Source organism: Plecotus auritus, assembly GCF_963455305.1.
Source record: "Plecotus auritus genome assembly, chromosome: 7".
NCBI classification, from domain to species: domain Eukaryota; kingdom Metazoa; phylum Chordata; class Mammalia; order Chiroptera; family Vespertilionidae; genus Plecotus; species Plecotus auritus.
Genome location: NC_137774.1, coordinates 106079135 through 106223313, shown reverse-complemented (window position 1 = coordinate 106223313; position 144179 = coordinate 106079135). Strand labels below are relative to the sequence as shown.

The 144179-nt window shown below is 40.6% G+C and overlaps 2 protein-coding genes across 2 annotated transcripts; both read left to right on the top strand.

The window, feature by feature from the left end:
• Positions 1-37431: 37431 nt before the first annotated feature.
• Positions 37432-113259, top strand: LVRN (laeverin; the record flags this gene model as incomplete). Its single annotated transcript, XM_080679826.1, has 20 exons — positions 37432-38087; positions 57156-57298; positions 57924-58060; positions 61175-61301; positions 67405-67559; positions 69423-69536; positions 85295-85438; positions 86016-86081; positions 86172-86237; positions 86643-86815; positions 88671-88747; positions 89098-89237; positions 91623-91678; positions 97090-97243; positions 98692-98786; positions 101043-101150; positions 101850-102017; positions 102232-102369; positions 106900-106975; positions 111818-113259. The coding sequence occupies 20 exons, from the start codon at positions 37432-37434 to the stop codon at positions 111956-111958; spliced, it is 2934 nt and encodes a 977-aa protein (XP_080535952.1). The 3' UTR covers positions 111959-113259.
• Positions 113260-135937: 22678 nt separating this feature from the next.
• ARL14EPL (ARF like GTPase 14 effector protein like) lies at positions 135938-142215 on the top strand (the record flags this gene model as incomplete). Its single annotated transcript, XM_080680134.1, has 3 exons — positions 135938-136033; positions 140976-141115; positions 141993-142215. The coding sequence occupies 3 exons, from the start codon at positions 135938-135940 to the stop codon at positions 142213-142215; spliced, it is 459 nt and encodes a 152-aa protein (XP_080536260.1).
• Positions 142216-144179: the final 1964 nt, after the last annotated feature.

Here is a 144179-nt window from a genome sequence, read left to right as displayed (position 1 = left end):
TGCCCTATAATGGAATACTTAGAATTAGGGACTGGTAAAATTATGTTTAGAGTGAAAAAAACTCCTAAATGGCTTTATAGTGTGGAAGTCATTATCTTTTCAGTTTTCAGTGGGCCAGTGCTACCTGTGTCCCACTCATAAGATTTTCAAATGTACCTTAAGTCTGACTGTAGTAAAATCTAACAACCCAAAGCAGCTCATTTCAGATGACTAGATGAGCTACGTACTTTGTAGTTCGGCAGTTTAAAACAAGTTGCAGGTGTGGTAGTTTAGTTCCCTGAGAGCAGCAACCTGGAATAAGCCACTGTGTGTCAAGGAGATTCTTGCACATTTCACGTTTCACCAATCAATGCTTTCTGATTTATTAATAAACTTTTTAAAATGCAGCTGTCACTTACCACACACTGCTATGGTCTGAATATGTGTCACTCCAATTTTCATATGTTGGAATCTAACCCCAAGGTAAAGTTTTTAGGAGTTAGGGCCTTTGAGAGGTGATTGGTCATGAGCTAGAGCCCTTATAAATGGTCTCAGTGCCTCTATAAAAGAGGTTCCCTAGAGCTTGCTTGTCTCTTCCAACATATGATATACAACAAGAAGTCTGCAACCTGGAAGAGGGCCCTCACTCGACCACGCTGGCACCCTGATGTGGACTTCCGGCCTCCAGAACTGTGAGAAATAAATTTCAGCTGTTTATAAGCTACCCAGTCTGTGTATTTGTTATAGCAGCCCAAATGGACTAAAACACAACCCTAATTCACAAATCTTGTGAATATTTTATGCTGGGTAGGAAAGGCATAATTTTGGACCATATGACATCATAAAGGAGGACAAGCCTGCAGAAGGGCTCAAAAGAGATGAATACAATCTGAACACAGCTGAGGAAGAGGCAACTGGAGCTTTGTTTCTCAACCTTGGCACTGTTGACATCTGGGGCTGGATAATTCATTGTTGTGGGGGCTGTCCTGTGCATTGTAGAGTGATTAGCAGTAGCATCCCTAGCCTCTACCCACTTGATGCCAGTACTGGCCTATCTCCCAGTTACAATAGCAAAAATATTTCTAGACATTGGCCCATTTCTCCTGGGCTGCAAAATCACCCTCAGTTGAGAACCACTGGAATAGAGAATTCAGAATTCCTGGGGAAAACGTTGCACTGTTAAGGCCCCTGATGGCAATGACACCACCTGTGAGCTGCTCAGAAGCATTTATCAAATGCTGTCAGGAGGTTGACATTTAAAGTTAATTCAGTGGATCCCAATCTTCCTTTCCTAAGATCTAGTCTCTTCCCTGAACTCTAGTGTTTTTCAAGATACTCAGGAGATAATGAAATCAATTTAGTGGGCACTAACCAGCATTTTCTTTAAAAAATGAAATAATGGCCCAGCTGGTATGGCTCAGTGGTTGAGTGTCTACCTATGTACCAGGAGGTCACAGTTTGATTCCTGATCAGGGTACATGCCAGAATGCAGGCTTGATCCCCAGTAAGGGGCATGCAGGAGGGAGCTGATTAGTGATTCTTTCTCACCATTGATGTTTCTATATCTCTCTACCTCTTCCTTCCTCTCTCTCTGAAATCAGTAAAATAAATAAATAAATAAATAAATAAATAAATAAATAAATAAATAAAATAATGGAATAGAATAAAATAGTACAGAAAATATTAGAGTATACTTTGTAGAGTAAATATAGACTTGCAAAAATTTTGATTATTTGTTTGGGTGTATACAATTGTGGATGCTTATTCATCTTAGATATTGATATAAAATTTATTACTTACCAGAGTTGACAATTAAAAGAGTTTGAGAATTCCTACTGTATTTTAACATATCCTCTGGATATATACTTTTCTCCTAATGTGCAATGTATTGGTTTCTCATTGCTGCTGTAGCAAATTACCACAAATTTAGTGGCTTTAAACTTAAAACCTGCAAGTTTATTATCTTACAGTTCTGGAGGTGAGAAATCCAAAATCAGTTTCACTGCACAAAAGTCAAAGTGTTGATAGGACAAGGACCTCAGTCCTATAGCTGCAAGGAACTGAATTCTGCCAACAACCAGTAAGCTTAGAAGAGGATTGTGAATCGCAGATGAGATAGCTGCCCAGGCTGACATGTTGACTGCAGCCTTGTGAGACCCTGAACAGAGTACTCAGCCAAGCTGGACTCCAGACCCATGGAAACTGTGAGTTAATAAATAGGTGTTGTTTTAAGTCCCTAAGATTGTGGTAATTTGTTATGCCACAGTAGAAAACTAATACAGGCATTCAAGGGAATGACTAGAGCAAAAATCTAAACTATGCTGATTTAATATATTGATATTAAGTTATTTTATGCAATAACATGGAATAATCTCAAATGCATTTTTGCTAAGTGAAATAAGCTAGAGCCAAAAGGCTGCTTACTATAAGATGCTATTTATACAACATTTTGGAGAAGGCCAAACTATAGCGATGAAGCATAGGTCAGTGGATAACAAAAACTGGAGAGAGGTTGACTACAAAGGGCAACAGGGGGGGAATTGGTGGGGGGAGGTAAGTTAACTGTTCTGTTTTATGACTGTGGTGGTAGATACACATCTCCATACGTTTGTCAGAAGGCATGGAACTGTATATCACAGACAAGGAGTTTTGCTCTGTACAAATTCAAACATAAATTTAAAAATTAAGTAATTTTAATAAAATTATACATTACTTACTTGGAGTTCTTTGCCCTGAGTAAAGTCCCCTCCTCCCCAATCTGGACAATAGGAGAGGCTGGACAATAGAAGAGAACTCCTTGTTCCAGGATTGGGGCCACCACCATAGGGCTTGGCCTGGGAATTGTGGAGAAGATGGCTTCCTTATCTTCTGAACACTTATGTTCCTCTCATGGAGTCAGGGGCCAGTCAAATGACCAACTCCAATATATGGCCTGTGAAATTATTGAATTTCAAAGATAAGCAAAATTGTTAGGAAAAGTGAGTTATGTAGAAGATGGGAAGATCAATTTGGCTTATACTTCTCCACAGTTGCAATATCTACAAAATGTGAGGTAATGCATTAGAATTGGAGACATTAGTATGAAGTCATGGTTAGCTTAATATACATATAGATGGAGGCATATAGAATCTGTGCACCAGTAGCTCGCCAGTAACTCGCTGCCCCCCTCCCCTCCATAGCTTGCTGCCCTGCCCCCTCTTATAGCTCTCTGCTGCCCGCTTGTAGCCAGTAGCTTGCTGCTGCCCTCCTGTAGCTCCCTCTGCCTTCCCCCTCGCCCCCCCATAGCTCGCTGCCCCACCCTCCTGCTGATCCGTGATCCGGTCGTTACTTGGTCGGCCATAATGCCATATGCATATTATAACTTTATTATATAGGATATATATATATATATATATATATATATATATATATATATAGAGAGAGAGAGAGAGAGAGAGAGAGAGTGGTTAGTATACACACATGTATTTCTTTACTCTGTCAGCTGAGAGGGTCTAGAAGAAGCAAAAAGGAAAGAAGTGCCATACCCTAGAGGCAATGAGCACACTCAGCACCCAGATCTTGGATTCTAAATGCCATTCTTCAGTAAAGGGAAACAGAGCTCTCTCATTCTAGGGTGGAGCATCTTAAGGTGCCAGAAAGTAAGGGAGCGCTCACAAAACAAGGCAATGGGTGCATATCAAAAGGACCCAAGAGCCAACTGAAAGAACTCTCAATGGCCATAGCTTAAAACAATTTGAAAAACAAAATAAATAACATAGTATTGGATTATAATCCAAAGTATAAAGTAAATATCTCTGAGTCCATACTGACACAAATAAATGAGTAGGTAAATAATAAACAATCAACAAATCTGTACAAAAGAATTTCAAATAATTTATGTAGGTTCTATACTTTCAACTTGATAGAGTGTAACTCTCTATCCATAACAATGTCCACCCAAACAGTACCATATGGGAAGAGGAACAAGAGTGGAGAAATCTGACAAACACTGCTTCACCCTACAGTTAAGGTTAACCTTGTCAGGGATGAGTCATGTTGATAGCATGTACCCTGGATATGGTGTGATAAGAATGGCTCTTTACCTTTGCAATCTTTCTTCCAAGAACCCTAACCCCAATCATGAGAAAAACCCAAACTGAGGACCCTCTACAAAGTTACCTGACCTGTCATCAAAATCAAGAAAATTCTGAGAAACTGTCAAAAATCTAGAGGAGCCTAAGGGGAAATGATGACAATGCAATGTGGTATCTTGTTGAGATCTGGGGACAGAAAAAGGACATCAGATAAAAATAAGAAAATTCAACTAAAGTATGGACTTTAGTTATTAATAATGTTTGTTTCATTTGTTTGGATAAATTTATCACACTAATGTAAGATTAACAGTGGGGACAACTGGATAGTTGGTATGAGGGAACCCTTTGTGCTACTCTTGGAATTTTTCTGTAAATATAACACTATTCTAAAATTTATAAATATTTAAAAGAACATTTTTAAAATCCAAAAGCATGTATAGTATGATTTTCTTCCCTCCCTCCCTCCCTTCCTTTCTTCCTTCCTTCTTTCATTACACCCACCCATACATCCATCTGTTCTTCCATCAATTCTCTCTGTATATATACATAGAGAGATGCCTGTAATGCTGTCCACCACATTTTAAGGACTCCTGTATATGACTAGTGGAATTTGTGGTAATTTTCTAAACTGCTTGAATTATTTTGAATAATTATGTTCTTTCTATCAAAGTATTAAAGACACTATATTTTCTATATGAAGATGGAGAAAAAGTGCTAACCATCAAGATCTTTTTATCTTGATAATATTCTAGTTATGATAGGAACCAACATACTGTTTCATTTTGTAGGGATTTGTGGGATAAAATTTGGTGAAAAAGAGGATTTACTAAATTACCATAATCCATCAGTTATATTTATAATTGTATACAAAATAAACAAAAAAGATGTTCTCATTTTTTTTCCTGTGGGAACTCCCACAAAATAAAAAGAGAAAAGGACCTTGATTTTGTGATTTTGCTGTTAAGATATATTAGATCTTTTACAGTTAGCCACTGCAGAGAGGAGGAATGCTCAAGTGTTCTCACCTCAGCTCTGGAGAGCTCAGTTCATTTGTAGCCAATAAGTAAAGCATGTCTAAGAGCAAACAAAGCCATAGTAGAGCTCTGTCTAATGTGAGAGGTGGATCTGGCTCAATACAAATAATTGTTATTTCAGATGAATATAATTGCAATAAGGGGTAGTTATGAATAAAAGAAAAGAAGACAAAACATGAGAAGAATCATTCTATTCTTTTTTCTCCCTATCCCTCAAAGCAGAAAAGATGGCCTAATCTCTCAATTTCTAATTTAATGTTAGTTGGACGTCAGTTCTAAAACCTTATAATTTTTAAATATATCTTTATTGTTGAAAGTATTACATATGCCTCCTTTACCCTCATTGCTCCCTTTTACCCTGGCCCCTGAAACCTTATAATTTAAAAAAATCTTTAGTGTTGAAAACCTTATAATTTTAACATTGGAAGAAATATCCAAAACCACTGAGTCCACTTTCCTCTTGTTACAGATGAAGAACAGAGAATCTGTGTGCTCGTGTGTGTGTGTGTGTGTGTGTGTGTGTGTGTGTCTGTGTGTGTGTGTGTGTGTGTTTTAATTTTTTTTTTCCAGAGAGGAAGGGAGGAGAGAGAGATAGAAACATCAATGATGAGAGAAAACCATTGATTGGCTGCCTCCTGCATGCTCCCTACTGGGGATCAAGCCCGCAACCCAGGCATGTGCCTAGACAGGGAACAGAGCAGTGACCTCCTGGTTCATAGGTCAACACACAACCACTGAGCCACACAGGTTGGGCCTGTGTGCTCAGTTATAAGAAAACCTGATAAACCCAATTCTGTGTACAAAACAGATATATCAGGAGGTGGGTATTAAATTTACAAATTACCCAATGTAGTATTCCATTAAATGTGCTCCCCAGATGTTTTAAACGTATGATTCAACTTATAAAAATGGAAGTCACACACAACCTTTAGGAACTTATCTAAATTTAGTAAATGCATATTCCTGGAATGTCTTCCGTTTGCAAGTAGAAATGGCCCCCATCTCTGCTGTGAAGTAATATGTGACCTTAAAGAAAACTTCATTTATCTTGGAAACTGATATTCCTCTTTAAACATACAAAACAAGTTGCAACAGTTTTCAGAAATGATCAGAGTCCAGTGACAAGCAACAAAACCCATGGTCTGAGTCTCACTGGTGTCTTCATCTTCCTGGTGTCTTCATCTTCCTCCCCATCTGTCTTCCAATCATTGCTGTTCCGTGTGCCAGGCCAAAAGCCCAAAAACATCTGACTAAAACAAGTCAAGTGTTCACATATGTTGATTTCCAAAAAAGTCAACCAAAACAGAAATGAACTAGAAAGGAGAAAATATTAAAAATTCTTCTAAATCATTTACTTTTCAATGGGCCTCCATTTTGGATTCCTAGTATATGGTGAGTACATAATATTAATGCTTTAATTCATCCCGATTAATAGCTTATAGTTTTCAGGAAATCATACATTTTTGTCTTCTTAGAGGAGTATGTTAAAATTTTACTAGGGGAATGTTAAAGCCTAAGTATCATCAACACACTGTTCTAAGGCTCCACCCTAAAGAAGGTATTTGGCTGTAGACAATTAGAAGCTGTCAGAGTTCTTGGAGAATTTGTAAGACCTACAGACCAACTCTAGGACTAGGAATAAATTAAAAGGAAACATAATTGAATCCTTTATTTATATCAGAAAAGCAGTTGTGTGCAAGTCAAGATGATTATTTGTAAAGGGTTAGACAGTGGGGCAGAGATGATAAAAGTAAAACTTTACTTATACCACACCAGTGTTACCCCTGAGCAATTATGGCAACGGAAGGATCCAGACAGAGCCAACAGGAGATTCGTGGAGAGTAAATTCAAATGTATGTAAAACACCTAAATCCATTTCTAAGTAATTGATGTTTAAAATTTGTTTCTAGTTCTTTCTGAAGCTCCTGTCTTCCAGGCTCACAGAATCTGCAGTGGCAGCATTTATCTTTTTGAGTGTGTCCATGTTTAAGGTTTAAAGTAATTATGAAGACCATCTGACCAGGAGAAAAACAAAGCCCAAAAAGAAAACAACTTGTGAAAAGGGGAGAAAAGTCAAGGTGAATTTAGGTTTCTCAAAAGGCTGTGTTTCTGACTAGAGGAAATAAAACATTTGCCAGTTGGCTTCATGGGATCCCAGGCTGGGCCCAGAGACAGGGGAACAGATGTTGGAGCTTCTTCCTGGATTGTGTGGCCAGATTATATCCCTTAGAATTCCCAGATGTAAATCTCTGAGAATTTGTCCATGTCCTCTCAGTTTTATGAACATTGTCATTCAGAGGTAATAATGCTAAGACTGTGCTCTCTCCTAGTGTAAATGTGGCTAAAAATTGCACCATGTTCCTGGCAGGCCCTGTGTCCCAATATGTCCCTTGGCAAATTCCACCACTTCTGGGAAGACCTGTTGCTGCTTATGTTTCAGCCTTGCTCATTCCCTCCCTCTTCCTGTCAGTCAGACCTGCTTTCCTTACCATGCAGAGAAACTCCCCTCCCCTTGGCTTCTATTGGAAAGGGTCAGTGCACAGCTACCATTTATGGGTCTGGCCCACATCCACATGCTCTAAGGAAACTAGAAATCTTGACAGGCTTGAGGGAAGTTAATGAAACACAAACTAACCACCCTAACAACCAAGAAAGGGAATCACAGAAACCAACTGTAAAATGAATTAAAATGTCAAGATTGAGACTTAAAAAAAATTGCCAGAGAACATTGACACCATATGTGGAAAGCATAGGGATCTGTTTTAATTGTTTAGAAAGAGCCCACAATCTGAGAGAGATGCTCACATCCAAATGTTCCCAGCAACTTGCACACTGGAACAGGGAGAAGAGGAGCAGAGGAGATGTGAATTGCCAGCCTGAGCATTTCATAGCCATTCAGCTCACAGAAGAGCTTCTGGACTGATAGGAATCTTTAATTCAAGTGTAGCTGGTTCTTTTAAAAAATATATGTATTTTTATTGATTTCAGAGAGGAAGGGAGAGGGAGAGATAGAAACATCGATGATGAGAGAATCATCAATCAGCTGCCTCCTGCATGCCCCCCACTGGGGATCAAGCCCTTAAACCGGGCATGTGCCGTGACTGGGAATCAAATCCTGGTTCACATGCCAACACTCAACCACTGAGCACACTGGCCGGGCTAAGCTGGTTCTTAAAATAACAACTTATATGAAGAATATTGGCCCTAACCGGTTTGGCTCAGTGGATAAAGCATTGGCCTGTGGACTGAAAGGTCCCAGGTTCGATTCCGGTCAAGGGCATGTACCTTGGTTGCGGGCACACCCCCAGTAGGAGGTGTGCAGGAGGAAGCTGATCAATGTTTCTCTCTCATCAATGTTTCTAACTCTCTATCCCTCTCCCTTCCTCTCTGTAAAAAATCAATAAAATATATATTTTTAAAAAGAATATTGCACTTAATTAAGTTTCAGTTGCTTATATAAGCTCTTTTAAGTGGCCTAATCTTTTTAAGTAGACTATAAATTGCAGAAGATCGGAGACTGAGCCTTAGACTCCTGTTTCCTTGGTCAGTGCCAAGGCCACTTAAGCAACAAGTAGTAGATGTAAAATACAGTTAGTCATGAAACTAAAAGAGCCCCAAATAAAAATATTCTCCAACCCCTAACTGAAGTAGGTACATTATTTAGCTCTCCAGAAAAGAGTTCTCTCTCCCCTTCCTGGAAATAAGAGGGCATTTTCAGTCAGGGACTAAGGTAATCCTTTAGACAAATAGTTTTCTTTCAAAGTTTAACAAGAGAAGTTTTTTTAAAAAAATCTGTTTTGACTAGTATTTTATTCTCCACAACAAACAAGTTCGAAAATCTCTGATAATAGGCTAACCCCCTCATTCTTGGACATTAGAATTCTGCTGTTCTGAGAGGTTTGGATCTTATTGGGGAGCTCACAGATGTCTCTCTTTGGGAAGCAATGGACTGGATTCAAGTGGCCTCTTTCTCAGACCAGTACTCTTGCTTGCACACCACTCTGTCCCTACCCCCAACCCCTAACATTTAATTCAAATGCATCTGGTCCTCCTCTTGTTTTATTTCTCCTATCCATTTGGAAAAGTCCTTTCAAAATACGGTCCCTATTCACTGAATCTTGAAAGGAGCTGTGGCTACATAAAGAGAGAGCCTGTGGAGCCTAAAGTTAAGGATATATATAAGTGCAAACATCTGGACAGCTGTCTCGGGCCTCTGCCTCAGTGCAATGACAGTATGAAGCTTTGACAAACTCTCTTGATCTCTTATTTCCTCTGAGCCACATGCTGAATTATTTGGTGAATCATCTGTTTCTCTAATGTTGGAAATTGGTGGAAAGGAGACGGAGAGACTAGGAGATAACAGTTTAAGCCTTCCATAACTTTAGGCTGCCCTGGTAGGTCCTGCCCTCTGTCTCTTGAGTCCCAGCTCATCCCTATAGGGCTTATCACTTTTTGCCTGAGGGTTCTAACCAACCCCAAGGCTCATGGTACCTGGAGGTGTCCTGGAGTGTTCTGGGAGTGTAACAACCTTGGGCTCTAAAAGACTAATCCTGCTCTTTCTCACAATGGGACTCTAGCCCTATTCTAAGGGTAGCTACCCAAACACTTCTGCCTTCAGATGGAATAGCTTTCACTGTCCTAAAGAGGGAGGAAATATACACTTAATCTCTAGCAGGTGATTCAGCTACATTATTCTACATTTATGTGCAACTGAACTGCTGAACTATGAGTGACACTTGAAAATAAATCCCTTTACCAAGAGGCTCCATTTGGTTCATCACATTGGTCTGTGAATAATCTATTTGGAATTGTAAGCCGAACTGCTTGATGTAATAGACTTCAGTTTTCATTTGGCCCAGTTCCACCATGGCCCTAAGGAATTCTTCATAAAGGAACATCTGAAAGTGCTCTTGTAGGTGTGTCAGAGGCCGGACATTTGACTGAACAATGGCAGCAATGTTTCTGTATTGAACTCCAGATATCAGATGAAGGTTCAAGATATAGAAAAGTTTTTTGCTCTCTCTGTTTTTGAGTTCCCCATCTTAAAAGAGGAAATACAAGAACACTTAATAGTTCCAGCATTCTGAGTTGGGGGGTGAGGAATGACATAAGTACTTCTCTGAATTTTTCCAATTTTTGGTCATAGTGAAAGGCAAGGGATTAGGGCAGATTTGCATGCATTGAAGCTCTAATTACAAGAGGAAATGGGGATTGGTCAAGATCAGAATCTAGATTTTTTTTTTCCCCTTGATGGGAGTTTCTTTATGCGCAGCAACAGTCTTGAGGTCCTGGACCACCCACCCATTTGCTCATAACTGGCTATTTTGCTGAGTGGGAAATTTTGATCTTGAGACATTTTGCCCTAGCCTAAGAAACAAACCAGCTTAGCCTGGGTTCTTCAAAGAACAGAGTTTCAGGCAGAAGTTTATGTGCTATAGCTTTATTAGAGAGTGCAATCCCAGGGAAAGAGTGGGGGAAGGACTGAGATGGGAAGGTAGGAGAGCCAACATGACAGTGTATTACCCACTCCACAGCTGGTGCCAAACAAAACTAATTGCTCAATCTCACAGGACTGTTTTCCAAGAGAAAGGCAAAATTTGTATGCTGCCTCCTATTGGTCAATGGGACAATAGCTGCCCACCCCCTTAACCCTCACCTTCTGATTGTACAAGTGTTGACACAGTGGCATCATGCCCCATCAACATTAAACATTAAGGAAGTTAAGAATTGAGTTGAAAGAGGCAAGGCCTGTCAGGTTGTTGGGGTATTCCATGGAGTTGGTAGTAGAGGAGGCTGGAAGGGACTGCTGACTCCAGTGTCTTCCCCGACCCAAGATTGAGAGCAGGATTTGGCCTCACACTCTAGGTGGTTCCAGCTTCTTCACTCCTTGCCCATTCACATCTCTTTATCTTCTCATCTCTTTTCCCTCCTCCCTGGTTTGGACTAATCCATCAATATGGTAGACCCTGATATGCACCATGGAGAGCCCTCTTCAAGGAAAGATTTGCTGACCAGCAGTAGGAAATGCAACCAGTAGACAGCCTCCAGCTGTCAGCTCCTTCAGGATCTGCCTCAGCTGCAGTCTCTGCCTGAAGCCATGTCCATCTTGGGGCAGTCTGGATCTGGTGACTAAACATGGGCTGGTCATTTTTTTTTCAGGGATATAAAGTCCCAGGCAGTTATTTTGGGACAATGCCAAAGGACATTTTTTCACTCCAGAGCTCCCCACTAGGCTGGCCTATGTTGCAGTTTGACTTCTGCCTCTGCCAATCCTGCTCCCCCTACTTTCTGTCACAGGTGTTGATTTTAATAAACATCTTGTGCCCAAAACTTCATCTCAGGATCTACTTCTGGTGAACCCACCCTGCCACATTCAGCTTACAATATTTCATGCCCAGAATGTGTCAAATTTGTATAATGAATTGAAAAGTTAGGCCATTTAAGAATCTACAAGTTGGTTTCTACATCCCACCCCTGACCCCCACTGGCCGAAAGGGAACTAGTCCTGAATCTCTTCCAGGAGCAGGGATGTCAGTGACAGCAGTACATTTCTGATTCACATTTGTAACACCACATGAAGATTGTGGGGCCAGAGAACTCCTTGAAAGAAACTTCTGCTACTAAGTGCACAAAGCAGTGTTTTTGAAGCATTACCATACATGTGATGTCATATATATTCAAAGATTAGGTCTATCCAAAGGCCAGGACATATAAGTACATTTATTTCAGTATTTAGTGGTTGTAGAATACCTGAGCCCTCAATTTTCCACTCTAGGTTGTTTACCACTGTCCTGGCTTCCATATTTATTAGACTAAGTGAGAGGCAGAGAGCCCCATATCCTTCTTTTTTGGGCCCCCTCCCCCCCCCCCCGCCCCGCCCCGCTGCTCTTTCACGGTGGCTCCATTTAGCATTACAGTGGTAGAGGTTGAGGTGTTGGGCAGTAGTAGAACATTTGTCCTGATGATCCATTATTCTGTTTGCTCACATTAAACACTGTGGGGTGGCATCACAGGGGGCATACCTTGTGCAGCATTACAGCCTATCTCCTTCTATGAGTGAAACTCACACAAAACATATAGGGCATAATTATGTGCTCTTGTACCCATACAGTCCTACACAGCCTCCTTAGAAGGGTCATCCTCCCTTCCATCAAGTTGTACCTGAACCCTCTTTGTCAGTCTTCTCTCCCAATAAAAATAATATATCCTTCTTTAAAGAAAAATGGAAAAGGTAATTGAGAATTGAGCATCTGTTGCAACCATCTCTTCTCAATTTCCATGTTACTCAATTTAGAAATAGTGTAAATGATGCAGAAACACTGACAGGAAACTGTTTGTTCCATATTATAGCTCAGGCCTAATGTGATGTATGCATTTCCAGTATTGAAAATTCCTTCCAGGTCCTGCCCTGTTTCTTTTTTTCAGTTTTTATTTCAAGAGAAACGATTTTAAATATAATAATGTTGCATGCAATAAACCTTAATATTTCAAGAAAAATGATCTTAAATATAATAATGTTACATGCAATAAACATTAATATTTCAAGAAAAATTATTAAATATGATAATGTTACATGCAATAAACACCAATTATTAAAGAAAAATGATCTTACATATAATAATATTATATGCAATAAACATTAATATTTCAAGAATAAAAAATTTTAAGTATAATAATATTACCCAAACTGTACTAACAGATGATATCACAAAAGTTGTAGGAAATATTTAAAGTCTGCAAGTAACAGGATTACTTCTATTATATTCTAGATTTCCACCCCCCCAGCTCTATTTTTGTTCATCAGTTTATATTGTTCATTATATTCCACAAATGAGTGAGATCATATGATATTTGTCTTTCTTTGACTGGCTTATTTTGCTTAGCATGATGCTTTTATTTATTTTTTAAATATATTTTATTGATTTTTTACAGAGAGGAAGGGAAAGGGTTACAAAGTTAGAAACATTGATGAGAGAAACATCGATCAGCTGCCTCCTGCACACCCCCCACTGGGGATGTGCCCATAACCAAGGTACATGCCCTTGACCGGAATCGAGCCCAGGACCCTTCAGTCCGCAGGCAGACGCTCTATCCACTGAGCCAAACCAGTTAGGGCTAGCATGATGCTTTTAAAGTCTATTTTGTCAGATATGAATATTGCGACTCCAGCTTTTTTTTTCTTTTCCATTTGCATGGGAAATTTTTTCCATCCCTTCACTTTCATCCTGTGTGTGTCTTTTGCTTTGATGTGGGTCTCTTGTAGATAGCATATGGTTAGGTCATGTTTTTGTATCCATTCAGCTACCCTACACCTTTTGATTGGGTCATTTAATTCATTTACATTTAGGGTTATTATTGAAAGGTACTTATTTATAGCCATTTTAATTCTGTATGGCTAGGTTTCTCTCTCTGTTTCTTCTTCTCAGCAATCCCTTACAGCAATCCCTTTAGCATTTCTTGTAATGCTGGCTTGGTGGAGATAAACTTCTTTAGCCTCTTTAGCCTTTTTTTTTTTTGGTCTGGTCTTTATTTGACCGTCTATTTTGAATGATAGCCTTGTTGGATATAGTAATCTTGCTTTCCATTACCTTGAGCACTTTATGCCATTCCCTTCTGGCCTATAGAGTTTCTGATGAGAAATCAGGTGTCAGCCTTATGGGAACTCCTTTATAGGTAACAGTTCTGTTTTCTCTTGCTGCCTTTAAGATTCTCTTTGTCTTTAATTTTTAGCATTTTAATTATTATGTGTCTGGCGTGGGTCTGTTTGGGTTCTTCTTGTTTGGGGTTCTCTGTGCCTCCTGAACTTGTGTACTTTTTCCTTTACCAGGTTAGGGAAGTTTCTACCATTATTTCTTCAAATACCTTCTCTATTCCTTTCTCCCTTTCTGCCTCTTCTGGCATACCTACTATTCTAATATTGTTACGTTTCACATTGTCCCACAGCTCCCTTAAGCTGTCCTCCTGTTTTTTAATTGTTTTTTCTTTTTGGTTCTCTAATTGAGTGATATTTTCAACTCTATCTTCTAATTCACTGATTCGATACTCAGCTTCCCCTAATCTACTGTGTATTCCTTCCAATGTGTTCTTTATTTGTGTTAGTCATTCTTTATCTCAGACTGTTCTTTTTTCATACTTATTATATTTTTTTTCATACTTTTGAGCATTTTTAACATCATTACCCTGAACTCTGTTTCAGATAATTTCTTATCTCTGCTTCATTTATCTCTTCTGGAGAATTTGCTAGTTCTTTCATTTGGGGGTTGTTTCTTTGTTTCCTCATTTTGGTTGTCTGTTTGGGTTTGTGACTGTGTATTAGGTAGATCCTCTACACCTCTCAATCTCTAGTGCAGGACAGTGTTAATGGCTGTTTCTGACTAATTGGATCAGGGAAAGACTCAAAGCCTTCAGAGACCACCTCTGTCTACAGACTAATAGGATTCTGACTTGAATTGCCTCCAGACAATCATCCTCAGGTGTGGCAAGAGTTTTTTTCAACAGGGTGGGGCAGTTGCTTTTGCCTGGAGGCTGATTGTTACCTTTAGTCTCAAGTGGTCTCAGGGCCAGGTGTTTTCCAATAGGGTGTGTTGACTGACTTCCCTCCAGGAAAGGCAAAGCAAATGTCTATATGGGTAAGATGTCCTCTGCTGTGTGAGGGAATGATTCATCCCAGGAAACTTGGGGTGTCTGCCTTCTGAGCTCTATCCCCTGAATCCTCAGTCCTGGGTTCTGCTCTCACAGATCCAGTCCACTTCACCCTCCCTCTGTCAGAGCACAAGGTGGGTGGCTCCACAGGGAATTTTTGTGCATTGGCCCTTTAAGAGGGTGCCTGAACTTTCAGCTGCCACTCCCTGGAAGACAGCACCCCACTGCTTTTCACAGCTAGATGTTATGTGGGTACCCTCCTCTGTTTGGTGCTCTTTGCTGGGGAGCCCAGCTTCGGGGTTAGATCCCAGAGTTCTCAGTGGCACGCGCGCGCGTGGCCCACCTCGCGCCCCCTCCCCCCGCCCCCGCCCAGCTGAGATATCTTTAGGGGACTTCAGTTGCTGTCTGTGGATGCCCAGCCAGCCCTTTTGTGCCTCTGCCCCTCCTACCAGTCTCTATGTGCCTCCCCCCCACCCCAACTGTTGATTCACTTTTTGAAGTTGGGAATTATTGGGAAATTATCAACTTAACTCAGAGAATTAACAAGAAACTTGGCCACAGAAACCCAAAGGAAGTCAAAGTATAGGCACAGATAAGTCAGGTGTTTATGGTAGAAACAATTGGGCTCACCAACTGTGCATGTACTTTTCTACATTTCCTAGTCTTATGCAGTCAGGTTAGGTCATATGACAAGTTATGCCCAATAGGACAATGAGCAGAAGGTATATATGGCACTTCTGGGTTGAGGTAGTTAAGAGCTGATAGGTTTCCACCATAATATCTTTCTATTATTCCAGTGAACTTGAAGACCACAGCTTCCAAGTGGTGAAGCAATGAAATGGATAAACACCACTCATGCCACAATAGGCATCTCTTCTCTTCCTTGGTTTCTAGATTCTCCTTGGGCTTCCTGGTGTCCCTACTCTCCAGCCCCCATTCCTTACATTCCATCTTTCCTTGGTAAAGAGGCTAGCAGTAGCAGTTGACCATATATGCGTGAATAATTTGAGATTTGGAAACAAACCAACCAATGTAGAATTTGTCTATGAGACAATAATTTAATGTTCTCCTATGTTGCCTGTGTCTCTGTGAGGCCCATTATGTCACAGAGGATTCCCATAATGCCTTTTATATCGTTACTTCCACAACTAGTCCTTTAACTAAAAATCATGTCATTTTAATTTTTCTCCAAGAGAATGCCCATTAAGTCAGATTTCATACAGTATAAAGTCTTTGTAGTTAATGGTCTCCATTATCTAAAATTAATAATAGAAAATATTTGTTTCAAAATTTTTAAAAATAATTTTTCTCTTTTTTCAAACTAATTAAATTTTATTTTTATTTTTGATGTTTATTTACAACTGATAAAATCCTTAGTCCTTTCTAAATCAAGATCAAAATGAACATATAATAAGGTGTTACATAATATAGGTCTCATTTAATTTTTAATCCACTGATTATGAGAAATTAGCTTTCTATACTTTCTTAATTATATCCCAGACTGAGATTCTGCCATAGCCCAGCAGAAGTAGAGAACTTTTCCTGTGACATTTGAACAAATAGGAGCCTCCAGGCCCAGCCACAGATGTTTAGTTTTATATAAAATATGGGTCTAAGTTCTGGCTCTGTTTTCAACATTGAATTCCCCCATGGCTCCTAGTGTGTTCTGGCTGCTACTGCCACTGCTAACTTCACAACAAGAACATCAGGATTCCAAGGACACTGTGTCTCCTGGATTTGTCAAGGGACCCTACCCTGGCCAGGCTCCCTGATGGCATCTATATCAGTCATTGTCTTCTCTCATTCCACACCCAACCCCATTTTCCAGCTGTTCATGGACTATGACTTGCCAGCTCCTTGTTATTATTATTCTGTGGGGCCTTTTCAGAATAAGGAGTGGGCCAGTTTACAATTTAAACCTTATGGGATTACATTTTCAAGTTGTGAACCTAAACCTTTCAGTGATTACTCTTGTCCAAATGCAGCTTCCTGCCCTCATGAAAAAAAAAATGTCTCCAAAGACATTTGGACATCTAGTAGCTATTGCAAAAGAATGTATTGTTGGTGAGTTAAGTGTAAAGGAACCAGAAACATATGGATTACATTTCCTTTTAAATGAGCATGGTCTTGAAAATGAAGGGAATGAATGAATTACTTGGCAATATCCAGTTTAGAAATGGTCAATATTAAAGTATTTGAAAGGTAAGATGGAGAACAAGGCCTACTTTCAGGACTTCCCCTCCCTAAGTAGCAAGGAGCTGCTATTACATTTCTGCTGAGGCCACTCTGCAGCTGTGAGACCCGTCATGCAACACAACTACTGGCATGGGCTAGGGGAACATTACTGTTCAAAGGCATTATTGGGTGATGGCTCATCACTCAAATGTGTTTAACACTCATAAATATGTGGTTCATAAATGCAGGACATAATACTAATGAGGGTATTAAACATTTGAAGCCATTATAATATATTAGCCCAGTCTTTGTAAAAGAAAGAGCTGGTTTTAAATCCTAGCTAAGTGATCTTGAAAAATAAATCCCTTTGCTATTCTGGGCCTGTGTTTTCCTCAGTATGAGTGTTAAGTAAGACCATGTACATAAAGTACTAGGTTTGGACCTTGAAAGATGTATTATTCTGCAGATTTATTTGATTCTCAATAGAGGGGAAAGTGAGTTTTTGTCACTGTAGCAAGAACAATGATTATAGCATATCTTGTGTATTAGACCAATCTGACATAGGTGCATGCTTCCAAGTTTTACACAATGTGTAGAGATTGGTCAATGATCTGATGTAACAAGCACCTTCAGATCATCAGGTTGGGCTTACCATCTTCCTCTTTAGTTATCATCAATTATAGGTTTTCCTTGGATCTTGTTTTGTCACAAAAAAGACAAACCAGAAACAAGGAGGCCAAAAATGCCACAAACACAGAGGATGAAGTCATCCAAAACAGGTGATACTGTTCCACAAATACAAATATCTCTGAATAAGCAAGAACAGTTGTATAGAGGATGTAATATCACAAAAAGGCAACCAAAATGTCTGTGCAGAGTTGTAGGGGGACACAGATGGAGGGGTATGGGCTGATGGTATGGGCTGTCTTTGTATTTCAAACATCTGGTAGACTAGTGAAAGTTTAAATTTGAAATTATTGTAAGAATTATTGAGCAGCTCTTAAATGCAGGACAATGAGCTAGTTAGTGTGGGGAATACATACATTGAGATGAGCCAGCCAGGACCTGCAATCAACAGAAAGTCTTGTAATTCAAGAAAGTCTGGTAATAAAAGCAGCATTACTAGTATATTATGAATAACCTGCCATCTAACTTTGTAGGAAAATGAAAATTTTCCATCTATTCCTAAACCTGCATGAGTTGGCAGCTTTTTTGACTTTTGGTCCTGGTGTAATCCTCTGTCCTTCTAAAACACGCCCAAGTCCCCAGAAAGAGGAACCTTAGCTAGCCCAGTAGTATTCTCACATCCTCTGTTTCTTGGTTACTTTAATGACCTACATGGTTCTTTCACAGTCACTGCAGACTCAGGCATAACAGGCAATATAATATTTCTTTCTGCTACCCAACCAGGTTCCTCTTCCTATCTTCCTTCTCTTTGTCATTATGCTACCCTATCCTTCTGACCCAAGTAGGTTGTCTTAGAACTATCTTGAACTCATTTCTCTACTTCATTTCCCATTATAGTAAATTGCCACATCCTGTTGACTTTTAAAAAAACACAGTTTTATTGAGATATAATTCACATATCATACAACTTGCCTGTTTAAGGTGTACAATTCAATATTTTTTAGGATAGCCACAGATGTATGCAATCATCACCACAGCCAATTTTAGAACATTTTCATCACCTCAAAAAGAAAGTTTCTTTCTAGCTATTATCCCTGTACTCTCCTGCCCCTTATCTCCCCCATCCCATCCTCTACCCTCTAGCCCTAAGCAACCACTACTCTACTTTGTGTCTCTAATAGAGTTGCTTATTCTGGACTTTTGTATGAATAAAATCATGCAACATGTGTTTTAGTTTTGTGTGTGTGATTGGCTTCTTTCAATTAACCTAATGCTTTTAAGGTTCATTCATGTCATAGCCTATGTCTTCTCCACTGAGTGCCTTATACATTCTTTGGTATTGAGGATAGTTCCCATTGTTCTGATGGCACTTAACCACATTCTGTCTTGTATTATCATTATTTGTGTACATGCCTTAACTTCCTTAGCCCAGAATCTATATAAGAGGTAAATAATAAATATTTCTGAATGGATAAATAAACATATAGTTGCATCTGTAGAAGACCAAATGAAATTTCCAATTCTTTAGCAGAGCAAATAGAGGGACCTCACTCTGGCAAAGATGGCAGCAGCCACCCTTTTCCCATGAACATATTTATAATTTTTCTTTAAAAAGCTTGTATAATATTATGAAATACCAAACCCCTTTCCAGTACTTTACACATAAACCTTTAATAATGGATTGTGGTTTCGGTCACCAAGGCTATTTTAATTAATTTCAGTAGTTAGCAAATACTTGTGGCAAAATTTCTCCCAAGCTATCTCATTGGCCAGTGGAGCAAACTGGTTTTTTTTTTTTTTGTTTTTTTTTTTGCCAGAGTCTCTATGCTGGGATGGTTTCGCCTTAAAAAACTTTTTTAAAAATTTCTTTCTTTTCATCTTGCTTCTCCTAGATTTTCATTATGGCCTAGCTTAGAGGTCGGCAAACTGTGGCTCGCGAGCCACATGCGGCTCTTTGGCCCCTTGAGTGTGGCTATTCCACAAAATACCACATGCCGGCACGCACGTACAGTGTGATTGAAACTTCGTGGCCCATGCGCAGAAGTCGGTTTTCAGCTCTCAAAAGAAATTCCAATCATTATACTGTTGATATTTGGCTCTGTTGACTAATGAGTTTGCTGACCACTGGCGTAGCTGAACCAGTTGCCTCTCTCCTTATAATGGTAAGATTACACCTGGAAAGAATTGGAGGAGAAACAGTTTCCCAAGTAATGACTATTCGATAAGGACAAGAACGGAGGAAGGGGAGCAGCCTAGCTGGGTTGAACTAATACCAGACTGGTTGGCTGATCCTGGGTAGAATTAAGCAGGTGGCTCAGGCCAGCACAGATATGTCAGTAATAACCTTGTAATGTTCCCACAAACTATGAGTTGTCTAATTGAGTCCATTTTTAAAACTTTTATATATCCCCAGCTGCTACCATTCATTCTCCAGGCTTTGGTGGTCTAGGATTTCTGCCCCCTTCTTATATGGGCCATAGAACACATTGACATGTTTCATGTCCCCTATGATAATATGGAAGGCTTTAAGATGCCCCTAATGATTAACTCTGTGATAGAAAACCAACTAGACCTCTGCAGAGGTGGGAAAATGGAGCTGGTCCTGTAATGGACACTGAAAAGAAAGGCTGAGGCAGATCATGGAATTAGGGAACTTCAAGGAAAAATGAGATGAGTTAAAGATCAAGAAGCAGAACTAAAGAAGTGAAGATATCAGGGAGTTTCCTTCATTTCAAAAAGTGAATTTATACATATAAAAGCCTGAGCGACCGGTCAACCGGTCGCTATGATGCGCACTGACCACCAGGGAGCATATGCTCAACACAGGAGCTGCCCCCTGGTGGTCAGTGCGCTCCCACAGCCAACCTCCCGCGGCCCCTCCTCCCAGCCAGCCAACCTCCTGTGTCCCTCCCTCCTCCCCCCCCCCCCAGCCAGGCTGAGGGACCCCACCCATGCATGAATTCATGCATCAGGCCTCTAGTATATTCTATAAACTTGAAAAGTTTATTTTTGTTTTGTTTAAATGTTTTTCCCCAACATTAATATAAGCAGAGTAGTTCTTAAGAGAGGAATGCTAATAATAGAAATATCATGGACTTTGGGACTCAAAGACCTGGATTTAAATCCAGCTCTGCCACTTCTTAGCTCTGTGTTGTTGAGAAAATTGCCTTTGTTTATACAATGGAGATTAAAAACAACTGCCTACAGGGCTATTACAAGGGGTAATGAGATGCATTTACATAAAGTACTTGCTTCAGTTAGTAGCACATAGTAACTGCTCAGCATATGTTAACTATATATGTTCTTCCACTACCACTGTGCTGACCTACCTGATCACCAGCCTTTTCATGATGGATGATGTGAACGTGACAGAGTAACTATGACTGATGCAAAGAGAGATGGTAAAGGAAGTTAAAAAGGTTAGCTAGTAAAAGATTTCTATGATAAAGAACATTAAAAAAAGGCAATATATTTTCTGTAATGAAAAGTATTTATGACACTGCAAAAGTATTTGAACATCTCTTATGTAAAACTAGAGGCCTGGTGCACAGAATTCGTGCACAGGTGGGGTCCCAAGCTGGGGTGGGGGGTGGGGGGAGGAAGGGGGCCGGCATGCGATCGGCCCTCCGGGCGGGTGGTGGGATGCCCTTGCTGGCCCAGGATCTGGATCCATCCCACTGACATTTGCGCCAGTTGTCGAGAGCCACCTGGCGGCTGCTTTTACATTGTTTCTTCCTTGCGGAGTGTCTAGGGAGGGGAAGCAGCTGCTGTGGCCAAGGCTGACTTCCAGGAGGCTGGCGGTGCTGTCAGGATCGTGCCGGCAGCACTGGTCCATCGGTGCCTGGTCCGTTCTCTGGAGATTGAACCAGTAGGACTACTGAGGGAGTGAGTGGCTGCTGGTGGGCTGGTGGGCCACTGGGATGGGTCTCAGCTGAGCGGCTGTGGGAGCGTACTGACCACAGGGGGCAGCTCCCACGTTGAGTGTCTGCCCCCTGGTGGTCAGTATGTGTCATAGTGACCGGTCATTCTGGTCGTTACGGTCACTTAGGCTTTTATATATATATATAGAATTGATGTGACTATACCTTTCAAACAGAATTATAGGCATATAAATGCATCAAGTAGAGGCTGCCCAGTTTGTAGGTATACAATGACCTCAATACAGTTCTAACAATTTTAATTTTTGCCAACTTAAGCTTATCTGAAAACTCAGGAAAGCCAACCGAGTCCCAGAAAGAAAAAGAATGAAGCAATGGTGAGTTTATATTATGCTGAAAATAAAAGGGGCAAAGTAAAATGAACCTTATTATTTAAACCAAAGGTCTTTAATAACCTTCACTATAAATCACCAATCACCCTTATAATATGAGTTATAAAGTCACTAGATAATAATCAGAAAACTGGTTACATAGTCATAGCCAAAAATCACAGGAAATCATAGACCTTTGATTTTATCTTGAAAGACAGACTTGATTTGGATTTGACTATTTAAATTATATGCAATCATTTCATCTTCCCCAGTGCTCTAGTGTTTGGAAATGATTCTTGGCCTTAGTAATAACATTCTTAAAACTGATTATATGCTAGTAAACATAACTTCCTTGGAAATAAATAGAGCTGGACATAGAGGAAGAAGAAGAACTCTTTAAAATTGTTTATCAAATTTGCAACTCTTTTCTTTAAAATATAATTTATAATTTATCAGGCATTGCCATAGAATGAGCTGTTCTACCTAAATAAATTTTGCAGGCAAGAACGAAAACAATTTTTTTTTAACTTAACTACTTATTGAGGAAATCTATTACATTCTCAGACTCATTAAGCAGGGTCGACAGAATATAACTAAACCTTGTTGACTTTTTTACCTGGATGACTCAGAGTAATCATTTTGAAGATCTAAGGTAGAGATGTGATACAATTGAAAAAGCACAGGATCAGGAGATCTAGATATAACTAGTTAATTCTGTAAACTTGGACAAATCATTCATCTGGGTCTCGATTTTCTCACATTTAAAATTAGGGGTTGATTTCTAAGGTCTATCTAGAATGCAATCCTTTACTTCTGAGATCAATTACGAGATTATGTTCTGAAGGTACATGTTGTAGCCAAATCCAAGTCCTCATTTTACTTGACCCATCAGCAGCATTTAACACAATTTATCACTCTCTCCCTCAAAACACTTCCTCATGTGGGTTCCAGGACTCTACACTCATCTGATTTTCCTCTTACTCAGGGATCTTCAAACTTTTTAAACAGGGGGCCAGTTCACTGTCCCTCAGACCGTTGGAGGGCTGGACTATAGTTTAAAAAAACAACAACTATGAACAAATTCCTATGCACACTGCGGACCTGGGACGAGTTGGCTGCTAAGCTGGACAGGCAGCGGCACCCGGCGGGCCGGATAAATGTCCTCGGCGGGCCGCATGTGGCCCGTGGGCCGTAGTTTGAGGACGCCTGCGAGTCTTACTTCACTGGCTTCTCCTTTTCTGTGTCCTTGGTTGAATCCTCTTTCTCTTCCCAAAGTCTAAATATTGGAGTGCACACATATTTCCTAGGTTATTTTATCCAGTTCTATGCCCATAAAAAGATCACAACTGTTGATAACTCTCATATTTATATGCATAGCCCTAAGGTTTCCCCTGAATTCCAGACAACCTACTCAACATCTCCATTGGAGTATCTAATAGGCATTTCAAAATCAATGATCCAAACAGAACTCCAGATTTTCCTCCACACACCTAATTCTTACCAGGAATTCTAGATGCCAGTAAATGGCACTTCCTTTTATCCTGTTTCTCAGTCTTGGCTCCTCTCTTTCACTGACATTCCACATTCCTTCATTAGCAGATCCTCTTGACTCTACTTTCAAAATATATCCAAAATCCAACCATTTCTCAACACCTTTCAAATGTTACCACCCTAGTCCAAGCTACCATCATCTGTTGACATGAGATGGTTTCCTAACTAGTCTCTATCAGCAGCAGACTGAGCCTTTCAAAATAAAACCTAACTATATCTTTTCCTGCTCACACCCTTCCAGTGGCTTCCTGTAGCAAAGAGAAGAGGATCCAAAGTCCTTACCTGGCCGGGGAAGATCCTGCCCTGGCAGAACTCTGTTCCACTTCCCTCACCTTTCTCTCCACTCCAGCCACACTCGTTTCTTTGCTGTTTCATCAATTCAGTAAAGCATACTCCTTGCTCTTCCTACTGTCTGGAATGCTGTCCCTCCAGATCTTTGCATGGTTTGCTTCCTCACTTGTTTAAATGTCACTTCTTCAGAGAGATCTTCTCTAGCCAGTCTGTCTAAAACTGCAGCTGCCTCACTTGCATCATTCTCTTTCTTTACTGACTTTATATTTCTTTAAAACATTTATTTTTACCCAGTGTTATTAATTTGTTTGTTTCTCTGACTAGAGTGTCATCTTCATGAGGGCAGGGACCTGGCTCTTTTGTCCACTACTATATCTCCAGCAACTTTTATAGTGTCTGGTATTTAGTAGGAGAGCCACATACATTTGTTAAATGAATTATGAAGGTAATGGAGTATTTGCATCTAACTTAATTTGTCTCAGAATATTTGTGAGCATGATGTTTGATGGCTCTGCAATTTCCTTATTTCTCAGTGTTGCTGGCTTCTACTCCTACTCCCACCTTTCCATATCTGCTGCTTCCTGTGAACTGTGGTTATAACCTACAAAGAATTCCAATGTTTCCAGGGGATAGGTAAATAAACTTGTTTGGACAGTGAGATTAATTTTATGTCTAGTGCTGCATTAGTAAGTTCTGTCTGTGGCAATCTGGAAAAAAGAGACCTGCATTGGAACCAACCAGTTATATAATGGGGTGAGTCACATGGTTTCCCACCCCCTCCTCTATCTTGAAGATACCTTCATATGGCTGCTGAAGAGCAGAGTACATACGTTTATGACACCTATTTCTATCACTACTGGGAAGGTGTGTTTTTCCTTTCTTTTGGATTTTGGGATGAGTGAAGGATGTGTTTGCTTGGAGTGATATAGTAGTAGATGGGAATTCAGGAATCATGTTCATTAATTTTATAAAAGATTTATTGGGTAAAAACTATGCCAAGCAGCCTAACAGAAATTGTAAATAAAGTGGTGAATAAGACAGTCCTTATCTTTGCTGTCATGAAGTAGACAGTCCAGTGATAAGACAGGCTTCAAACAAGCCATCACAGGCCAGGAGACCAGTTAAGAGGCTTTTGCAATGCTCCAGGTCAGAGATGGTGTTAGCCTGGTCTGGGGAGTTTACAGGCATTGAGGAGAGAGAAAATTAGAGAGATATTTTGGAGGCAAAACTGATAAAAGTTGGCAATTTACTGGATGCGAAGAATGCAGGGACAGGGGAAACTTGGGTAACTCCTCAAATTTAGTGATTGATTGGATGTGAGAAATGAGAAAGAGGGAAGAAACATGGCTATCTCCCACTTTCTGGTTTGAGCAATAGAGGGTGGGAATGGTGATGCCATTTCCCAAGACAGGAAATACTAGAAGAGGAGCAGATGTGGGGGCAGGAGAAAGAATAAGTCTAGTTCAGGATGAGGAGCCTGAGACAGTCAGCAAGCATGTCAAGGAGCAGGTGAGCACAGAAGTTGAGACTGCAGACACAAATGTAGGATTCATGGACTTTTTATGTGATATTTGGACCTATGACATCACAAAAGAAAGATAGCACAGAGTCAGAATAGGATAGGGACTTGAGGAATTCCTATACTTAATATCCAGGTAGCAGAGAACATTGAGCAAAGGTACCTGCAAAGATGGGCTAGAGAGAAAGAAATCAAGGAGAGCTGGGTCCCAGAACTGCCATGACCTTCGCAGCAGGGTTCAGGATCTGAAGGAGGGGCCAACACACAAATGAAAATGCTATACAAGAAATATGAATTTACAAGGCATTGGGGGCCAAGTGGAGGAGCCTCTTGAAGAGGCACACCAACTTCTGGCCTGGTCCGCTATTTATTTACTTGAATACACATTTGCCCTTTACCAATGCATACAGGCAGATCAAAGGTGAAGTTTGGTAAACAGTAAAAGGATTATCAGGTTAGGGAATTGCCTTGAGCCATTGAGCCCACAGTAGAGCAATATTATGCTGATTTTCAGCCCTGCTGAATACCAAAGTCTGTTGGCCTTCCAATGGTTCTTTTTGCATTAATATGCTAACTGCTGTTGGCTTTAGCCTCCAGCACAGAACTGTGATGCCTGCTGTATCATGTTGAAAATCAAGGTGATTCCAATGTGCAGCCAGAGTTGAAACCACTGCTCTAAATTCCGGTACATCAGGCTCATTGACTGTAAGCTGCTGCTGAGTTTAGGTTCCAATGAATTTCAATCCAGATCTTCAAGCTAACATATTAAACATGGAGTATTAGAGCATCAATATGAATAAATTTGTCCTGATTCAGCTTTTTATGTGGTATAACACCCTTAGAATCTATTGCCTTATAGGCTCCCCAGATTTCTGCTGATACAAAATTGAAAGATCATAGGTATGTAGGTTCTGTTCCTAGAGAGAACATATTTTGACATCTCATTTTGAGCCTGGAGGCAATGAGTAATGGGTGGGTGAGATTGGAGATTAAGTATCCCTTTTCAAGGCATTGGTCCAGGAGGGGAAGAAAGGTTTTTTGCAAGGAAAGGTGTTCCTCAAACAGAATAGAGAGCCACTTCCACTGATAAAAAAGGGTCAGAGGGAACTGATGGTGTGAAATTCTCAGCTTTGTCTATGTCTGTCCAAATATCCCCATCCCTACTTGGAAAATTATAAGATACTGAAGAAAGAAATTGAAGGAGATACAAATAAATGGAAGCATATACCATGCTCATGGAGAGGAAGAATTAACAATGTTAAAATGTCCATACTGCCAAGCCAGTTGTAGCTCAGTGGTTGAACAAATGGGGCTCCATCAAACTAAAAAAGTTTTTGGACAGGAAAGGAAACCATCAACAATATGAAAAGACAATTCATTTAATGGGAGAACATATTCACCAAAGATACATCTGATAAGGGGTTACAATCCAAAATTTATAAAGAACTTATACAACTCAATACTTACAAAACAAACAATCCAATTTATAAAAGGGCAAAGGACCTTAATAGACACTTCTCCAAAGAGAACATGCAGATGGCCAATAGGAATATGAAAAAATACTCAACATTACTAATCACCAGGAAAATGCTAATTAAAACCACAATGAGATGTCACCTCATACCTGTCAGAATGGCTGTCATCAACAAATCAACAAACAACAAGTGTCAAGGATGTGGAGAAAAGCAAACCCTCGTGCATTGTTGGTGGGAATTCAGATTGGTGCAGCCACTGTGGAAAACACTTAAAAAATTAAAAATGGAACAGCCTTATGACCCAGGAATTCCACTTCTGGGAATATATCTAAAGAAATCCAAAACACTCAATAAATAAATTTTAAAAAATAAAATAAAATAAAATGTACAAAGAAAAAAAAAGAAATCCAAAACACTAATTTGAAAAAATATGCAGCCCTGTGTTCATTGCAGTGTTATTTATAATAGTCAAGCTATGGAAGCTTCCCAAGTGCCCATTAATAGCCTAGTAGATAAAAAATTGGTAGTACATTTACACAATGGAATATTACTCAGCCATGAAAAGAACAAAATCTTACCATTTTCAACACTATAGATGTACCTAGAGGGTAGTATGCTAAATGAAATAAGTCAGAGAAAAACAAATACCATGTGATTTCACTTATATGTGGAATATAAAGAACAATATAAAGGAACAAGCAAAAGAAAAACACTCATAGACACAGAGAACAGACAGTTGTCGTAGGGGGGTGGTTGGGAGACTGAGTGAAAAGATGAAGGGATTGAAAAGTAGACTGGTAGTTATAAAATAGTTATGGAGATGTAAAGTACAGCATAGGGAATATAGTCAATAGTATTGTAATAACTATGTATAGTGCCAGGTAGGTACTGGAAATATCAGGGAGAACACTTTGTAAAGTATATGATTGTCTAACCACTATCTATATACTTGAAACTAATACAAAGTAATATTGAATGTAAATTGTAATAAAAAATGTTTTAAGGAAGTTTATCAAAGTTTAAGTCTAAAAAAAAGAACAAAACAAAAAACAAATCCCATTCCAAGTCTCACCATCCCACTCCTTTCCAAATAGTGCCCTTACCTTCGCATTATAAACCTGGTGGGGTTGTATGTTTAACTGACGTTGCAACTATGTTAATTTGAAGCTAGATAAAGGGCTTCTTTAAGGTGACAACAGAGATTTCCTTACTGTCTACTTATACCTTGAGATGAGAGTTTAAAGCCTTAATCTTTTTCTTTTAGGTTCTCCATGGCAGTCAGAAGATGCCATAATAATCCACAATCCTCATAATCACCATTATCACCATAATCACTAAATCTTACAGTCACTCCATCTCCCACTGCCTTGCTTTCTACCTGTAATCCATCCTATGCCACCAGTGGTGAGAGTTTGAGTAAGCACTGTTCCAGGAGGGTGGATATTCATGTGCTCTTTAGATATGTGAGCTGCCCAATCCCACAGTCACATTTTGGGCATCTATTTCCTGGGACAATCCCTGATAAGTTATTGTATCAGGTCCCAACAGAAAACAGTTCACAGAATCCATGGGTTTAACTAGAGAGAATTTAAGGAAGGGACTGTTTTTGCTGATAGGATAAAGGGAAACAATAAGGAATTGTTATACACCTAGGAACTAGCAATAATGAGAAATCAGTACCACTACTTAGAACTGACTGGGGCAAGAGGAAAAAGTTTTAGTAGAACCTGGAGAAAGCTGTGAAAGAGCCAGTCAACAGCAGCTGAGGCATAGACACACTCAGCCCTTGCCAGAATCCCAGTACTGAGGTACAGACGGAGCAAGAGAGAATACCTTAACTTCTCTCTTTCTGCCTTTTGATCTTTTGACCATACCTCCCATTGATCAAACCCGACTGGACTCAGGGGTCAGGAGAGGCTGGTTGATGCAGTTAGTAGAGGTCAACCTCTGAGAGCATAGAAAAAGGCAAAAATTGAACTAGGTGATGGGGAACTGAGAACACTGCTACAGGAGAAAAACAGATCTTTATGAAATCTCTGTTGATCTTGGCATTTGCTACCCATGAATTTATCTTTGGCCACTGATGGAATGCTTCCAGGATATGTGAATTTAAAAAATGTTTTATTATTCTTGGGAAATGCATCTTAATGAGGTAGTAATAGAACCGGGAAGGGAAATTAAACTATCCAACTCTTAGCTTACTGTTCAGTTCTCTGCCTGAACTCCAGAACTCTCCCTCTTTTGCTTTTGTACAGTGATCCCGAGTCACTTGATGCTGACTAAGGGCCTTCTGACCTCTGAGCAGGCTGAGTGAGATGCTAATTATAGGGAAGTGCTCAGTAAACCCCCACCTCCTCAAGGCATAGGAAATGGGGTAGAGTGGTAATTTTAGAGAAAACACTAGAGACATGAAGGTGCAGTTGGCAGGTCTGAGCTCCATTTTGGGGTAAACTTCATTGCTTTTCTGTGACTCATAAACGATGTGACAAATGATAACCGCACTCAGAGTGCTGTCTCTGCATTCTTGGATAAAATAATGTTTGACACTACACAACACTTTCCCTGAGGCTTAGCTTTGAGCTTCTCTTTGTATGTGTTTTATTTAATTCCCAAGACAAGAATGACTGTATAAACTTTTTCTTCAAGGATGGCAAAGACTGCTAATTGTCTTCCAGTGTCTGTTTGTTCTTTCCTCCTTTTAGTGATAAAAATCCCCCTATAGAAATTTAGACACAAATCTAGTTTTCCTTAGAGCTTGATATGGCCATATGATTTCCTTACCACTGGAAAATGAACAAAGAAAGACATGTGCAACACATCTGCATCACTTGTTTAAAAGAAAACACTTGCCTTCCTCTTTCTCTCTTTCCCTTTCATGGGGCCAGGTTGCAGATGTGGGGGTTGGAGCCAGTGTTGAGCATGTGGACAATAACTACCCCCTTGGGCGATGGATGATGTCATTGAAGAGTCACCTGCCCACCTTGGATACTCCATTTGCCTCTGGACCATTGTGTGAACTAGTGGACTATTGCACTCAAAAAAATGAACTCTGTCTTGCTGGAGCCACTGCTTTTTTTTTTTTTTTTTAATCCTTTTTTTACAGCAGTTTAGCCTAAACCTTAACTTCTTCATCAGGGTTCATTTGGAAGTAACATGCCAACTGACCATTTTGTGCAAATTTGTCTGAGGTTCTCCTATAATTCGTAACTTCCCATCCAAACAGGTGACTAAACAAATTTTGTTGAAAATTGGTTTTTTAATGGACTCATGTAATTAAATGGAGAGCTTAGCACACATTTTACTATATGTTTTTAGCATCATATCTAGAATGATCTCCATGTGTTTTTCTTCCTCTCCCTTTTTAACAACTGTTTTTCCATACTCATGGTTCCCACATCAGATTGTGTGCAAGATACTATGGAGAGGAAAACTAGACTAGATCTTCTTCTTCTCTAACGTGTATTCTCAATTATTAAATGTGAACTGCCAAAATCGACAGTGTGCTTTCTAATTTAGGAAAGAGGGTTGATTTACACACAGTTGATCTTCATTTTGAACACATTAACTTAGTGAAAGTGACTAAAATATTACATGCAATATGACAGAGTAGAAGACCTAAAATTTGGAACTGATCATTTGAATCTCATTATTCATTCCACAAACATTTATTGAACACTAGAGGCCCGGTGCACAAAATTTGTGCACGGGGGTGTGTGTCCCTCAGCCCAGCCTGCACCCTCTCCAATATGGGACCCCTCAAGGGATGCCCGACTGCCCATTTAGGCCCAATCCTAAACAGGCAGTTGGACATCCCTCTCACAATCCAGGACTGCTGGCTCCCAACCGCTTGCCTGCCTGTCTTCCTGATTGCCCCTAACTGCTTCTGCCTGCCAGCCTGATCATCTCATAACCACTCCCCTGCCAGCCTGATTGATGCCTAACTGCTCCCCTGCCAGCCCGATTGCCCCTAACTGCCCTCCCCTGCCAGCCTGGTTCCCCGCAACTGCCCTCCCCTGCTGGCCTGGTCACCCCTAACTGCCCTCCCCTGCAGGCTTGATCACTCCCAACTGCCCTTCTTTGCAGGCCTGGTCCCCCCAACTGCTCTCCCCTGCAGGCCTGGGTCCCCCCCAACTGCCCTTCCCTGCAGGCCTGGTCGCCCTCAACTGCCCTCCCCTGCAGGCCTGGGTGCCCCCTAATTGCCCTTCCCTGCAGACCTGGTCCCCCAAAACTACCCTCCCCTGCAGGCCTGGTCCCCCCCAACTGCTCTCCCCTGCAAGCCTGGGTCCCCTCCCCCACAACTGCCCTTCCCTGCAGGCCCGGTCAACTTCCCTCCTATGCCGGCCTGGTCACCCCTAACTGCCCTCCCCTGCAGGCCTGGTCCCTCTCAACTGACCTCCCTTGCAGGCCTGGTCCCTCCCAACTGCCCTTCCCTGCTGGCCATCTTGTGGCAGCCATCTTTTGTCCACATAGGGGGAGCCATCTTTGACCACATGGGGGCAGCCATCTTGTGTGTTGGAGTGATGGTCAATTTGCATATTACTTTTATTATATAGGATAATATGCTGGGAGGATGCTGTGCTCAGTGCTTCATTAACACTGAAGCCATGGTTTCTGGGACAAATACCTTTACTATATAGAAGAGAAGAGAGCAATTATATATAAAACTATAAGTAATGGGGTAGATATTTCTGTAAATAGTACCTCATGAGAGCTCCTGACTCACCCCTCCTCAACTTATCACTAAAATACCCAATCAGCTTAGAACTCCAACTATCTACTCCCTGGATCAGAAACAGGAGCATTGTTCTGACACGAGTCCCCTGCTTTACAAGTGTGGCTTTTGGGCATAGCCATAGTGCTGTTGCTTCCCAATTATCTTCTTTCTTTCCCCTCTTTCATTACACCCAATAAATAATTACAACTCCGAGATAGTTGAGAAGGTAGCCAGGGAATGACATGTGGCATCCAAGGTATTATTCCCTAAAATAAATTATTTTAAGTGGGAATGGAAATAAGAGGCAGCAAAGCCTTTGGGCATTAGAGTTTCCTTATTATTCCATCTATTCAGTGTCGGGTGCTGGTGGTAGTGGAGACATCATTTCAACCTCATGGAATACAGCCCTGTATTATACACACTGTCACCATCCACAGGAGTGCAGGACTTTTGATTTCATTCTCTATCTACCGTACTTGATCAAATATCTTTGTCAGTACTCAGCCTGGTTACTGTCCTTGTCCAGGTCCCAATACCGAATAGAGTTTTCCTTTTGTGCAGCTATATTGTGGTGAGGAAACACTTGATAAATTCTCCAAGAACTACAGAGAAAAATGACTTAAAATAAAGAGAGAAAGAGCATAATAGATAATGAAGACAAATGACAGAGATTCAATCTAAGAATTATGGCTATTTCTGATTAAGGAACTAGAACAATTGAAACAGAAGGAGCAATAATTTAAAACATAAGCCTAAAAAACTTCCTTAAACTGGAAAAAAGAAACCTCATTACCAATCTCAAAAGAAAATGATGTTCTAATAAAAATAAATCAACGAAAGAGGCTTTTTTAGACATACCATAGCAGTAATTTTTGAATTGTGAGGAAAAGAAAAAAATGACATATGTATCCTGACAGAAGTGTAACTGAATTTTAAACAGAGCTTTTTCTAGAGTGTGTTAGTTTGGGTGTTCCAAAAAGCAACTATAAGAGGGGATTAGATGTGGAAAGGACGTACTGGGGGAAATGACGGTGAGAGGAAAAGGGCAGAGAGCCAGAGGACTTGGGGAGAGCTATCACCCTGTGATGCTGGTCTGGCCACTATGTAGGAGGGAGGGGAGAGAGGAGAGCTGGATAAGAAGTCTCAGACCGCAGTGCAGTGTTAAGAAAGTTTCTGGGCCAATGTGAAGCCTTCTGGCCAAAGTTGCCTATCAGTTGAATTCTTTCCCAGGACCTTCATTAAGATCCTTGCCATGCTCGGTCATTCATTGGCTGGGAGCAGCCCAAGGGATGCATGGCCTCAGTGTGAACAGGGTGGAGGACTCAGAGCAGCAGTGGGGTTGTCAGTCAATTATGCTCACTCCACCAGGAGATCTGATGCTGGGGTGATATCCAGCATCTAGAAGGGTTCAGGAATCTGGAGAAGGCGCTGCGGTGTAAATTAATAAAGAGACTATAAATATAATATAAATTTGTAATCCATGGGGGAGCCAGAGGAGGGCTTAGCTTCAGTAACCAAGTTCTCTGAATCTCCAGACCCCTTGCTCTTTATTAACACAAATTGCCCTAAGGCAAAGTAGATATACATATCAAAAGGTAAGGTTTAGTATACAGTAGGCATTGTTAGTTTTGGGGGAACTGCCTTCTGGCTGTTCAGGTGTTTAGCCAGCAGGAGGCAATAACATGTACATTAAAATGCAGGCAATAATATATGCAAATCTTTAGGTATGGGGAAATGCCCTTAGCTATTCCAGCAGCAGGTAATATGTATTCAGCCCTGCTGAATCCTAAAGTTCCATCAACCTTTTGATGAAACTTGTTGCATTTATGACATGCTGGAATTAGCTTCCAGCAATCTGAATGATATATTTTCATGGCCACCACATTCAATCAGCCAAACCTTAAACCTGAGCACCATAAATGACAAGTATCAACTCACTCTAAAAGTTTATTGGTATTAGTAAAGGATGGAAAAAAAATAGTAGTCAAGAGAGCCTCCCTACCCAAGCTCTAGAAGAGAAGACTACAGTTTGGAATTTCAAAAAATATATATATATTTAAAGGAAAATTTTCTCTTCCTGGAAGGCTACTCCTATTCTCTCTTCAACTACCTCTATCCTGCTTTAATATCAGAAAAGGTATTTCCAACATGTATATTCAACAAAGGACTCATATCTAGGAAATATACAAACAAAAAACACCCACAGACAATCAGTAGAAAAATGTACAAAACCCTTGAATAAGCCCTTCACAAATGAGGAAATCCAAAGACCTGATGATTATGTGAAAAAGCCCTTAGCTTCATTATAAAGAAAGTAATAATTAAAATCACAAACATACCAAAATGGCTCAAGTTAAAAATATTGACAATATTGACTATTGGTAAATTTGTGGAGCAGTGGGAATTCATACAAGCTGGAAGGAGTACAAATTGGTACTACCAATAGTTTTGCATCATCTACTTAAGTTGAAAGAACACACATATCCTATGGTTTAATAATTTAATTCCTAGATATCTATTCAACAAAAATGTATTCCAGAAGATACATATACAAGAGTATTTATAGCAGCACTTTTCTTTCTTTTGTAACCGAATCACTGTTACATCTTTTTTTAATTATTACTTTTATTTTTAAATTTTTATTGAGTTTATTGGGGTGACATGGATTAATAAAATTACATAGGTTTCAGATGTACAATTTTATAATACATCATCTGTATATTGCATTGTGTGTTCATTACCCCAAGTCAAGTCTCCTTCCATCACCATTTATCCTCCCTTTACCCTCTTCTACTTCTCCCCACCCCTTTTCTCAGAAATCACCAAACTGTTATTTGTCATTACAGACAGTTCTGTCTCTGTCTCTGTCTCTGTCTCTGTCTCTGTCTCTGTCTCTCTCTCTCTCTCTCTCTCTCTCTCGTTTTGCTTAATTTCTTCACTTTTTTCACCCAGCCCTGTAACCCCTGTTCCCTGGCTCTCATCTAGCCTCCCAGTATTTTTCCTGTGACTCCCATTGGTGAAAAGTATCCTGAAACCAGAGGCAAAGAAGTCTGGTAACTGTCTCCTGAGATACAGAAGGTGAGGAATAAATGTGACAGCAGATACCCAAGTGATTGGCTCAGCATTTCAAACTCAACCTGACCAAAAGCCACATTCTGATGACCCCTCTCTAAGCTTTCTTCACCCAGTAATCTTCCATTTCACAGTTGGTGGGAATTTCAACCTTGCAATTACTCAGTCTAACCTTGCAATCATCTTTGAAGTCTCTTTTTCTTTTGCATCCTATATCCAATGTGCCAGGAAATCATGCTAGTTTTACCCTCAGAATCAGGCCCAAGAAATAAAGATGGAAAAACAGTAGACATGCCAAAGCATAAACAACAAATTAACTAGTGACAACAAGATACAAAGGTGACTTCACTTGGGTAGCATATAAAAGGCTTGAATAGTCACTTTAGCTTAGGATTTATAAATAGCAGCACTGATCACATTTTGGGCAGGGTATTTCTTTGTTGTGGGTGACCTGTGCATGGTAGGATGTTTAGCAATATCCTTGGCCTCTACCCAGTAGCAAACGCCCAAAGTTGTGACAACCAAAAATGTCTCCAAACATTGTCAAGTGTCCAGGGGAGGAGGACACCAACAGCTCTCCTATTGAGAATCACTGCTTTAGCTGATAGGAATAGTAAGTAGGTTTTCTGAGCAACTAATTAAAAACATTTTTTTAAACTTTTTGGTCGGTGTTTTTCTGTCAACTGATCTGTCTCAGAACTACTCTTTGGTTGAGATGTTAAATGTTTCATATAATAGTCTTTTCCAGCTCTTTTTTATTATTACTAGTAACATAATAAGCACAACTCAGCCAGCATTTATTTTGTAACTTCTTTTGAGTGAAATTAGTGATTTATCAGAAATATTTTCCCTTTTGGTAAGATATTTAAATTGCTGAATCATTTGGAATGATTTTATTACTATGAAACTTTTTGTGTGGTAGCCAATCTTTATTTCTTTAATGATATTAGAGAAATGGAGTTAAATACTAGTGTCCATGTACCCACTTTTCAATAGTTTCTTATATAAAATTGAGGGGAGGCACACATCTAATATGAATTTGAAATTATTTTGTTTAGCACTGACTCCTCTTTAAAAAAAAAGGCAAACAAAAAAATATCTTTACATGTTCGTCTGGAATCCTTCAAAAAAAAAATGTCCAGGGGGTTGTAAGGACAAAAATTAATTAGCGCTGCATCTAACAATCGCATCTGACAATGACCTAAACCTGGAGCCCCCTGATAGCCCAGCAGCTCACAATCTGGCAGCCTGACTTTGGGCAGGTTTTGCAGAAAGAAAGAGAAGGAGGTCTCTACCCAGGATCTTCTGGGAGTGATGCACGTGGTCATAGTTATTTTAAAATATAATTGTTTTGTTTCTGAAGAAAGCAAATCAAACTTAGAATCAGGAGACTAGTCACAGGTTACAGCACAACCGTCTTTGTGAACTTGGTGTCAAGTCTCCCTTCTCGTGTGTGTGTGTGTGTGTGTGTGTGTGCGCGCGCGCGCGCGCGTTGTTGTTGTTAATGTGATAACTTTCAGTTCCAGGAGCGGGGAGATTACATTTCCCAGAAGAATCACCTGGGTTTAACCTGTCTCTGACCTCAGGTGGGAGAGTTCATTGAAAGGAGATACAGTTCAAAGAAGAAAAGTGAAAACCGTTTTAAGTTTTATGGCTGTGACAGACAAATTCTCTTGGATCTGAAATAACCGAAGGAGTCTAACGACAGGATGCACGCAAATAAACCTTGAGCCAACAACAGGATCTTGAACCGCCCTCTCCTTCCTCTTCCACAGCGCCTCCTGAGTTCTTGCAACCCATTCCCAATTCACTCCAGAGCGCGTGCAGGCTCACAGGCCCGGCCTCTCCCAGGAGCGTGGCTAAATAGCAAACAGATGCCCGAACGCCCTAAGCCTCCCCGCCCAGGGCACCGCCTGGGAGACGAGTTCCAGCCGGCCGTTTCCCAGTGGGAAGGTTGGGCGCCGGATTGTCTTATTCTCTTTGCTTAAAAAAGGCCTGATTTGCCCTAACTGGTTTTGCTCAGTGGGTAAAGCCACGGCCTGCAGACTGAAGAGTCCCAGGATCCATTCTGGTCAAGGGCACATGCCGGGGTAGCGGGCTCGGTCCCCAGTGGGGGGCGTGGAGGTAGCAGCCGACGTTTCTCTCTCTCTCTCTCTCCCTTACTTTCTGAAATAAATAAAAATATATATTTTTAAAAAGGCCGGTTTTGAGAACAGGATCCCCTTTCCCCAGGCAAGGGAGCGGAGAGCCAGACCCGGCTCCAGGACTGGCACCCAGTCCCTGGCGTTTGCGGAGCCTAGTGGCGGCTTCTCGCCGCGCCGGGTCAGGAGGTAAAGCGCCCCTCCCGTTCCTTCACCAGCTCGGGGACGCCAGTCCTTGATTGCATCCCAACTGTATTCAGGAGGCGAATTTTGCGCCAGAGATTTGGCTCCGGAAGCTCTCACCGCGCAGTTGTCCCACGCAGGATCATTTCAGAATGCACCCCAAAGGTCCAGGTCCTTAAGCCTCCACCCAGCCCCGGCGTGCGAGTCCCAGGTGGTGGCCCGCAGGTGTGCGACCCGCAGCTCCTCACGGCAGTCCAGGAACTCAAGGTGCTCTGTACCCGTTCCTTTCCCGGCACCCGAACTGCTTCGTGGCACATCCAACAAATCCCGTGAATCCAAATATTCCCTCCAGAGGTGCCTAAATTCGAGTTTTTCCGACTGTCCTCGCTTCGCACCGACTCTGGAAGCCTCTTGTGCGAAGTCTTTCCATCGGACCCGGAGGGGCGCGCGCCGCAGTGCGCCGGATCGGCCTCTTTCCCTAGTCCTGGCGGGAGGGGTGTGTAGGCAGGGACCTGGATCTGATTAGGTGGGAGGGGGAAGCCGAGGTCCCAATCGCGCTCTCCTGTCTCCCAACCCCTCGGGGAGGAGGAGGGACGGTACAAGAGAGGGGGTCCCACCCCTGAGCACCCGGCCCCGGGGTTCTGAGCCGTCGCCGCCTCGCCGTCGTCTCCGGGCTCTCACCTCATCCCCGCTAGAGGTCTTGGCGATGGGACCCCGTTCCAGCTCCGGCTTCTTCGTGAGCCGCGCGGTGGTCCTGCTGCTGGCGGGGCTGGCAGCCGCGCTCCTGCTGGCGCTGGCCGTGCTCGCCGCCCTGTACGGCCACTGCGCGCGCGTCGCGCCGTCGGAGCTTCACAGCTGCGGGGTCCCAGACGCCCGGAAGCCCAACCCCACTCTTGAACCGGAGGTGACGGTCACCCCGGACGTGTGGCGACCCTCGGGGCCCTGGGACCAGCTGCGCCTGCCGTCCTGGCTGGTGCCGCTGCACTACGAGCTGGAGCTGTGGCCGCGGCTGCGGCCAGACGAGCTCTCCCCTCCAGCGCTGCGCTTCACTGGCCGCGTAAACATCACGGTGCGCTGCACCGAGGCCACGGCGCGGCTGCTGCTCCACAGCCTCTTCCTGGACTGTGACAGCGCCGAGGTGAGGGGTCCTCTGTCCCCGGGAGCTGGAGACGCCACCGTGGGCCGCGTGCCGGTGGACAAGGTGTGGTTCGCGGAGGACATGCAGTACATGGTGCTGGAGCTCCGCGAGGCCCTGCAGCCCGGGAGCCTCTATGAGCTGCAGCTCAGTTTTTCGGGCACCGTGTACCAGGACTTTAGGGAGGGACTCTTCATCAACCTCTACACGGACCAGGGTGAGCGCAGGTAAGGGCAGGACGACCTTGGTCCTCAAGGTTTGGTCCGCGGACCAGCAATGGCTGTGATACTTGGGAGCTTGTTCAAAACGCAGACACGTCGGCCCCACCCTCAACCTAAGAGATCAGAATTTGCGCTTTAACAAGAGATCCGCAGGTGATGGAGTAGGAGAAGCCGTGGATGGGCGGGGGGGCGATCTCACCCTCAGCCTTGCCGCCGCTCCTGTCCCGGGAGCCGCTCCGCGCTCAGATCCCTCCCTGCTTTGCCTCTTTACCTCTACGTCCTTAACTGCGGCTCTTGCAACAAAGATTCACGTCGGGGCTGTTCTCTTATTTTTTTTTTTTCTTCCTTCTTTTTGCTAGGGTTCTTGAAACCTTCGGAATGCCCTTTAATTCACCCCCTCCCGCCCCTGCCTGAGGCCCGCGTCTGGTTTTGCTAGTGAGCAGCCGCGTCCCCCTACCCCACCCAACCCTTTGAACAGCTCTGCCAAGGGTCCGTGCCTGCGCTTTAGGGATTCCTCTGCTGGAAAAAATAAATAAAAGCGACGACAGACCGCCCCTCTGAGTTCGCAAGCTCGCGTAGTGTACATATGTTCTTTTTATACTCATTTGAGATAATGTCTCCCACACGGAATGTTTCCACTTCAAGAATTGCCTATGGCTACGGCCTGGGACCGCATTACTTGACCTCAGGCGAGCGAGCTTGGGGGATAAATGGTTGAGGTGGAAGATACCAAAAATATTTTTTTTCAAACCGGCGATCTCCTTCACTCACGCACTGGTGGAGCATTTGCGGTTTACACAACTGCATGTAGTTTACCCTTTATTATTAGAGAAAATGTTCTCAGATGTTCTCTCTGGGAAAGAAACCCACTAGATTACCCCCTAAATCATCTCCTGCACTATTTTCGAAACTTCAGGGGTTTTAAAATAAGTTTAATAAGCTGCCTTAGTGGATGTGTGACGTTTGTTTTTAAGGACAGTATGCCTGGTTGTTCTCTTTCAAAAATGCATCAGTGCTTGAAAAATTGTTTTTGAAAGGTTTCACATTAGGATGATTTGTATCTGGAGTATGAGCATTGGGAACCCTTTGAATGAACTGTGCGTAGCTCAGGAGGCAAGATTTTTCAGAGAAAAAACATAGTGTTTCCTGCTGTCAATAAGTATTTCATCTATTCGCCCATCTCTTTCTGCTTCCTTAATGGGAAGTCTTAATGGGGCTCTGGCCCAGATTCACGGCTCTAGCAAACATGGGAAAGTCCCCTTTTCTATTGTGCTGCCAACCAGAGGTAACCAGAAACCATATTTTGAGAACATTAAAATTCAAACAGGCAGAAATCTCAATGAAGTTTTACAGATGTTCAGAGACCAAGGTGGCGCTCCAGATTTGCGGCATCTTAAAGGAGCTGTTGCCTCAAACTTGTTTTCAGGGTCTCTGCTTTTGAAGCCACAAGGAAATGAAACCTGCAGTTGAGCTTGAAGCCAAGGTAGCAAAGAACCTAAACAAAGTGATGACTTATGGTGAGGCAGACTTTGGAAACCTAACGGGCACAGTTTGAACCTGAGTCTCTACCTCTCTGAGTTTGCTGCCTCCTTCATGGAATACACATCCTAAGTGAGAGTGTTGTGAGAATTTAATGAGAAAGGGGGAGATTGTGCAATGGTAGCTACTATCATTAACTCAGGATATTATTGTTAGGACCACCTTCCTCTTATCTGAATATGGAATCTGCCATATTCCTGTTACATATGAGTTTAAGAAGATTTTCATATGGGAGGAAACTGCCCACTGATTTCACATTTTCCTTAGGGTGTGCATAATTTCCATTGCAGCAGTCAGAACATGTTCACCTCTCTTCTTTTATCACCAACGTTAGTATTAGAAGGCTCATGTTTTTAAATAATTTTACTCAATGCTAATGGAAAAGAGAAAGAAAATCATTCCAGAAAATGATTTTCAAAGAGCATCACTGTCTCTCACTTCTAATGTTTAGAGGTTTCTGGGGATGCTTCCTACCTGTTCTTGGTCTTTTTCCATTTGGCAGGTGCCCTCACATTTCTGCCATGTGGGAGCCACCCTCTGGATGCCTTGGATTTGTGCTTCTCTGTGTCAGTATCTGATTTCCTCCTTCCATGTGTAGAAAGTTGAGAGCAAGATCAAAACATTGATGTCCCGCCTGGCCAGTGTGCCACAGTGATTAAGCATCGACCTATAAACCAGGAGGTCATGGTTCAATTCCAGGTCAGGGCACATGCCTGGGTTGCAGGCTTGATCCCCAGTAGGGGGCAGCTGACCAATGATTCTCTCTCATCATTGATGTTTCTATCTCCCTCTCTCTTTCTCCCTGAAATCAATAAAAATAAATTTTTAAAAATGTTAATGTCCCTTCAAAGTAGTATTTCCCAAACTTCATCCACTGGCATACTACTATTTAAGGTTATGTCATATTTACACATCTCCAGGCATATTATTTTCTTTAAAACGTTACTTGATTTAAATAAAAATATTAACTAGATTTATTAAAAAGCTCTATACCATTGTCATAAATGGAAAACTATTTGTAATGTATAGACTGCAATGGCACAGACTAATATAATAAAAACAATGCTGATAAATTGTACCTATTATTATTGCCTACTGAAGGATCTGAAGGCTCTGAATCTGAGAGCTGCTCTCTCTTTGTTAAAAAAGGAAAATTGGAATTAGATGTTTAAGATAAATAACACCTAACGAAGACTTTCTCTTGGTTCAATCAAGATGATTCATAAAATTGGAAAAGGACAGTAATGTGTGAGTCAAATCTATATCATAGTGCATCTGAGGGCTACCGAAAATATTTCTTCATCTATACTTGGAGAGATCCTAATTAGAGTAGTGGTTCACAAACATTTAATGTGCACCAGAACCATCAGGAGAGCTTATTAAAATTCAGATTCTTGGGGCATACCCTCAAAATTTCCAGGTCAGTACACTCATGTTGATAGCAATATTAAGGTGGAAGCAACCCAATGTCCACTGATGAATGAATGGATAAACAAAATGTATTATTCAGCCTTTAAAAGGAAGGAAATTCTGAAATATGCTACAACATGGAGGAACCTTGAAGACATCATATAAGGTACTTAAAGTAGTCAAATTCAGAAAGTAGACAAAGTAAAACTGTGATTGCTAAGGGCTGGGGAAGTGGGGAGTTGTTTAATGAGGGACATTTGGTTTCCAGTTTTGGGCTATTATAAATAAAGAGTCTATGAGCAATTGTGTATAAGTTTTTGTGTGGTCGTGAGTTTTTGTTTTTCTGGAATAAAGGCCCAGGAGTGCAATTGCTGGGTCATATGGTAGTTGCATGTTTCATTTTTAAGCAACTGCCGAACTGTTTCCCAAAGTGTCTATACCACTTCACAGTCCCACCAGCAATGTATGAATGATAGTTTCTTTGTATCTTGGCCACCATTAGGTATTGTCACTGTAGAGAGAGTGGAAGAGAGAGGGAAACATCAGTGTGAGAGAATCACATCGATTGGTTGCCTCCTACAGGGCCCTGACCAGGGCCTGAGCCAGGGAGGAGATACGTGCCCTTGACTGGAATTGAATTATCCTGGGACCCTTCGAGGTATGCAGGCCAACCATCTATCCACTGAGCCAAGCCGGCGAGGGCAACATTGAACATCTTTTTTAATATATATTTTATTGATTTTTTTACAGAGAGGAAGGGAGAAGGATAGAGAGTTAGAAACATCGATGAGAGAGGAGAAACATCGATGAGAGAAACATCCATCAGCCGCCTCCCGCACATCTTCCACGGGGGATGTGCCCGCAACCAAGGTACATGCCCTTGACTGGAATCGAACCTGGGACCTTTCAGTCTGCAGGCCGACGCTCTATCCACTGAGCTGAGCCAAACCAGTTGGGGCTGAACATCTTTTTTTTTTTTTTTTTTTTTTTTTTTTACTATTATTGATTAAGGCAGTGGTCGGCAAACTCATTAGTCAACAGAGCCAAATATCAACAGTACGATGATTGAAATTTCTTTTGAGAGCCAAATTTTTTAAACGTAAACTTCTTCTAAAGCCACTTCTTCAAAATAGACTCGCCCAGGCCGTGGTATCTTGTGGAAGAGCCACACTCAAGGGGCCAAAGAGCTGCATGTGGCTCGCGAGCCGCAGTTTGCCAACCACTGGTTATTATTATTTTTTACATGTATATGTCCAGTAGTTCTAGCTACATTTATTTGTTGAAGAGACTATATTGACTCCATTGTATCGCCTTTGCTCCTTTGTAAAACATCAGCTGACTTTATTTACATGGGTCTATATCTGGGCTCTTTATTCTATTCCATTAACCTATTTTCCTGTTCTTTTGTCTATTCCTATTTTACTGAGAATTTTTATTATGAATGGTTGTTGGATTTTGGCAAAAGTTTTTTTCTGCATCTATTGATATGATCATGTGATTTTTCTTATTTAGTTTGTTGATGTGATGGATTAATTGATTTTCTTTTTTTAGCTTTATTTTTATTGTTGACACTATTGCAGATGTCCCCATTTTCCCTCTGGCCATCACCCTACTGTTGTTTGTGTCTATGGGCTGTGCATATATGTGCTTTAGCTAATTCGTTCACTTTCTTTCATCCAGTTCCCCCTCTCCTCTTCCTTCTGACAGCTGTCAGTCTGTTCCGTGTATCCACGCCTCTCTTACTAGTTTGTTCGTCAGTTTATTTTGTTCATTAGATTCCACATAAAAGTGAGATCACAGGGTATTTTTCTTTCTCTGACTGGCTTTTTTTACTTGGCATAATTAACCAGTTTTGCATACCTTGGATAAATCCCACTTGACTATGGTGTATAATTCTTTTTATAGATTTTTAAATTAAATTTAATAATATTTTGTTGAGAATTTTTCATCTTTGTTCATGAGAGAAATTGATCTATAGTTTTATTTTCTTGTAATGTCTTTGTCTGGTTTTTGGTATTAAGGTAATGCTGGCTTCATAGAATAAGTAAAAGAGTATACCCTCTGCCTCTATCCTCTGAAAAAGATTGTAAAGAATTGGTATTATTTCTCCCTTAAATGTTTGTATAATTCACCAGTAAATCCATCTTGGCCTGGTGTTTTTTGTTTTAGAAGATTATTAATAATTTTATTTGATAATTATTAATTATTGATTCAATTTCTTTAATAGACATAGGCCTATTCAGATTGACTATTTTTTCTTATGTAAATTTTGGCAGATTATGTCTTTCAAAAAATTGGTCCATTTCATCTAGATTATCAGATTTGTGGACAGAGTATTACATAGTATTCCTTATTATCCTTTTAATGTCCATGAGATCTGTGGTGATGTTCCTGCTTTCATTTGTGAAATTGGTATTGATAGAGTTGAATTAATATCTACCATACTCATTATTGTGTTCTATTTGTTGCACATGTTCTTTGTTCCTATTTTGTCCACTCTCTGCCTTTCTTTACTATGTTGAATTTTTCATTCCATGAACATGAATGTCTATCCATTTATTTAGATCTTTGATTTATTTCATCAGCATTTTATCATTTTCAGCATACTGCCCTATATTTATTTTGTTAGATTTACATGTAAGTATTTAATTTTATTTGAGCAATTGTTAATGGTATTGTGTTTTTAATTTCATGTGTTTATTGCTACTAATAGAAATACTGAGGGTTTTTTTTTTTTATGTGTATCTTGTATCCTATGACTGTCCAGTCTCACTTATTAGATCTAGTAGGGCATTTTTTTTAATTGTGTGTTTTGTTTTTGCTTTTTTTTTTTAAGATTCCTTGGGATTTTCTAAATAGATCATCATGTCATCTGCAAATAGAGAATTATATTTCTTTCATTTCAGTTCCTATGCCATTTATTTTATTTTCTTGCCTTATTGTTCTGGCTAAAACTTCCAGCACTGTGTGTAATAGAGTAAGAGTGGACATTCTTGCCTTTTTCCTAATCTTAGGGGGAAAGAGTTTAGCCTTTCGTTGATAAGTATAATGTTAGGCGTAAGTTTTTTGTATACAGTATATTCTTTATCAAGTTGAGGAAGCTCCCCTCTATTTATACTATTTCTGAGAGGTGGGTGGTTTTTGGTGGGTTTTTTTTCGTAATGAATGAATATTGGTTTTATCCATCATTTTTTTCTGCATCCGTTGATATAGAACCATGTAATTTTTCTTCTTTTGTCAATTATTATAGTGTATGGTTTTAATTGATTTTTTGAATACTGAATCAGTCTTTGTGTCCTCTCATTTTTTTTATAAGAGCAGTTGCTATATAGTAAGAGAGAGTAGTAGAAAGCCCTTCCAATGGGGAAAGAAGACTAGGAAGAGAGAGAGAAGGAGAAATGGACAAAACAAGTATCTTTAATTTTCACTCTCTTTCTTCTGACCGGGTGTGACCCTGAGACAAATTTTCTTGTGAAAGTCATTTCTTATGAAATGACCCTAGGAAAAACCAATGGGCGAATGGGGAAGTATGACTGGGAAGAGAAGGAGGCCAACATAGGATATGAGAGCAATCAAAGTTCCTTGGAGCAGAGTTCTGGACAGTGTGAGCCACACCTCAAAACTGTCCCTATCAGCACAGAGAGGTCATTGTTCCTATGCTGAGATCTCCCTCATGGCAGGGCTGATGGGCAGCCATATATGAGTTTCCATTAGCGTGGATCTCACTGTGGCTCTACTCTGGTGATTCCCTGTGACCACACCGCACTAAATTTTCAGCCCCCCCCCCCCCCCCACCCGCAAGCAGTTTGCAGCAGCTTTTCCTGGATCAGGCTTCAGACTTTCCTAAAATCTCTCAAATAAGCCGCAGCTGGTGTCAGTATGCCCCATACCTATCAGTAAGAGGCCCAAGACTCAGCACTAGCACCAGCCTGTCTTGCTTCACAGCTTGGCCTCACCTGGGCATTTCTAAGCTCAATACAAGTAGCAGCTATCTGCAGATAGCTCTGTAGCTCCTGCTGGGTGGCCCCAGGCCATGGCTGACTTTGCACCACCTGGAAGTTCCCAGAGCCAGTGGAACACTTCAGAGAATACCAGATTATAACTCTACACATCCACAAGGGACACACTCAAGGGGCAGACTGCCAGAAGCCAATTCCAGCATGTCATAATTGCAAGAGTTTCATCTAAAGGTTGATGGAACTTGGGGACTCAACAAGGGCTGAATCACATATGTTATCGCCTGTTGGGAATGGCTAAAGGCATTTCCCCAAACCTGAAAAGGATGATTGCTTGCTGCCAGACAGCTCAGGGCATCTTTTTTTTTTTTTTTTTTTAATATATTTTATTGATTTTTTACAGAGAGGAAGGAAGAGGGATAGAGAGTTAGAAACATCGATGAGAGAGAAACATCGTTCAGCTGCCTCTTGCACACCCCCTACTGGGGATGTGCCTGCAACCAAGTTACGTGCCCTTGACCGGTCCTGTCCACAGACCGATGCTCTATCCATTGAGCCAAACCAGTTTTGGCAGGGCATCTTAATCTACAATGTTATTGCCTCCTATTGGCCAAACACCTGAACAGCCAGAGGCAATTCCCCAATCTGACAATGGATGCTGTATGAAACCTACTCTTTGATGTGTATATCTCCACCTTGCCTTAGGACAAATTGTATTAATAAAAAGCACGGGATCCTGAGACAAGGAGAACTTGGTTTCTTCAGCCAAGTTCCTCTGTCCCCCCAAATGCCTTTCAAAATTATGTTTCGTCTCTGGACTCTTATTTAATTTACACACAGCCCCTTCTCCAGGTTTCCTGAACCCTTCTAGATGCTGGATCAAGACCCCCAGCGATAGCAGACTCAGCACCAAAGCCCCACTGAAGCAAGTCCTTCTCCATCGAGTGTTTCTTACACACCAGCTCTTCCACTGTAGTCACAGCCAATTGGCCTGGAGGTCAGTTCCTCCCAGTGATGCCAATAGCAACCAAGGCTCAACTATAACAAGACTGTACACACAGCCCACACAGGGGTGCACCTAAGGTGTCCAGCTCAGGTGACTGCGGAGGCTGAGTCATTGGGCCCTACAGGACACCTACTACACAAGGCTACTTTACCAATTTCAGGAGACATAGCAGCTCTACCTAATACAAAGAAACAAACACAGGGAAGTAGCCAAAATGTGGAAACAAAGAAACATGTCACAAATGAAAGAAATCTCCAGAAAAAGACCTAAATTAAATGGAAGCAAGCAAACTACTAGATACAGAGTTCAAAACAATGCTTATAAGGTTGCTGAAGGATCTTAGTGAGACTTTCAAGGCACTTAGACTTTCAAGGATCTTAATGAGAATTTCAAAGCCATGAAAAAGGTCCAGTCAGAAATGAAGGATACACTAACTAAAATGAAGAATAATTTATAGGGAATCAACAGTAAGTAGAGGATACTGAGAATCAAATCAACAATTTGGAACATTAAGAAACAAAAAACACCCAATCAGAAGAGAGAAAAAAAAGAAGATGGTGTAAGGACCCTCTGGGACAAGTTCAAGTGTACAAACATTTGCATTATGGGGGTGGCAGAAGGAGAAGAGAGAGAGCAAGATATTGAAAACCTATTTGAAGAAACAATGACAGAAAACTTCCCTTAATTGGTAAAAGAAATAGACTTAACAAGCCCAGGAAGCGCAGAGAACCCCAAACAAAAGGAATCCAAAGAGGACCATACCAAGACACATCATAATTAAAATGCTAAGGGTTAAAGACAAAGAGAGAATCTTAAAAGTAGTTAGTTACACACAAGGGAGTACCCATATGACTATCAGATGATTTCTCAACAGAAACTTTGCAGGCCAGAAGGGATCAGCAAGAAATATTCAAAGTGATGAATAGCAAGGACCTACAACCAAGACTACTCTACCCAGCAAAGCTATCATTTAGAATTGAAGGTCAGATAAAGAGCTTTACAGACAAGAAAAAGCTAAAGGAGTTCATCACCACCAAACCAGTATTACATGAAATGCTGAAGGGTGTTCTTTAAGAGGAGGAGGAGGAGGAGGAGGAGGAGGAGGAGGAAGAAGAAGAAGAAGAAGAAGAAGAAGAAGAAGAAGAAGAAGAAGAAGAAGAAGAAGAAGAAGAAGAAGAAGGAGAAGAAATAAAAAATATGGACAATAAAATGGCAATAAATACATATCTATCAACAATTGTATCTAAAAATAAAAATAAACAAGGAATCTAATGAACAAAATAAACTGATGGATAAAATAGAACCAGAGGCATGGAAACATGGAACAGACTGATGAATCTCAGAAGGGAGTGGAGTGGGGGGAGATTAACCAAAGATCTTATATGTATACTAGGGGCCCAGTGCATGAATTCATGCACCTTGTAAGGAACTCTGGGCTGCGAGGCTGTGGTGGGAACAGGGGCGGAACTCAGCCCATCCTCTGTGCCCTGCCCGGTCCCTTTAACCACAGCCCGTGGTCCCATCTGCCGGCAGCCCCACCGACGCTTCCATGTGCTGACGGCACCAGCCCCACTCGCACCCGCTGATGGCACGGAGCGATTTGGGTCAGCACTGGCAGCGGGTGTGAGCAGTGGCTCTGGCACCAGCAGCGGTTACAAAAGGGGCTGGCGTCGGCAGTGAGTGTGAGCACCGGGCGGAACCACGGCACACAGGAGCAAAGAATTTTCAGTAACCACCAGAGGCTCACCCAGATGACAGTGACCAGTGCCCATCCTTGGTCTGGTGCCCTCGCTTACCTGCTCCACCGTCCCGCCTCAGTCAACACCCGCCATGTTCCGTGCTCTGCTGCCTGCTGCCAAAGCCCCCCATGTTTCCGTGTGCGCCCCCTGGTGGCCAGCACATGTCATAGCGACTGGTTCTTCGGTTATTCTGCTGTTCAGTGTATTTGCATATTAGGGTTTTATATAGATAGACTAGAGGCCCGGTGCATGAAATTCGTGCAGGGATGGGGGGTGGTGGTCCCTCAGCCCAGCCTAAACCCTCTCCAATCTGGGACATCCCTGTCATAATCCAGGACTGCTGGCTCCCAACCACTCGCCTGCCTGCCTGCCTGATTGCCCCTAACCGCTTCTGCCTGCCAGACTGATCACCCCCTAACCACTCCCCTGCCAGCCTGATCAATGCCTAACTGCCCCTGCCAGCCTGATTGCCCCTAACTGCCCTCCCCTGCCAGCCTGGTCACCCATAACTGCCCTCCCCTGCTGGCCTGGTCACCCCCAACTGCCCTCCCCTACAGGCCTGGTCCCCCCCACTGCCCCTCCCCTGCAGGCCTGGGTCCCCCCCAACTGCCCTCCCCTGCTGGCCTGGTTCCCTCCAACTGCCCTCTCCTGCTGGCCTGGTCCCCCCCAACTGCCCTCCCCTGCTGGCCCCATTGCCCCTAACTGCCCTCCCCTGCCAGCCATCTTGTGGTGGCCATCTTGTGTCCACATTGGGGTGGCCATCTTTGACCACATGGGGCGGCCATCTTGTGTGTTGGAGTGATGGTCAATTTGCATATTACCTCTTTATTATATAGGATATGCATTACCTATGGATACAGACAATAGGGTGGTGAGGGCCTGGGGCAGGGCAGCAACCAGGTGGAAGGGGACAATGGTGGGGAAAAAAGGGGGATATCTGTAATGCTCTCAACAATAAGGACATATATATATATATATATATGTCTTTAATTTCGTGCATTGGGCCTCTAGTATGTGTGTGTGTGTGTGTGTGTGTGTGTGTGTGTGTGTGTGTATACTAGAGGCCCGGTGCACAAAATTTGTGCACAGGGGTGTGTGTCCCTCAGCCCAGCCTGCACCCTCTCTAATCTGGGACTGCTGGCTCCCAACTGCTCACCTGCCTGCCTTCCTGATTGCCCCTAACCACTCCCCTGCCAGCCTGATTGATGCCTAACGGCTCCCCTGCCAGCCTGATTGCCCCTAACTGCCCTCCCCTACAGGCCTGGTCACCCTTAACTGCCCTCCCCTGCAGGCCTGGGTCCCCCCCAACTGCCCTCCCTTGCAGGCCTGGTCACCCTCAACTTCCCTCCCCTGCTGGCCTGATCGCCCACAAGTGCCCTCCCTTGCAGGCCTGGTCCCTTCCAACTGCCCTCCCCTGCAGGCCATCTTGTGGTGGCCATCTTGTGTCCACATTGGGGCAGCCATCTTTGACCACATGGGGCAGCCATCTTGTGTGTTGGAGTGACAGTCAATTTGCATATTAATCTTTTATTAGATAGGATATATATATATGCTGGAAAAACAAACAAAATGTCCCCATCAGGAGCAAAGGAGCAGAGCAGCTTACTAGCTTACTAGTGTGAAATGGCTGGAGAAAATTTGGATCTTTATTTGGGACGGATTAAGGTGAGAACAGAATGATCAAAATCAATCAATTTGTGTTGGTGTAAAAAGAGCATTCTGAAAATGGGAAGACTTTCTTCCAGCCACTGTTTTATCTAAAAATCTGGCACAACCCTCAGGGTATGACACACCAGAGAGAAGTTTGAGTAATATTAGGAAAGAATTGAGAAGTCTCAAAACAAGGTCAGTGAACTCAGTGCCAGGCACATGATGTCATTGGTGTCACAGAGAAAAGAGGTCATTTCATTATCCTATAGAAGTATTGAACCCATACATTTCATATGGCTGAGCAGTTTTCTCTGGGAGATGGTTTTGTCATCAAAGATTTAGATCCTGCATCTTTTGAAAACCAGTGTAACCAGCATATTGAAAAAACACACCTCATGGTTCAGTAAAAATACTGCCGTGTTTCTTCCACTGTCCTCCCACAATTTAGTCTCTGGGGCAATCTTCCCTGCTCCTGCATGAATATTCTAGTAGTCTAGAATTTCCTGCTCATTCTTTGGTGGCAGATGATCTGCGGTCACTGAGTGACAAACACTGTCCAGATGCAGAAAATGGAAAATCAATTCAGTCCTGCGTGATACTCAAAACTTTGAACTTAACTTTCTGTCAAATCTCCTTCTCTCTCCACCCTCACTTCTCCAAGTTTGGGCTGGCTTCAGGATAGAAACCTGCAGCAAAGTTGAGGGTAGTGGGCCTTCCATTTCTCCACTTCATATTTCTAGTCCTCCTCTTCCATCTTGAGAGCTGCTGTCTTAACCACACCAGATCCAGTGGGACTGGGGGAGACAAGGAGGGGTGACACACAGGGAAGTTTCTACTTGAGCCAGTCCTCTTGTTATTTCATCTCACTTGGGTCTAGTAGATGCCTTTTTCCCTTGAGATGTCATTTTCCTGGACTCTTCAGAGTTTTCTCACTGTTTTTCTTTCCCCTGCAATTCCCTTGACCCTGCAGGATGTTTTTCTTATTTTTCTGTTCTGATGGTCACTGTGACTCCTTCCTCAGCCCCTAGACATTGAATAGTGCATCTCCAAGTTCCTCCTGGTGGCTCTATTGGACAGAACCCAGGACAGTCCCCACACTGGCCCATTCCAAGGAGCATGCATACATCCCTTGCCTGGGACTGACGCGGGTCCCAAGGCAGCAGCACCCTTCTGATTCTGCCTCCAAAGCAGTCAGTTCTCTTTCTTTTCACATTCCCACCTGGTAGGAGTTAGACTCTGGCCAATGCCAATTTCAACTTTATCAAGAGTCAGTTGGGCACCAGCCTCCAAGTCTCAGCCTGAGAAAACACATCTACTGCTTTCTGAGGGATCTTCTCCCCTTAGCTCAGGGTGAGAAAATTGCACCTCCTCCCAACTCCCTGAGAGCAGGAGGGCTTGGCAAATAATGCCCTTCCCCCACTCCCAGAAACCTCTTCTCTGACCTTTTTCATTTCCATTTCCTGACACTTTTTTTCTGTCCTTGATATAGCTGAGAAGTCCCAGAGGGACCCTCAGGTTCTTGAGAACATTTACTTTGAAAATCTTCATAACATGGTTTGGCACCTTTCTTTGGAATTTTGTTGTTGTTGTTGTTAATCCTTACCCGAGGTATTTTTCCATCGATTTTTTAGAGAGAGTGCAAGGGAGGGGGAGAGACAGAGAGAGAGAAACATCGATGTGAGAGAGACACATCTATTGGTTGCCTCACACATGAGTCCCTAGGAGCACCAGGGATTGAGCCTGCAACTGAGGTACTTGCCCTTGACTGGAATTGAACCCGGGACCCTTCAGACCACAGGTTGATGCTCTATCCACTGAGCCAAACCAGCTAGCGCAGTATTTTACATCTATTATGTATTGTTGCCTGGTGGAAACTTCAGTTAAGATCCTGTTACACAAGAAATAAACAAACATGATTCATGGGCCAATCTTTGAACCACAGTCCAGTGGTATAACATCTGTCTCTACTAACTATTTTGAGTGTGTCATGTAAAAAAAAAAAAAAAAAAATGGGTACAACACTCCAAAGAGTCTTATTTCACCTTTGACCACTATGTTATTTAGCACTTGTTAAATAGAGCTTTAGGCATACAAAGTTCATAGAATAATTTGGAATGAAATACCTTACTGAGTGGATATTTTTTATATGGTAGTAGTTTTATCCCCAAGGGCATCAAGTGGTCTTGACAGCTAAGACCTCTTCCAGCACAAGAAAGGGGTAAGCCCACTGGCTGTACAAGAGGGCAGGAAAGAAAGTGGCTTTGCAATACTGAGCTGTTAGGAGACAAACTATCCCAAATTAACTCCCTCACCAGCTGAACCCTCTAAACCCAGACTTCATAGGCACCATAATAGCATGTTTCAGCGAGGTCCGAAGGGAGGAGAGGGTGGTGGATGTTTCTATTTTTCTGAGGTCAGGATATCCTTACAGGGTTGCTTGAGTCCAAAGCAGAGAGAAGGGAAATAAATACCAGTCTTTGGTCCCCAGATGTAACATAACCAAATCGTATGTGTTGCTGGTTAGTTCTGACCTTTGCGATTAAGACTGAGAGCCAGAAAGACTCTGTATTGTAGGGGTTTTCTCCATTTTGTTTGTTTGTATAAAACCAGGGTGGGAAATAGTTGAGTAAAATCCAAGAGTGTTTCTTTAATTTCACTTCTCCAGAGACCTGAATGTAAAACTGAAAGGCACTTGCATGGTGTTTGATTTGTTAAAGTGGTGACACTAAGTGGCTGTCTCTTAGCCTTTTTGAACCTGTAGCCTGTTTTAGTAAGCATAAAAGTTCCCTATTTCCTGAAAGAGTCTGCTTTTCTCCCTCCTCCCCACTGTGCACCCTCCTTGAGATTTATATGCTCTGTGAAGTTAAGGCATCAGAGAAGATGTTACCAAGCTTTAGTTTCTATAGTTTATGTTGCACAGGTATTTGTTGGCCTTCCAAATATATAAGCGTGATTATATAACTGGATGTGCTTTTTCACTCTACATTACACCTTTTCATGCTAATGTATCACTGTTAGTACAAAACGTCCAGCAATTTCAGAGAGCCCGTAGATCTCCTGAAGCTCATGCGTGAGCTCTCAAGGGACTGTTTCTCCCAACCCTACGTGACCTCATAGGTGCTTTTTCCATCCTGTTGGATGTCTTTAACACTGTTAGAATCAATTTTAGAGTTGTAACTGGACTTAGTGATCACCTAGTCCCACCTGTGCATTTTATGGAAATGGATTCCCAAAGAGTTTAAGCAACTTTCCCAAAGTTACACCACTGTGTTTGCACCACAGACCCTGAGCAAGAACTCAGGTCACTGAATTCCCTGCTCAATATTCTTTCCACTAGATTTTCAATTGCTGCATCTTCCCTACTTTATCCCATCCCTTTTAAAGATAGCAGCCAATGCTACAAAACAAACAAATGCCAGTGTAGCAAAATCTGCAAAACTACTTTGTAGTATTTATATACTAATATCAAGCTGCCTTTATATTATAGTATCTCCAAAGCTGAGAAAATACTTATCCAATTGATATGAACCCACCATTTTGCCAAGTACTGTAAAAGATACAGAAGAAAAAATACTTAACTCTTAACTTCTGGTAGTTTAAAATTTGTTGGGGAGACAGACATGGTTCATATTCAGCTTGTGGTCAACTGTAACCTCTGGAACCTTTTAAAATACATTAGTAATTAGTGATTTCCAGCCCCCCACCACTACCCTACAAATTATTCCTCCTTGAATTCTTCTGTAGTTCGTTTATAGCAAGAACAATTTGTGAGATTGGAAGGAATATAGAATAATTCAAAGATCATTTGTTGGTAAATTTAGTTACTAATACTATGAAAGCTCAAACAACAATAAAAGATAGGTAGTTTTGTCATTTTTTTAGATGGGGAAACTGAGGCTCAACAAGAACATGGGACTTGTTCAGGACTGCTCAGTTGGATAGTAGATGGAGCGTAGTCTTGTAGTTGAAGTTGCTAGTGTCAGAGCCCATAGGCCTAATTCCATTCCATGCTAGCAAGAGTATAATAAAGTGGGGAAAAGCAAGTAGGGCAAAATAGGCTTGTTAAAAATTGTATTTTTGGCCCTAACTGGTTTGGCTCAGTGGATAGAGCATTGGCCTGTGGACTGAAGGGTCCCAGGTTCAATTCCAATCAAGGGCATGTACCTTGGTTGCAGGCACATCCCCAGTAGGGGGTGTGCAGGAGGCAGCTGATCAATGTTTCTTTCTCATCCAAGTTTCTAACTCTCTATCCCTCTCCTTTCCTCTCTGTAAAAAATCAATGAAATATATATATTTTTTGAAAACTGTATTTTTTGTCACAGTGAGGTTATGAATTCATCAAATTAATTGACTGTGAGAAGCTTTTGAACATGCCAACTTTTTTTTGAATTTCTATGTGAGCAGGGGCCTTACCACTACAGGAGGAATCCACAGAGGCAGGTGACAGATAGGCCATGCTCTCTCAAGATACCTTTGTTTAATTCATGTCTCATTTACATAAGAATAGGGCCTGAAGAAGAGTAAATGCCAGAGACAGTTGGTCTCAGGACCTGAGGAGAGAAAAGGAATATAGTCTCCACGATTGTTATCTAAAAACTAGTAGGCCAGTGCACGGATTCGTGCATATTGAAAGGAAATTAATTAGGGAGAAACCAAGATGGCAGCATAGGTAAACACCTAAACTGCTGCCTTGCACAACAATTTCAAAACTACAACTAAAAGACAAAACGGACATCATCCAGAACCACAGGAAGGCTGGCTGAGTGGAAATTCTACAACTAGAAGGAAAGAGAAAAGCACACTGAGACTCAGAGGAGCTGCAGAAGGCAGAGGTACCGAGGCGTGCATGTGGAGAGGGCTGGCAACTGAGCACACAGCTGGCTTTCTCAATCGGGAGGGAGACAAAAGCTCCTGACAGCACTGAACTCCAGTTCCGGGTGAGACTCTGGGGACCCAGACTCATGCGGGGAGAAACTGGACTGTCTGACAGTGGGTGAAACTCGAGGGCGGCTTTCTCTCAGAGGTGCTTGCAGTGATTACCATGGGACACTGAGACACAGGGGCCTCTTAAGGCAGGGCTGACGGGAAGCCATTGCTGTCTGCTCTGCCCTGAGACTCCGCCCCATCCAAGCTGTGCGCAGAGGCTTTTGCAAGACTTGTCTCATAAGGGTGTCTCCAGCACAGAAGTTCTCCCAGCATAGACACAGCTGATCCTCACAGCCAATTGGCCTGGTGGTCAATTCCTCCCAGTGACACCAACAACAATCAAGGCTTAACTACAATAAGACTGTGCACACAGCCCACAAAGGGGTGCACCAAGAGTGTCCACCTCAGGTAATTGGGAGGCTGAGCCACTGGGCCCTATAGGACACCTAGCACACAAAGCCACTCTATCAACTCAGGGAAGCAGCCAAAATGTGAGACAAAGAAACAGATCACAAATGAAAGAAATGGAGGAAAGCAAATGACTGGATATAGAGTTCAAAACCACGGTTATAAGGTTTTTCAAGAATTTTCTAGAAAAGACCAATAAATTTAGTGAGACCCTGGAGGATATGAAAAAGGACCAACTAGAAATTAAACATACACTGACTGAAATAAAAAATAATATACAGAGATCCAACAGCAGACTAGAGGATCACAAGAATCAAGTCAAAGATTTGAAATACAAAGAAGCAAAAAACACCCAACCAGAAAAGCAAAAAGAAAAAAAATCCAAAAATATGAAGATAGTGTAAGGAGCCTCTGGGACAACTTCAAGCATACCAACATCCAAATTATGGGGGTGCCAGAAGAAGAGAGAGAGCAAGATACTGAAAACCTATTTGAAGAAATAATGACTGAAAACTTCCCCCACCTGGTGAAAGAAATAGACTTACAAGTCCAGAAAGTGCAGAGAACCCCAAACAAAAGGAATCCAAAGAGGACCACACCAAGACACATCATAATTAAAATGCCAAGAGCAAAAGACAGAGAATTTTAAAGGAGCAAGAGAAAAACAGTTAGTTACCTACAAGGGAGTACCCATACAACTGTCAGCTGATTTCTCAACAGAAACTATGCAGGCCAGACGGGAGTGGCAAGAAATATTCAAAGTGATGAATAGCAAGAATCTACAACCAAGATTACTCTACCCAGCAAAGCTATCATTCAGAATTGAAGGCAGATAAAGAGCTTCACAGATAAGAAAAAGCTAAAAGAGTTCATCACCACCAAACCAGTATTATATGAAGTGCTGAAAGGTATTTTTTAAGAAGAGGAAAAAGAAGAAAAAGGTAAAAATAAAAATTATGAACAACAAATACATATCAACAAGTGAATCTAAAAATCAAATGAATAAAAAAAATCTGATGAACAGAATAAACTGGTGAATACAATAGAATCAGGGGCATAGAAAGTGAGTGGACTGACAATTCTTGGGAGGAAAGGGATGTGGGGGGTGCGGGAAGAGACTGGACAAAAATCGTACACCTATGGATGAGGACAGTGGGGGTGGGGGTAAGGGCAGAGGGTGTGGTGGGAACTGCATGGAGGGGAGCTATGGGGAAAAAAAAGAGGAACAATTGTAATAATCTGAACAATAAAGATTTATTAAAAAAAAAGAAAGGAAATTAATTAGAAGAAAGATTCATGTGGTAATTACATTACTGCAAAAATTACATGTCAAAATAGTATATATAATATAGTATTATAAAATTAAAATACAAATTATTTTAATAGTAAATCAGACTCAGGGCCAACAGTGCCCCAGCAACAACATAACCTACAACCTAAGGTGGAATTGCATGGGCCCTGCGAGAAATGGGGCTCCCTCTTCTCTGGTTCTGGGGTGCGTCATCCGAGAACCACTGCTGCCAAGTCACCGCAGCTCGGCAGCTCCTGTGTTGAGCGTCGGCCCCTGGTGGTCAGTGTGCATCATAAGTACCAACCAGTTGGGTGGTCGGACAGTTGGATGGTCACTTAGCCTTTTATATATATAGATAGGATGCCAGGTCAGGAGTCTGGGAAAATGGGACAATGAGACTGCAGATCTATTCTGAGGAAAAGGTTGTTTGCTAGGACCCACCTGTTAGACTCAGGCAGTTTTCACAAGGGTGACCCTTATTTGCTCAGGGTACTCTTGTCCCTAAGCTTTTCCCTATAAATCACTAATGCACAGTGAGATAATGTCACTTTTTGGTAGTTTTTCATGGAGATTGGGGGAAGGAGCAGTAAGGGATTTGAATTATCCAGATATAGGATAATTCAAAAAGTAAAATGCAGGTTGTTTTGTTTAAGCATTTACTTACATTGTTTACCCCTCAAGAATGTTCAAAATAAAACATTTTGTATGTTTTCAGCCAGGAAGAAAAGGGAACATGTGAGCAAAAGATAAAAATATAGACATGCTTCAGCTGATTTGCATTTCAATGGAAGATAAAAGCAATAGACCATTCTCAAAGCAATAATCTGATTTTAAAAAGTACTTGGTTTTCAAAAGCCTGGGATTGCATATTTGTTATTTTTGTTCCTATTTTGTTTATAAAAGGTTTTAAAGGCATATGATGTAATGAAGTAAATATTATTTTGTGGTTGAAAATTAAATAGTTCTTCTGTATTTTTGTTCTTGTGAGAATTTCAGTGTGTGTGTTATGGGGAGGGCAGCAAGGGAAATGAGGGGAAAACATTCTAGCTCCTTCCTGTATATAATTATAAGCCATAATACCTCAGTAGTTTTTTTCTCCCACTGGTTTGAGATAAAAATAAATAGATTTCCCCCCAAAATGTATTTTAGGGCCCTGTTAGCATCTCAGATGGAACCAACATTTGCCAGGAATGTTTTCCCTTGTTTTGATGAACCAGCTCTGAAAGCAACTTTTAATATTACAATTATTCATCATCCGAGTTATGTGGCTCTCTCCAACATGCCAAAGCTACGTAAGTAATGTTTCCTTTCTCTCTCTCTCTCTCTCTCTCTCTATAAATATATATATATATATATATATATATATATATATATATATAATATATGTGATATATCTACTTATCTCTGTAATAGCTTTTAAATCAATAGCTTTTCTATGCAATATGCTCGTAGTGTATTATAGTTAGGGAGACCAGTCACATGGGGTATGTGGCGGCACCCACATTTTGGAGATAATAAATCCTGTTTCTTTTTTAAAATTAAATGTATTGGGGTAACGTTGGTTAATAACATTATATAAATTTTAGGTATACAGTTTTATAATGCATCATCTGTTTATTGCATTGTGTGCTCACCACCCAATGTCTAGTCTGTACATGGGGCCTAACTTAGAGTGCTCATGGTTGTGGCCCTCAGTCAAGACCAATTTCTCAACATACTAATTCAGGACTAAGATGCTGTCCTTAGATCTTCCCAATGTGGTTTTGATAAGTTAGGGTTAGAGAAATCCAAACTGCTGGACTGTGGGACACAGTTGGGAAGAAGTAGCCAGGTGACAGTCAAGTTGACAAATTAATTTAAAGGTAGATATTGTTACTTAGGTTTATGGTGATTTTGGACTAAAATAAATTTCTCCAGGTCAGTCTGAAAAAGATGTGAATGGAAGCAAATGGACAGTTACCACCTTTCACACCACCCCCCGCATGCCAACTTATTTAGCTGCATTTGCTATATGTGACTATGACCATGTCAGCAGAACTGAGAGGGGCAAGGAGGTGAGTAAGGAAGTGTCTCCGGGTAAGGGTATCCTTGTACTGGCTGCCGAGTGTTCATCCGCTCTTTCTGCATCTGGGAGCATGGCTACACATCCCATCATCCCCTCCTGTTACTCACTCCAACTTTTTCCAAGTCCTTTGAAAGTTCTTAGTGTGGCTTTGAGGAATGAAACATAATCCTCGCTATAGCTCTGTGGAGGGGTTTCCATGGAAGGCCACACACTAAGTCCACTCAAGGCAAGTTCGGAGCCTCCTCTTCCCAGGCTGTTGCTGCCTTTCAGAGGACAAGGGAGAAAAGGGAGAACTTACGTACTAGCGCCTGGAAGCTCAGGTTGCTTACCTCCCTGTAACTTAGCCTTGAAGCTGGGTGATGCTCAGTGTGGCGTGAGCATGACCCAGCCGGGAACAGCGCTGTGGCTGAGGTGGAGCATGTAGGTTACGTACCATCCCTGCTGAGAAGCAGGGCTGCTGGCTTCCTCAGCTCTGCGGCTCGTAATACTTCCCCAGATTTGTATAAAATAGGTTCTCTGTCCTGAAATACCTAGTTTTCTCCCAATTATATCCTCATGACGTAATAATCCTTTTGGAAAGTACCCAGTACTTTGTATACTGGTTCACTCTCTATGCTGAAGTGTGGAGGCAATAAGGCCACTGCTGTAGTCCTGGTTCTTTCTGGTCAGACTGACTTCATTGGGCTGAGGAAGATTGGGCCCAACAGCTGGCGGAGGCTCTCTCTTGGGTTCATACTTTGTCTCCTACTTGTGGAGACAAGGAAGCTGTAGATGAGCCAAGTCATCAGAGGGGGAGAATCACTCATAGTTACTCCTCCTGCACTCCTAACTAAGGATGAATTGGAAATACTGTGCTGGATGCAAACAGCGGCTCTTTATCTCCCTCCGCTCTTGGCTCCTGCTTGATTTTCCAGATTGAATAATCACTGGTAAATCCTTGATGTTCACAGATATAACGTTGGCCACGTCAGATCTTCATGACATCTATATTCATCAATATACTCAGGCACGATTTGAAAGCACATGCTTTGTGTCTGCACGAGTGACCCAAGGCCCTCTGTCAGCATCCACATCTCAAGTGGCTTGTTGCTCTCAATGCTACTGCACAGGGAAAGATTCTCACAAAAGCATCAAATCTGTTTCTTAATGAAAGACCCCCCTGAAAAGAAAGCCAGCTGCCATAGAAGCAAAAAGGAAATGGAACATGCCTAAGAAAGTAATGTTGTCAGCCAGAAAGTTGAAATTTGGGATGCGTTTATCAGTGGAATGTTGCAATTGGCTAAGGCTAAGTGCTATAATGAAGGAGTCCTGTATACTCTACAGGAGAACTAGAATGTACTCTTAGAAAAATGCCAAGATTGTATAAAAATTACTCATCAAGTCGGAGAAAACTTAGTGAAATTGAAAATGTGATTGATGTGTGGCATGAGGATAAACATAGAAAACACAGAATCAAGGTTGGAGATAACATTTTAAGTAAAATTTAGCACACATGGATATGTGCAAAGACATTTATCTCTCTTAGATGCTGAGGCTGGCTGTGTATCAGGAGGGCCACAAGAACACATTGGTGGACTAGCTGTGGTTTTGAAGGAACTTTATGGCTACATCTTCAAGTGCTCCTTGCTGCTCTACTGGGGCCACTCACCCATCGCACCCAGCTAGAAATCTCCATTATTCGCCTGCCTCTTGGCTTATAGAATGGGAGGAGTTCTATAAACAAAAAATTAACATAGAGACTTTAATTGTTATTGCCATTATTTTCCAAATAATTAAATGAATTAAAATGCATTCATTATCTTGAATGTGGGGAGAGGAGATTGTTCTTTCCACTCAGTAGTGTGGGCTTTGGTTTAGTAGTCTTTCTGTTGATGCAAAAATTAGAACTAGAGTTGGGGAGGATAAGTTTATTGTAGAAGTAGGCCTCAGTCCTGGGCCCCTTTTTCCGAGGATAATGAGACCTCTGAAGCAAGGGGAAGGTTGGAAGGAGTCAGGGGATCAGTGCAGAAGGCTTCAAAAGCAGGTGGCTACATTCTGTGAAAGGGGAGCATTCCTGAAGGTCTCACATAATTCAAAATTTACGTGCTTCAAGACACATTTTTCTAGCAGAAATTAAAGCAAAGTAAGGTGAATGTGTTCTTGAAGTGCAGTAATTTGCAAATATTGTTGTGCTGTTTTTCATTTCCTTAGCATTTTCCCTAATGTTTTGCAGAGAGATCTTTCTCAAATTAACTGTACTCACACCAGGACAATTATTTTAATTCCCCTTCTCCCTCTGCTTTTCGTTTCAGGGTTATTGAGTTTCATACATGTTCTTCAACATTAACACTAGCAACTCCCTTAAAAGTGTTTAGATGGCATTGTTTTGGGGTATAAAAGAATCTCATATTAAAATTATAATGAATGTTAAAACAACAGCAAATTACAGTAGTCACCAAAATTATGCAAATAAATTCCAAGTGCCCAAACAACATGGTTACATTAAACTAATAAAACATGCCAGGGATTTCTTTTTACCTACTATATATATAAACAGAGAATATAATTTACTTGCTTCAACAACTATAAAATCATAAAACTTCTGATTAACTCTTTAAAATCAGGGAAATTAACCGTATTCTAAGTTTTGAAAGTAAGAATGGGACTATTACTGTTTTCATTAACAAACCATTTTAAGTTGGCACGATTCAAATTTGTTTAATGTGTACCATACTGTATAACCCTCACTAACTACACAATTCTTTTTTGGAACATTGGAAATATGTCTAGAACCAGGAAATAAGGGCCCACGGTACCCATTTACTCTCTAACATAGAAGCTACATTTTCCGTGGGGGGAGGCACAGATTGTTTTGGGGTTACAATAGTTATACATGTTATTGCAAAAGACTGAAATAACACACTTTTGGGGGGAGCCACTGTTCACAACCCACAGAAGAGCCTTCTGGGCCTTTCTCAGCATGCATATGCATTTAAATGTTTTGTTATGTAGCTTCTTGTGAAACAGTGTGACTTTGGCTCTAGAGTATCAGGGAATTGGAGCAAACAGGCTGCCACTTTCCAATACTGCTTTTTCAAATCACTGCTCAATTGTTTTTGTTTAGATACACATCTGGGCCCGGAAAGATGCCATTGCAAATGGAAATGCAGACTTTGCTTTGAACATCACAGGCCCCATCTTCTCTTTTCTGGAAGATTTATTTAATATTAGTTACCCTCTTCCAAAAACAGGTGAGTCATCTGCCCTTCCGATGCAGTTGTTTTCCTTTTATGGGGCTCTGGGATGAGGTTGTAGCCAGATGAGCTTCCAAGGACCCACTGTCACCATTTAGCTGCTGTTTTGGAGTTAGTTCCATCCGCTCCCGAAAACATGGGGGCCTGTCTGCTCTTTCTCCCTGTGGTGCCCTGTGCCCAGCAGGTTTGCAAGGAGCTCTCAGGCTTTGGATCCTTCGCTAGCAGCCTCACATCCTCCAGACCTTGCCTTCTCTCTTGCATCCTGTATTTTTCTCTCATAATGCAAGTGCGCAATGCAATGCTCTGGATTCTTTTAGCAGGCCTGCATGAGTCACTCCAGTTCCCTTTAGTAAGGTTTTGTTGGTTTAAAAAAATATTCTTTAGTTTTGAGTTATTGGGTTAGGATTTAAGAGTCCCATCTGTGAATTGTTGCTATATAAAATTGGAATCATGTGTGAATATGATTCTTGAGGAAATATGTAAACATTTTATTTCTCATAGATCTATGCAGTATGTCCTTAGAGAGCCACTCAGCTTAGAAAGTTGTTCAAAGTTTTTTTGTTTTTTTTCCTCTCTAGAGTGAGGGTATCATGTAAATGTATTTTGTTCCTTTGTCATGCATTGGTGGGTGGGATGGGAGTGGGTGAAGGAAAGGGAAGGTTAGAAGAATGGGAAACTTAAGGCTAAGGCAAGTAAGTTTGATCCAAGATAATAGAGCGTTATCTGTGGAGGCTATGAAGTGACCTGGGTACACACTTTACTACACACTGTCAACTTCAACCTTGTGTAAGGCCAACTTAAATTATTGAATTTAGCCCAGCATAGAACATTCACTGTACAGATGTAGCATGGATTTTATGAATGAGATTTCTTCTAGTAGCAAAAGAAAAATGAAAAAAAACTTTTATTGTTCTTCTAGTTACAAAAGTAATAAATGATAACACTGCAGAAAACTTGGAAAAATACAGAAAAGCACACACACATAAAAAAGAAGAAAAATCTCCTGCAATGCTACCACACAGATGTAACCATGGCCGACATTTGGGTATATCCCAGTGCCTGTCAGTCTGGATCTCTGTCTTTCTGTTTGCTTCTATGTTTTTAACAAAATGACAACATAGAGTTGTTCTTTGAAAATTGCTTTTTTTAAAATGTATCGACATGATCCAGATAACTAAATATTCTTTTTTGTTGTCATTTTAAAAAATATGTCTATTATTGATTTCAGAGAGAGAAAGAGAGAGGGAGCGAGAGATAGAAATATTAACAATGAGAGAGTATCATTGACTGGGTGCCTCCTGCATGTCCCCTACTGGGGATTGAGCCCACAACCCTGGCATATACCCTGACTGGAAATCGAACTGTGACCTCCTGGTTCATGGGTTAACGTTCAACCATTGAGCCACACCAGCCAGGCTATTTTTTATTGTCATTTTAAAGACATAGAATACCTACATATTCAACTTGACAAACTACTTTATTTACTCCTCAGTTGAATATGTGGACCGCTTCTACCACTTTGGGGGGACTACTTTCAGGACACTAAAGAAAATCCTTGTAAGAAAATGTTTACAAATATATGGGCTATTTGCCTTAGTATAGATTCCAAAAGTTGAATGATTTAGTCAAAGGGTAGGAACATTTCAAGATTATGAAGCATTTTGCTGGATTGCTTCCGAAAGACACCTCACGAGCAAGCCATGTGCCAGTTTTCCTGTAACTAATTATTAATACTAATGCTAACCAGTACTAATTAGTAAGCTTCTCATACATTTAGAAGATTAAGTTATACCATTATTTTAATCTTTGTTTTTGATAAGTAAAGAAGTTGAACATTTTAAATAAGATTATTGGCTATTTGAATTATTTCTTTAGTGAATTATTCATATTTTTTTATTTGTCAGAATTTTTTACTAAAAAAATATTGTCTAGTTGTGATATATACTTTTCTCAGTTTGCCTTTCAAATTTGTTTATGGTGAACTAAATGTTTAATTTTAAATAGACTTTATTTTTTAGAGAGTTCCCATATACCTCTTCTTCCTCCTCTCCACTCTGCCCCCAGTTTCTGCTATTAATATCTTGCATTAGTGTGGTACATTTATTATAATTGATGAAGCAACATTGATACATTATTATTAACTAAAGTCCATAGTTTACATTAGGGTTCACTTTGTGTTGCACAGTTCTATGAGTTTTGAGAAATGTATAACATATGTAAGCACCATTTTAGTATCATTCTGAATAGTTTTTCTACCATAAAAATCCATTGTGCTCCACCTATTCATCCTGTCCCCTCCCCCCAAGTCCCTGAAAACCACTGATCTTTTTATTGTCTCTATAGTTTTACCTTTCCTGTAATGATATGTAGTTGGAATTATACCATGTGTAGGTTTTTTAGACTGGCTTCCTTTACTTAGTGATATACATTTACAGTTTCTTCATGAATTTTCATAGCTTGATAGATCATTTCTTTTTATAACTAAACTAGAGGCCCGGTGCATGAAATTCGTGCATGGGAGGGGGGCAGTGTCCCTCAGCCCAGCCTGCACCCTCTCCAGTCTGGGACATCCCTCTCACAATCCAGAACTGCTGGCTCCCAACCACTCGCCTGCCTCTGCCTGATTGCCCCTAACCACTTCTGCCTGCCAGCCTGATCACCCCCTAACCACTCCCCTGCCAGCCTGATAGACGCCTAACTGCTCCCTGGCCGGCCTGATTGCCCCTAACTGCCCTTCCCTGCCGACCTGGTCACCCCTAACTGCCCTCCCCTGCTGGCCTGGTCTCCTCCAACTGCCCTCCTCTGCTGGCCCAGTCACCCCTAACTGCCCTCCCTGATGGCCTGATTGCCCACAACTGCCCTCCCCTGCAGACCTGGTCTCCCCCAACTGCCCTCCTCTGCCGGCCTGGTCACCTCTAACTGCCCACCCTACTGGCCTGATCGCCCACAACTGCCCTCCCCTGCTAGCCTGTTCCCCCCCAACTGCCCTCCCTGCTGACCTGATCCCCCCCCAACTGCCCTCCTCTGCCGGCCCGGTCACCCCTAACTGCCCTCCCTGCTTGTCTGATCGCCCACAACTGCCCTCCCCTGCTGGCCTGGTCTCCCCCAACTGCCCTCCCCTTCTGGCCTGGTCTCCCCCAACTGTCCTCCTCTGCTGGCCTGGTCACCCCCAAATGCCCTCCCTGCAGGCCTGGGTTCCCCCCAACTGTCCTCCACTGCAGGCCTGGTCCCCCCCAACTGTCCTCCACTGCAGGCCTGGTTCCCCCCAACTGCCCTCCCCTGCAGGCTTGTTCCCCCTGCAACTGTCCTCCCCTGCTGACCTAGTCTCCCCCAACTGCCCTCCCCTGCAGGCCATCTTGTGGTGGCCATCTTGTGTCCACATGGGGGCAGCCATCTTTGACCCCATGAGGGCGGCCATCTTGTGTCTTGGAGTGACAGTCAATTTGCATATTACTCTTTTATTAGATAGGATAATACACTATTGTATGGATGTCCAACAGTTTGTTTATCCATTGGCCTTTGAAGGACATCTTGATTGCTTCCCATTTTGGGCAATTACGAATAAAGAGGCAATAAACAGCCGAAACCGGTTTGGCTCAGCGGATAGAGCGTCGGCCTGCGGACTGAAGGGTCCCGGGTTCGATTCCGGTCAAGGGCATGTACCTTGGTTGCGGGCACATCTCCAGTGGGAGGTGTGCAGGAGGCAGCTGATTGATGTTTCTCTCTCATCGATGTTTCTAACTTTCTATCCCTCTCCTTTCCTCTCTGTAGAAAATCAATAAAATATATTTAAAAAAAAAAAAAAGGCAATAAACATGTGTGTGCAAGTTTTTGTATGGGCATAAATTTTCAATTATTTGGGGTAAATACCTAGAAGCTCAGTTGCTAGACTGTATGGTCAGCCTATGTTTAGCTTTATCAGAAACCACCAAACTTTTTCCCAAAGTGACTGTACCATTTTGCATTCCCACCAGCAATAATGAGAGTTTCTGTTGTTCCAAATCTCCTCCAGCATTTGGTGTTGTGTTTTGGATTTTAGCCATCCTAATGGGTGTGTAGTGGTATCTCGTTGTTTTTGTTTCATTATTGTTTTAATTTGCAATTTCCTAATGACATATGATGTTGAGCTTCTTTTCATATGCTTACTTTTCATTTGTATATATTCTTAGTGACGTGTCTGTTTTGATCTTTTGCCAGATTTATAAAGTTGTTTATTTGCTTATTGTTGATATTTAAGAGATCTTTGTATATTTTGGATACAAGTCCTTCATTAAAAGTACAGGCAGGCCAAAACCAGTTTGGCTCAGTGGATAGAGCGTCGGCCTGTGGACTGAAGGGTCCCGGGTTCGATTCCGGTCAAGGGCACGTAACTTGGTTGCGGGCACATCCCCAGTAGGAGGTGTGCAAGAGGCAACTGATCGATGTTTCTCTCTCGTCGATGTTTCTAACTCTCTATCCCTCTTCCTTCCTCTCTGTAAAAAATCAATAAAATATATTTAAAAAAAAAAAAAAGTACAGGCAGTCCTCAGGTTACGTCGGACTCGATGTATGTCATTTTGTGGTTACGTCGCCATCTCCCATCCTATCTAATAAAGGGGAATATGCAAATTGACCATCATGCCGTCACAAAGATGGCGTCGCCCACAATGGAGGCGGGGTTTCCATAACACAAGATGGCTGTGCCCACAGCGGAGGCGAGGTTTTCATAACACAAGATGGCTGCACCCACAGTGGAGGCCTAGTTCCCATAATGAGCAATCAGCAGGGACCTGAGGCTGCGTGGTGCTGGGCCGTGGCAGGGGACCTGAGGCTGTGCCCCCCTGCCCAGTGGGGCTTGACAGGGGACCTCAGGCTGCACCCCCCCACCCAGAAGGGCTTGACGGGGGGACCTCAGGCCGCACCCCCTGCCCTGGCGCCAGGCCAGGGTTCCTGAGGCTGTGCCCCCTGCTCCAGCACCAGGCCAGGGAACCTCAGGCTGCTCCCCCTGCCCCAGGCTGGGGGACCTCAGACCACATTGCCCACCCTGGTGCCGGTCTGAGGGACCTTAGTCCACACCCCTCACCCTGGTGCCAGGCCAGGGGACCTGAGGCTGCGCTCCCCGCCCAGTGGGGCTTGACAAGGGTGGGGCTGGTCGAGTTTGTATCTCGCCCAATGGGGGTGGAGCTGGCTGGATCTGGGTCTCGAGTGATTTTGAGGCACCCCGGGTGGGCAGGGACTTGAGTCTGGGTCCCGAGGCACACCCTAGACCAGGGGTGGGCAAACTTTTTGACTCGAGGGCCACAATGGGTTCTTAAACTGGACCTGAGGGCCGGAACAAAAGCATGAATGGAGTGTTTGTGTGAACTAGTATAATTTCAAAGTAAAGGAGCGGAGGGGAGAGCAAGAGAACCCTCCGCTTTTTCGGCTCCGCTAGCCCGATAGAACAGCCAAACGGGCCGGATTCGGCCCGCGGGCTGTAGTTTGCCCATGGCTGCCCTAGACTCTGACAGGAGGAAGATTTTCCTATACATTTTACTAATTTTCTTTCATCTCTGACACTTCTATTATAGAGAAAGGGCAAATAAAAATATTAAAATATTTCCTCTAATTAATCCCCTCTTAATGTGTGCAAATTTTGTGCACCAAGCCACTAGTTTATTTATAAAAAAAATAAGTTTCATCATTTCGATGTATGTACATATGTGCTTTATGTTTTTTTTATTATTTATTTACCACAAGTAAAGGTCAGGGATTGTTATCTTTCTTTTAATTTTTTTTTACTGTTTCACTTCATTACTGCTGTGTATGTACTCCATGTGAGTGACGTAGGTGCTTATATAGGTGGGTTCTGACTTACAGTGAAAATCGTGTTACGTCATGCCATAGGAACGAATCACCGACGTAACCCGAGAACCTGCTGTATTTGGTGTTTATATAATCAAAACAATTTATTTTCTGGCTTCTGTCTTTGGTTTTTGTCTTTAAAGTCTACTCTCAGATTATACCTATTTACTTGTATTTTTTCAGTACTTATATGATTTAACTTTGAGATATTTATAACTGGAAATCTCAAATTTTTTGAAAGATGATTCTATTGTTTCCTCCATTGAATTCCATTTAGATATTATTGCCTTGCCTACTTTTGACAACCGTGCAATGGAAAATTGGGGACTAATGATATTTGATGAGTCATTATTGTTGCTGAAACCAGATGATCAACTAACAGAAAAAAAGACGGTGATCTCCCACATTGTCTCCCACGAGGTCGGGCATCAGGCACGTGGTAAAATGTTTTCTCTTATTTCCCATGAAGGTGTTTTCCAGCTGCTCTACCAAAAATAGCAAAAAAAAAAAAAAGGAAAAGAGAAAAACAGCAACACCTGCCATACACCAAATTTTTAAAAATTTATTCCAAAAATGGGACAATGAGAGCCCTGGCCAGTATGGGTCAGTTGGTTGGGTTGCAGCCTATCCCTGGTAGTGGGCATGCAGAAGGCATTCAATCGATGTCTCACTCTCACATAGATGTTTCTCTCTCCCTTTTCCTTCCCCTCTCTCTAAAAAAGAAAATATTTAAAAAATAAAATGGGAGCCATGGCCAGTGTGGTTCAGTTAGTTGAATGTCTTCTCATGCAGCTAGAGGTTGCAGGTTTGATCCCCAGTAGGGGTACATGTCCGGGTTGTGGGCTCAATCCCCAGTAGGAGGCATGCAGGAGGCAGCTGATAAATGTTTCTCTCTCCTTCTCCTGTCCTTTCTGCCCTCTCTAAAAAAAAAAAAAAATATATATATATATATATATATATATATATATATATATATATATATATATATATATATAATGAGAAAAACAAGGGAGGCTCTATGTAATCAGATCCTGGGTAGATCTGAACAGTTGTTGATGGATCACAGTGATGAGACCTTACAGTCCCTTGGAGGGTTAGGTATTTACATCCAAGGATTAACTTGCTCCAAAAAGTTCCCTTCAGGAAAATAAGCCAAGCAGAACTATGATTATTTGTTTTCATGCCATCTCAAAATAAGGTACATCATAAAAGGTCACGGAAAGATATCCACATTTCATCAGTAGATTGTTACTCTTTTTTGGGGCGGGGCGGGGGGGGGAAGAGAGGTTAAAGGGATATATACAATATATTAATGTCAGTGAGATGAGTGATAATTAATCCTCGAGATGCATCCACAAAACTGGTATAAACAAAGTTCATTTCATTAGAACTATATACTTTCATGTTGTGGTTGGAGAAGCTTAGTTTGATGGAAATTTGGTTTGATGGAAATTTTCATATGTGTCTTTTGACCTTGGCTCCATTAATACAAGCCAGTCAAGAAAGAAATAACTAAACTATGAAATTATTTTGTTATATGGTTCCATAAGAAATTTTGGGAAAGTGATTTACTGGGATTGAATAACAAACACCCTGTTACACACTCAACACACACTTCCACAAGTTTTGATTAGTCACCCAAGGTGTCATTTTTTATTATATCCTAAGTGACACATTGTTTTGGAATACAGGCTAACTCTTAGCACATCACAGCTGTTCTAATAATTTGGTTAAATACTAGGGTGTGGATTTGTTGGTTTTGGAAGTTATTGTGTTTTTCTTTCCTGATTCTATTCATCATCTGTTTGACACTTTCTATTAAGCTCAAATAGAAAATAATTATAGCGGTACCATTTTGCAGAACATGATTACTTGAGTGATATGTACAGAGCACAGATCAAATCATATTTTTAAAACATAACTGCTTACAGCCGAATCCTGCTGTATAAGATGCTGTAATTAGTAGATATTAAGTGATCATTTAGAACTTCTGCTTTATTTAACTTATGGGCAAAGTGGACAGTTTAAGAAATGCTACTCTGGCTTTCATTATTTTTGAACATCACAGTTTTAAAACAAAAATTGCTTTCAAACTTTGAATGTGAAATAATTATTTCAGGGAAATGAATGCATGACTAATATTTTTCATGTTAAAACAACATGTTTTTTTGGAATCCTGTTTTATTGATAGCAAATGAAGTTTGTCTTTGATTCTACATTTATTTAACATGCAATTTCAAGAAATATTACCTAAATTAAATTTAAGACAACTCTTTTCTTTTCCATCTTCAAAAGTGGTTTGGAAACTTGGTTACCATGAGTTGGTGGAACAATATCTGGCTCAATGAAGGTTTCGCATCTCATTTTGAGTTTGGAGTAGTTAATTATTTCAATCCTAAACTCCCAGGAGTAAGTATGTCTGTCAAATTTATTTATATATATTTTTCTACTTATAAAAGTAATGCAAAAGTTATTGTTGAAAATGTGTAAAACATAAAAAAATATAAGTAATACTACATTATCTGTAATACCAGAGATGATCAGTGTTATCTTTTTAATGTGTTTTCTTTTCCTAGGCTTATTTATTGTAAATATTCATAAAAGTGGGAATTACACAGAAATGTATAATGCCTTTTTTTAACTTCAAATGATATCAAAAGCATTTCCACAAATCATTAATTATTTTTGAAAACAAGATTTTTAAAGGTTGTCTAACATATTATTATATAACCTTATAAGATATATGTGTGTAATCTATTCCTATTATTTGATTTCAGGTTATTTTCACTTATTCCTATCTAAGGTATATGTGTATAATTTTAAAGCAGTTGTAATCAGTGGTCTAGGACTTTAATGATAAGTAATATGCTATATTATATATTTAAAATAGTACATATAATTTCACATAATATAGTTGATATAATATATAATCCTATCTAATAAAAGAGTAATATGCAAATTGACCATCACTCCAACACACAAGATGGCTGCCCCCATGTGGTCAAAGATGGCTGCCCCCATGTGGACACAAGATGGCGCCACAAGATGGCCTGCAGGGGAGGGCAGTTGTGGGCAGTTAGGGGTGACCAGGCCAGCAGAGGAGGGCAGTTGGGGGTGACCAGGTCGGCAGAGGAGGGCAGTTGTGGGCAGACCAGGCCAGCAAGGGAGGGCGGTTAGGGGGGACCCGGGCCTGCAGGGGAGGGAAGCTGGGGAGGACCGGGCCTGCAGGGGAGGGAAGTTGGGGAGGACCAGGCCTGCAGGGGAGGGAAGTTGGGGGGACCAGGCCTGCAGGGGAGGCCAGTTATGGGCAATTAGGCCAGCAGGGAGGGCAGTTAGGGGTGACCGGGCCAGCAGAGGAGGGCAGTTGGGGGGGACCAGGCCTGCAGGGGAGGGCAATTAGGGGTGACCAGGCCTGCAGGGGAGGGCAATTAGGGGTGACCAGGACAGCAGGGGAGGGCAGTTAGGGGTGACCAGGCCAGCAGGGGAGGGCAGTTAGGGGCAATTGGGCGGCCGGGGAGCAGTTAGGCATCGAACAGGCTGGCAGGGGAGTGGTTAGGGGGTGATCAGGCTGGCAGGCAGAAGCGGTTAGGGGCAATCAGGCGGAGGCAGGTGAGCGGTTGGGAGCCAGCAGTCCTGGATTGTGAGAGGGATGTCCAACCACCCGTTTAGGCCCGATCCCACCAGGCAGTTGGACATCCCTTGAGGGGTCCCAGGTTGGAGAGGGTGCAGGCTGGACTGAGGGACAACCCTCCCCTGCCCCGTGCACGAATTTCGTGCACCAGGCCTCTAGTCCATATAATAAAAGCCTAAGCGACTGTTAAGGTGGAAAGACCAGAACGACCAGTTGCTATGATGAACACTGACCACCAGGGAGCAGATGCTCAACGCAGGAGCTGCCCCCTGGTGGTCAGTGTGCTCCCACAGGGGGAGCGCTGCTCAGCTAGAAGCTGGCTCATGGCTGGCAAGCACAGCAACGGTGGCAGGAGCCTCTCCCACCTCCATGGCAGCACTAAGGAGCAGCGAGCCAAGCAGTAAGGAGCGAGCAAGCGGGAGGTAAGGAGTGAGGGATCCTGGATTGTGAGGGTGGACATCCCCCAAGGGGTCCTGAACTGAGAGTGGGTGCAGGATGGGCTGAGGGACCACCCAACTTCCAGTGCATGAATTTTGTGCACAGGGACTCTAGTACATATTATATAGCTGATGTTTATATATTATAGCTCATATTATTTTGCAGTTTTGAGTAACTAGTAATATGGAAAAAATGATAAATTTATGGGTATGCAATTCTGATGATTTCAACTCTAAGTTATATTTTTATTTTTTAACTTATTTTTTTTATTGTTTAAAGTATTACATATAGTAGTACATATATCTCCTTTTTTTTCCCCATTGACCTTCCCCCAGCCTCCCCTACGCCCTGTCGCATGCCCTCATCCCACCTCTACAGTGTCTTGTGTCCATTGGTTGTGCTTATATGCATGCACACAAATCCTTTGGGTTGATCTCTTTTTCCCCCTCCCCAACAGTCCCCAGCCTTCCCACTGTAATTTGACAGTCTGTTTGGTGCTCTACTGCCTCTGTATCTATCTTTTTGTTCATCACGTTATAATGTTCTTTACTTTCCATAAATGAGTGAGATCATGTGGTATTTTTCTTTCATTGCCTGGCTTATTTCACTTAACATAATGCTCTCCAGGTCCATTCATGCTGCTGCAAATGGTAAGAATTCCTTCTTTTTTATATCAGCGTAGTAATCCATTGTGTAGATGTACCATACGTTTCTAATCCACTCATCTGCTGATGGGCATTTAGGCTGTTTCCAAATATTAGCTATGGTGAATTGTGCTGCTATGAACATAGGGGTGCATATATCCTTTCTGATTGGTGTTTCTGGTTTCTTAGGATATATTCCTAGGAGTGGGATTACTGGGTCAAATGGGAGTTCCATTTTCAGTTTTTTGAGGAAACTCCATACTGTTCTCCACAGTGGCTGCACCAGTCTGCATTCCCACCAGCAGTGCACGAGGGTTCCTTTTTCTCTGCATCCTCGCCAACACTTGTCGTTTGTTGATTTGTTGATGATAGCCATTCTGACAGGTGTGAGATGGTATCGCATTGTCGTTTTGATTTGCATCTCTCGGATAATTAGTGACTTTGAGCATGTTTTCATGTGTCTCTTGGCCCTCCTTCTGTCTTCTTTCGAAAAGATTCTATTTAGGTCTGTTGCCCATTTTTTTATTGGATCATTTATCTTCCTTTTATTAAGTTGTATAAGCTGCCTGTAGATGTTGGAGATTAAACCTTTATCAGTGATAACATTTGCAAATATGTTCTTCCATACAGTGGGGTTTCTTGTTGTTTTGTTGATGGTTTCTTTTGCTGTGAAAAAGCTTTTTATTTTGATGTAGTCCCATTTGTTTATTTTCTCTTTGGCTTCCATTGCCCTAGGGGCATTATCAGTGAAAAAGTTCTTTTGGCATATGTCTGAGATTTTGCTGCCTGTGGATTCCTGTATTATTTTTATGGTTTCCCGTCTTATGTTTTAGTACTTTATCCATTTTGAGTTTATTTTTGTGTATGGTGTAACTTGGTGATCTAGTTTCATTTTTTTGCATGTGTCAGTCCAATTTTCCCAACACCATTTATTGAAGAGACTGTCTTGACTCCATTGTATGTTCATGACTCCTTTGTCAAATATTAATTGATCATAGTGGTTTGGGTGTATATCTGGGTTCTCTATTCTATTCCATTGGTCTATATGTCTGTTCTTGTGCCAGTACCAGGCTGTTTTGGGAACAGTGGCCTTGTAATACAGCTTCAAATCTGGTATTGAGATCCCACCTACTTTGTTCTTCTTTTTCAGGATTGCTGTGGCTATTTGGGGTCTTTTTTTTATTCCAGATGAAATTTTGGAGAGTTCTTTCTAGGTCTGTGAAATATGCTGTTGGTATTTTAATGGGGAGTGCATTGAATCTATAGATTGCTTTGGGTAGTATGGACATTTTAATAATGTTGATTCTCCCAATCCATGAACATGGTATGTTCTTCCATCTGTTTATGTCTTCCTCTATCTCTTTTTTCAGTGTCCTGTAGTTTTCAGCATATAGGTCTTTTACCTCCTTAGTTAAGTTTATTCCTAGGTATCTTAATTTTTTTGGTACGATTATAAATGGGATTGCTTTTTTAGTCTCTCTTTCTGTAAGTTCACTATTGGTGTACAGAAATGCCATAGATTTCTTGGCGTTAATTTTGTATCCTGCTACATTACCAAATTCATTTATTAAATCTAATAGTTTTTTGATGGAGTGCTTCAGGTTTTTTATGTACAATATCATGTCATCTGCAAATAAGGACAGCTTTACTTCTTCTTTTCCAATTTGGATGCCTTTTATTTCTTCTTCTTGTCTAATTGCAATGGCTAATACTTCCAGTACTATGTTGAACAGGAGTGGTGAGAGTGGGCATCCCTGTCTTGTTCCTGTTCTTAGGGGAAATGGTTTTAGGTTTTGCCGATTGAGTATGATGTTGGCTGTGGGTTTTTCATATATGGCTTTTATTATGTTGAGGTATCATCCTTCTACTCCCACCTTGCTGAGAGTTTTTATCAAGAAAGGGTGTTGGATTTTGTCAAATGCTTTTTCTGCATCAATTGATATGACTATGTGATTTTTACCTCTCAATTTGTTTATGTGATGTATCACGTTTATTGATTTGCGGATATTGTACCATCCTTGCATTCCTGGGATAAATCCTACTTGGTCATGGTGTATGATCTTTCTGATGTACTGCTGGATCTGATTTGCTAGAATTTTGTTGAGGATTTTGGCATCTACGTTTATGAGGGATATTGGCCTGTAATTCTCTTTCATTGTGTTGTCTTTATCTGGTTTTGGTATTAGGGTGATGGTGGCTTCATCAAATGAGCTTGGAAGTGTTCCTTCCTCTTGAATTTTTTGGAATAGTCTGTGGAGGATGGGTTTTAGTTCTTCTTTGAATGTTTGGTAAAACTCCTCTGTGAAGCCGTCTGGCCCTGGGCTTTTGTTTGCTGGAAGCTTTTTGATGACTGCTTCAATTTCTTCCATAGTTATTGGCCTATTGAGATATTTAGATTCTTCCTGATTGAGTTTTGGAAGGTTGTATTTTTCTAGGAATATGTCCATTTCCTCCAAGTTGTCCAGTTTGTTGGAATAGAGTTGTTCATAGTATTTTTTAACAATCCTTTATATTTCGGTGGGGTCTTTTGTTATTTCTCCTCTTTCATTTCTGATTTTGTTTATTTGGGTCCTCTCTCTTTGCTTCTTGGTGAGCCTGGGTAGAGGTTCATCAATCTTGTTTATCCTTTCAAAGAACCAGCTCTTGGTTTTGTTGATCTTTTGTTTTTTGCGTGTTTTTTTGTTTTGTTTTGTTTTGTTTTGTTTTTTGGTCTCTATGTCGTTTATCTCCGCTGTGATCTTTATTATTTCCTTCCTTCAGCTTACACTGGGCTTTTCTTGTTGCTTTCTTTCTAACTCTTTGAGTTGTAGGGTTAGGTAATTTATTACAATTGTTTCTTCTTTTTTGCAGTAGGCTTGTAGAGCTATGAACTTCCCTCTCAAGATTGCTTTCGCTGTGTCCCATAGATTTTGAATTGTTGTGTTTTCATTGTTGTTTGTTGCCATGATGTTTTTTATTTCTTCTTTGATCTCTCTGGTAACCCAGTCATTGTTTAATAGCATGCTATTTAGTCTCCATGTGTTTGATTTTTTTGGATTGTTTTTATTGTACTTGATTTCCAGTTTTATGCCACTGTGATATGAGAAGATACTTGATATGATTTCTATCTTCTTGAATTTGAAGAGACTTTGCCTGTGACCCAATATATGGTCTATCTTTGAAAATGACCCATGTGCACTTGAGAAGAATGTATATTCTGTGACTTTGGGGTGAAATGTTCTGAAGATGTCAATTAATTCCATCTGGTCTAGTGAGTCATTTAGGATTAATGTTTCTTTGCTGAATTTTTGTTTAGAGGATTTGTCTAATGGTGATAGTGGGGTATTAAAGTCTCCTACTATGATTGTATTGCTGTCAATCTCTCCCTTGATATCCTCCAGGAGTTTTTTTATGTATTTGGGTGCTCCTGAATTGGGTGCATATATGTTTACCAGAGTAATTTCTTCTTGTTGGATTGCTCCCTTTAGTATTATGAAATGGCTTTCCTTATCTCTTTTTATGTCCTTCACTTTGAGATCTAATTTGTCAGATATAAGTATTGCTACCCCAGCTTTTTTTTTTTTCATTTCCATTCACCTGAAAAACCTTTTTCCATCCCTTCACCCTCAGTCTGTGTGCGTCTTTTTTTCTGAGGTGGGTTTCTTGTAAACAACAGATATATGGATCATGTTTTCTTATACAGTCCGTTACCCTATGTCTTTTGATTGGGGCATTTAATCCATTTACATTTAAAGTTATTATTGATAGGTACTTATTTGTTGCCATTTTTATTCTTTATCCCTGTGTTCCTTCTTTGCTTCCTATTTCTTTTTTTTTACATCAGACCCTTTAGCATTTCTTGCATTTGGTGGTAATAAACTCCCTTAGTCCTTTTTGTCTGTGAAGCTCCTGATTTTACCCTCAATTTTGATTGATAGCCTTGCTGGGTACAGTATTCTTGGATTCAGACCCTTCCTTTGCATGACTTTGTATATTTCATTCCATTCCCTTCTGGCCTGATGTGTTTCTGTTGAGAAATCAGTCACTGATTTTCTTTTGTAGTTAACTTTCTGTCTCTTTCTGGCCACTTTTAAGATTCTTACTTTGTTGTTGGTGTTTGCCAATTTAATTATAATGTGCCTTGACGTCGGTCTTTTGGGGTTCATTTTGCTTGGGACTCTGTGAGATTCTTGGATTTGTGTGGTTTTTTTCTTCCCTATATCAGGGAAGTTTTCTGTCATTATTTCTTCAAACAGGTTTTCTATTCCTTACTCAGTTTCCTCTCCTTCTCTAACCCCTATTATACGGATGTTGTTTTGTTTAGTGTTGTCCCAAAGTTCCCTTAGGCTCTCCTCCTGCTTTTAATTTTTTTTTCTAGAAGCTGCTCTACTTGGGTATTTTTTCCTACCCTGTCTTCTAGCTCATTGATGCGGTCCTCTGCTTCTTCTAGTCTACTCTTGATGCTTTCTATTGAGTTCTTTACAGCAGCGGTATCATTTTTCATTTCTTCTTGCTTCTTCTTCATTTCCTCTTGGTTCTTACTCATATTGTTGAATTTGTCTTTCATTCTTTTCATCCACCTTATGATCATTTCTCTGAATTCTTTCTCTGACAGGTTGCTTGCCTCCATTTCGTTTACTTCTTTTTCTGGTGATGCCTGCTTTTCTTTCATATGCGGGCTGTTTCTTTATCTCCCCATGATCTCTCTTCTCCAAGTGTCTGGTTATATAGTTCTCTCTCTCCTGCGTTGATTTAAAGGCACAAAGTACAACACAACAAGGTACAATGCACAAGGCACTGAACACAAATGTGTTCATGATATTAATAACCCCAAATAAAGGTGACCACCAGAGAAAGGTGAATTAGAGGATAGGAGAGAAAGGAGAAGAGAGAGAGAAAAAAAAAGGAGTGCAAAAATGAAATTGGGAAAAGGAAGAAAAAAGTAAAAGAGAAAAGAGAGAGAATAAGAAAGAAGAAGGGAAAAAACTATATATATGGGGAGAAAACTCCAATAGAACAGCCACTAATCTCAACACATGCCAGCAACAAGTACCTGGAGATGAATGCAAACTACTAACAACAACTAATATCAAGTGAGGTGAGGGAAAACGAAAGCAAAAAACAAACCAAAACAAAACAGAAAAAGCAAAACAATCTCTCAAACAAGCATAAAAAATCGATATAATCAACAATCAAGCAAACAACAACCAAAGGACAGAGAGAAAAAAATAAAAATAAATAAAATAAAATAAAAATTTTTAATAGTGATGAAAGAGAAGAGAGAGGTGTGTATGGACTTGGAGCAGGGGGTTGGAAATTAGATATATAAGTAGGGTGAAATTTTAACAGGGGGTAAAAAGAAGGAATAGGGAAAATCTAAAGCAGGAATAGGGTAAGAGAATTGGGACAACAAAAGGGGAAAAGTGACGAAGAGAGTGATGGCATAAAGGCAAAGTTGAGATAGAGTAAAATGATGCTAAAGGAAAGATGAAAATAGAATGTAGAACACTAATCCCAAAGTAAAATAAAGAGAAAATAAAATGACACTTTTTTTAAAAAAAGGTAAAATAGTAGTAGTAATAATACTGATTGAAAATAAAATTGTAATGATTAAAAAGGTAAAATCAAGTGAGGAAAAAAGAAAAAACATTTAGTTTCCTAAGTAAAAGATGAAAAAAAAAAGTGCAGTAGTGAAGGTCATTCACTTCCTCTACTGTTCTGTTTGGCACACCTGTTTCCTAGTCAGGACAGTATTGAAGTTCCCTGCATTCCACTGCTCCTCAGTGTTGTAAGCCAGTCCTGATTTTTAAGCAGGCAGTATGTCTTTATTTCTTCTATTCTTTTATTTGTGTTTACACAAGAGTCAATTTGTGATTCAACCCCTGGGTGGCAGTGTTTCTGGATTGACCTCTGGGTCTATAGGTCCTCTCTAGCTAGTGTTTAGATTTGTTTTCCCTGTGGCACTTAGTAGCGGTTTGGTGGAGTGGGTTGCCCCAGAGCTGGTTCTCTGATGGTTATTCCCCACTCTGATCCCCAGGTTCCAGAAAAACAACTTTCCCCTGCAGTCTCTTAGAGTGTCCCCAATTGGGTGATCTTATGTATTGGGCTTAGTAATCAGAAGCAAGGACTTAAAGAGGAAAAAAATAAAAATAAAAATAAATAAAAATAAAGAGCCAGAGTAAGTGTGTGAACTCTGGGGCTGCGCACAAGTCTGTGCAGTCTTTCTCCCCCTTGGGTCTAATCAGCCAGCACACTTTAAAAATTTTTAGGCTGCCCTTTTGCACCCAGATCAAAATGGGTTGCTTTTTAGAGTTCCCTTCTGTTAGCAGCTCTGTGGACCCCCTTCCACATTCATGGATCACACCAGCCCCAACAGCCACGGATTTTTCTAGGTGCAGACTTCCCCCGGTCCTCCAGCTCCCGCATGCCGTTTCTCTCTCCTGCCGGGACCACAGACCTCATCTTATCCTAGGCGAAATCTGACCTTTTAGTGAGGGAATGTAGAGCTCCTCTGAATCCGCCTGCTTGCGGCACTTGGGGACCGGTGTTCTCGGGTTCGCAGCTGTTCGGTGGGTGCTGTAGTTGTAGATTCCCTGGGGTTTTCAGGCGTCCGATAACATCCACTTTCCCCTTTAAGATGGTGGGGTCTCCACGTCCTAGCGGGTCTCTCTGGGAGGGAACCCAGCAGCAGTGGGGGCTGCCCGGTCAGGGGAGCCCCGTCCAGCAGTCCCCCACAGTCTCCTAGAGTATAGCTGTCCCTCAACTCACCAACAAACACTCCCCGTACAACCACACACTCTCCCTTTGTTTTCTCACTCACACACTATCTTGCAGTCTGCCTTCCCTTGGGCAGCCATCTTCTGGGATCCTCTAAGTTATATTTTTAATTATTTAGAGTAATTAGGTAGTGCTTTCAGGATGTCATGATAAAGTTAAATTGACTTTATGTTACTTAGATGTTTACGTGTTTAGATTTAATATCATCATTTGACACAGACCTCACCCCTTTATAACAAACCAGAGGCCCTTTCTTCCCTTCTGGTCTTGCCTCCCGCCACCTCTCTGATGCTTAGGGAGGCTCTTTCTGCTGCTCTTCGACAGCCTCTTTCTCATCTCATCTCCCAAGTGGTTCCCAGGCTGGATTCTTGGCCTCTTGTCCTCTCCCCGTCTCCACTCATTCAAAGAGTGTATTGTTATTTGAAATGTTGATCTCCACTGGCCAGCTCTTCCTTATAGGCTAAATTTCTTCATTTTGAAGACATTTATAAGAATATATTGGTAATAAAATTTGCCTTTTATGAAAGGACTAGAGGCCCGTTGCACGAAGATTCATGCAATAGGCCTTCCTTCCCCTGGCTGCAGGCACCAGTTTTCCTCCAGCACTTGGGACCCAGGCCTTTGCTCCAGCCAGAGCCTTCAGTCTTCACTCTAGCTGGAGATCCACTCCTGTAGCTCCCTCCGCCCCCTGCCCTCCCCCTCATAGCAGGTGTCCCACCCCGCCCAGCTGCTCTGCGCCTGCATGCGTGCTGCCCAGAGGCTTGGAGCGGCTGGGGGGCGGGGCCGCCCCATCTTTGTCAGGTTAATTTGCATACTCACTCCTGATTGGCTGGTGGGTGGCATGAAGTGATGGTCAATTTGCATGTTTCTCTTTTATTAGTGTAGACTAGAGGCCTGGTGCACGAAATTCGTGCACGCGGGGGCGGGGGTCCCTCAGCCCGACCTGCACTCTCTCCAATCTGGGAGCCCTCGGGGGATGTGCCAGTTTAGGCCTGCAGGATCGGGCCTAAACTCGCAGTTGGACATCCCTCTCGCAATCCGGGACCTCTGGCTCCTAACAGCTCACCTGATTGCCTGCCCTATCCCCCTAACTGCCCTCCCCTGCCAGCCTGGTCACCCCTAATTGCCCTCCCCTGCCGGCCTGGTTGCCCCTATTAACTTTTTTAAAAAATCTTATCCCCTTCACATACAATTGTGTTTGACTTCCTTATTGGCTTCTCCCTCTCACACAATTTTTCTCTCTCCTTTATGTAACACTTTTTCCTATTGATTCATCATTTATAAATGTTTCTTTCCTCCTTATTTTCTATTTCTGTTCCATCATCCTTCTTCCCCTCTTTCTCCTAACCTCCCTCCCTCCCCACATTCCTTCTTTCCTATATCTTTACCCCTTCCCTCCCTCCCCTTTTCCTTCCTTCCCACCTTAATTTTTTTCTTCACTTCCTCCCTCAGACCTGCTTTGCTTCCTCCCCTATTTGTTCTTCTTCCCATTCTCCTTTTAAGCTCTACAGGCTCCCCTTTAAAACTTTTCTTCCCTCCCTCTTTCTCTCTCATCCTCCCTTTCCCATCCATTCTTCTCTACTTACTTCCACTGTTTTAATATCTATCTACCTGCCTAATTATTCACTATCATTTATCTTTTTTTCTTTTCTGACTTCTACTTTTAAAATCTGTCCCCAGTACACAACTATACTTGATTTTCATTATAGCTCCTACAGTTCACTCATACATCCACTTTCCTTCTTTAACTCTGCCCTCTACTGAGTCCTTTATAAAGTTCTTCCCTCCCTCCCTTCTTAAAGCTTCCATTGGGGGGGATTAACCCCCAGCCCAGGGCTCAGCCCGGCCAAGTGTTCACCGTCCTCTCTTCCCCGGCCTCCCCGCCACTGTCCTGCTTCCATTTCCTGCCCGGGATGCGAGGGTGGCCAAGGCCCGCAAAGCAGGAGCGCCTCCACCCAGAAGGCCTCGGACTGTCCACCACTCTGTCCCGGACCTGTGGGCGCCTCCCTGCCAACGGCCCGCACTGGGAGCCACCGCCCTCCTCCTGTGTCTGGGCGTGGCTCCTGCCCCACCCCTCACTGGGCACACCTGCCCCCCCCTGCAGTCGACACCCCCTCCCAGATGCCACCCTGCATTTCCTTCCCTTTTCCATTCCTGCGTCTTTTTCTTGTTCCCTTTCTGTATTTTTGTTTCTCCTCTCAGCCTGTCTGCATGCAGGCCTGCCTTCCTCTCCCTCTCCTTTCTTATCCCCCCCAATCATATCCTACCCCACCCCAGGCCTTGCTCCTGCCTGAGCAGAGGGTGGGGACGTAGCCTGCTGATCCAGTGATGACATGACGCTGTAATGGATAATTTGCATATTTCTCTATTATCAGTATAGATGGTGATGGTACATAGATGATGTTTTGTTTCTGCTGATTAAAAAGACAGTAGAGCCCTAGCTGGTTTGGCTCAACAGATAGAGCATTGGCCTGCGGACTAAAGGGTCCCGGGTTCGATTCCGGTCAAGGGCACATGCTGGGGTTGTGGACTCGATCCCCAGTAGGGGGCGTGAAGGAGGCAGCCATTCAATGATTCTCTCTCATTTATGTTTCTATCTCTCTCTACCCTCTCCCCTCCTCTCTGAAATCAATTATATATATATATATATATATATATATATATATATATATATATATGATGGTAGAATAAAAAGTTGACAAACCTGTCTTAGCCCTACAGACTTAAAAAAAAATTTTTTTGCATATGTTTGTGAAATCACGGTTTCTGGGAAGTGCTGATATAGCAGCATCTGAATGTCCCAGTTCCATGCACCTACTCTCCCTTTTCAGATATCCTATAAAATGTCCACAACCCTGCAGTCCAGCTGCTCTGTGGTGCCTCTGTTCTTTCTCCCTTGGATTGGACATCATTATATAGTTCAGCAGAATTAAATATCAAAAGGTTAAGTGACTTGCCAAGTTCATTTTCCTGATTGGGACAGAACTGTGATTATAACCCAGTTGTCTGGATCCAGTCTAATGACTAGGATAATGATGAGAGTGACAACAGTAATATGGTCTTTGCCATTAACTGAGCACTTAGGACTTAAATGCCAGGTACTGTGAATTCTATGCACACATCATCTTAATCTTCAAAACAATCATCTGAATGTAGTTGTTATTTTTTCTATTTTATAGTTGAGGAAACAGGCATGGAAGCATTAAGTACACTGTGCAAGGTTTCAGAGTTATTAAATATCAAAGGTGAGATGCAATTCCAAATTCTCTGACTGCAAAGCCCATGCCTTTAAGCACCGTGCTCTGCAGAGAGAAAGCACCCGGGAGTGTTCTTGTTCTCAAGGAGCTAGTGTGTGTGTGTGTGTGTGTGTGTGTGTGTGTGTGTGTGTGTGTGTGTGTTTGTGTGTTTATATGACTCTTTTCATATATATAAACTTTATATACATGTAGTAAATCTTAGTTTTCTTCAAAAGCCCTATCCATACCTCTATGCTTAGAGTCAATAAAGAAAGAAGTTCCATTCCCCCCAAATAATTAGATTTACCCTCTATGTTCTTTTTAAATTTTATTTTCAATTACAGTTTACATTTAACATTATTTGTATTAATTTCAGATGTGTAGCATAGTGGTTAGACAGTCATATACTTTACAAACTTTTCTCCCCCAATTTTCTCAGTACCCACCTGGTACCATATATACTTATTACAATATTATTGACTCTATTCCCTATGTTGTACTTTGCATCCCTGTAACTGTCTTATCACTACCAATTTGTGCTTCTTAATCCCTTCACCTTTTTCACTCAGCCCTCCAACTCCCTCCCCTTTGGCAAACATCAGTCTGTTCTCTGTTTCTATAAGACTGTTTCAGTTTTGCTCATTAGTTTATTTTGTTACTTAGATTCCACATATAAGTGAAATTAGCTGGTATTAGTCTTTCTCTGACTTATTTCACTTAGTATAATACCCTCTAGGTTCATCCCTGTTGTCACAAATGGTAAGATTTCATTCTTTTTTATGACCTGGTAATATTCCATTGTATATATGTACCACTTGTCTATTGATGGACACTTGGGTTGCTTCCCTGTCTTGGCTATTGCAATGAACATAAGGGTACATATATTCCTTCAAATTAGTATTTTGGGTTTCTTTGGATATATTCCCAGAAGTGGAATTGCTGGGTCATAAGGCAGTTCCATTTTTATTTATTTTTATTTTTAATTTTTTTTATTAAGGTATTATATGTGTACATATCTTACCATTGCCCCTCCCCACCCCACTCCCATACATGCCCTCCATAATATTTTGCATAGTGGCTGCACCAATTTACATTCTCACCAAAGTGCACAAGATTTCCCTTTTCTCCACATCCTCACCAACACTTGTTTGTTGATTTACGTACTGATGATAGCCATTCTGACAGGTGTGGGGTGGTATCTCATTGTGGTTTTAATTTGCATTTCTCTGATGATTAGTGTTGTTGAGCATCTTTACATATGTCTATTAGCCATCTGTATGTCCTCGTTGGTGAAATGTCTATTCAGGTTTTCTGCCCATTTTTAAAATTTTACCCTGTTCTTAATTGAATAGAATATATTAACATCAATCAGTACCTCTTAATGCAACTAAAATTGTTAAGGCAGTGATTGGCAAACCGAAGCTCGCGAGCCACATGCGGCTCTTTGGCCCCTTGAGTGTGGCTCTTCCACAAAATACCACAGCCTGGGCAAGTCTATTTTGAAGAATTGGCGTTAGAAGAAGTTTAAGTTTAAAAAATTAGGCTCTCAAAAGCAATTTCAATCGTTGTACTGTTGATATTTGGCTCTGCTGACTAATGAGTTTGCCGACCACTGGGTTAAGGTATTGTCATATCTGGGAAACTTGATGAAAACATATTACTGGTGTTTTTGAAGCTTAGATGGTAAGATTAGCCTCTATTTGTATCATTTAGTTATTTTTTCATCATTGGTTCTTAATTACTCTTTTCTGAGTCTACATTTCTCAATTACTGTGCCATGGAGTGAATGCAATCCTTGTTAGAAGAGCATCAGATCCTGGCACTTGAGAAAATTAGCATAAGCTTTAAAAAAATTTTTTAAGCTTAAGCTTTATTTCAATGATCTTTGAGAGATCATGGATTTTTAATCTAGTCATTAGATTAAAATTGAGAAGGAAAATCAGAGAACCATATACAGACGCAGAATTCTTGAGTGTTAAATTAATAAAACCTATACTTAATGAATAAGAAGAGACTTATGCAGATGTCTCCCCTAAATTTTTTGTGACTAAAAGTGTGATTCTCAAATTAGCAATGTCAGGTCATCTGGCTAAAATATAGGCCCCACCCCAGACCAACTGAATTAGAATATGCGTTTGACAAAATCCCCAGGTGACCTTTATTGACATTAAAGATTGTCTTTATTGGCATGCATTGCCCTAAATGACAGGCTTTCTCAGAGTTTGATAAGAGCCTAATCAATGCTATTCATAAATCTAAAAATACTGTGCTAACAGAATGATGATTGGAACATAGGCTAATGGAAGTGGGACAGAATTTGAAAGTTTATCTGACACTGTCCAGGGGTGAGAGAGTCAACATGGGACCCCCAAAAGAGGTTTCATGTGGATTATCAGGGCCTCTCCAGGGTATGCTATTCCTGCAACTACTCCACTGTTCCTTCTTTGGTTTGTCCATCCCATGCACCTCTTAGCTATACTTTGGTTATCCTTACAGCTCTTCTTCAGAAAGAAATGGCCCTTGTCATGGGTCAGAGAGATTTAGTCTTTTACCAGTATAGAGTTCTGTACTTCTTATTAAAATATAATTAAGTACCTTCTTCTAATGTATGAGTTACATATAAACTGTTATATCCAATCTGTTGATTTATTTCCAATTACAAATTATTATATCAGCATTCTTGTGAATTCATAAATATGGCATGCTTTTGGTTTATGAATGTCCATGAAAGAGATACTGATCAATCTTAAGGGTTTGCTATTAGTAATTAGATTAATATTAGATTTTAATAATTCTCTATAAAATTCTAGATGATTAAAACCACCAAGAGATACTATTCTCTTTCCACCCCCCACCCCGACCCCAGGGACCTCCTTAGGAAAAATGTATATGGAGCTCTTGTAATTGATTTTTCAAGAATTGAAATAAAGAAAGACACCAAATGGGAAGGAAAGTATCCTAGAATTTTATTACTCACTAGAAGCCTGATGCATGAAGATTCGTGCTAGAATGGGCTTTCCTTTCCCTGGCTGCCGGCACCGCCTTCCCACTCCGGCCCAGCCCCTTTCCGCTCCGGCCCCGCCTTCCCACACTGCCCAGAGGCCCTGAGAGACCGGGAGTGGGGCAGAACGCCTGCATCATTGCCATGGTGATGACGTAAGCATCCCGTCCCAGTCACTCGGCCCCTGTGTATGCAAATTAACCGCCATCTTTGATGGATTAATTTGCATATCACTCCTGATTGGCTGGTGGCGTAGCAGAGGTACGGTCAATTTACATGTTTGTCTATTATTAGGTAAGATGGAATCCTTGCTTCTTTGGCATATTGTAGCTCACAGAGCACTTCTTAATTATTGTTTTCCTCCTTCTTCAACGTCAGTTTTTAAAGTATTTTTGGGAACATTGAATTTTGTGTTTCTGTGACACCTCGGAACTTAATGTGGTTCAATCGTTTCCTTTTAGAATGAAGTATTTTTTTCTAACCTTTTACATGATGTTCTCAGAGAAGATCACGCCATGGTGCCTCGAGCTGTATCCATGAAGGTGGAAAATTTCACAGAAATTAATGAAATAAGTGAGCTCTTTGACATATTTACTTACAATAAGGTAAAATCAGTCATATATTTCCCTTTGTTCTGAACTCTTGCAGAAAGTTGTATAAAATGGATTCCAAGGATCATAAGCTGATATGCTATTGTACAACTTTTGATACAAATAACCCTAATTTTATTCAGTAGATAGATTTCAGAAAATGTGGTTAAATCAATTATTATCTAGTAAATATTAATCAAGCGCATCTTAGGTGCTCAATACCATCTACCATTATGAATAGACTTAGACACTTGCTGCTTTTAAGGTAACCCCTTCTATTTGGTACAAATTTATTTTTGCCATATGTTTATATATATATATATATATATATATATATATATATATATATATATATATATATATATATATAAATTTAAAACATTTTGTGTACCCTGAACTCTTTATATGTAGGGCATTAGTTCACCTTGTACCTATTAATTAGTGAGTCTACTATTTTATTAAAATAATTTAGAATAACTGAAACATTCAACTAAAGTGCACAATGCAATCAGGAGCACAGTCTTGAAATGGAATATGTCAGTTTTTAGATATTGAATTTTGTTCAAATCATGGACAACTTCTTATGTCTTAGGGAGCGTCTATGGTCCGGATGCTTTCTAGTTTCCTGAGTGAGAATTTATTTATCAGCGCCCTTAAGGTGAGTTTACAAAACGTTACCTGGAAGGCAATAAACATAAATTGCTTTGGGATGTGATTTATTCTAACCTTAACTTTTCTATTTTTATAGTCGTATTTGAAGACATTTTCTTATTCAAATGCTAAGCAAGATGATCTCTGGAGGCATTTTCAAATGGTATTGGCCTACTTCCTGACATGTTTCTGCTGAGTTGTTCTGTATGATAGAGTTCAACAAGATGGGGTGGCCATGCTTATATGGCAATGCCACAGGAAAAACAGTTTTACCTTGTTTGTGAAACTCCCTTAAGTTGGGCTGTTTCTTTAGTCTCCGCCACTGTATTCCCAGTGCCCAGAACAGAGCCTGCACATATTAGATCTAAAAATATGTTTAGTGAGTGAATGAATGAATGAATGAATGAACCATTCAGGTATAGAGTTGAAGGGAGTTCTGAATTTGGCCCGGTATATCACCCACTGGGAATTACTATATAGAATAGCTATGTCATTTCTTTTAGGAGATTGCTACCTCAAAAGATTTTGAAGATAAATATCTGCTTTTCTGATGATTTTTTAAAAACAGGCCATAGATGACCAGAGTAAAATTGTTTTGCCAGCAACAGTAAAAAGTATAATGGACAGTTGGACCTACCAGAGTGGTTTTCCAGTTATCACCTTAAATGTATCTACTGGCGTCATGAAACAGGAACCGTTTTATCTTGGAAAGGTTAAGAATCAGACTCTTCTCACCCACAAGTAGGTAGATTTGCCCCTCTGTCTTTACCTTCCTTGGAGCTGAGTTCTAATCAAATGGAAACCAGTCTGTGGGTGAGGAAGCATAACCCCTGCTGGCTACACTTTTTCGCAGAGTGACTCTGGGATGGTGACTTAGGACTCCGCGTAGGACGTTCCTGGGGTGCTAGAATGAGGGAGAGCCCCTGATGTCCTGAGCCAGGCCAGAGACCTGCTTTTAAGGTTTCAAGGCAGTGCCCCTCCACAACACCATTGACCAAAGCTTTGGGTGTTATGTATTTCTTTTTTGTCCTTCAGACAGAAATAACAAATTACTCAGGATTCTGGGTGACAGGCAATACACTAGAGCCATAGATGACCTCATGCTAGTTAAGATAAAAGGATATTGTGTTGCAAGGTCATCTTCTTTTCTCTAGAAACAGTACTGAATGGTAACTATGTCTGAGGAATAGTTTTGTGCATGTCCACACAAGCATGTATATGTGTATTTGTACCCATACCTATATCAGAATTATGGGCTTTCAATACTGTTAGACCTGGGTTCAAATAGGAACTCCAACAAACTTCAAATCTTAGGTAAGTCTTATTTAAAATCTCTGAGTTTAATTGACTTATCTATAAAGTAAACATAATAACAGGTATCCCAGTAGATTGTTTTAAAAATGAAATAATGAGTACAAAGTGGCTTAATATTCATCACTTTCCCCTCCCCTCCCCTTTTCTTCTCTTTCCTCCCTTCCCTTCCCTTCCCTGCTATTTCTTAATTTGTTAGATAATTTTCAACTGTTTTTCATAAAATTTTGATCCTCACATCTCATTGTAGTATTACCACAAATGAGTAATTAATTTTCAAATACCACCACCAAAATTTTCAGGTCCTCCTACTCTTTCTTTAAAACCCCAGGGGTGAAGAACAAGAGACCTGAAGATCTCTTCTCACTGTGATATTCTGTGTCTTTTGAGAAGAGTTATGCCTTAGTCACCAGGTAAAACAGAGACCCTCAGTTTAATGCCTTTGAGAACCCAGACTTGTGAGTATTTAAGCAAGATTGAAAAATATTGCCCAAATTCTAAGTGGCATGTCCCCTCAGATGACTAATGTCCTCCTTGTGGTCAGCTACTTCATCCAGGTCATGTCCACCAACACGGAAAGAATGTTGGCATTTAGGAAATATGAATAATCTGAGTGATTCATGCTGAACATTTTTTTTAATTAATTTCAGAGAGGAAAGGAGGGGGAGAAAGAGATGGAAACATCAATGATATGAGAGAATCATTGATTGGCTACCTCCTGCACACCCCCTACTGGGGATCCAGCCCGCAACCCAGGCATGTGCCCTTGACGGGAATTGAACTCGGGACCTTTCAGTCCACGGGCCAATGCTCTATCCACTGAGCCAAACCAGCTAGGGCCATGCCGAACATTTTTCAGATGGGGAGAAAGCTTGATGTAGAAAAGTATTTTGAAATATTTGCCAAGCATTTTCTTCTTAAATTACTCTTTCTCTCTCTTGGCAAGGATAAATTTGGGTCTGTCTGCAGCATTTGAACAACCTCTGAACAGGCCAGGTGGCTATAATTTATTGTAAACAGGCCTTTAAAGTTTCAGATACAAGATAGTCCTAGAAGCTACCTTAAGTTATAAGAAGTCAATCTATAAGATACAACAAGAGAGAGTAAACAAACAGCTAAAGCAAAACTGGCTTGTAAAATCAACAGTGAATAACAAAACGTCAAGTCCTACATATTCAAAGGGAATGACCAATTTCTGTCTGTTATGTTATCATCTCATTTAGCATTGGCTCAGTGCTTACATGCTTATGTGTGAAAACTAACTGAATTTATAATTTTTTCTAAGTGACACATGGATTGTACCTGTTCTTTGGATGAAAAATGGAACTACACAAACTTTAGTCTGGCTAGATAAAAGCAGCAGTAAGTAACAAATTTTTAAAATTATCTTCACATATATACATGAATATATATAATATAAAGGCAAAGGATAAAAAGTTGAAATATTTAGCTTTTGAAAAGCTATCCTGTTTAAAACTAAACTATGATATCATTCTTGTTGAACATAGAGATTTAAAGAAAAGTTTCAAATCAAAAGCTATTAATGTGAAAAAATATAATTACATGGTAAGATATATAAATATATATATTAGAATTCCTTTAATTTTTGTTTCATTGGCTTTATTGTTTAGAATTAAGAGAATATCGTATAAACATATATTGAAATATTTTTCAAATGTACCATATCAAACATTTCACATATTTCTTTGTAGAATTATTCCCTGAAATGCAAGTTTCAAATTCTGATCATGACTGGGTGATTTTAAATTTGAATATGACTGGATATTACAGAGTTAACTATGATAAGTTAGGTTGGAAGAAATTAAATCAACAGCTTGAAAAGGATCATAAGGTAAGATTATCTTTATACCTTTGTTAAGTATTGTTAAGTATCATTAGTATTGCACTCTCTAGCCTTTCAGAGTTGAGCTTTCATATGTCTGTCTAATGAGAAGAGACCTTCCCCTCATTACTTATTCTTAGAAAGCGGAGATTTTGGTTGAGTGTTTTGTATTTTTGAACATTAATCTCACTTTTCTACAACAATTTTACCTTTCTAGGTAAAAATAAGAATACATTTTTCTATTAACCATTAGTTTTGTGATGTTAGGCAAGTTACTTAAATGTTCTGCTTTCATTTCTTATTTTAAATGGAAATAATCTTATATATTACTTATTTATCATGAGGATTAGAGACGATGTAGTAAACATATACTTAAAATTTCTAAGCCCATAATAGATGTGCAGTATATGCTAGAAAATGTTAATTTTTGTAAAAACTTTATTCTAACTCTCCCTCAGAGGGGAGAATTTAATCCACAAATATCAATAATAATCCAATATCACTTTAAATTGTGAAATAATTATAAATCATTATACAATATGTAAATATTAAAATGTTGGCTAGCTATAATCAGTAAGATTTTTATTGATTGAATTAAACCAAACCTCCATTGGTGGAGATAGATGCTGGCTTACAAGTCTATAGAGTTGGCTCAGCTGTGAAATCTTGGGCTCTTCATTGAGATGACGTTTGTAAAACTAGAGTGTTGAACTAAAAGATATCTTAGGTGTCTCACTCTGGAAATTCTCTGAGACACATGCAGGAACCTCTCCACCAGAAGAGGCAATAAAGAACATTGATCCAGACTTTGGATTTTTGGTCAGGTAGATTTGTGTTTATGTTCATCGTTTGCCAGGTGTGTGACCTTAGGCCTCTTATATGGCCAGTCATGCCTCAGTTTTCTTATCTGTATAATAATAGGTGTAACAGGCCAACCTTAAAGGGTTGTTGCAAAGATTAAATACAGTAGGTCCTCGGTTTACATCGGCGATCCGTTCCTTCGGCGCGATGTAACGCTATTTTGCCATAAGTCAGAACCCACCTACATAAGCACTTACGTCTCTCACATGGAGCACACACACAGCAGTAATGAAGTGAAACAGTAAAAAAAATTTAAAAGAAAGATAACAATTCCTGACCTTTACTTGTGGTAAATAAATAATAAAAAACATAAAGCACATATGTACATACGTCGAAATGATGGAACTTTTGTTTTTTTATAAATAAATGGGAGATGGCGACGTAACCACGAAACGACGTACATCAAGTCCGATGTAACCCGAGGACTGCCTGTAAAGTGATGCATGTGTTACGTCTAACAGAGGCCTGACACAATTCAGGCATTCAGAACACGTTCAGTAATTTTTAAAAATTATTATTATGCTTTTGTATGAAGCTACAAAAATGACTTACGATGACATTTTAAAATAATTTTCTGAGTAGCTAAATTCTTGTTAATTTCTAAAAGCACTCTTGGCTATGGAAGCTTTAGGTCATGTTATTATAGCAATGATCTTGAAACCACTGCAGATTTACTTATTTAAAGACTGAGGTTAATTATTCCTACAACATCATTGGTGAGCAAATAAGAAAATGTTTCAGTTATTAATATTAATCTAGAAAATATGTTATGATCGCCAGAAGGAAAAAGAGACTCCTCCCAAGAAAATAATTAAGCTTGGTTTGCTCAGATGTTCAAAGGGATGTAGGCGAAGATAATTTTTCTAGTACCAAATATATGGAAAGGCTGGAGCTATTGAAGGAATACTGTGGGAGGCGTTGGCATCCTTAGGACACTACAGCTGAGACAGAGTCCTGTGGCCTGGCAATGCCAAAGAGCTCAAACAGGAGCCTCAGGAGTTAGGCTGGCAATTGACTCCTGCCTTTCCGTGACTCAAAGGCCCTCTTGGTGGTATTGTGTCAAAGCAGTAAATTCCTGAGAAGAGAGATACCATTTAAAAGAGTACCTCAATGTTACCAAAATAGTGCTAAATAATAGTTATTTAAGCCCTCCTATGCCAAAAAATCCCCCTGACAATAATTTGGACATTGTCATACAATTTAATGTATGCTTTCTGTTTTGGAGAAGCCTTTTAAACTTGGCTTCCTGTTTTTATTTTCTAACATGCTGTTTTCAGGGAGAATCTTGGCATAACTCTCTGCCTCATTTAAGCCTGATGATTCATGTCCAGAGGGATCATTTATCAAAAACAGATGTATAATGCATAAATTATGGGGACTACCCTTAGTATTTATCATTTCTCTGTACATGAGACAATTCATGTGAAAGTACTTTGTAATTAGCAATGATCTTTAAATGTTATTCTTTTCAAATTATTTCTTTTACTAAAAAATTCTCATCTTTTTCTGTACATATTGGGATTTAATTTGCAGGCTATTCCTGTTATTCACAGACTGCAGTTGATTGATGATGCCTTTTCCTTGTCTCAGTGAGTATATTTTCTTCTCACATGGTTTCAGAGTTCACCTGAGAATTCATCATTATTTTATGTGTATTTTCCCACAATAAAAAAGACAAAAAAAGACAATTAAGAAAGTCCTATAAAGAAAGAGCAATAATATCTATTACAATTAGAAAGCCATAAAAAAACAACATTTTGAGAGGAAGAATATGTTCTTCTCAAGTCAAATGTTGGCATTCAATTATAATTAAAGTCCTATACATTTTCAATTAAATTAACTTTGGTATAATAAGATTTAAACTAATTATGGAGAATTTTTAAAGGGTTTTAAAAGAAGAGCAAAGATAACTCAATGTTTTGAAAGAAACACCTTAAAGGAAAAGTTTGAAAAGGATGCAGTAGAAATGATATAAAGAGAAAAAAGATAATAGTGTTTAAATATTTATAGGATTACTAGAGGCCTGGTGCACGAAATTCGTGCATGAGGGGGGGTGTGTCCCTCAGCCTAGCCTGCATTCTCTCCAATCTGGGACCCCTCTCACAATTCAGGACTGCTGGCTCCCAACCGCTCGCCTGCCTGCCTGATTGCCCCTAACCACTTCTGCCCGCCAGGTTGATCACCCCCTAACCACTCCCCTGCTAGCCTGATCAATGCCTAACTGCTCCCCTGCCAGCCTGATTGCCCCTCACTGCCCTCCCTTGCCGGCCTGGTTGCCCCCAACTGTCCTCCCCTGCAGGCCTTGTCCCTCCTAACTGCCCTCCCCTGCAGGCCTGGTTGCCCCGAACTGCCCTCCCCTGCTGGCCATCTTGTGGTGGCCATCTTGTGTCCACATGGGGGCTGCCATCTTGTGTGTTGCAGTGATGGTCAATTTGCATATTACTCTTTTATTAGATAGGATTATAAAAAGCGTAAGAACCATTATTTTAAAAGTATCAATCAGGAATAAAAACTTAGGTAAATTACAAGTGATTCAAGCTTACCTTTGTGAACTCTAGTAAATGTTAAAATGGATAAATTTAGGAAGATTGTGTTCATATTTTTCTGTGATATTGAGTGTTGAAATAAAGTAGCTGAAGTGATTTATGTTACCTGATGATGATGGCTGTAGATGTCATTTTAATGAGATATGGCATGTATTTTAACATATTGCAAAATTATTGATTTTATTTATATCACCCTTATTCTTTATGATATAAATAAAATGTGACATATATATAAAAGCAGCTGGTAAGTATTTGACCAGGCAAATTAATATATGTTCAGAATTTACATTTTCAGACAATAAAATTAAGGAGTATACATAATAAATTATCTAGTGTGCTCACTCTCTTTGGCTTGTCCCATTTCTTGAATGAATGTCTGCTTATTTTACCTTTTATTTCTTTACTACTTTTCCCCTCTGTAACCTGCAGCATACTTCCTTGCTCACTACTTTGTTGAAACTCCGCTCTGAGATTACCCTGACTTTGGTACTGTTGACCACATCCTCCTGGAAACTTCTTTACTGGCTTCCTGAGACTTCAATATGCAAATGTAGTTCTCCTCATGTACCTGGCTTCTCTTCTTGCTGCTGTGAGCATCCTAAGAACAGTGATGGTTATGTTATTTTTTTCCATATTCCCTTTGGATAATGCATGCATTTTTAAAATTTCAGTGATTTTATTATGTGCATGTACAGTGCCTAGAAGATATAAGGTACTCAATAAATGTTTGTGGAAGATACATTGATGACTTGTAAGCCTATATCTCTACTTGTCTCTTCCTGTCTTCTATTTATCCTGTGGTCATTTAAATGCAGCACCTGAGACACTGAACTTCATTTGTCTCTAAACTGCTCCTGCTATCATTTTTTCTCTCTGTCAAAGGTACCACTATTCTTCCCATCACCCAAACTTGCAACATAAGAGATATTCTGAACTCCTCCACATTTCCCAAATAGTCACCATGTCTTATCCATTCTTGGAAAAGTCTTTTGGATTCACACCTTACCTACTACCTTCACTGCTTCCATGCTAAGCCAAACTTTCATTGTCTTTTGCTTGGCCTATTGCATTAGCTTCTAGCCTTTAGTTCCTTTGAATTCCATTCTATCTTCTTGAGCCCAATTATAATAAAACTGGTAGCCCTGTGCACGAATCCATGCGCCAGTAGGTCACTGCTGCCCTCCGGTAGCTCTCCGCCCACTGCCACGCCCTCCTGTAGCTGCCCCCCTCATAGCTTGCTGCCCTTCCCCCTCCTGTAGCTCTCTGCTGCCTGCTTGTAGTTCGCTGCCCCACCCTCCTGCAGATCTGTGATCCGGTTGTTACACGGTTAGTCATTATGCCTCATAGAGTAACAGATAATTAGCATATTCCTCTCTTACTATATAGGATTTTTAGGTATCACCTTCATGATGGTACCCAGGTGTCTAAACATCTTCCCACCACATGTAAATTCTACATCCTGATATTCATGGCTCTTCACAGTTTTGATCCGCCTTTCCTATTAGGCCCCACCTCTCAACTATACACAGAAGAAATTCTCTGCTTCGGTTAACTTGGTCTGCCCATCACATTAATTCCCAATAATCTTCTTTGTCCTAAACTGTCTTCCTCTTTTTTTACTACCCATTTCAATCCTACCCATCTTTCTTTTTTTTTTAATTTAATGAATCTTTATTGTTCAGATTATTACAGTTGTTCCTCTTTTATCCCCCATAGCTCCCCTCCACCCGGTTCCCACCCCACCCTCTGCCCTTACCCCCCCACACACACTGTCCTCATCCATAGGTGTACGATTTTTTTTTAAAATATATTTTATTGATTTTTTACAGAGAGGAAGGGAGAGGGATAGAGAGCTAGAAACATCGATGAGAGAGAAACATCGATCAGCTGCCTCCTGCACAACCCCCACTGGGGATGTGCCCACAACCAAGGTACATGCCCTTGACCGGAATCGAACCCGGGACCCTTCAGTCCGCAGGCCGACGCTCTATCCACTGAGCCAAACCGGTTTCGGCAAGGTGTACGATTTTTGTCCAGTCTCTTCCCGCATTCCCCACACCTCCTTCCCCCCCGAGAATCGTCAGTCCACTCCCTTTCTGTGCCCCTGATTCTATTATATTCACCAGTTTATTCTGTTCATCAGATTTTTTTATTCACTTGATTTTTAGATTCACTTGTTGATAGATATGTATTTGTTGTTCATAATTTTTATCTTTACCTTTTTCTTCTTCTTCCTCTTCTTAAAGAATACCTTCCAGCATTTCATATAATCTGGTTTGGTGGTGATGAACTCCTTTAGCTTTTTCTTTTTTTTTTAATTTCTTTATTGATTAAGGTATTACATATGTGTCCTCATCCCTCTGCCCTTCCATTCTGAATGATAGCTTTGCTGGGTAGAGTAATCTTGGTTGTAGGTTCTTGCTATTCATCACTTTGAATATTTCTTGCCACTCCCTTCTGGCCTGCATAGTTTCTGCCGAGAAATCAGCTGAAAGTCATATGGGTGCTCCCTTGTAGGTAACTAACTGTTTTTCTCTTGCTGCTTTTAATATTCTCTCTTTGTCTTTTGCTCTTGGCATTTTAATTATGATGTGTCTTGGTGTGGTCCTCTTTGGATTCCTTTTGTTTGGGGTTCTCTGCGCTTTCTGGACTTGTAAGTCTATTCCTTTCACCAGGTGGGGGAAGTTTTTGGTCATTATTTCTTCAAATAGGTTTTCAGTATATTGCTCTCTCTCTTCTTCTGGCACCCCCATAATTCGGATGTTGATACGCTTGAAGTTGTCGCAGAGGCTCCTTACACTATCTTCATATTTTTGGATTCTTGATTCTTTTTGCTTTTCCAGTTGAGTGTTTTTTGCTTCTTTGTATTTCAAATCTTTGACTTCATTTTTGCGATCCTCTAGTCTGCCGTTGGATCTCTGTATATTATTTTTTATTTCAGTCAGTGTATGCTTAATTTCTAGTTGGTCCTTTTTCATATCCTCCAGGGTCTCACTAAATTTATCGGCCTTTTCTAGAAAATTCTTGAAAAACCTTATAACCGTGGTTTTGAACTCTATATCCAATCGTTTGCTTTCCTCCCTTTTTTTCGTTTGTGATCTGTTTCTTTGTCTCCGCATTTTGGGTGCTTCCCTGAGTTGATAGAGTGGCTTTGTGTGCTAGGTGTCCTATAGGGCCCAGTGGCTCAGCCTCCCCAGTTACCTAGGTGGACACTCTTGGTGCACCCCTTTGTGGGCTGTGTGCACTGTCTTGTGGTAGTTAAGTCTTGATTGTTGTTGGTATCACTGGGAGGAATTGACCTCCCAGCCAATTGGCTGTGAGGATCAGCTGTGTCTACACTGGGAGAACTTCTGTGCTGGAGACAACCCTTATGAGACAAGACTTGCAAAAGCCTCTGTGCTCAGCTTGGATGGGGCGGAGTCTCAGGGCAGAGCAGACAGCATTGGTTTCCCGTCAGCCCTGCCTTAAGAGGCCCCTGTGTCTCAGTGTCCCTTGGTAATCACTGCAAGCACCTCTGAGAGAAAGCTGCCCTCGAGTTTCGCCCGCTGCCAGACAGTCCAGTTTCTCCCTGTATGAGTCTGGGTCCTCAGAGTCTCGCCCGGAACTGGAGTTCAGTGCAGTTGGGAGCTTTTGTCTCCCTCCTGCTTGAGAAAGCCAGCCGCGTACTCAGTTGCCCACCCTCTCTGCGTGCGTGTCTCAGTACCTCTGCCTCCTTCAGCTCCTCTGACTCTCAGTGTGCTTTTCTCTTTCCTTCTAGTTGTAGAATTTCCACTCAGCCAGCCTTCCTGTGGTTCTGGATGATGTCCGTTTTGTCTTTTAGTTGTAGTTTTGAAATTGTTGTGCGAGGCAGTAGTTTAGGTGTTTACCTATGCTCCCATCTTGGTTTCTCCTCCCTACCCATCTTTCATTCCTCCTCCTGGAGGCCTTCACTGACTTTTCTATTACATGCATGTTTACCTTCTTTGCTACTTTATTGTATTTATTGCCTTTCTTAGGACCTTTTGTTAACAGCTACTTATGCACAAATCTCACCTCCTCACTGAAGTAATAAGATCCTCAATAGTAGGAAAGAATATTGTCCTATATTCTAGTTTGTGCTGGCAGAACATTAGAGAGAGAATGACTTTTAATTAATACTTATTGAATGGAAACTATACTCTCAAAAGAATGCATACTAAGTGCACAAATATTTTTTTGCCCAATAATTAGGCCAATATTGGGCCTGGATTTTCTATAATCTCTAGGAATTTGTGTGCACATACCAAACTGAAATGGAGGGTTGGTCAACATTGCTTGGTTCCCATCTTATCTATGAGATGGGACCTTTACCCTCGAGCTTCTTGATTTCACATACTTTATAAAGTCAGGCATTGAAGCATGGAACAAATATGGAAAGTGTGCAAATCATTTTTAGCAAGTGAAGGTTTTTTAGTGTGTGTTTTTAAACCAAACAGAAACAATTATATTGAGATTGAAACAGCACTTGATTTAACCAAGTACCTTGCTGAAGAAGATGAAATCATAGTATGGCATACAGTCTTGGTGAACCTGCTACCCAGCAATTTTGTTTCTGATGTTGGCAACTATGATACATACACATTATTAAAGGTAATTTCATTCTTTGTTTTGTGGTTTAAAAGAATCAGTTCTTCCTCATTCTATATTCTAAAGAGCATCTGTGAAACAGGCCTTTCCAAAAGTATATACATATTCATTTTTTCAAGCAATGATTGATTATTCTTAAAAGAAAATATCTTAGTCATAAACCTGGTCTAGGAGATGAATATGATAGAAGTTTGGAAAGGTATTTAATTCATGGAAGTGGCAATGTGTCCTAAGAAACCAGAAGTGGATAGATATGGTATGCCTTTTTGCTTACAGAAAAGGATAGTATGTATTAGCAACTATTTCCCTAAAAGATTGTTAATCAAATAGAATGACTTTTAACAATCCTATATGCAAAATTGAAATGCTTTGATTTACAGGGCCAGAACTTAAAACCAGAGAGGTGAGTTCCAGAAAAAGTAAATGTTTCAAAGCTGCTCTTGATGTTGTGAAGAGAGTGAGGGAAATTAGACTTAATGAGTAAAGACATAACATGCCATCATAACTGAAACAATATAAAAGGAGAAAAGTTCCTTCATTAGGTTTTAAACAGTGATCATAAGAAAGGCAGCACAGGTAGAATCAAAGCCAAAGTTAGGGAGCAAATCTTTCGAGAGTTAAGGGCCACAAACAAACTAGAAAGTAAGTTAGGTGATGATTCCAAGTGAGGTGCTGAGGCCGTTGGAGGCTGGGATCACAACTACCTCAGGGTTCCATACTTTCTTGTATGTACTGTCCAAAGTGCTGATGGAACTTACTGGAATGTGGGGTTGGTGACCAACAGAAGGCCCTTTAATGTTTGTGGGATCAAGGAGGCTTGATTATATCTGATGACTTGGTTTGCATAAATAAGTAAAAACTAATATTTGTTTTAAAAGAATTTCAATGAATAAATTTAGTATTTCAATACAGGAATGTATTGAAAATGTATAACTTTTATAATCTTATTACTTACCAGCTGATAGCTCAATTGAAGAAACTTTATTTCAGACTCAGGGCTTAAATTTGTTTGAGACATAAGTCAGTTCTCCTTATTTTCCTGGAGGTTTATGTATTAAACATGGAATTTTTAAGATAGAAACTTCAAGTTTTAAATTTTTATACTTTTTTATCATTTTTGATGATAACCAGAAATGGATAGGGTGATATTAAATTATAATAATAGCTAATATTTATTGATTTATTTGCCAGGCAGTATGCTTACATACATTATATTGTTTAGTCTTCACAAAACTATAATAATGGTGTTATTGTAAACCCCATTTTGTATGAGAAAACTGAACCTCTGGAAACTAAAAAATAAATCAGTTACACATTACTAACAGATAAATATCATTTCTGAAGACATATCTATCATTATTAATGTCTTTTCAGATGAAGAGAAATACAATGAAAATTTAAATTTAGTGTTGCAAGCCAGACTAACAGTATATTCTCTTTATTGTTTATAGAAGTATCTATTAAAGAGACTTACCTCAATATGGAATCATTATTCAACTATAATTCGTGAAAATGTGACAGCATTGCAAGATGACTATTTAGCTTTGTAAGTATTTTTGAATAGTAATAATTGCATTAAAATATTCATATTAATAAATAGGCTTCCATACTTACATCATAAGATCTTAGTACCTATGATTCACTGCGTGATTTTTATATACTATTTTAGGGCAGTAGCTCTGAGATTGATGAGCTACATGTATCCTAATAGGAAATAATAGTTTGGGATCTTAATTTACCCACAAAGCACATATGTGTATACACAGAAATTTTTTTAAAAAAATATTTTTTATTGTTAATATTATTACAGATATCTCCCATCCCCCATCTTTAACCCCCTCCTCCTAGCCCCTACCTACACCCTCCCCCGCTGCCAGGTACCCGATTGCCTGTGTCCGTGGGCTATGCATGTAAGTATGTAAGTCTTTGGTTTATCTCTTCTCGTTCTCCCAATCCACATTGAGGTATGTTAGTCTGTTCCATGCCTCCATGCTCGGGTCTTATTTTGTTGATCAATTCATTTTGTTCATTAGATTCCACAAACAAGTGACATCATGTGATATTTTACACAGGAATTTGTAGCTCTATATTCTCAAATCTTAGGCTACTGGTTGAAATTGTAAGTTTGTCATACTAATGGTGAAGGGCTGTGCTAAGCAAAGTCAGCCTATCCCAGTGAATTAAAGGGCATGGGAAAGGGTCCCCTCTGTATATTATTGGCGACAGAAGTTCTATCACTGTGCAGATTTTATGAGAGGTTGACAGTGGAATATATCAGTCATTGTGTATGAACAAACGTGTTATAAATGATTTTCACATCCTTTATTTGGTGAGAGAAATAAGCACGTTGTCATAATGATCCAGGAAGGGGGTGAAAGGCAAAATATCTGCTGTCGTTGGCCTCCCTGTGACCCAAGGTGTACTCACATGTATGTATGCTGGGTTTCTAGATTTAGGGAGGGAGTTTGTAATCAGCTATGGTACAGGGATTATATTTACAGCACTAGTCAAATCAAGTCTAAATCAATGGGCTTAATCACAAGAAACAACAACAGCCTGTAATTATTGGAATCGAGAGTCTAGGACCAAACAAGAAATACAAAGCATACAAAATGGGATTGTTATCTCTCATGAGTATCCTTCTGAGAGAGGAGAAAATTTTAGTGCTAGGACCTGTGACTAGAAGGACCTAGGGTTGAATGGACAAGTAGATTGAAGATGGAGAGGACTAGTTGGGATAGTGAATGTGTAGGCATGTGTGAATAAACAGGAAGGCAAAAGTGTGCTCAGAAATGCAGGCAGCACACCAGTTAACTAGCCATAACCTTGGACTAGTTAATTGGACTGAAGTGATGTGTGTGTGTGTGTGTGTGTGTGTGTGTGTGTAGCATCCCAAGACCAGTTCTCTTTAGAACAACGTTGCTGCAGCCAGCTTGGGATGGGTGGGGAGGGACAGTGTGTGTATAAATGAATGCTCAGAGCTATCTTTCAGAAGGCCTCCACCCTTGGACATTCCACTTCTTATCAGAGAGTCAGGTCAAGCTGAGTTGGAACTAGAGGGTGGAGGAATAGAGATTTGGCTCTTGCATTTTCTGGAACTTTATGGCCACTTTGAATTCCTTTACCTTTTACTCCAAACTTGGGGAGAGTAGGGAGATACACCCCACACACCGCTTATCTGGATTTATAATTGTTCTTCACTGTATTCTTTTGAACTTATTTGTTTTGAACCATAATGTGTACCCCTTCTCAGCTATAAAAACAAAACCAAACCTCTATTCTTTTTCTGGCCATAAATATAATAGCCAGGAGGAGTTGAAGAAGAAACAGAAACTTAAGCAAGGAAAAGCACATGGTTCAAAGAGAGAAATAAACCATTCCTTTCCATGTATAAAGAACTTTCTTTTTAGGAGTATTAGATCAAATACTCCGAAGTCATTTTTTATCCACAAGGCAATTATTATAAAAGGGAGGAAAAGTAAATTGATAACAGATGTGGAGTCTGTGTACACCGTGTGTGTGATTGAGGGAGATAAAGGATGGCAGTAATTTATTTCTAACTTTTCAAAAAATACCAGTCTTGGGAGCTTATTTGGTGCCTGACAGGCTCTCAAAAAACATTTCTCTGAATCTTAAACACGTTTGTTATCCACAAAAGCTTTTTTTTTCTTTTTTAGTAAACTTGATGTTATTGGAAGGATGTTTTAAAATATCCATCTTTTTATGAAACATATTCTTGGAGGTAGAAAAAAATAATGTGGTAATGCAAAATAAAATGTTTTTCTTTGACTTTTCCTTTAAGAATATCGCTGGAAAAACTTTTTGGGAGTGTGTGTTTGTTGGGCCTTGAGGACTGTCTTCAGCTCTCAAGAGAACTCTTCAAAAACTGGATGGACAATCCAGAGAATGAGTAAGATAAATATTGTAATTGCCCTGGTCTTTGTCCTGTTTCAATACCAGCAATCTTTCTACCTTTTTGATGCTCTCAGTCTGGGAATGATTGTTTTGTTTTCACTTGATTAATCTCTCCTACTATTTTATTCAAGTATCTTTCTTTAAAAACAACTGTCTAATGTAGGTCTGATCATAACAATAGATTAGAATTTATACAGTGATTGTCACCCAGGACCTGTCCTTGCCAGTGCATTCCCCTTAAGCACTTACGCTTATTTTGAGTCTTATTTAGGTTGTTCTTTATTATATACATACATACATCAGAGAAACTCTTTTTTTAAATTTGTTTGCAGTCTCTCAGAGAGCTGAGGCTAAGACTCTATTAATATATCACCTCAGATGGACTGTTAGGAGATGTAATAGTAAGATATGAAACCAAACTTATTATCAGCATGTACTTACCATTTGTACTACTCTAATTTACTTCTCCCCTAAACCCCTTTCTAAACTAATTTGACAGTCTCATCTCATCATGGTAACACTAATGATAGCTCCCACAGTTGCCTTTTGAGAGCCCTACTTTTGCTCTTTATATCTGAGATCTCAACATTTTTTTCTAGCTACATAGTCCTAATATATGACAACCTATAAACATAAGTAACATGTTTATAACGCAACTACTATGAGAAATATCATCACATGTTATACTTTACAGAATACCTTATCCAATTAAAACTGTGATTTTATGTTATGGCATTGCCTCGGGAAGTGATAAAGAATGGGATTTTTTGTTAAATATCTATGCTAATAACACAAATGAAGAGGAAAGGAGTCAACTTGCTTATGCAATGAGCTGCAGTAAAGACCCATGGATACTTACCAGGTGATTATGGACAACTTACCTTGAAAGTTCCTGGTGAAAGAGTGCAATTAATAAACCAAAGGGAGAAAAATATAACTGTGCTACGGTAACAATTAACGAATATTTGTGCATCATTAACTTAGAATCATATATGATTTTAATCCCATTTATTTAAATTAACTTCTTGTATTGGATAATTTTTACATATTTATTTTCTGCAAATGCATTTTTACAGATATATGGAATATGCCATCACTACATATTCATTCAATTTTAATGAAACAAATATAATTGAAGTTGTGGCAGCATTTGATGTTGGCCGATATGTCGCAAAAGACTTTTTAGTTAACAATTGGCAAGCTGTGAGTGAAAGGTAAGAAAAAGATGTGAGACCACTCTCATTTAGGTCGTGAGTTTGGTGCAAGAAGCACAGATTCAGTCTGGCTGGGTCACAGAAGTCCTTTGCACTGACCTGAAAAGGGATGATTTTTTAAACTGGTCGTGTTATGGAAGAGAAGGTCACTTATCTTCAGTTTTGGCTTTCTGAAGAAAGACGGATTTGCATGCGATAGTTTTATACCACAGTTTCCCTATTGTGCCCGCTAAGAAGTTTGAAACCGAGATTAGAGCAAGTCACGTTTTTTTGGTATGCATGTACATCGGCCATTCGTTTACTTTGTGAAGTACATCACCATATCTTTATGAAACAACAACGCTCATCATTACATCAGCCTGGATGTTGCTCGTGTGTTTTACTTATCAGATTCCCTTTTATATGTTTGGATTCCATATTCTTGAACTCTTTAATATTTCTCATAATTTAAGGTTAATCTGCTTGCTTCCTAGTCCATCTATTGGGTAAAATATACATGGACATACAAATATCAGACAGCATGCCCTGGATGGCTGGTTTTTCTAGAACATTACTTAACCGTACATTCCTAATAATCACATACTATAGAGTTAGCAGATTCAAAGAAGCCAACAGTTCAGGTACAAACACCTATAAAGTTGAAAGATACATTGTATAAATGTATTTTTAGAATAAAAATGTTTAAGAATGTGAATATGGTCCTCTTAAAGAGCAAAATAATGGAATGGGGTGCATTTTTTTTGTTTGGTTGTGTGCGCTTTTGTGTGTGTGTGTGTGTGTGTGTGTGTGTGTGTGTGTGTGTGTACATTTATTGAGCACCCTCGCAACACCAAAAATGTAGTTTTAAATCAGAAATAAAAAATGTGTAGATAAAAGCTCATTTGTACAGTACTATTTTCAGGCTCATCAGTGGAATATACATAGCCTACTCCCATATTGAGAAAATTGTCTTTATCTCCTGCTTTAAATTATTTATCACTCTAGGTTTATTGCTTCCGAGGGCCTTAAAATTCCTTAAATTTCCTGGAATCCCTAAGACCTTTGGGATAAATGCTGTTTTCATTTTTGCTTATCTTTGTTAAAGATAATGCCCTCCTTTCTAGGTCCGACTTCTCCCTGGGAATTAATCTATAAATCAGAATTATGTCCATAGGTCCCTTGTTCCATGAGGTTTCAGAGATGCCCACCTCCTAGGGTTGCATCTTTACTCTTTCCCTGGAGCTTATAATAAAAAATTCACCCTATGTTCACTCTATGTCTGAAATGCCTGCCTTTCCAACTGTAATCCTACTATGCACTATATATGTTCATGTAAACAAAGTATCCTTTTGCTAGTAGATCAGTCCTATCAGGATAAACAGATGAGAAAGTAACTTATCCATCTGACTTTGGGTGGTGAGCACACAATACAGTGTACAGATGGTGTGTTATGGAATTGTGCACCTAAAACCTGTATAATTTTGTTACCACTGTCACCCCAATAAATTCAATACAAAGGAAAGAAAAAAAAATAAGTTCTCTAACCCTCTCATTTGGAATGGGAACTGGAACATCTATTTATTGTTTGTCTATGAACATTTAGGCCTTAGTTTCCTCTTCTATAAAATGAAAAACATGTTTTTATTAATTCTAAAGTTCTTTCTAGTAATAAAATATTTTGGTTTTACAATGATAAGACACAGTTTCAGCTGTTGTTGGGGATATAAAGTGATTAGAATGTGGAGATGGAGACGGAGAGGGCTTTGGGGATTCAAAGGGAAGAAAGGGAATTGAGTGAGATTTGAACAGGCATATTTGGAAAAAGTCACCTTCCACATGGAAGGACTAAAGACTGACTTGGAACTAGTCACATCCCTGGCTGGAGCTTGGGGCTCTGGAAAGGGGGAGACAGGGGAGGTCATGGGGTTGAATTGAGCACACTGCCAATAGCAGTTCAGGAACATCTGCTCCCCTCAACCACGTCCAGGACTCTTCTCAGGAGGCCCAATCTGAAAATACATTTTGGAATATTTGCTTGAGTAAAACATCTTCAGCTTGGTCCTGCCCCTCCCTCCCATGTGCAGACACTGCACTGGTCTCTGAGGGGTAATTACTTAACTGTTGGACCAAGATGATCCTTTGAGCACTGATCTAAATGAAGGAACCTCCACTGACCATAAAGACAGCTTTCAGGTTACAGGAACATCAATATATGCATGCCGATGTGGATAGATTCTATGGAGGAATGAATGTGTGGATAGGGATGGAACAACAGGATTTTTGTGATCTTTTATGCTATGTAGTAGAAATTACATTTGTGCCCTTATCATCATTGTTAAGTTGCTTTTAGCTTTCTTAAAACAATGTGGATTTCACAGCCAACAGGAAAACCCTAGTTTTGTTTGAATATAGACTATGAGATATAATCAGTTTCAAACTCAACTGGTCCAAAATGAATCTTCACTTCTCCTTATCAAGCACTTGATTTCTTCTCCAAATATTGTTATATTGCCTACAGTCCTAAGCTTGAAACCTGAACTTATTTTCACTTCCATTCTGTTGTATTTTTTGATGGGGAACACAGAGATGAAAAGGTTAAGTAGGAGCACAAGGGAACTGCGTGAGTTGAGATGGGGTTGGAGTGGACCCATTCCCACCACCTGCCACTGGATTGGGCTAGATGCCTTGGTGCCCCATGCTTGCCTAGTGGCCATGCTTGCCACAGAAAGTCAGACATGGCAGGGGAGGGAGAGGAGAGAAGGAGAAATGTGAGAAAGGAAAGCCAGACTAGAGTACCCATACCATTGTGTCCACACTAGCATTGAATGTTATCAATATTTTTTAAAGGGTAACTATGCTGACACCCACTGGCTCTTGTCTTGATATTAATTATAATGCATTTGACTACAGGGGAGATAAACTACTTGTAAAGTATGTGTTTTTGTTTAATATTTCAAAGAGACTGCTCTCTCAACAAGAGTGACAAATCCTCTCTGTCTCAAAAATATCTCTGCTTGAAGCTTGCAAGACCAGGAAGGAATGATGTATGCCAGGTGCTCTGATAGATGCCACAACATACATTATCTCATTTACTCTCCAGAACAATGCTTCTAACTATACGTTATTCCTCATTTCTACAATTTATGAGTTGCCCAAGGTAACTTCAAATTGAGCCCTGCCTGTTGGGGTAACTTTTCTTCCGGATCTGGTAGCAAATCCCACATTTAGCACCCTATGTCGTTTTCCACTTTTTTTTTTTTTAAGCTTGGAACTTGGTTTCTTTGCAAATTTTGCCAAGTTTCTTGAGTCATCTCACAGGCTTTTCATACCTGGCCAATAAAAATGAAGAATAAGAAATATTTCCCCTTTCTCCACAGAAACAAGTTTGCTTGTCTGAATTACATGTAGACTGTCTCTTGTCCTCTACTTTGCTCAAGTAAACACAGTTTACACTATAGCTGGGACTTAAAAAGAACAAAGGCACTATTTTCTCTTTCCTTTGTTTGTGTAGTATGCCCACATTAACTCTTATAATTTTTCATTTCAAGTATACATTTTTGAAATGAATTGTGTGTATAATTATCAAGCCAGTTCAACCATTGCTTGTTCAGTCTATATTAACCCTATCTTAATTTTCTTTCCTTTTAATGCATCCAAAAGTCTTTATTTACTTTTTTAACTACAGCACCACTTTGGGCAGGTATGTATCTGCTCTTTCTCTACAGCAACACTTCATGGCTTTTTTTTTTTTTTTTTTAGATGATTCTCATTGGGTATCAGGGGCACTAAACTAAGGAGGACGTTTCAGAGGCCACGCTTGTTTGAGGGAATGTAAATAGAGTAGAGCCGGGTACTTAGCCTTAAGAATCTCAGATGATATGGATCCTCTTCCCAAAAAGCACATACAAATACAAATTTTTAAATGAGCTTTCAGTGTATTTTAGTCAGAGTTAAAAAGACACTACTGTTTTTAAGGGGCATAATTTGCATATTTATTTACCCCCTTACAAATTTTCTTAATCTGAGGTATGTGACATCTATTCTAACCACCTCATTTAAAAAGATAAGAACAGTTGACATTGTTATTGTTAATAAGAAGAGTTTTTTACACTTAAGTGAACTAAAAACTATGTGTTACGCAAATCAGTATTTAAATATAAATATTTTTAGTGTTAATAGAATTTTTTATTGATTTTAAAGAGATAGGAAGGGAGGGAGAGAGAGAGATGTAAACATCAATTTGTTATTCCGCTTATTTATGCATTCATTGGTTGCTTCTTGTATGTGCCCTGACCAGAGATGGAACCCACAACCTTGGCATATTGGGATGACGCTCTAACCAACTGAGCTACCCGGCCAGGGCTAGATTTTTTTATATAATAGATTTTCTATTAAAAGATGAAGGTAAACTAATTCATACATGTTTTCTTTTAGATGTTAGAGATAGAAATTAAAAGGGGCTATATACTTAACATTTTATCTGGCAAATAAGATATAGCTTTGTCTTGCAAAACATTTCCCAACCCTGATTAGCATCTTGTTGCTTTGCAGGTATGGAATACACTCATTGGTTACTCTAATATATTTAATAGGGAGAACCATAACTACAGATGTACAGGTCATGGAGGTAAGTACTTTAGATATTATGAATTATAATAACAAGTTGGAAGCCATTTTTGTGTAATTTAGATTTGCTAAAATTAAAATGCTTATCTGAATTATAACGTTCTGTGCTTCCATTGGTGCTGTCATAACTGTACATGCAATGTTTTTTAATTCTATCTTGCTCTTGAGGGTTGGACATCATTCTTTCTCACCTGAATTACTTCAGTAGTCTCTGGCCCAGGCCCCCTAGCTCAGGCTGGGCTTGCCACCATCCATTCTTCATGTTGCTGCCAGCCATTGCCCTGCTCCCAAAGCTTCGGTAGCTTATCAGTTTTTAGGAAATTTTCAAATCTTTTCCTTAACAATTGAAGCCCTTAATAATCTGGACCCTGCCTTACCCTCTAGCTTCATTTTGCCCAGCTCACCACTGAGTATCTGAAAGCAAGAGACAGACACCCCCAGACACTTTTCCTCCACCACTAGCTATATTCCACCACTTACAGATTTTCTGAAATTACCAGATGGTTTTACATTTTCTAGATTTCAGAACACTGTCCTTGGCTGGATAATTACTAATCATCTTTTAAGACCCTGCTCCAACTACCTATTCCAGGAATTTTTTATGAATGGATTTAGACCTGTCCCTCCTCCATACTCCCAAATCACCCCATCAATATCTTTATTACAGCACTTAGCACATTATACTGTAATCGGTGTGTGCATACGTCTACTTCATGAGGGTAAAATAAGCTCCCTGAGGACGGAGACCATGTTTTAATTATAACTGTATTCTAGAACCTAATGTGGGGCTTGCTGTTTCTAGTGTCTGCTTTCCTTTGGGCTGAATTTCTTCTTAGGCAGGCTTTCTTCACATGGAGGCAGGTCCAGGCTTACATGATCCTTAGCATCCTCAGTTGTAGACTGTGTCCAGGGGGAAGGAAATACTCTGATTGGCCTAACCTGGGTCATTTGCCCACATTTGGAACCAGCCCCACCCAAACCACAGACACTGAGATGGGGAAGGAGTAGTTCTGGAAAGAAAAGGGAAATCCTATAACCACAAGGTGAACTGAGGGGCAAAAGCAAAAAGCAGATGCCTACAAAAAAGCAACACACACACAAAGCAAAACAAGAGTAAAATATAAATACAACCTGTACACACCCAGAAGCATAGGTAAAATTAGAAAGATTGACAATACCAAAGGTTGGCAAAGATGTAAAGCAAGTGGAATTCTTACCCTACTGGCGGGAATGTGACATGAAAACTGCTTTGGAAAACAGACTGTGTCTCTAAATGTTAATTAAATACATGTGACCCCACAACTCCCCTTTAAGGTTTTCCTCAAAAGAAATGGAAACCTATGTCCACACAAATACTTGTACATGAATGTTCGTAGCAGCTTTATTCACATTAGCTAAAAACTGGAAACCACCCAAATGTCCATCATTAGGTGAATGGACAAGGAGAATGTAATATATCCACACAATGGAATTCTACCCCACAATTTAAAAAAGGAACAATTTTGTGTAGCAACATGGATGAATTTCAAGATGATTGTCCTGAGCAAAAGAAACCAGAGACTTTTTAGGAAATGCAAACTGATCCGTAGTAACAGAAGGTAAATCGATGGTTGCCTGGGACAGAGGGAGGGATGCCCTGAAAAGGGCAGGAAGAAACGTTTGTGGGCCATGGAAATGGACTGTATCTTGATTGTGGCTACGGTTTCACAGGTGTGTACAGAGATCCAAACTCAACTTGTATACTTTAAAGTTTATGTATATAAATTTGATCTCAATAAAGTTGATTACAAATGAAAAAATACATAAGTAAAAATTAACTATGGCCTGGAACTATATTAATAAAAATAGGAAGGGCCTGTGTAAATAAGAAAGGAAAATCAACTCCCTGCCCCAGCAAGTAAACAAATAAATGTTTAGGACATAAGGCCTGAAATTTGATCCTGAGCAAGGAAAAAAAAAAAAAAAAGCAGTCAGTTATGTAGTTGTTATAAAGAGAGAGAGCAAGAACTGCTAATTCCTGAAGGAACTAGCTTTGTTTCAGTTTGACTTGCCTGAGGCTGAGCTGTCAGGACCTGATTTATCAGGGATTCCCTGGATCAGAGAGTGAAGGGCACACCCAGAAATGCTGGAAAGAAGGCTTGGAATCGTGTTGAGTCTTCTAAAGTGTATCAGTTTATCTTTGTAGTTTATCTCTATAGAATCCAGTAAAATTTTATTGTTTTTAATTTTTATTGATTTTTAGAGAGGAAGGGGTGGAGGAAAAAGAGAAAGAGAGAGAGCTAGATCGGTTGCCCCCTGCACGAGCCCCAACTGGGGATGGAACCTGTCTGTCACCTTTTGGTGTCTGGGATGATGCACCAACCAATGGAGCCATACTGGCCAGGGCTTGTTGTTGTTTAATGAATCAAGGTTGTATAAATTTAACAGTCTTCAAAGTTCCAAAATTCTATAGTCACTGATAGTTTATTTAAAACTAGAGGCCTGGTGCACGAAATTTGTGCATGGGTAGGGTTCCTAGGCCTAGCTGGCGATCAGGGCCCATCGGGGACTTTGGCTGCCAGCTGGGGCCTTCCTTCTGGCTGCTGGCCGGGGCCTTCCTTTGTTTCACACAGTCCCCTGGTGGTCACTGCACATCATAGCAAGCGATCGAACTCCAGGTCTCCTAGTCAAACTCCTGAGGGACAATTTGCATATTAGGCTTTTATATAGAGAGATAATGTAAAAGTGGATTTAGCAGTGATTACATTTTTGCAATTTTGAAAAAGAGTTAGCTTTTATGCGTATCCTTGTCAAAAAACTATTAATGCCCAATAGTCCTACTATAATGTATTAATTCACATTTCTATATATAAAAAGGCAGTGACTATAACGACTGAAGGTTCAACCAAACACTGGAAGTCAGTCCTACAGTCAGTACTGTGGAGACCCAGCACTGACTGCTGCCACTGTGGACGTGGTGACCCAGCACTGACTGCTGAGGGGGCTGCAGATCAGGCCTGGAGAGAGAGAGAGGCAGGGTCTGATCTGTAGCCTCTGTGGCAGCTGTTGATCAGCCCTTCTCTCTCTTTTTCTCTCCGGGCCTTCACGGGGGCTGCTGAACAGCCCCTCCTCTCTGATCAGGCCCAGAGATGCTGACTGGTATAGAAACTGACCACTCAGAACCTAATCTGGGTGAACTGTGAAGGCAGAACCTAAGGTGGGGGCTAAGGAAAAGTTTTAAGGCAGTTGGGGGTGAAATCAGGCCTGCAGGGGAGGGCCATTGGGGGCAAGATCAGGCTAGCAGGGGAGGGCCATTGGGGGCAATCAGAGGCAGTTAGGGGCAATCAGGCAGGCAGGCAGAGGCAGTTAGGGGCGATCAGGCAGGCAGAGACAGTTAGGGGCGATCAGGCAGGCAGGCAGAGGGGTTAGGGGCAATCAGGAAGGCAGGCAGAGGGGTTAGGGGCAATCAGGAAGGCAGGCAGAGGCAGTTAGGGGAGATCAGGCAGGCAGGCAGGCAGGTGAGCAGTTAGGAGCCAGTGGTCCCAGATTGTTAGAGGGTGCAGGCTGGGCTGAGGGAACCCCCCACCCCATGCACAAATTTCGTGCACCAGGCCACTAGTGATAATATAAAAAGTAATTACTAAAAAGAGGATGAAAAGAAAGTCACATGAGCCCCTTCTCCTTCCAGACCAGCACAGTTTCTAAATACTCTTTGCTTCTCTTGCTCTGTTCCTTATACACTACCCTGTTGGAGCTTGGCCTCACTCATGCTCTCAAGCACACATGAAGCCCTCCTACAATGTCACAGACCCTACTCTCCTCCCACTCACTGCAGGTGCATGATCATATGGGGTTGTGGGGAGGTGGATTCCACTGCCTGGTAGGTATGGACAGGTGTGGAAGAGGGTGGGAGGTTTGTTCTGGTTCCTTAATCTACTTTTTCCAGAGTGTTCCTTTTCTTTTACATTGTAATTAGCCTTGATAACCTTATTACTACTCAATTTTAAGTGCATTAGGGTTTAAATGACATTTTATGAGCACAGGTACACTGTCATCTCACATGTGCTGAGTTCTAATTCGTTGATGGAGAAATAGACTAGGTACGTAACTAATTAGTCAATTGGCGTCTTGCTTGTACATAATATTGCATATGTTCCTATAGCTGAATGCTTGACTTGACTCAATGAAGGAATTTAGCCAATGGACAAGTCCACTATCTAAATATCTATAATAATAAAAGGGTAATGTGCTAATTAGACAGGATGTTCTTCCTGACCAAGCCGGGGCCAGAGGGAAGCCATCTTGGGTGCTGGGTGCCTGTGGGCGGCCCAAGGAAAGCCATCCCAGGTCCCAGGTGCCTGTGGGTGGCTGGAGGAGGGAAGCAGCCCAGGTCCCGGGTGCCAGAGGGAAGCCAGTGCCAGCAGCCGAGGGAAGGAAGGCCTACTCTTGCATGAATTTTCATGCATCGGGCATCTAGTTCTTAAATAAAGGATAAGTCTGTAAAGACACAGATATTATGTGCCAATTTTGAGCTTTGAAAGTTTCAAAGTATCTTTTGGGATAAGAAAAGATCTCACTGTATCTCTGTCCACAAATTTTGTCTAATATCCAGTATGCATTCAGTAAATCTTTATTGAGCACCTACTAGGTGCTTGGGGAATAGAGCAGTGAATAGAATAGATGAGGTTCCTACATCATGGAGCTTCCAGTCTACATCTGATTCTTCAGGGTAGGTGGTCTTCACACATTGCCACCCATTCCACACATTGGCCGTTTGCAAAATCATGTTGCCACTTAGAGTGAACTGTCTTGTTTTGTCTAAATGAGGAGTTAGATTGCCCTGACCGTCTCTTTGTCCTTTCAGCTGCAGCAGTTTTTCAGTCCCATGTTGGAGGAGCACCAGAGGCTCAAAGCTCATGCCAAATTACAGGCAATAAAGAACGAAAATCTGAAAAACAAAAACCGAAGTGCCAGGATAGCTGCATGGCTACGGAAAAACACATAATTTAGTGGCCACTTTTGGCATTTCCCCTTGTATATTATACTGTAGTTTGCTGACTGTTTTGTCTTCCAATATTTTGAGTCTAGAAAACCACATGTTTTGTTATTTGTATTTCAGTCACATTTACTACTCAGCGTCCTGTTCCTCCCTTGTCGTCACGTTGGCTCTGAGCTCACTGATTGCTGAGGAGTTTGCCAGCACTGCTGTGTTTTGGGGGAAGATTTCACTTCAAGTTGGGCTATAAAGCCACAGAATTTACTTTAAAATGTCTTGTAAAAACAAATTTACCTTAGAAAGTCTTGCTTATCCTGTTGTGAAGGCCAGTGGAATATTAAATCATTGGCTAAATGAGCACATTCTTTTCTGAAGGAAATACAGATTTGCAATACTCTAGGGTTTATTTAGTTCAATATTTAAAAGAATAATGAGCAAGTAACACAATAGTGTAAATAAGGAGAACCAGAGGAATAATACTCCCTAGAAATCAGAAAAGCTGAAGAAAAGCAAGTTTTAAAGAGAAGTAACAGACAATTTTATGAGCCATGTGAACTGCCCTAATGTGTTTTGTGCCTCTTTCTCTCTCCCCAGAGTACCTAGGCTTTGTGCCACACATTACTTACTGGCTACTGAATGTATGATGTCACAAAAAGACCCAGGATTGCAGGATCCTATAGTACCTTTAGGCTTGCTGTGTGGAGGCCAGATTGGAGAGGAAGGCTCTGCCTTAAAGCTCTTGACTGTATTCGACAGTGAGAGGGCCAAATTGAACCTACTTGTAGTTTGGACAACTTTAAACATTTTCATCAGTCACAGTGTATGGAATTAGCTTAGTTTTATTACCCCTGATAAAACCAGGGCAGCTAAGGCAAATCACCCTACTCTAGAGTTTGTGTGTATCTGATTTAATACTGTGTTTTAATTTTGATTTTGTAGAATGGGGATTAAACTACAGATCTCCTTCCCCTATCTACCTCAGAGCAATATTGTAAAAACTAAGGGATATGTCAATGAAAGGTCTTTAAATGTGTTCTATAAACTCAAGACAGTGTGATTTAAGGTTTTATTCCCTATTTCTTATATAAGTTAATGCAGCCACAAATTAAAATGTTATATAAAAATTCACTTGCATATTCGCTTCATGAGAAGATGCTCTCTGAGTGTCAGTGGAGGCTATGAGACAGCCATGAGGACAAACCAATGCACGTTCTACTCAGATTTGACCACGGGTCACAGCTCAGAAAGTTTTTCCTTGAAATTTAGAAATTTGAAATTAAAGCAATAAAATATCCCCATGTTTTCACATCATTGTGTATGAGATATCTTATGTTTCCTTAAGCATTCTTTCTATATTTCCTTTATTTCCTCTGATCATCAATCTCATCTTTTGATAACCATGTCACATGTCCTTCCAAGTGCTTTTCTCTTCCTCCTCCTTCTCCCCTCCACTTCCAGCTCTTCCCTCTCTCCCTCGGACTCCCCTGTCTTCCTTTCCAGTGACCTCGGCCTGGTTGTCCATGTCCTCTGTCCTTGGTCTTCCTACCCTACTGTGTTCTCATTCCACCAAGGGCAGTTGAAGGCTGACACTTCGGGCCCCAGCAGTTGTTGGGTGATGCCAAGTACTGCCTAATCCTACCAAGAAGCACAAGCACTGCCTGATTCAGACCATCTGCCAGAAATTCACATCCCATCTTAGCCTCTGCAGTAATTAAAGGGCTGAAAGTTTTTATCCAAAGTCAAATACTCAAGTATTTGATTAATAGTCCTTCTTCTAAATATGAAAAGGAATTTTGAATAATGTAAATTGTTTTCTGGCTTGAATAAAGCCAGTTACTCCAGATAAGAATTACTTTTTATTATATTGTACCTCATATTTAGTATAAAAAGAAGTAATTATGAATTTATTATTGTGACAGCAGTAAGTCAGGGAATGAAACTGAGCCAGATTTGTCTAAATAGTGTAAATACTTTATTAACAAACTAGTGGCCTGGTGCACAAAATTCGTGCACATTAAAAAGGGGTTAATTAGAGGAAATATTTTAATATTGCTATTTGCCCTTTCTCTATAACAGAAGTGTCAGAGATGAAAGAAAATTAGTAAAATGTATATGAAAATCTTCCTCCTGTCAGAGTCTGGGGCATGCTGCGGGACCCAGAGTCAAGTCCCCGCCCACTCGTGTGCACCTTGAAATTGCGTGAGACCCAGACCCGGCCAGCCCCACCCCCATTAAGCCCCGCTGGGCGGGGGACGCAGCCTGAGGTCCCCAGTCAAGCCCTGCTGGGTGGGGGTGCGCAGCCTCAGGTCCACTGCCCTGGCCCCATGCCACACAGCCTCAGGTCCCTGCTGATTGCTTGTTATGGAACCCCGCCTCTGCTGTGGGCACAGCCATCTTGTGTTACAGGAACCTGGCCTCCACTGTGGGCGCAGCCATCTTGTGACAGCGTGAGGGTTAATTTGCATATTACCTCTGTATTATATAGGATAAGCCATCTTATCTATTAGCACCCCAACTATACTAGTAAACAGTTTCTCTTTATACTGTTCATCCTAAAAAAAGTTAACAAGATGTACAATGTACTCATGATTTTTTTCAATTTGGTAATTAGAAATGAAAGTTTTCTTCACAATCTCATACTTCTTTTCTGCTCAAACACATTCAGTGACTTTAAGTGAAAGAACAAATGCCTTAGTCTTGAAGACTGGAGATCCTCTATAATTCAAACCCTGGGGCCAATCTGTCTGTACAGCAAATCATTCTGAGGAACAAATGAAAAAGCAAAATAAGATGAGATTTAAAAGGGAGCTCTACTTGATTACTTTCCTGTTTACCCCAATAAATGCTATCTTTATTTCATCCAAGCTTTAGCAAATAAATATATCCAAAGCAAAGTCTTAAGGGTGCTTATAACTAAATATAACTGGCGCATCCACAAAGAATTGTGTAGCAGTCAGCAGCATTTGAAACCACACATATATTGCTTCCAGCTTGATCTTCTCTCTAACTCAACAAAATTCAGCAAAGATATTCATTACAACACATAGTTAGGGATTTATTTGGACTCCTCCTCTTCCCTTCCTTTCAAAAGAGTCAGTCCTAAAGGTGAGGCAGGGCAAGGTAGGCTTCTACAGCAGTGCTGGCCTGTGGCCTGGAATGAAGTGGAAAAGCTTGAGTAGGGCAAAGAGGGAGTCCACATTGTGGGAGCAGCTTGGCACAGGATGTCAGAGCCCAAGAAGAGTCAGTGGGGTGACACAGTGCAGAGAGGCAGCTTATGACATGAAGGGTCAGAGCCAAACAGGGTAAGAAGGACCTCTATGCAGGGAAGCCACCAGCAAGAGCAGTCAAAGCCCAAATGGTGAGAAGAGAAGATCTAAACCAGGGGTGGGGTGGCCCAGCATGAAATATTAGAGACTGAAGAGGGTAAGGGAGAGGCACAGATGGGAGCTTGGATACCACAGGGTTATGAATCAAATAAGGAAATATATGTGATAATAGAATCCACGTTTTCTCTCTGTGGAAGAGAGTTGCAGATATTCAAAAGGAAAACAAAACAAAACACTAGAACAAACCCTTTGTTTTTGGATTAGAATTGGAGGTATTGATGTGAACAGATCTCACAGTTCTCAATACATGGATTATACATATATATGTAAATATGTTTATAGACTTATCTTGCTCTTTCTCTGTATAGATAGATACATAGTTATAGCTATAAATATATAGAAATATGGATAGGAATACAGATATAGATATATAGATATAGATATACCAGTATAGATATATAGATAGCTATATATATAGTTCAGTTTTATAAACTTTGAAAGTTTTTAAAACTGAACTATGTCTATAGATATAGACCTAGTTTTTCAACTGATAGAGCCTGGGAGCAGCAACATTAGTATCCAGATCTTGGCTTCTAAATGCCATGTTCTGCTAAAAGAACCAGGGTTTCTTGAAGAAATGGATGACTTCAGGGCTGAGGACAATTTGAGATGGAATATCATTTTGCACTATAAGACAAGGAATTGCTAAAAGAATGTTGAGGACATATCAAAGAGCACAAAAGCCAGTTTAAAGGGGGCCCTCATTAATCAAATCTTGAAAAATTTGAGTATTGTAATAAAGACTGTAATGGAATAAAACACGGATTCATGAATCTATACTTATATGTTTAAGTAATGAATAAATTGAAATGTTGATGAGGAAAGAATATACACATAATTACAAAATACTGATAAGTTGTAAAGGGAAAGTAATTTACAGTGGGAAAACTGGGCAGATGTACTTTAATCAATAGATCAATGTGAACATTGTCACAGTGGGATAAATAAAATATTTGTTCCACTTAATAAGACAAAATGACAAAAATACAGCATCACTTTTTGTTATATCCCCGATGAATCTGCATAACATGAATCTAATCATGAGGAAACATAAAACAAACTCAAGTTGAGTTACATGCCACAAAATATCCTTCAAAAGTGTCAAGGTCATGAAAGTCAAAGGAAGATGGAAGACCACTTTAGAATGAAAGAGATGAAAGATATGTGACAACAAAATGTAATGTGATTCTGAACTGGATTCTTTTGCTGTACAGGACATTATTGGGACAATTGGAAAAATTTGAATGGATTCTGAGGATTAGGTACTAGAAATGCATTAGTGTTACCTTTCTGACTTCATGGTTGTGTTGTCTTTATGTAGAAAAAAAAATCCCTGTTGTAGGAAATACACATCATGGGGTGAATGGGGCATCAGGTGTGACAACTAAATATTAATGATGCAGAAAAAGTATATTTTACTGTAATTCTAACTTCTCTATAAATCTGTAATTATATAAATTAAATTAAAAAATAAAATATCTTTTTAGAACTGGAACGCATCTTTTTCGAATCTTTTTTTTTTTTAATTTCAAACTTGTTAATGGTCATAGCCATAGTCCTGAAGGTATCTATTAAGCATTTCAGTAAGCACCAAGTGAAGACACAGGTTGTCCCAAAAGACTTAATTTCTTGTTTCAGCCAATAGTTTCCATCTTAAACCAAAGGGACTAAGATATTAAAATAAAAATGTATTATTCAAAATTAGCAGAGCTACAAAATGTAAAATAAATGTAAATCATTAAATTTTTCAAATAAAGTTTATTTGAAACTTGTAAGTTTGTAGCATTTATGCTTCTGAAGTTTTTAAAACTGAACTGTCTTTTGAAAAAAACCTATACACACAAGGATAAATGTAACCTTGAAGAGTCACTATGGCAACAACTTGACTTACGAGTAATGCCTAAACAATATATTTCACACAACTAGTAATAACATAAGACTCAAAGTTGTATAATATGTATTTTTTACTACTATCTTGATTTATTAAAAACTCTTTGCTAAGGCCCTGGCCAGGTGACTGGGTTAGTTGGAGCATAGTAGAGTGGAGAAGAGATGTGGTCGGTAGGAAATCATTATTACCTGTTGAGTACCCTCTACATAGGATGTACTGAGCTATGTCCCACTTTATCTCATCCTCAAAATAACCCTATAAGACAGTGAATCCATTAAGATCCAGTCAGAAAAATAGAATCTAGGCCTTTGTGTTTGTTTTACCAAAAAGATTTTAATGTTAGGGATTTGTTTAACAGCTATTAGAGAAGTGAAAATGCAAAAGAAAAGCCCTAAGTTATAGTGCAGGAAGTAATTCTCTTCTTTAGGGCTGGAGGATAAAGGGCAAAGGTTGGAGTTACTAGAATGTAGGAGCTTGGATTAGCACACAATTTTCTGTTTAGTTTGGTCCACCCAGATGTCCACATTCCAAATCTCAGGGTCTCCTTTCCAATCATTGCCCTAACTCTCACCGTGGAACCTTAGCAAGCCTGTGAATTCAACTTGCATTGTAATGATGCATTCTACAGAGCAGCTACAAGAACTATGGGATTTGTTGCGAACTGCCTTTGAAGGTCTTTGGCTCTTTATCACTTGAGTCAGCAATTTCCAACCAGCATGCCTCAGCAGGCAAACTGGTGTGCCACAAGAATTTTTAAAACATGCAATACCTGACTATTTAGTCTAGGGCACTGACCTCTTTTCCCTTAGGTTGTCCAAAAAAAAAAAAAAAAAAAAAAAAAGACAACACAAAAATAGCTGTCTGGTATGAATAAATCAAAATTATACCTATTTTTTTTGTCAGATCGGCAAAAAAAAAAAAAAAAGATATACTTTTGGTGTGCCACAGAATTTTAGTAATTAGTTTATGTGTGCCAATGAAAAAGGTTAAAAATCGCTGACTTGAGCTGATAATTTTCTTCCTGTAAATTATCCAGCACATTCAGAAATAGCCATTCATTTCATATCCTTGCAGTCACCCTGGTTAAACACAACAGCCACTGGGTCCCAGAAGCCACTTGATTCCGTAGATACCTTATTGTAATCAAACACAGGTGATTACCTGATTCACCGTGGTGGCATTAGGGAGTGAGCACTGAGTTCAAGGACAGGGCATGATCAGAATCTGACCTTGAGATTCTTTTTCCTGGGAGTCTGCTGGTACCAGTCAGGAAAACAGAAACGGGATCAGCTTTTTTTTGATTTACAGAACTTACTATATAGCATTGGTATGTATGGAACTGAAAAAGGCTAAAGAGTAACACTGAGCTAACACCAAGATGGGAACTGCAAGAAATAGCTAGCACTCCTAGGGCAGGGGCAACAAAGAGAAGGGATGGGGTTATCTAGAATCTAGAAGCTGGTGCTGCTGCCTCAGTAGCTCAGAGAAAGTGTCCAGCAGAGCTGGGATCCAGACCTTGAGGAGGGGAACGGCTTGACTGGGGCGGATGCTCTAGGAACTCTGATGATGGCCTCTTGGTGCTGGACCCGGACCTCTGAGGCGGTGGCTCTGCCAGGTGCTGGTATCTGTGGGTGGCACACTAGGCTGGGCCTGGGAGGTGGGGGCGGGGGTGGGGACGGTGAATCCTGAGAACCGGAAGCCAACAGCCACAAGTCAGTAATAAGAATCTCTGCAGAGCAGATGCTGAGGGAAACCGGAAGCCCACAGGGAAGAGCCAGCCTCTCCCTCCTCTAGTCTTCCGGGTCCCTTAGCGCCCCCTGGAGCTAAAGCGACGTGCGGTTTGCAGACTCCCAGTCCTAACTCCTCAGGCGGAGAACAAAAAAGGTGGATTTGGAACCCAGAGAGCCGCTTACTGCCCAACTCAGGTCAGTATAACAGGCCAGATTTAAGACCCAATCTGTTTACTGCCCCATTTACGTTGGGTTTTTCTCTTACCTGTTAAATTAGGACACGGTTAAGACACTGTTATACCTGAGAAATCTCAGGTGAAAGCTTTTGGTCCACACACATCTGTGGACCAGAAATATCGGGTGTCAAGTAGAATTTATCAGGCAGGGCTTCATGTAGATGTAACTATTCAAACAAAACTTTTTAAGAGTGAGTTTTAAAAGATACTTAAATTTGGACTTGTATTGAAAAGAAACGAGGTCAATTTACTTAAGTAGGTTGTTGTATCTACTTTGCAAACATTATGTAGACAGATTTTACAAAGGTTTGCAAAATTTTATTTTTTTTGCAAAATTCTTTAACTAGCTTCATGTTGTCAAATCACCATTTGTATAGTTTATAATTGCATTTAAAAGTTATGGACTAGCCCTGGCCAATGTGGCTCAGTGGATAGAACGACGGCCTGCGGACTGAAGGGTCCCGGGTTTGATTCCGGTCAAGGGCACATGCCCAGGGGGCTCAGTCCCCAGTGGGAGGCGTGCAAGAGGCAGCTGATCCATGATTCCTTCTATCTCTCTCTCCCCCTCGCCCTTCCTCTCTGAAATCAGTAAAGATATATTTATTTTAAAAAATTATAGACTATATAGGAATTACAGTCTATAAGGATATTTTATTGATATAAGTAAACTTTATTGGTATAAATAAAACCCAAGAATATGCTTTTATTACTCTTGAAAGCTAGCTTTAGCTAAATGCTGACTTCCTATAGTTTCATAAACCATATACATAAAAAGGATTGAAGTGAATCCAAAGTTTAAGATATCAGAAACTTAATTCCATATAAATACTAAATGCTGTAAATGTCAATTTTGTGAAAGTATTGGTATCAATGTTATTGATGCATTTTAAATGGCCATATTGAATTGTACTTTAAAATCAATTAACAATTTTTTTTAAATATATTTTATTGCTTTTTTACAGAGAGGAAAGGGAGAGGGATAGAGAGTTAGAAACATCGATGGGAGAGAAACATCGATCAGCTGCCTCCTGCACACCTCCTACTGAGGATGTGCCTGCAACCAAGGTACATGCCCTTGACCGGAATCGAACCTGGGACCTTTCAGTCCGCAAGCTGACGCTCTATCCACTGAGCCAAACCGGTCAGGGCCAATTAACAATTTTTATTTGCTTTTTATATAGATTTTCATTTCACATGGGAAGCTCTTCTTCTCTGAGCATCTCTTTAATCAGTAGTAAAGTGACAGTATTACACTGAATTAGAAGTTTTCTCTAGGGCTTCTTGGAAGTATTTTGTGGATTCTGTAGATGTTGATTCTGTCAGCCACCAAGGAAGCAGGGGTGGGGAGTTTGAGTAAAGAGAAGGCCTACCATGGCTCTTGTCCCCAATTCCCGCTTCAATAGTGTGGTTCCAGGTTTGTTGCTTTCATATATTGGGATTTATTTAGGGAAAAATACAAAAAACAAATTTGAAAACTGATGGACCATATGATCTTCAAAGCCCTTTCCTGGTACAACATTACACTGACATTTAGCTTCCATTCCTCAAGATTGTTTTACACAAATTATCCTGCTCTGTAGCCTCTGTAGGTCCCACACCTTGCTTATTCAAAGACCCCTTATTTACCTCTGAAGGGACTCATCTTTGACTACAGAAGAGGTCAAACAAATTATATTTAACTAGAGGCCTAGTGCACGAATTAGTGCACAGGTGGGGTCTAACTGGCCCGGCCCCAATCAGGGCGGATCAGGGCTGGGCCTGTCAGGAGGAGGAGAAGACGGGAGGTTGGCTAGCCGGCCCCACCCCCTGATCTGCCGGTTGGCTGGCTGCAGTGGGTGTCATAGCGACTGGTCATTCTGGTCGTTCTGGCGTTCTGGTCTATGGCTTTTTATATATAGAGAGGGACATGAAAATTCCATTTTGATTGATTTTTGGTCACCTAGAAACATACCATCCACATGGCATTCTTGAAGTAATAAGGGATATTCTTTTAAAATCTGTTTAATTCTGGATTGGGTTTTTGCACCATCTGCTGGACATATTTGTTTTGTACATACTATGAGAGAACTGTACATTTATTTTCAGATGTATGTTTAAAATGTTTATTAATATTTTTAAACATGTAAAGGATATGTTTATTATAGGAAATGGAAAGATAAGAAATAATAAAGGATAGGACAAAAATCCAGAGATACCTATTATTAAGATCTAATGGTTTTCTTTTCTTTTCTTTTCTTTTCTTTTCTTTTCTTTCTTTCTTTCTTTCTTTCTTTCTTTCTTTCTTTCTTTCTTTCTTTCTTTCTTTCTTTCTTTCTTTCTTCCTTCCTTCCTTCCTTCCTTCCTTCCTTCCTTCCTTTCTTTCTTTCTTTTTTTAATTTAATAAATCTTTATTGTTCCGATTATTACAATTGTTCCTCTATTTTCCCCCATAGCTCCCCTCCACCCGGTTCCCACCCCACCCTCTGCCCTTACCCCACCCCACTGTCCTCATCCATAGGTGTACGATTTTTGTCCAGTCTCTTCCCGCACCCCCCACACCCTTTCCCCCCGAGAATTGTCAGTCTACTCCCTTTCTATTTCCCTAATTCTATTATATTCACCCGTTTATTCTGTTCATCAGATTTTTTTATTCACTTGATTTTTAGACTCACTTGTTGATAGATATGTATTTGTTGTTCATAATTTTTATCTTTACCTTTTTCTTCTTCCTCTTCTTAAAGAATACCTTTCAGCATTTCATATAATACTGGTTTGGTGGTGATGAACTCCTTTAGCTTTTTCTTATCTGTGAAGCTCTTTATCTGACCTTCAATTCTGAATGATAGCTTTGCTGGGTAGAGTAATCTTGGTTGTAGGTTCTTGCTATTCATCACTTTGAATATTTCTTGCCACTCCCGTCTGGCCTGCATAGTTTCTGTTGAGAAATCAGCTGACAGTTGTATGGGTACTCCCTTGTAGGTAACTAACTGTTTTTCTCTTGCTGCTTTTAATATTCTCTCTTTGTCTTTTGCTCTTGGCATTTTAATTATGATGTGTCTTGGTGTGGTCCTCTTTGGATTCCTTTTGTTTGGGGTTCTGTGCGCTTCCTGGACTTGTAAGTCTATTTCTTTCACCAGGTGGGGGAAGTTTTTGGTCATTATTTCTTCAAATAGGTTTTCAGTATCTTGCTCTCTCTCTTCTTCTGCCACCCCCATAATTTGGATGTTGGTACGCTTGAAGTTGTCCCAGAGGCTCCTTACACTATCTTCATATTTTTGGATTCTTGATTCTTTTTGCTTTTCCGGTTGAGTGTTTTTTGCTTCTTTGTATTTCAAATCTTTGACTTGATTCTTATGATCCTCTAGTCTGCTGTTAGATCTCTGTATAATATTTTTTATTTCAGTCAGTGTATGCTTAATTTCTAGTTGGCCCTTTTTCATATCTTTGAGGGTCTCACTAAATTTATTTGCCTTTTCTAGGATATTCTTGAAAAACCTTATAACCGTGGTTTTGAACTCTATATCCAGTTGTTTGCTTTCCTCCATTTCTTTCATTTGTGATCTGTTTCTTTGTCTCTGCATTTTGGCTGCTTCCCTGAATTGATAGAGTGGCTTTGTGTGCTAGGTGTCCTATAGGGCCCAGTGGCTCAGCCTCCCCAGTTACCTGAGGTGGACACTCTTGGTGCAGCCCTTTGTGGGCTGTGTGCACAGTCTTATTGTAGTTAAGCCTTGATTGTTGTTGGTGTCACTGGGAGGAATTGACCTCCAGGCCAATTGGCTGTGAGGATCAGCTGTGTCTACACTGGGGAATTTCTGTGCTGGAGACACCCTTATGAGACAAGACTTGCAAAAGCCTCTGTGCTCAGCTTGGATGGGGTGGAGTCTCAGGGCAGAGCAGACAGCATTGGTTTCCCGTCAGCCCTGCGCTAATAGGCCCCCAGTGTCCCATGGTAATCGCTGCAAGCACCTCTGAGAGAAAGCCGCCCTCAAGTTTTGCCCACTGCCAGACAGTCCAGTTTCTCCCCGAATGAGTCTGGGTCCCCAGAGTCTTGCCCGGAACTGGAGTTCAGCACAGTTGGGAGCTTTTGTCTCCCTCCTGCTTGAGAAAGCCAGACACGCACTCAGTTGCCCCCTCTCTCTGCACGCGCGTCTCAGTACCTCTGCCACCTACAGCTCCTCTGGGTCTCAGTGTGCTTTTCTCTTTCCTTCTAGTTGTAGAATTTCCACTCAGCCTACCTTCCTGTGGTTCTGGATGATGTCCGTTTTGTCTTTTAGTTGTAGTTTTGAAATTGTTGTGCGAGGCAGCAGTTTAGGTGTTTACCTATGCCTCCATCTTGGTTTCTCCCATAATGGTTTTATTTTCATGCACACAAGAATATGTTATCTTTCAGCTTTGATTTGTGTTTTTTTGTTTTTGTTTTTTTTTAATTTTTATTGAATTTCTTGGGTTGACATTGGTTAATAAAATTATGTAGATTTCAGCCTCTGGCTGGTATAGTTCAGTTGGTTGGAGCATCATCCCTTGCAACAAAAGGTTGCAGCTTACATTCCCAGTCAGGGCACATACACAGGTTGCAGGTTTGATCCCCAGTTGGGGCACATACAAAATAGGTGTATCTCTCTTCCATCTTATATTTCTCTCTGTCTCCCTTCCTCCCTCTCTAAATTAATAAAAAATTATATAGGTTTCAGGTGTACAATTCCATAATACATCATCTATATAATGTATTGTGTGTTCACCACCCCAAGTCAAGTATCTTCCAATCACCACTGTTCTCCCCTTTACCCACTTCTACTCTCTTTCCCTCTGGTAATCACCAGATTATTGTTTGTGTCTATGCGTGTGTGTGTGTTTTTTTTAACTCAATCCCTTCACTTTTTCTACCCAGTCCCCCCAGCCCTCCTCCACTCTGACAGCTATCAGTCTGTTCTATCTATCTATGAGTCTGTTTCTATTTTTTTGTTAGTTTATTTTGTTCATTAGATTCCACATTAATCTAGTGAAATCATATGATATTTTACTTTCTCTGTCTGGCTTATTTCACTTAGCATAATACTCTCCGTGTCCATCCATGCTATCCTAAAAGGTAGTATTTCGTTCTTTTTTATGACTGAGTAGTATTCCATTGTGTAATTGTACCCTGATTTTTTATCCACTCATCTACTAATGGGCACTTGGGCTGTTTCCAAAACTTGGCTATTATAAATAATGCTGCAATGAACATGGGGTGCATATTTTCTTTTGAATTAGTGTTTCAGGTGTCTTTGGATATATACCCATAAGTGGAATTGCTGGGTCATAAGGCAATTCCATTTTTAACTTTTTGAGGTAACTCCATATTGTTTTCCATAGTGGCAACACCAATCTGTACTCCCACCAATAGTAAAACAAGTATTCCCTTTTCTCCACAACCTTGCTAATGCTTATTGTTTGTTGATTCATTGATGAGAGCCATTCTGACAGGTGTGAGGTGATATTTCATTGTGGTTTTAATTTGCATTTCTCTGATTAGTGATATTGAACATCTTTTCATAAGGCTATTGATTATCTTTTTCCCCCCCTTGCCCAAGGAGATATATCAGAAAAAAATATTGCTACAAGAAATATCCAAGATTTTACTGCCTGTGTTTTCTTCTAGAATTTTTATTGTTTCAAGTCTACCATTTAAGTTTTTAATCCATTTTGAATTTATTTTTGTATATGTTATAAGAAGGTGGTATAGTTTCATTTTTTTGCACATATCGGTTAATTTTCCCGACAACATTCATTGAATATTTTAGGTTCTTGCCTTCTTTGTTGAATATTAATTGACCCCAGAGGTGGGGTTTATTTCTGGGCTCTATTCTATTCCATTGATATATGTGTTTGTTTTTATGCCAGCACCATGCTGTTGTGATTACCATGGCCTTGTAGTACACTTTAATAGCATGATTCCTCCAACTTTGTTCTTCTTTTTCAAGATTGTGGTGGCAAATCTGAGTATTTTGTGGTTCCATATAAAGTTTTGGAATATTTGTTCTAATTCTGTGAAATACACCATTGGTATCTTTAAATTTTTTTTTAAATATGTTTTTATTGACTGCAGAGAGAGGAAGGGAGAGGGAGAGAGAAAGACAGAAACATCAATGATAAAAGAGAATTATCAATTGGCTACCTCCTGCATGCCCCCTTTTGGGGATCCAACCCGCAACCCAGGCATGTGCCCTGACCAGGAATCAAACTGTGACCTCTGGTTTATGGGTTGACAGTCAACCACTGAGCCACACTGGTCAGGCCACTATTGGCCTAGTAAATTTAGTGAGATATTATTTACTTTGAAAAATACTTTTTCATTTTTAAAGATTAAATTGATATCTTTTAAAAACATGATGTAGCCCTAACCAGTTTGGCTCAGTGGATAGAGCGTTGGCCTGCGGACTGAAGGGTCCCAGGTTCGATTCCGGTCAAGGGCATGTACCTGGGTTGCGGGCACATCCCCAGTAGGGGGTGTGCAGGAGGCAGCTGATCGATGTCTCTCTCTCATCGATGTTTCTAACTCTCTATCCCTCTCTCTTCCTCTCTGTAAAAAATCAATAAAATATATTAAAAAAAACACACAACATGATGTAAAGTTCTTGTGAAGATTTGCCAGTTAAACACCAATTAGTTTCAAGAGATATTAGATTTTGCTTGAGAAACTTGGATATAATACAGGATAATTATTTTATATGATTTATTTTCTTTTTTAAGTTAAAGAATTAAGAGGAAATAACTTTCTATTCTGTGGTGCACTATTATTTCTCAGCACTTCAATTTTTTAAGTTTTCAGTTGGGACTTCTCTTGGTTTTTAAGAGGATCACTGCCCTTGCATTGGACCTTGATATGTTTGTTTTTTTCTGTAGCATCTTGTGTGGTTAGATCAGTGAAGAGTACTTTTCTTCTGTTGATTGTATAAGAGAAAAGCCAGACATTGGACTAACATGTATTTTTGTAAAGTTTGATTTACTGTGGAAAGTGTCGTAGGATTTTTACCTGCTTTGAGGTTTAGCAATCCTTAATTGGCAAGATAGAATTGACAGTCCTTAAATGGAAAATTTTTGAGAAGCAAAACATATGGTGTAATCTCAAAAAGATAGCAGTTGCTTATTGGATATAGATTCAGTTCAAATATACTTAATTCTGGTATCACCTTAAGGTTTCACATCATTGCCAGATGGGTTGCAAATTCTGTTTTTGTTTCCTTTCCTTGGTCTTTGCAGCAAAAGTAAGTAGGGATGAAATGGCAGTTTTTACCCTATAATTCATAAATGAATGGATGGGTATTAACTTGCAGTAGAGTGATTTTAATGACTCGCAGCACAATATCTGAGTCCTAGTGGTAGAGGACAATGGTTACAGCATTGTAATTTAGAGATTAATATGTCTTAGACAATTTAGGAACATGGTTTAGTTCTCTCTTGGGACAATAGTTTTTTCTTAAATGTTTTTTACTTTAAATACATATATATATTTAAGCAACTTGCCAAGATATATATATATATATATATATATATATATATATATATATATATATATACACTTTACACTGAAGTATAAAAATAGCCAGGGGCAGTTTGGTGTTAATATTAGTTGAACACTTGAAGTTAATACATGAGACTGAGCAGTAGAGTCAAAACATAAATTCTAGATTCATTTCTTATTGCAAATGCAAAATGAATGAGCAGGTGAATTATGACTTCCTGATTTCATCTAAGTTTAGAATAGACTCGTGTTGGAAGAGAGAGTTAACAATGTTTACATCTATATCCTCCCCCGCAAAAAAAACCCTCTATTTCCCCACCTTTCCTACTCTTGGCCAATGTTATTAAAGTGTTAAATTATAGAAGCACCTTGGGGGCCTATGACTTTTCCCCTAGAGAGTTCTATAGTTTCTCAGCAAAACAAAGGAAACAAAGCAGTACAGCTTCTCTTTTTTCCAGTATTCCTTCCTTCTTTTTCATCCAACTTAAAGGTATGTGGACTTTCTCCTTACCACCTATTGCTTCAGCTTGACAAGGCAACTCGCATTGAGAAGTAGGGAGTAATAGAACTGTGGAAGGTCATAATTAGAAAGGCACTTCTTTTTCAATGATGCATTTAAACCTGATTCCCTCTGAGGCTGGTAGAGAAAGAAGAAGCAAAAGCAAGCCACTGAATGTTGACTGTGAATATATATTGCCATATTAATGTGTTGTAGTTAAGAGTGGAAGAAAATTGGTGTTCTTTTGTTGCAGTGTGGACTGTTTTAAAAATGAAAGGAAAAAAAAGCTTAAAAGGGCCTTAGACACCTGAAAAAAGCCTCCACTCTTGAAATTTGGAATGAGTGGTTTTGAAGTATTTTTGTCAAGATAATGCTGACTGTGTTTATCGTGATAATGCAGCAAATGGCCCAATCTTCTGGTCTCATAAGAGTTTTCTTCCTTCTCTTTGCTTTCCATTGACAGGGCAGAGGAAACAGGTTTCTGCGTTTTATGATCCTTAAAATTGCAAGGAAAAATTTTAATGTATAATTCAAGAGATCCAGATTATAAATAAGTTGTGAATAGAGAGGCTCTCGTGGATGCTGATCTGTAACTGACTCAGATGGGCTCTTCAGGGGGTTTGGTTTCAGAGCAGGACCAGATTGCAGAATTCCCACATTAGCAAAAACAACATGTCTCATTGTGTTCCACAGCTTCTCAAATCCTCTGCTGAGTGCACTTTCAAATTATTTTAAATATATATTTGTATTCACATTATTTTATATTGAGCCACAGAAGTGTGTGTGTGCGTGTGTGTGTTGGAATATACAGCAATAAAAGTGCCTTTAGGAAAATTTATATATTGTGAATAAAGTTGCTAATCAAGCATTAACATTGTTTATCTAAAACCACTCTTAACTGGCTTAGGTCAAAAGTATGTTTCATTCTTAGGACAAATGATGATGAGAGATTTTATTAAAGGTTGCTGAGCAGTTTTTTGTGACTTTGAAAACAGCTGAATCAACTGGGAGGGAGCAGCAAGGGAATGACTTAATTGATCACCTGCACAGCGGGTGTTTCTCTCCACCAAATATGATCCTGCTGGGATCTGATTTACCTGTCAATTATCCCAGTGACCTGTCATTTTTAGCAAGTATAGAAACTAAGGCCACAGACAGAATGAGATTAAAATAGCTTGAGTCTCAACTGTGATTGCTTTTAATGAATACTTTTTTATTACGTTACTACTATACTACCCATGTGAATGTTCTCTGTCAGTGTCCACGTGTATGTCTTTTACTTTTAAGTGTTTTCTGGGGGGTGTCTTAAAGATAGTGTCTCTGAATAAACCTACTTGTCTGCTACTGAATGAAACTGGAGACCTTTTGAGCTAGAGTTTAAATTAAACACCTTTATTGCTTTGGTAATTTGCTAGAGTCCTTAGGGATAAAAGTAGAAAAAAATACTTTTTCTACATTTTGCAAGACACAATCAGCTTAACAAAATTCAACTGTCCAGTGCGGGGGCACCCTAAAGGTAAGTGTAAATGATGAAAGTTTGAGTCATTTGCCTGCGTTTCCCTTGATGACCTGTGCCTCAGAGTGGGGTACTAAGATGGAGATCTGGACCCGGAGGTATTTCGATGGGACCCAGTTCCTAAGGCCTCCATAGAGTAAGCAACATGCCAGGGTGTGTAGATTCTGAGGTTTAAAGGTATTTACTATAATGGTTCCTATGAATAAACCAACTACTTCATCCGATGCTCAGTCTAAGGAACAACCATCTATTTCAGTACTGGAGAAATGCCTGACTGTAGGGCTAGTCATTTTCTGGGCATTTTCAAGGATAATTTTGTCTTTTATGCTGACTTTTAGTTCCAGTCCTGAGGTCAGATGTGGTTCATGTGCCTGAATGGCAGCCTCTTCTGAGCACAGCCTCTATGCTATGGCAGAAGAGCTGGAGGAGGTGAACTCGAGATGATCTGAAGTACATCTTCCCATCCTCCTCCTCCAGGCTGCTTTCTGAAAGGCTCTGTGTGGCTGACACTGATTACATCCCATCCCTCAGCAATATCCTGTTGGAGAGATGGTGGTCATCCCTAAACAAATCTTGAAGCAGTGTTAACATCCTGAAAGAAGCTTAGTTTGGGGGGCCAGACAAGTCTCGGTTTCAAACCCAGGCAGCCTGCTGGTAACTGTGGGGCCTAAATGATCTTCCTGGGCCTCAGTCTCCTCATCTGTAAAATACAGATAAGAATATCTAGTTCGGTGTGTTGTTATGGAATGAAACCAAGTAATATAGAGAGAGAATGTTTAGCAAAGTGCTTGGCACGTAGTAGGTACCTAATAATTGGTACTAGTGTTATAGGCGCCTCTCACCAACCCCAGAGAGGTGTTATCTGACAGGACAGCCCCCTGAGTCAGAGGGAGAGGGCTGTTCCCAGCCTCAGTCCTTGTCTTCTCATATAAATGAATTTATGTGAGAGATCTTGACTGCATTGTGAAAAGCCACTGTATTATAGTATTTAAAGCATGGATCTTTATTGAAGAAAGCAAGCAAACCTATACATCTGGCTTATGAAGCACGGACGGACTCTCAGCTAATCTGAAGAGCACGTTGGGCGGGGGCATGAGGCTTATATACCCTCCTGTCTATAGGCTTCAGAATTCCTCTGCTGACTATTTTGGTACAGGTTAATTCTCAAGGTCCCTTTTTTTAGTTTGTTGAGGCCTTCCCAGAATTCATGAAAAGCACCTGGCAACTTTATCTTGCCAAGCCTTGAGATTGCTGGCTTCTCTGCTTAGGGCGCAAAATGGCCCTTTTTTCCTTTCCCCTCTCCTCCTCCCTTTCTGAATTCCCTCATTAGGGAGGTTTGTTTTTTTGAGTCCCCTCCTCCCCCTATTTGCTCTGTGTCCTTGGCTGGGGAAGATAATGGCTTGTTAGTTACAAGCTGGCTACAGATTGCCCACACTGTTTGGCCCTCTTAACTTTTCTCAGTTTCCACAGGGCTCCTGCCCTGGAATCCTGTAACATTAGCTTAATATTCATGAGATGTTTATTGAGCCCTGATTATATGTACTAGTCCTAGGTTTTCGGGGGGTGGGGGGTAAAGAAAGTTGTAAGACTGTTTCCAGAGCTATTGACCTAATAGAAATAGGAACTTACACGTGAAAATTGAACTAACCATAGAAGGAAATTGAGTGTTATAGCGTGTGTACTCCAGTGCTGGTCAAGGTTCCTGTTCAAGGTGAATCAAGGAGCTTATGCCAGAATGTGAATCAATGAACTGCCTCCTCCGGAAGACAGTCTTGCTATGAAGAAAGATGTCAGCTAAACTACCCAATGTACTTAGTGAAGCAGTTGACTTCTATTCTGGCCCAAGTCTGGTACCATTCTTGGTTCACGCTTTGAGGATCCCTGCTCTTGGAATCTGTTACATCTGCCACTTGGGATAGCCTCCTCTCTTTGTGCCTGACTGTATTTTAAGTATTTATAAGCAATCTAGCATAATGTGAACACAAAATAGAGAGTTTGCTAAATTGATGTCATACACTTTTTGTGCCATTAAATGCAATAGGGTATACCACATTGCTTCCAGCCTTAGGCTTGAAGATGAGCATCTTCTATAGCTAGAAGCTGTTCTTTTTTTGTCACCATGATCAGTGGAGGTGGTGGCAGTCTGTTCTCCCTGTCTCTTTGCTGGGGTTCTTAATCTTACTTTTTGTGTTATGGACCCCTTTGGCCAACTGTTATATCTATGGACCATTTCTTAAAATGATGTTTTTAATCATATAAAATACAATCTGTAAGGTTACAAAGGAAACCAATTATATTGAAATCTACTTATTGAAAGGTTAAAGTCAGTGGTGTGAGGGCAGGCTAAATAGCCACCTCAGACGGTGATTAAAGAAAAATTGAATTTATTTAAGGAAAAGGGGAGGGTGATGTGGATATCCAAAGGGAAGGGCTGCACAGTCCTGAGCCAAAGGGTATTGGGTCTGTGATGGCAGCAAAAATGTACTCAGGACAGTGAAGCAGGAAGGGCATAGAAGGAGCAGCAGGAAAGCCTAGGCTGGGCTGCTCTGGCTCACTGGGAAGTCAGGAAAAGGGGCCTTTGGGGACAGGTTCAGGAGGTCAGCCCGGGACAAGTTACCACTGCCCATGTGGGGTTCATTAGAGGTTGGGGATATGTGACTATGGGAGAACAGTAGCGGGGTGCTCCTCGGAGGGATAGCATGCACTGGGTCCTTTGTTCTGAGTGTATTTATCTCTTTCTTGCAGGTGGAAATCTTAGGGGAGGTATCAGGGGAGGGTCTTAATAGAATATTCATCAGCTTTCCAGGTGTGCTCTTTCAGGGTCGTGGTCCCCACTGATTGGTCGGTGCCAGGGCTGGTCCGACCAATGTAGCTGGTCCTGAGGCAGCCACAGTGTCACTTGTCTGGTTTTGCTGCTTTTCTGGGCCTGGAGCTGAAATACAATTGAGGCCTAGATGTTATCTTTAGGGAAGAAAAGGTCAGGGGGGCGGGTCCAATCCTCAGGACCAGAGATATACTAGGGGAGGAAAGGTTACCCTGGGGGTGAGGTTCTTGTTTTTCCAGTTTTGCCACCTGCCAGGCATCCTGTGAGCTTCTGTACCTGGTGAACTTCTGTACCTGGCCCATCGCCTCTGCTCTGGGGTCTAACACTTTTCAAAATGTTAAAAACAATTTGTGATAGTTCTGTATGTGTTTCATTATTAACATATAACAAAATCTAGCATCTAGTCTAAGAACTACCATTGTTTTGAAGAAGTGATAAGCACAAATAACATTTTGACCTATCTATAACAACTCTGATGGGTTATGAAACCATCTGTGCTTTCATAGGTAACCAAGTCACAAGTATTGCTAACACGGTTGCATTATAATAGAAGGAAATGCTAGAATTTCAGTTAGAGATTAGTGAAAATAAGTATATATATTCTTTATTGATCCAAGTTGAAGGCGCCCTGCATTTACTCTCTGGTTAAGAACCCCTGCTTTGGGAATAACAAGCTGGGAAAAGGGGGTGTTCTGAAACTTTTTATTACTTTTCTTGGGACAGATATTTTGGGCTTGTAATAAATCCAATTACAGTTTCAGTCCCTGCTGAGGTTCTATTATAATTCTAGCACTGAAATTCTAGCATTTCCTTCTATTATAATTTTCTTTTGCTTTATTTGAAATACAAAGGAGCAAGTTTTTCCTCTGATCTATTTGTGGAGACCAACATTCTACAAGGACTTAAACAAAGGCATCTCAGGGATAGTATTTGCATAAAATATTCATTTCTCCCAATGCAGTTAAATGGATTCCTCTTCAGGAACAGTTCTTGCTTTCAAAGGTAATCACAAGGTCAGGGGGAGGAAAATTTGTTACATGAAGAAGCTAGAGGGCTTAGGGCCCCTTTGGGGGGAGTTTTCTTGAGGAAGCTATAACAGATCCCAAGAGAGAAAGGGATCTTGGAATTCTAGAGTGATGGAGAGGCTTCTGGGAGCAGAGAAGTAGATCAGAGTTCAAACGGGAAGGCTCAGTTAGGTAAGAGATGGAAGTGTGTTCATGGAAGTGGAGAGGTCAGCTAGCTTTGGCCCAAGTGAAAGAATGAGGGAATATGAGCCTAGACAGGTAGATCGAAGATGGTTGTGATGGATCTTCATATGCCAGGGATGTGGAATATTATTGACAGAGGGAGTCAGTTAAATCTTTTAATAAGAATGAGATAAAGAAATTTCTGATGCAGGAATATCAACATGACAACATGTTTTTAGTTGAATTGGGTGTGGAAAGAAAATATGGACAATCTACCTAATAAAAGAGTAACATGCTAATTGACTGTACCTTCATAACGCCCACCAGCAAATCAGGAGTGAGTATGCAAATTAACCCAACAAAGATAGAGGGTTAATTTGCATATGCAGGCGCCGAGCTGCTGGGGGCGTTCTGCACCACCCCAGCCACTCCGGGCCTCTGGGCAGCGTGGGAAGGCAGAAAGGTGGTTCTGGCCAGAGCGAAGGCGGTGCCAGCAGCCAGGGGAAGGAAGGCTCATTCTTGCATGAATCTTTGTGCATTGGGTCTCTAATTCTATATAATAAAAGGCTAATATGCAAATAGACCGAATGGCAGAACAACCAAACAACCGGTCGCTATGACTTGTGCTGACCACCAGGAGGCACGCGCAGAACATGCCGGGCTTGGCAGCAGGCAGCAGAGTGCAGAGCATGGTTGGCAGCAGCCACAGCGGGATGGTGGAGCAGGTGAGCGGGGGCGCCAGACCAAGGTGGGGCACTAGTCGCTGTCATCAGGGTGAGCCTCTGCTTGTTACTGAAAATTCTTTGCTCCCGGGTGCCATGGTCCCACCTGTTGTTTGCACCCGCAGCCAGCACTGGAGCTGCCGCTCACACCTGCTGCCAGCACCCAGCGCTGGTTCCAATCACTTGGTGCCGTCAGTGGGCGCGAGCAGTGGCTGCCGGCCCTGATCACCCCTGAGGCTTCTTTACCTCCCCCTGCTCCTAAGGGGTGATCAGGGCAGCAGCTGCTGCTCGTACCCACTACTGGTGCCAGCCCCAATCACTCGGCACCGTCAATGGGTGTGAGAGGGGCCGCCGCCAGCATGTGGGAGTGGTGGCAGTAGGAACGGGGCTGCCAGTAGACAGGGAACTGGGGGCCGCACCGGGAGGGGCTGGGCAGGGGTGTGGAGGAAGGGCTGAGACCTGCCACTGTGCCCACTGCAGCCTCGTGGCCCGCAGTTCCTTTCAAGGTGCACAAATTTGTGCACTGGGCCCCTCGTAGTTTTATAATCAGATGGCAAGATGGATGGATAAAATTATCTCTGCTTTCCCTATCGTAACATCTTCCATAATTGCCACTAGGAGAGCTTATTAATGTTACAGGTTACCAAGATTCTGCTCTGCAAATTATATCCCCAGTACGTCTGGGATTTGTCATTTTTAAAACTGCTCCATGTGATTTTATCTTCAGACAAGTTGGAAAATACTCCACAGGAATGTTGGTCTGATCAGATGAGAAACTGCATGTGAGAATTTCAAAGCAAAAATTGAACTGGACTAAACAGACAGTGATGACTTTATTCAAGGCTATTGTAATAGGGGAGAGAAACCAGAACTCAGGCTGAATTCAACTCCACGTAAACCAAAGGGAAAAGGAAAAAACTAAAGTATTTTAGGAAAGAGATAGGTCAGTGGGATGTGTAGAGCACTTTGACTTATTCCCGAGTTTGCAAATGTTTATCTCTGTGATTTGGCCACCTGTGTTTGCTCATGGGTGCCCACCAATTAGCCAGTTAGGCTTCTACCTTCCCCAAGAGACTGGCAAATAGGGACACTATCTTTCCAGCTGATTACATTTCTAAGGGATGGCTCCTAATCCTTGAGAAAGGCCCTGCTGGGTTGTAAAAGTGAGAGAATCTGAGAGGTGACTTACATCTCGATGGGGAAGAAAAAGAATTTACAATTACAAGTTTTCTGAAGTAAGTGCTCCAAGAAGAGAGAGGTCAGGGACACAGTCTGGAGGAAGCCTGTCTGAATTTTAGTCAAGCTGACAGGAACATTCAGGCTGTTCTGGCCAAGGGCAAGGTACTAGTATTACTATTACTACTATCTTCAGGGTGGATAACACCTGACAGGGAGTGGAAAGGAAGAATCAATATTAGGAATATTGGGAGGGAAAATTCAACTTCCTAACCTAATGTTGAGAATTAATTGGATGGGGGATACAGAAAAGTGAGCAGTCAATGTCTAGTGACTCTAGACACAGGGAGAATGAAGGTACATTGACAGAAATGGAACTTCCAGTTGGCAGGCAAGTGGTGGTGCCAAAGGACCCAGGCCAACATGGTAAAGCATAGCTCTTAGTTTCCTTTAGTAGAAGCAGGACCCTATAGTCAGTGCCAGGAGTTGGCAGAGAGAGAGAGAAAGAGGGAAAGCCGCAGGGCTGTGGAAGCCTCCTCTCGAGGGTGGTCCTTTCTGACAGAACCTGCAGAGCAGCCTGCATGGTGCATTTGTGATTAGCATCCTGTTAGCTCCACCTAAGTCTCACACACACACACACACACACACACACACACACACCCTGGATACACACTGAAGTATTTCAAAGTAAATTATAGGCATTTTAGCAGCTAAGATTTATGGGAAAAATGATGACTTCCATTTAGCACAAGTTGTATTAGAAATTTTTCAGGAGGTCAGCCTGGGGAATGGTCTCTGAAGAAGAGACAACTGAAACCCTGGGAGTGGATAAGATTTTCACAAACTTACTGGGGATGTATAACATTAATGTGTCTTACCTTTTTTTAAGGGAATATAAAGGGGCAAAACAGAGATCTAAGAATGCAGTTTTGTTAAGCAGTAGAGGGTGGTTGTGGTGTTGCCTGCTCCAGTGAGGTCTGTGACAATAAGAACTGTAAGAGGTGCCATTGATTTGTTCATGGAACACTGGCAAAGGAGAGCATCAGTAAAGTGGACAGAGGAGTCAGATGCAGGGTTTGATAGTGAGTGGTGAGACAAAGGAAGATAAATCCCACATGATTTCACTTATATGTGGAACCTAAAAATCAAAATAAATGCACAAGCAAAACAAACAAGAACAACAAGAGTGAGTGGTAAAAAAGAAACCAGGCGTGCAGATGGAGGTCTGGCTCTGAAAGAAAGATGTAGGAAGAGAGCAGGAAAGTCACAGGATTAAGTTACTGGGGATGCATGAAATTAATGTGTTTTACTTTTTCTTCCTCCTTTTTTTAGTGATCAGAAATGAGTGAACAGCCAGAAAAAAACAATTCCACTGAAGAGGGACACACAGGTCAAAGTTCTCCTGAGAAAAACTGTCAAATCGGACAAAAACAACTGGTATGGCATATGGATATTACCATTCCATGGAATTTGGGGAGTTTCCAGCATGGGGGTTCCTGAGAGGCCCCATATTTGCAGGGAAAGGTGGGCTCTCTCAGGACTCCTTACAAAGGATTTCTGCCCCCTCCCCATAATGATGGGGCTTTTCTTCCTCTTAACTCTACTCACTGCTAAGCTGGTCGCACCTCATATATCTCCGCTGTGCCTCTCAGTTTCAGAATTTTTATTAATTCTTGTATTGAATTTATTGGAATGACACGGATTAATAAAATTATATAGGTTTCAGGTATACAACTATATAATACATCATCTTCATATTGTATTATGTGTTCACCACCCCAAGTAAAATCTCTTCCATCAACATTTATCCCCCCTTTTACCCACTGTATTATTGTCTGTGTCTATGAGGTTTTTTTTCTTTCTTAATCCCTTCACCTTTTTCACCCAGTTCCCACCCCCCCTTCCCTCTGACAGCTGTCAGCCTATTCTCTGTATCTATAAGTATGTTTTTATTTTGTTAGTTTATTTTGCTCGTTAGATTCCACATATGAACAAAATCATATGGTACTTGTCTTTCTCCGACTGGCTTATTTCACTTAGCAAAATACTCTGCAGGTCCATCCATGCTGTCACAAAAGTTAAGATTTCTTTATTTTTTTAAGAATAAGTAATATTACATTGTGTAAATTACCACAGCTTTCTTATTCACTTATCTACTGATGGGCACTTGGGCTTTGTACAAATATTGGCTATTATAAATAACGCTGCAACAAACATAGGAGAGCACATATATTTTTCAATTTTCAAATTGTGTTTCAAGTTTCGTTGGATATATACCCAGAAGTGGAATCACTGGGTCATAGGCAGTTCCATTTTTAAATTTTTGAGGTAAGTCCATACTGTTTTTCGGTGGCTATACCAATCTGCATTTCCACCAACAGTCCATCAGGATTTCCTTTCCTCCACAACCTTGCTAACACTTGTTGTTTGTTGATTTATTGATGATAGCCATTCTGAGGTGTGAGGTGATATTTTATTGTGGTTTTATTTGCATTTCTCTGATGATTACTGATGTTGAGCATCTTTTCATTTGTCTCTTGGCCATCTGTATGTCCTAAGCTGAGAAGTTTTAATTCAGGTCTTTTGCCCATTTTTTAATTGGATTATTTGGGTTTTTTAGTGTTGAGTTGTATAAAGTTCTTTACAAATTTTAGATAGTAACCTCTTATCAGATATTTCATTGGAGAATATGTTCTCCCATTCAGTGAGTTGTCTTCATTTTGTTGATTATTTCCTTTGTTGTATAAAAACGTTTTAGTTTGATGTAATCCCATTTATTTATTTTTCTATTGTTTCCTTTGCCCAAGGAGATATATCAGAAAAAAAATATTGCTACAAGAAATGTCTGAGATTTTTACTGGCTATGTTTTCTTCTTTATGGTTTCAAGGTCCACCATTTAAGTCTTTAATCCATTTTGAGTTTGTTCTTCTGTATGGTGTAAGAAGATGGTCTAGTTTCATTTATTTGTCCAGTTTTGTAACACCATTTATTGAATAGTCTCTTTATCTCATTGTATGTCCTTGCCTTGTTTGTCAAATATTAATTGACTATAAAGGCATGGGTTTATTCCTGGCTCTCTTTTCTGTTTCATTGATTTATATGTCTGCTTTTATGCCAATACCATGCTGTTTTGATCACTATAGCCTTGTAGTGTAGTTTGATATCAGGTCGCGTGATACCTCCTAGACATGGGTCTTTTTCCTTCTTCAGGTTGTGGAAGTTTTCAGTCATTATTTCTTCAGATTGGTTCTCGATCCGTTGCTCTTTCTCTCTTTCTTCTGGTACTCCTGAGATATGGATGTTGTTATGCTTCATGTCATCCCAAAGGTTCCTTAAACTATTTTCATTAATTTTTTTTTCTTGGTGCTGCTCTGATTGGGTGTTTTCTACTATCATGTCTTCCAAATTGCTTGTTCCATCTTCTGCTTCATTTAACCAGATATTGTATTCTTCATTTCTGACTGGTTCTTTTTTTATGGTTTCTGTGACATTATCCTCTATCTCTTAGTAATTTTTCACTGTTCCTTGAGCATCCTTATAACTGTTTTTATGAGCTCTACTAGTGGCCCAGTGCACAAATTCGTGCACATTGGAAGGGAATTAATTAGAAGAAATATTTTAATATCACTATTTGCCAAGTCCTGGGTGCGGGTATCTGGCTCCCTCCTCCCTCCTGTCAGAGTCTGGACTGGTGCCTGTGGGGACGCAGCGTCAAGTCCTGCCGGCACCGTGAGACCCAGAGTCAAGTCTCTGCCCACCGCGTGTACCTCGCCACGCACTCAGCCACACCCACCCCACACGCCTTGCCACGCATGCAGCTCTGCCCACCCACGTGCGCCTCGAAATCACATGAGACCCAGACCCGCTGGCGCCGGTGGGGATGTAGCGTCAAGTCCCCACCAGCACCACGCGGGACTCCCCTGAGTCCCAGAGTCCTGCCCCGTGGCCGGCCCCTCAGGACTCCCCCGATGCAACTCCTGGTCAAGTCCCCGCCCACCCATGTGCACCTCACTGCATACACAGCCCCGCCCACCCACACACACAGCCTCCTGGTGATCGTTCGTTACAGTGTCATGACCACAGGTTTTTTATAATATAGGATATCTGGTAAATTGCTTACCTATGCTTCATTTAGCTTTTTTTTTCTGGAGATTTCTCCTGTTCTTTCATTGGGGTCATCTTTCTTTGTCTCCCCATTTTGGCTACCTTTTGGTTGCATTTTATTTGTTTCTATATACGGTAGTAGATCTGCTATGACTTCCAGTCTTGGAAGGGTAGCATTATGTAGTAAGTGTCCTGTGGGACCCAGTGATGCAGTCCCCGTGATCACCTGAGCTTGGTGATCCTGGAATGTCCCTTATGTGTATTAAGTGGAACTTCCTGTTGTACTTAAGTATTGCTTTCTATTAGCCTGTTCACTATGGGGTCGACCCTCAGGCTGGCAGGCTATCGGTGTACAAGCTGCTGTAGCTCAGAACAGAATTTGCCTCAGCAGGGTCTGGTACCTGTTGAGATCTCACTTTGGATATGCTGCTTGTGAAGCTATTTGGTTTCTGCTCCAATGTTATCGAAAGCTGGCCACTGGCTATGTTGGTTCTGTGCCTCTTGGGAGGGACTCTGGTGCAGGTCCATGTCAGATGCTGCCTGTGACTGGCCCTGGGCAATCTCTTTGAAGCTACAAAGCAATCCATAGTTTTTGTCTGCCTCTGCTGAGCCTGAGTGTGTGCAGGAAGGACCAGCTATGCACCAAGGCAATCTTTTACCAGCATCTTTTGAAATTCAGCAAAAGTTCCAAGGCACCCCAAGATCCACCTCCACCTGCCTCCATCTGCTGGCTGCCTGTTAGGCTTAGTCACTGAAGAGCCTCTAGTGGTACTTGAGTTGCATGAGGTAGGTTTACAGTGAGTCACCAGGTAGGGATGAGTGGTGTCCACCAGATAATACAGTTTCAAACTCGGAGCCAGTGCTGGGTCTGAGGCCACTCAGCAAATGTCCCACAGTATACCAAATCTAGCTGCCACCTGCTGAATTCTTGCACACCTTATGGTGGGGCAGGGTCTCAGGGAGTTAAGTGGGGAGACCAACAGAGTTTATCAGGCCCAATAAGACCAAAATTTGGTTGTGTAAAGGGAAGGCTCTGCTCGATTTTCACAGGCAGATGCTATGTGGGCACCTCTTCCCGGCTCTGGTGCTCAGGACTGGGGACCCAGCTTGGAATTTATGGCCCACGTTTCTCAGGAGGAACCTTTGCAGCTGAGATATCCCTCCAGAATCTCAGCTGCCACTTGTGGGAGTAGGGCTAGCGCTTTTCTCATCTCCACCCTTTCTACCAGTCTCAATGTGGATTCTTCTATAAATCTTTGGTTACAAGACTTTTCTTCAGTGAATCTTCACTTCGTTATTCAGGTTGATTGTTCTCTATTTTAATTGTAATTCCAGTTTTGTCCTGGAAAGAGGTGAGTGTAATGTCCCCTACTCTGCCACCATCTTGGATCCCTCCTATTTATTAATTATTGTATTATTTTCCATACAAATAACTGTAAACCTACTTTTACCCCTATACTCTTGTATAGTAGCCTTGTATAGTAGCCTATATGTTTTTGGGCCACTCAGGTTATCTTTATAAAATCCTTTAAAAGAGCATTCCCTTCCCTCGTGACATATATGATACATGTTCAAAATAAGACATCAGGATCGCTTGAAGCATCTTTGTTACTTGTGTTCCTGATTAGGCCCCATTTAATTTGGAATTATAAATAACCCCAAACAGAGACTTTTGAAAATTTACACTAACACTCTAGACAGCCATTTTAGCAAGATTTTCTTCTTCAAATCTGGCTTTGACTGAGAGTGTAAACTTTATTGGCTGTGGTCTGCATCGGAGCCCTGGTAGAGCACACACTCCCAGGGTATCAGTCCTTCTGAAATGTCCCAGAGCATGGAAGGGAGGACTGCGTGTACTTGGGCTCTCTGTGATGTGACACAGTTTACCTGAGCTTCTTCAGCTGGCAACTGTGGAAAGGCCTTTGCTCCTTTGTCCTTCTCTACCATAAAATGCTAATTCTCACTTTCATCCCCATCATGTTTGAGAAGCCAGCTGGTGTTTTGCTGGTATAAAAAGAATTATGTTCCCATTTGTTTGTTTGTTTTTACATATGTTTTATACTATGGATTTCTTTGTTCAGAAAGAATGACTTAACTTGAGGAAATTTACATCCTCTTCTTGAACTTAATCAGATTAAAGTGGTTATTTCTCTAGATAACAGTATCTGTCCTTCATGCCCTTATGGTAAACATTACAGAAAATTTATTTTGATACAAGGTAAATAGATAAAGCTATCCAGTTCTTACTGCTAATACATTTTATTTGTCTCATAGCAACAGATAGAGCGGCAGTTAAGATGCTTGGCATTTCAGAATCCTGGACCCCAGGTAGCAGACTTTAATCCTGAAACACGACAGCAGAAAAAGAAAGCCCGGATGTCAAAGATGAATGAGTATTTTTCTGTGAATTACAAGTAAGATCATGATTTATTTTATTTAATCTCTGGGTTAATAAAATGCATGAGTTCTACTTGACAAAGCAAAGTAATTAAAGGTTGTCTCTTGTTTATGATTTAAATATATGTTTTCTTAAGTACAGTACACCCGATGTATCTGGAAGTTAGTAACTTCAAGAAAAAAACTATAATCCCAAGCTAGAATTTAATTTTTAAAAAAAGGCTTCAGAGAAATTTAATAGGAAAAATGATTAAAAGTAAGATGCATCATTTGAAGGAGAAATGATATAACCACGGGAATGGATTCAGATATCAAATGGGCACGAAGTATCATAAATACAATGATTGCTAATGCATCATAAGTATAAACTAAGTAAGCCATAAAGAAATAGCTTGATAAATTCTACTACTTTGAACTTAAGGATTTATAACCATTAAAAGACATCCTAAAATAATAAGACACAAATCACAAGGTAGGAAAAGTTATTTATAATTTAAATGATTAGTGTCCAAAATCTATAGAGAATGCTACAAGTTAAGTTTTTTAAAAAAGGTAAATTTCCTCTGAGAAAAAAATGAACCAAGCAATGAACAGACATTTCATAGAAGAAAAGGTTAGTAAACACTCAGGATACTGAGCCGCATCAGTAATGTATGGAGAAGTGCCCCACTTCCCAGACAGCAAAGAGATTAGTCTGATAATATCAGTGTTGATGAAACTATAGAACACAGAACATCACTGCCACATAATATTTTGAAGTGTTGCTGGGTAATCTCCAGGGTAGTGTTTCCTCTGAGTAAAGGGATCACATTAATGAAGTTGTTGCATAATAATTTATCCTCAGTGTTGAGGAACATTGCACTGTTGTGTTAGTGTCATTCATTTTCTTTGCAGAGTTATGAAGAAGTATGACAGAAGTGGCAGGCTAATCTGTAATGACGCCGATCTGTGCGACTGCCTGGAGAAGAACTGCCTGGGCTGCTTCTACCCCTGTCCCAAGTGTAACTCCAACAAGTGTGGGCCCGAGTGCCGCTGCAGCCGCAAGTGGGTTTACGATGCCATTGTCACCGAGTCCGGAGAGGTCATCAGCACCCTGCCATTCAGTGTTCCTGACTAGCAGCCATTACATGTGAATTGATTTGTTTCTTCTTCTTTACATTTAAGCCAACCCATTTATCTTGGTGAATTGTAGGGCTTGGAGGGAAATGTTGGAAAAACATACTTAAGAGTCGTGTTTTCCAAAGCTGTAACGCAATGTAGAATGGGCAGTCATTCTAGAACCTTTTTACTGTGTCTTCTCAAATTCTTTCCCTTGGGTGGGTAGAAGACTGTGATAGTGGATGGATCTCTGTTTCTCTCATCAATACTTCCATCTCTACTCTGTCCTCGAATTTAAAATCTCTTTCCTTTTTGCTGATACATCTGAGAAAATGTAATTTTAAGATTTTCAGAATTCTTTGGCTGAAAGTCTTTTTTTTTTTAACATAGAATCATACATTTATAATATCTAGTTATCCTTAAAATTGTACACATCACTAGTTCTAAATCAGAATTGCTATTTGGACTTTAAAAAAAGGACCCAAACCTTATGACTTTGCATTGCATATTCATAGTCTGATTTGTTATTGTTGTTTTAATAATATTAAAATTAAATTTGGTAATGTTTTTATTAAAAATTTATATTTTACTTATAAAGTTGAGAAATGAGGACTTGCATATCCTAAAAGCCAGTGGTTTACATTGTTTTCATTTCAGGCTCAGTATCTCAAAATTTGTTTTCAAAAGAAGAAAATTTAAGTTATTATACAAATGTGAGTTTGTTATATGTTTGCTAATTAAGTGTATTGCTATGCAGTTGAATAGATATATGCTGTGTGTGTTTTTCAAATCGGATACATTGTGGGAAGTTTATAGAAAGTTGAGCTGTCTTCTTTGTATGTGCTTTTATAGTCCCATTTACCTTAAGTTGGTAGACTTGTATCATAGATTTTTATTATCCTACATCCAAGTTTCTAATTCTTTAGGTTGAATTTGCATTTCTGAGGTGATATTGATGCTGCTGGTGTGGGGCCAACCTTTGAGAGCCATTTCTTTAAGTTATATTAGATACATAATGTATGGAAGGGTTTAAGTAGATAATTGAATAAGTACTTTAAAACATTATTAAGCGTTTTAATTTTAAAGTAAACTTTTCAAGGGTTTATTTTTCCTATATAATCATTTTCAAAAGCATTTATTTCTGCACAGTTCACATGTCCCAGGGAAGGGTCCTGAGAATTCAAGGCTTGTTATTTCACAGTATGTTTTGAGACTAACATAACAAAAATTTTAGAAGTCCTATTTTGACTACAGTACCCCTGTGTGTGTAGCAGGAGGACTTACTCTGTTTCCCACAGAATTTACTGAGTTTTCCAGATTCACCTCACTTTTACTGAGCCAAATATTGTGTTAAGTGCTTCCAGTTCATTACCTATGATCATCAGGGCAACTGAGGAAGATAGGAACTCAGATCACCGGAGTCAGACCCTTTGAAATGCCTACCAGGAGTGTGCAGCCCTGAAACCAGTCAAAAGGAGTCGGGGGCTTTCTTGGTTTATGTTTTGTTTTGAGAATAATTGTTATTTATAAATGGCTAACCAAATGCATTATTTTATTCTTATTTATTTTACAGACACATAATTTTTTACATTGAAAGTAATCTTACAGGTTGTCTAAATAATAACCTAATCAGCAACTATGAACTAAGAGGCTTCTCTGTGCCAGGCCCCAAGCTAGCTAGGCACAGGGATGGAGCAGTGAGTGAAACTCAGCTGATTCCTGTCTTCACAGGGTTTATAGACTATAACCAATCTTTTTTGTTTGTTTTGTTTCTACAAAGGAGAAAATTTACACCCAATGAGATAAAATGACTCTGTTAAGGACACATGGAAGAGCTGGCAACCTTGGTGTTTAGAACCCTAAGACTAGGTCAGTGTTCTCTGCACGACACCAAGCATTTCCTACATTTGCCTGATTGTAAAACGTATCCAAGTGCTTTTAATAATACACATTCCTGAGCCCCATCCCAAACCTCAGGAATCA